Source organism: Lynx canadensis, chromosome B2, assembly GCF_007474595.2.
Source record: "Lynx canadensis isolate LIC74 chromosome B2, mLynCan4.pri.v2, whole genome shotgun sequence".
Lineage (NCBI taxonomy): Eukaryota > Metazoa > Chordata > Mammalia > Carnivora > Felidae > Lynx > Lynx canadensis.
In genome coordinates this window covers 129,307,016-129,451,194 of record NC_044307.1, presented here as the reverse complement: position 1 = coordinate 129,451,194, position 144,179 = coordinate 129,307,016, and the positions used below count along the sequence as shown (strand labels likewise).

At 39.1% G+C, this 144,179-nt stretch overlaps 1 protein-coding gene across 1 annotated transcript; it reads left to right on the top strand.

Annotated features, from left to right (window-relative positions):
- The first annotated feature begins 27,180 nt into the window (after positions 1 to 27,180).
- On the top strand, positions 27,181 to 119,306 carry HIVEP2 (HIVEP zinc finger 2). The gene is made up of 9 exons (XM_030316477.1): positions 27,181 to 27,324; positions 86,304 to 86,398; positions 94,153 to 94,197; positions 94,968 to 100,522; positions 101,513 to 101,667; positions 105,466 to 105,641; positions 109,633 to 109,734; positions 110,520 to 111,415; positions 116,818 to 119,306. Exons 4-9 carry the CDS (start codon positions 95,351 to 95,353, stop codon positions 117,640 to 117,642), a joined length of 7,326 nt encoding a protein of 2,441 aa, XP_030172337.1. The 5' UTR covers positions 27,181 to 27,324; positions 86,304 to 86,398; positions 94,153 to 94,197; positions 94,968 to 95,350; the 3' UTR covers positions 117,643 to 119,306.
- The last annotated feature ends 24,873 nt before the right edge of the window (positions 119,307 to 144,179 follow it).

Below are 144,179 nucleotides of genomic sequence, written 5' to 3'. Positions count from 1 at the left end.
CCTTCTGGTTCAAATCTGTCTTGCAGAAGCCGTCTGTCTCTGTCATCGTCCTGGGTTGTGCTTCATTTCGTTTGGTGTGCCCCTTTTCAATGTACTGGGCTGTTACTCCTGTTTATAAATCTTTTAAGTGTGCGCATTAAAGAAGTAATTATATTGTCATCATAATTTATAGTATGCCTGAAGTCAGTCACCTAATTAAACTACAAAAGGAGAGAGGTGATAGGTTCCTGTGCATTTATTAAGTATTACTGTCTGCATTATGCAAGGATTTTGAACCCAGTGACAGAGAAAACTAAAGGGTAACACTAGTCTTTAAAAGTTTTCCCATTTCTGCTCTTCTCAGTTGAGTAAGTTGAGACCCTCACTAGTTAGTAGCATAACCCCAATATCTTTTTAGTTAATTATTAATGAAATTATGATTTTTGTGTCTTTCATTCAGCATTTTCTTATAATGTTCGTGACAGCATTAATGCACGCCACCCCACATCCCAACTGAATAAACAGTTAGAAGTATAGCAGAAAAAAAAAATTTGAATTCATGGGTATAGCAGTCCAAACTCTATCTTGCGTTACAAGAATGGCCGTGTGTTAGACACCCAGTGTCGTTCAGAGGAGATTTGGTTTCCCCAGAGCAATAGTGACTGGCAATATACTTATTTTCTTATTAGAGAATAAAAAACTACAACAATGAAAACAAAAACCAAATAGACTGTAATAAAACTCTTGCTAGAGGAAACGACTTTTGAAGAGTGTATTTTTTAATTTTAAGCTCCAGCACATGTATATATATTGATTTATTGTAAGAGGTGAGAATCGATCACTTAACGTAGATATTTCAGCCTCTTGGAAGGTAATTGCAGTTTGTAACGGAATGGGCTGAATTTGTTCTTTTGAGGTTTGGGCCTCTGAGGGAAGGAGAATACTGAGGGCCATAATCAAAGTATCATCCAGGCAAGTGACAGTGAATTTTCCCCTCCTTGGGAAGGGGAGGGGGGATTGAACTAAAATTCCAAAGAAGGCAATCTTTTTTTTTTTTTTTTTAAATAAACTACAATAGAGAGCGGAATAAAAGCATTTAACTGAGATATGCACTAGAAATGTGTATACCTAGAAGTTACCGGGTGCTCAAAAAATTATTGAATGAACAGGTGTCACTCACGTGTAAGATTCCAGTTTCTTTATTCTTCTATGTGCATATAGGATACCCACAACTTATAAACAGTTTTATTGGATAAGATTTATTTTTCTGTGCTAAGTCACAAAAACTGAGTTGACCTGTAAAGCGCTTGCAGTATTAGTAATAGGTAAGGAGTTATATACCTGGGTGTGTTTCTCTGGAAAAATGCGTTCTGAGTGACCAGCTGTGATATTGGAGAACATGACTCTTTCTGCTATTGTGGAGCAGTGTCTCTCCCACTCCTGATTGTTTTGGCTACTCCTAGAGTTCTTGGTTGAAGGGATCTGGGGAGGCTCCTGCTGACATTCCTGTAGGCTGGAGAGTCGGGGAGAGAGCCAGTGAAGATGGTTCTAATTCAAGGCTACAGAACAAGGGGGGAGAGGCCGGCAAAAGAGTGAAATCCTCAACATAGGTAGCAGAGAGAAAAGAAAAGGATCCCCCTACAATCCTCTTTCTGTTTTGACTGCTTACTGGGTGGTCTTTCCAATAGAAGAGGCAAAGGTAAATCACACATGTTTAATCTGAAAACTGCTAACACATATATATCCTTTTAATATAATCTTTGTTTATAGCAGTATAAACATTGTTCCATCCTGGAACAAAAGCTACAGAAAATAATAAGGATGAGATTTAAATAAAGGTTTGGCTCATAAATGTGTTTTAGGGACATGTGGACTATAAATATTCCTTGAATCAGTTCTCAGTGGAATGTGAGCTTTTCCATAGAAGGAAATACATCTTATTTCTTATAAGATCCTAGCACCTGCCCCCAAGTTGCAAAGAGTAGACCCTGAAAATGTGTACTAGGTAAAAAGCATGGTTAGAAGAAGGTAGATGTGAAGTATTGTGAAAATCTTGATTTGATACTTTTGATTTACTTTAAATCTGGCATGACATTTACCACTGAATTTGACCCCTTGGGGGAAGGACTTTCCAAATTTATTTATTTTTTCCTGAAAACTCCATTAAATCTGTACAAAGAGTCATAACTTGATATTTGCCATGCACTGTCTTTAAAAATATTTTGTCATATTATATCTGGTATGCTTTTTAATTCTTCAGAAAGCAGTATTTTAGAAATAATTTTATGCAAAGTAACTATTAATAGCCATTGCTTCTTTAGAAGTTAATTCGTAATTTCCAAAAAGATTTGAGGTTTGAAAACAAAAACAGTGTGTATGTTAATGTCAGGAACATTGACAAAGCTGAGAAAAGTTTTGGCTTGTGTTTAGGATTTATATTAAACTCCAAACTACTATAATTAGGAGTTCCTTTATGCATATAGTTTTGATATTTGAGGTTTCAAATTAAATTTTGTGGTGTATTATGTTTGGAGCTGTGGGCAGAGCATTTATAAGAAATATATAACCAAACCTGTTTTTTTCCATTTTTATACATTTCATTTGCTACAACAGCAAACCCATTACACAATATATATGTATTTTAACTGTTGAAAGTAGTGAAATTGTTTCAGGAAGAACTGACACTCGTCTTTCACATCTGGAACCTAGTACAATAAATTTGTTTCATTCTTCCTTGTAATTATATTAGCTAAACCCATGTTTCATTTATGAGTGTTTCTTGTCTGCTATGGAGATTTATATAGTGGGGAAAGAGAATTAGGGCAGAGAAAAGATTCATATATAAAATATTGATAACAGAATCTTAGAGATGGCCAAGCTGATGTGCCCCCTTAACTTTATAAACCTATAATTTCCTGAAAAAGTTTTTTCAAGTAACGTAATAAAAATCTAAATGCTGTTTTATTGTTGTCGGTTGTGGTTTTAATCATTACAGAAATCAATAGCTCTCAAGCTCTTTTCCCCATCTTCCTGCAGCTGCCCCGAGTCCCCATCTGCTACTACAGGTGGACCAAATTCTAAATTCTAGTAAGACTGTCACACTGTCTATTTACTTACTTACCACATCTTTCTTAGGAGTCCACTTGGAAATGGAATCCTTTTCTTTTCTTTTTTTTTTTTTTAATTTTTTTTGAATGTTTATTTTTGAGGGAGAGAGACAGAGCATGAGCAGGGGAGGAGCAGAGAGAGAGGGAGACACAGAATCTGAAGCAGACTCCAGGCTCTGAGCTGTCAGCACAGAGCCCAATGTGGGGCTTGAACTCATGAACTGTGAGGTCATGACCTGAGCTGAAGTTGGACACTTAACTGACTGAGCCACCCAGGCGCCCCAGAATCCTTTTCTGAAAAGAAGTTCCATACACTGAATTTTGTCTATTTATAATTTGAAAGTATGGAGCTGGCGACTTAGAACTTAAGACAACATTAACATTGTTCAGAGGGAGAGAGATAATTTCAAGGGCGTTTATTAATGACTTGGAAAGAAAGCCAAAAGAGATCTATGTGGCAGAATGTTATTTTCCTGCATCAACCTGATTGCAAATGTATATGTCTCTTATAAATTTGTGTTATTTGTATGACACCATTCTGTCTTATCCAAGGACACCTATAAGAAACAGAATTATTTTGTTTGGCATGTGATGTTGCTCGTAGTTCATCAAATGTTATTGCATTAGATCTTTGATTTACGGACACATGGCATTTAATTATTTTCATATATAGAAACTGTGGTTTCTTCGTCTCAAGCCTATCATACATGTATATGCTTGAGCTCATCATTATTAGTACATTGCTTTTTATAGATCAATCGTGTTGAGTATTAATATTGGGGAAGGCCATTGTAATTGATCTGTCCATGAGTAGGGAAAGACTTTGCTCCCTAGTAACAAAATATATGACAATGATTATGTTTATTTCCAAACATACAGAAGCAAAGAGGCTTTGTTTTTCTGATCAACATTTTCCTATGTGAATGCACTTAAGCATTTGAATATGCTGTTTTATTGCCTTCATGTGTCACTGTTGTTATGTGGCTGGCTGTGTTTTACAGTCATCTGATGTGTGCATGTACTAAGTAGATTTTTAATTTCCTTGAAAATTGATCCAAGTCTTCTGTGAAATGGTGGTTGACTTAACTTCTGTTTCTCTTTTATTTTTTTCACAGTTAAATGAAGCACATAGGAATCAAAGAGGATTTACCTTATCTTAAAAAGTTTGTTTATTACTTAGCCAAGTTGCAAAATTTGTTGGGAATAAGGCCTACTCCCAAGGCTAGTAGTATACTAATGGATACCTTGTGGAACTTTATAATATAAGGGTGCATATAAGTAATTTTTAAAAATCTTGAAACAGATGATAAGTACTATACATTTATTTCTGCTCATTTAAGTTCTTATCTTCTTGGTTCTTCTTAACATCGTAGGAATCACGTAAAGTCAGTGCATGTACATTTAAGTATAATTGTGGCTTAGCATTTTTCTTACCCCTTTTATAGTTCAGGAAAAATTTAGAAGGTCTGAAGTGATAGAGGAAATGAATTTCTGCCTTTCTTTTATAAGGAGAATTTATGTGAGGAAAAATATTTGCATTTTCCCTACTGTGAAGTTTAACCAAAGTGAAGATTTGACTTTGGTTAGAATCCTTCCCTGTCAGTGACTTTCAAAGGATATTACCTCAACTTCTTGCCTAGCAGGATAGCCATAAACATTTTGTTTTCAACTTCCTTTAAATTTTTTTTTCCCTCTGGTCCTTGTTTTGACAAGTTTATGTGGCTCAATTCTTATTGCCTTGCCTTTGAGCTGATGCTGTTGGCTGAGGAAATACCTCAGACTTTTCTAGTAGTGACCAAAAGTGAGAGTGTAGGTAAAAGAAAAAATTAGAGACAGAAATCTGTGTTTTACTCCTTTTTATATTTCTACAATGTCTACACGGACCCTAGCCCCAAACTAGGCAATCACAGGTAATTCGTTTAACAATACTCAGTGGATGTTTATTGAGCACCTGTTATGTGCTGGGTCCTGAGCAGTGAGCAGAGTCCAGTTTCCATCTCCAGGAGCTCTGGGTTTCTAAGAAAGTCGGAAGCAAGCAAACTATTGTACAGTAGGTGAGGGTTTCCACAGAACTGGGTGCAGGTGGGTAGGAGGTGAGCTAAAGGTGGTCATGAATTAACAGTGTGTGGGGGGTGGCATTCATTCTGAGCAAATATTAATAAGTCACCTGCTATTTTCCAGGCACTATTTAAGGTGTCAGCGATAAGGGGGTAAACAAAACAGTATTTCCTCTCCTAAGAAGCTTCTGTCCCAGTATGGGGAACAGATATATATGCCCATCTTCCTAGGACGTATGCTCTATGTGTATGTGACTAATTAGGCGGGGAGAGAGTTTGGGAGAAGGTGACATTGGAGCAGGGACTTTATGGGGTCAGGCAGAAGGAACTGCCGCCCTTGTAATAATGTGCACTGCCTACACGGGCCTAGATCTCTCCTGGAAAGAAAGGAATTAATGTCTCAAAGCGAGGAAGAGGAATATCTTGGAGTAATTGAGATATGTCAAGCAGGGCACTTGATGCTGTGTGCCATATTAAGGCCACCACACTCCAGCCAAACTCAGCCAACCTGAAGGTGCCATTGTCCTGCTGCCATTTCTGGCCCCGGCCATAGAGTGGCAGGGTGTTCCCCAAGCCTGGGCTGAGATCCCCTTTCCAGGGAGGGGCTCCCTTCCTCCCAAAGCCCCCGACCTAGTACCCCCAGCTCTCTCTCCCACCCACACCTTGGCACAGGGCAGGTGTTGGCTTGGAAAGGATAAATCTGACCTAAAATTAAACCCTGAGTTATAAAAAAAAAAAAAATGCCCATGATTAGGTGTTTACAGCACCAAATCTTCAACAATTAAAGAGAAAAGGTGTGGGTGGGGTAAAAAAAATAGCAATACCCACACTCTGAAGTTTTTGAGAAAAACAGGAAACTAGTCTTTTTTAACCAGTGATGCCCAGAACTGGTTATTGCAAAGAGGGTTGTTTTTCTAATGCATTGTGGTCAGCGCAGCTGTGCCAGAAGTAGATTTCTGCTCATTATGACAGCCGTCTGTGGATTTCTTTAGCTGACAAACCTATAGACAGGCAAGCGTAATTATCAGCAGTAACCTGGTCATTATGGCCGGATGGTGCTTGGAAAACAATTTGCACAAGTCCTGAAAGCCCGTGAGAACACACAGAATAAGAGCATTTGGCGAACACGCAGCTATTTCCGGGAGTTGTGAATGACCCAGACGTATGAACCATACAATAGCTTATTGTAGAAGGACTGTTTCAAACCTCTCTTTATTTGGATTTTTATTTTAAGTTGACAGATAACACTTGAGCAAGTGACATAATATTTTTTTCTAATTTGCTCATTTACTCAAGCTCTACTTTCTAACAGTGTTTTAGACCTCTTTATTTTTTGCTTATATTTGCTGGTTGGTGGCAATGAAGTGCCAATTTTGAAAAGTAAATGTGAGATCCCAGAGATGTTGTCTGTCATTCTCAGGATCTCAGAAATGCACCATCCGCACTGCATTTGTGGACAGCATAGGAGAAATGATCACGGAAAGGATCGTTTGGGCAATTGTGGATTAGCTTTGGCGTTCTTCTGAATAATGTGAAATGCTTCAGAGCCAAGTTGAGACACAGTAGTTCCCTTTATCTGCCCTGCATTCATGCACGGAAGACTAGGTTAGTACAGACTAGTCACAGAGGTTTCCCTTCAACTTCCTGTGTGGGTTCAGGGTAACTGGGGAGCCCCTCTAAACCAGAGTTCTCCCTTGCAGGCCATTTCTTTGTGCATGTGGAGATGTCATCTTTTGAAGGATAAAAGGGGGCATTAGACTTTTGGAAGTTGAGTAATACAACCTAGATATCATTGCTTATTGCATTTTATGGTCGCCCAGCCAAGCATTTGGTCTGTGCGTTGAAGGATTTACGCTTGTCTGTTTGTATCAGACTTTACAGTTATCTCTTTAATAAGGTAATTACTCACGCTTCTCTATGGTGAAGCTTGTTTGCAGTGCTTGATCCAGGCAGCGTGCCTGGGCTTAGCAGTGCCCCCTGTCCAGCTGACTGCCCAGGCTGCTCCAAAAAAGGCAATCATCACAGCTATCGATTTTTGTAGCACATTGGTCACGTTAGCGTTCTCTGCCGTGAGAGGGAACTCAGCTCTTGGCATCTGTCTGCCTGTTCATTTTACCAGAAAAGTACTGCACATAGAGTCTTCGGTCTTTCAATGGCAGTAACAGGAGTTGAGAGCGTTCTTTTCCCTCCTTTATCTTAGGGTGGCCTGGGGAGAATCCTAGGTATAGCTAAGGGGGGAGCAGTAGGTGAGAGAGGGGAACAGGTGAGAAGGGCTCCTATTTTTAATCCCTTGCTGTCTATTTCTCAGTGAAATAGGGTGAGAGTACCTGCCATTTCCCCCTTCAACAGCTTGGGGCAAAAAGTAGTGAGACGGTGGTTGTCAAGAACTCTCAAGTGCAGATGGCAGGTGTTCTAAACAGTACTGGCTCTTACTGAAACAAAATAAGACCAAACAGAACACAAACCCAGAAAGCAAACATGCTTTATCACAAGGCCTCATGTTCCAAACACATATTAAAATGCTGGTGTTTCTGCTGGAAAAACATAGCCCTGGGAAGCTGTGATAAGGTCGAAATGGCAGAAAAATAGATTTTTTTTTTTTAGTTCTACTTCTCCTTACATAGGCCCCCACAGTGGCATATTTTTAATGCATTTTCATATTCAGATTTTTAAAATCTTGAGGACAAGAAATATCATCTTGTACTTTTCACACTTGGTAGGGCCTGAGTATGTCTTTGACACTGTTACTTTTAAATAGCCACACTAAGCATGTGAACAGAAGCATGGCATAGAAATCTCAGGGGGTGGAGCGAGGAGGATACTCACGAAAACAGTGTCCGTTCTTAGTGAATGAAAACTGTCTCAGTAGACCATTCAGTCCTGCAGAGCAGCTCCCTAGAACTAGAATTAATTTGGGTCTCTACCCATTGGTTCTAAATACGTAAAGTATTTGTCCCTTACATGTAAGGCTCCTCAAATTGGTGTTGTTGCTGCCTTCCCATTTTGCTGTTGTCTGCGATTTTTATTACAAAGACACAGTTAAAAACACACTGTACTCATGCTCTGTCCTTCCTAATGAGAAGACGGTGCTCGGGAGGTGATGGCTGTCTGTGCAGGAGGTCGTGGCTGACGAGGCCAGTGTGTAATGATTAGTCCTTTCCCTGCTGCGCACGCATGGAGATTGTTCCTTGATTTCTTGCAGTCATCACTTCTGATACAGCCTGGAGCCAAACGGAAACTTGCTCTATCAGGCTTGGGACCATTTTTCGCTTTTGTTCAAAAAGGCTTCTCTTGTGGGACCGCTCACTGCCTGGGTCTGCTGTGTTCACAGACACCCCACGGTGGGAGCCCTCACTGTAGAGGGCTTCACAAGGTAACTCTTTCGCCAACTTTCTTTGGAGCAGCCCCCTTCTCGTTACCATCTAGGAAGAAAACGATCATGGCAGTGGGGATCGAAAGGGAGGCTGGAGATGACTAAGTCAAACTCTTTCTCTGTTCAGTTGAAGAAAGAGAGGACCAGAGAGAGGTTATGTCCCTTGTGCTGGTCATGGAACTACTTGTGCCCTGTTTAGTGACCCTGCTTTCGCTCTTTGTCACACACCCAGCCCAGTAAAGGCTTTCCTGGGGGAGGTGATTGCTTTAACACTGGTGTGTGTCATAGGCATCTCTGGAGCTAGCCCACACTCCTGGGTTGTGACTGGATGCTCAGTGAGGAATCCAGCGGCTGTTTCTGGAAATGCTTAAGAAGCAGGATGTGGCATCAATGGCAGGGTTTACATTCAGTAGGAGCCTGGACAGCACCCTGTTCTAGAAAGCTGCAGTTCGGTCCCGGTGATACCAAGTTTATGCCATACATACCCTTACTGCAAGGCTCTCCACGTGTGGCTCTCTTGATTTCATTTTTTCAGTTAAAAATCAAATGTCATCCTCTGTTAATTCTGAAGAACGATGTTGATCGTTTATAGAATTTCTTGTAGGTGACCCTGATTTGCACAATGGAGTTTGAGTGATAGAGTGATCTGCGGGATTTGGGGGCTATAATCATGTGCTTAGACACATCATGAGCACAAAAACAAATAAAAAAGTTTACTGTAGCACAGTTATAGACTTAGAGGGTTTCTCAACTTGGTCTATTGAGATTTAGGGGTGGTTGATTCTTTGTTGTGGGGGGCTGCCTTGTGCATCGTAGGATATTAACCAGCATCAGGTGGTCTCTACCCACCAGGTGATCATAGCATCCCTCCCCGGATTTGATAACCAGAAATAGCCGCAGGCATTGGCCAGTGTCTCTTGGGGGACAGAATCACCCTGGTTGAGAACCTCTGTAGACCAGCAGTAAATCTGAGGAGCATTGCACATAAGCTGGCCTGAAGCAGATTCTCATCTACAACATAAAGCTTGACTTTTAGAAGCCAGAGAAGGAAAGTAAGGATTGGGAGGGCTAAATCACCAAATGACGAATTTTCCTAATCCTAAATCACCAAATGACGAATTTTGATAGAGTGAAAAACAGCCCAGACCAGGGGATTTCCCCTGCTGGCTTGTGGCAGGAATTCCCTTTCTCTTCCTCTTGCCCTCAGCTTTAGGACACTTCCTTTTCACCACACAGCCTGTGTCTGACTCACCTATTCTCAGGGCCATCTCTTATCTTCCGCTCTTCTCTCACCTCAGTTGCTACCAGTAACTGGACCACCATTGCTGCCTTTGCAAAAGCCGACTGCCACTGAGATTCTCCCTGCTGATGCCCCTGACCCATCACTGTGCCCCTGAAGAATGTGTCTTGCTGTTCTTATATTATTATTTACATCTCAGGGTTTTACCTAGACTTTTATGGCCCATGTAGGAAAAAGTGAGGAGTAGTTTCATATCTTATTGATTCAAGTCCTCAGTGTGACTGTTTTTTTCTAATAAAAGCCATGATATATAAGGCGATACAGGTTCTGTAGTACTCTTATTACATCCCAGCCTTAGGCTAGCCTGGGATGCCAGTTGCTATCTGTGACACTGGTTCTAGAGGGCTGCATTCCAAATTTCAAGCAGTAAGCATAAAAGTGAACTTTCGGAACGTGACTTAAGAAGGAGCCATTTTGGCCGGCTGGAAGATGAAGTTTAATTGTCCAGCTTGTGCCTATTCCAAGTGAGTTCTTCACCAAAGTCACAAGGAGACTCTCAAGGAGGCAGCTTAGACTCCCCCTTCCACTGGGACTTCCCACCCTAAGTCCCAGACTTGTAGGGCATACAAGCTGGGCAGACAAGGTTTGCTTCTCTGATGTGGGAAAAATAGACATCTGGCAGTCTACTGGGATTCCATTTGGACATGCTGTTGTATATAATCTTTGCCAAATGGACTTAGTCTGCCAGAGTCTGCCAAAAGAGGAAAAGACAAACACCTTAATCTATGAACTAAGACACTAACTGAAGGAAATCGTAACAAAACAACTGGAATCTTAGCAGGTTCTAGAAAGAGTAAAAAAAAAAAAAAAAAAGATACATGTTGTACAAGTATGCAATTAAACTAAGGGGAGTTTAGATTAATTAAAAGACAAGAAGAAATACCTTGCTTTTTATTTCTACATCAAATAACAAATTTTTACCTCAAGGTTGTCAAAGATTGAGATGTTTATCACTTTAGACTAGAAAGGTCCAATGGAAAAGGCTGCTACTCCAAGACTTGAAAGAGTCTTCTAATTCTGACAAATCCTATCTAGTTCCCCACCCCCCCTTCTCTCTACACTTGTCAAATCGCACAGATTGGTATGTTAGACTCAGCGATAAATCTGTGTAAGCTAGAATAAGAGAATGGTGGCCAGCGACTTCTTTTGGGAAGTTTCTAGATCACCTGTACTGATAATTTCCAAATTGGATTCTGGATGCTTTGGGACATTTACCAGTTTTGAGAGAAAGTATAGTTAGTGGTGGATTTAACATGTGTCTGTTTTAACCACCTGTATATTTGAGGCTTGAGATCATGACAGGAGGGATGCTTACCTTCCGTATTTGAAATTGTGTACGCTTAGAAGAGAGTTGCCTTTCTCAAATACGATTCCATGGATGCCGTGATTACATGGCTTGTCTTTTGTTACAGGATCTACACAGTAGCAGTCTGTTTTCAATGTCTGTCCTTCCCTAGCCCCTAAGTTCTATGACGACAAGAACCACAGCTTTGGGAGTACCCAATTATTGTTTGTTGAATGAATAATTGAATACATGATGGGAAGAAAAAGAGTTCATCGTGAACATTTTATAAGAAAAGCGTATTTTTTAATAGAAAAATTAAATAAAGACATTTCCCAATAACGAAGTGAAAACACAACTTAAAAGAATATCATGTAGTGAAGTTTTGTTTCTTTTTTGGAAATTTGCGGCTTTTGTTTAAGAACAAAGAAATGCATTTTCTGGAGAAGAAGAACATGGCATGCCCTCCAAAATTAATCTAGTGGAACATAGGCATATAAAGTCCTCCGAACCCATAAATTTTGGCCTTACTTTATAGTAATAAACACTTTTCAGTGCCAAAGTAAATTAGGACAACGATCTGGGTAAAAGAATACTCTTTGAGTTGTAGAAGAAAGGTTTTTATTTTGTTGCCCAATTTAGAGCCGCGACCTTCATTCTAAGTGTGAAAGTGCTCTATCACTGCTGTAGACAGACCTGTTTGGCTCAGCTGAAACTATTCCATGTGGCTCAGTCATACCAGTATAGATAGTGAGTAATAGGACTTGTTCAATATATTACACTTCCTTTGGATTGGCATTGGTAGTTCATTTGCCAGGTTGAAATCATGAGTGGAGCTGAAAATTGAGGGCAAATAATTGCTGGGTAGCTTGGATTTCTTCAAAGCAAGCATCTTTTTATATTGCTACTATGTATATGTTTTCAAAAGCATTGGTGTTGAGTCAGACTCACTGGATTGAAAAAAAGCATTTTCAGTCCTTGGTGTGAGGTAATGGATAAGTTCCTTAAACTTGAGGCCTTAAGTCCTCTGTAAGGGAGGTAATGTTAGTGCCTGCCTCATAAAGGATTTAATGAGAAGATACACATAAATCACGGAGCACTTTGCCAGAACACAAGGATTCAGTAAATGTTGATTATTTTTATCATTCTGTGTGATGATTGTTTCAGACTCCATTACTATTTCTAGGTCGTTCATTTTCTTCGTGTTTTCAGTAGTAAGCTCAAACTTTTAAGCTTCCTTTTTATGGAAATCAGAGCAGTCTAAACAGAGTCTAGGCTGCCAGCTCTCTGCTACATCCATAAAGAAATGAGATAATGCTTGGTGTAGATGTGTGTGTCTAAATATGAGAGCCACAATCCTAAGTCTTGCCAGACTGAGGGCAGGTGGACCCGCTCTTGGCCGGGAGTCAGATCCTATTACCAGACCTTACTTATTTCAGGCCTGATAAAGATACTTCCTCTGGGTGATTTTTTCCCCCCTTACTTAAAACATAAAGACAAAGGGAGCTGGAAAACTTAAAAAAGAGTATGAAAGAACCTCTCATTTTTATATTCTCCAGAAACCAATTTGATCAATCTTTTTTTTTTAAGTTCTAAAGCAGCACTTTTCCTTCAATTTTTCACCACAAAAATAAAACTGGGTTTTCAGTTATAACCCTACAACACAAACCATTACACTGTAAAACTCCATTTTTTTACTCGGTATAATTTCTTGTTTACTCTTTTCAATACAGGTATTTCCTTATTAGGAGACAAAGGGTGAAAGCCACTGTGGCACGTGATATCAGCCTGAGCAGAAGGGGTTATTTACTAGGTGCTAAGTGTGTGAGAGGTCAGTGGAATCTTTAGGGTACCTCTTCAGGAATTTTCTTGGTACACTCACCAATAACTTGTAATTACCAGGCTTAGGAATTGCCTCCTATCAAGATGGCTGAATCAAACGTTTAAAAGTTTCTGAAACAGGCTAGTTTGTTTCTCTTCTTTGTGTTGAGCAATTTCTTTAATCTTGCAGAATTTAAATTCGGTTTTGATATTTGCCACTGGAAGTTCTTATTATGGCATTGCTTTAAAATTTGCTTTCAAATAAGAGATTGAAATGGATGATCTATACAATTTTGTTCAGCTGGCAAATTCTACGATCAAAATCTACCTTTGCCTTGTAGAAGTTTTAGGATTTCTCCAGTGTTGTATGGTTTTACTGGTTGTTCTTTGTCTCCCCAAATCAATAAAGCAGCATCAGTAGTTAGTTAATTGTTGAGAATCTGAAATTTTCCTTTTTTAAAAAAATTGTTAATGTTTATTTATTTTTGAGAGAGACAGAGCATGAGCGGGAGAGGGGCAGAGAGAGAGGGAGACCGCAGAATCCAAAGCAGGTTCCAGGCTCTGAGCTGTCAGCACAGAGCCCCATGCGGGGCTTGAATTCACGACCTTAAGATCATGACCTGAGCTGAAGTCGGACACTTAACCAACTGAGCCAGCCACGCGCCCTGAAATTTTACTTTAACTCAGTGAAGTCTTAATTATGTCTCTCCACTGTGGCCAACATTTAATCCAGTCAAATATTGTTAGGATGGATACCCTTTTCCCCCCAGGGCCATAGCTATTAAAGGTCTCTCAACTTGGAAAATTAAACATGCTCACATATTTTACATTTTTATAGTAAACAAACTAGAACCAATAATCCTAATGGCTTTCTAGCTTCTACATTGCCTATCTCAAGTGCATCACAGTTTTGGCCACCTGCTTAAGAAAGGAATATCAGTGACCTCTTAATTCTGAAATTCAGTGAAACCTTTAGTCTTATTGGATCTACTGTTGATTTGTACTTGACTATGTTTATCATTTAATTTTTTCTCTGCTTGGCCTTGTGACACTGTGACCTGTTACCCTACCCTGTTACCCTGTTCCCAGCCCCTTCTCACATTCCCTGTCTTTGTGGCTTTTCCCAAAGTGCAGCCATGGGCCTCTTCTCTCGGCAGCTTCCCAAACCGTGTACCCAGGCCTGTTGTTTTAAGTATCACTCTAAATGCTGATACTTCTAATGGCCTTCCAGACTGGGTTTTCAGCCCAGGTATCCTGTGGCTTCTATATCTATGTGTCTGCTTGGACAATTTCTACTTAAATGTTTCTAAGGGCATCTCAAATCTAGTTTGTTCTAAAACTGAATATGCTCTGTTTCCTCTCAAACTTGTTTTTCTCCTCGTCTAGGTTGGCAAGCTTCTGCTGATTACTCCAGATCCATTTCAAGTATATATCCACCCTCAGCCCTTTCTTGACACTCACCCCTTGCTGGGGCCCTATTGTAATTTAAGCTACAGCACTTTTCATCCTGTGTGTAAATCAGGTATTCACTGAGGTCAGAAAACACATATGTGTACCTTCTGATAGTAAATGATTGTTGAGGGGCATCTGGCTGACCCAGTAGGTAGAGCATGCGACTCTTGATCTCGGCATTGTAAGTTCAAGCCCCACGTTGGGGGGTAGAGATCACTTAAAGATAAAAATCTTTTTTTCAAAAAAGATTGTTGAAGATGTCAACAGATGGCAGAAATAGTAAATTATAGATAACTGAGAAACGAAGCAAAATCTTTATTTCACCAGGCAGAAAAGTTTGTAAGTGGTTAGATATTAAGAAGATATTTTTAATAGTTTTATAAAAAGTGAAACCATCAGCTGTGTTGATTAGGTGTAGGCCCGGGGACTTGAGAGGGTAAAAGTAGCTTCTATTTCCTTCCTAGACTCATGGTTCACTTGGTTCTTGGACTTTGTTTGAATGGAGACTCATTCATGGAATTGCGACAGCAAGTGGTTTTTCCAGTGACTTTCCCAGCTATTTCAAAAAGCATCTAAATGCACAGAGCAGAACTCAGCTATCTGCTTGGGAGAATATTTAGGTGCAATTATGTCCTATATACCATTCCTCCCAGGTATTCTACATTCCCAAATGGGGCTATGTGGGTCAAGATAAGGGAATGATGTGGCTTCTGTTTACTTAAGTAGGAAGTAGTGAAAAATCATGACTTCATTTATAGAGATAACCCCTGCTCCACCTTTCTCTCCCTCCCCGCTACACACAGATAAGATTGTATATCTGGGTGTGCCAGTCATACCCATTTACGATGATCTCTAAGCCATTAATATTAAGTTCATTCTTTGGTAATGGTACTGGTAACTTCATCCCATTGCACAGAAGGAACATTAGAAAAAATTAAACAAAACTTTTTTTTGACATTTATTTATTACTGAGAGACAGAGAGACACAGAGCATGAGCAGGGGAGGGGCCAAGAGATGGAGAGACACAGAATCCGAGGCAGGCTCCTGGCTCTGAGCTGTCAGCACAGATCCTGATGCGGCGCCCGAACTCACAGACCGCGAGATCATGACCTGAGCTGAAATCGGGACGCTTAACTGACTGAGCCACCCAGGCGCCCCAACATTAGAAAAGTTTTATTATTGGAATCCTTATTTTGTTGGGAAGTAGCTTCTAACTAAATGGAGCAGGCATCCAAATACTATGTATAAATCCATGTTAACTTTAAAAATAAGTCTTAGCAGTGAAGACTGATCTATGACTGTCTTACATTTAAGGTTAAGTTCCCTGCACTAGGATGCTGGAGCATTTCAGAATTATGTAACCGTTTCCCTTTTGGCATTCATAAAAACAAGAAGCATGTTTCCAGAGGTCATCCCACATTGAGCAAAAATTTTAAATACATGAATAAAAATTCCATGTGGCTTTTTTAACACTAGAAACTTCACATAGATTTGTAATTTTGATGTATTTTGTAGTCTTATACTGGTTTGGTAGTCTTTTATCAGGAACAACAAACAAAACATCCTGTTTTTATAATATCCAGCATAAATCCCAGTGGAGTTATTACAGAAATAGCTAAGGTTCTTCCTATATCAGTTAGCAGCTTTTTTATTTCCATTATTTAATGTTTCTCTTCTCTTAGAAGTGTGACTAAAACAAAATCGATTTGTGTCTTCAGGCACTGAAGTCCTGCTAAGTGTTAATTGTCCAGGGTTTTTATAAAGGGCTTGAAGATAACACAAGAAAATGTAGGGCCTGACCCACGCACTAGGGCAAAGGTGACCATTTTAAATTGCAAATTTTTGTAAAACTCTTCTTTTCTTCCTTGTCATGGTTTCCTCTTTTTGAAACTTACCAGGATTACTTCGAGTGTTTGCTTATGTGAAAATATGTGAAAATTGAATAGAAAAGATATTTTCAAAGGGTTGTGATATGGTTTAAGGATGGTGAAACAGCCAGAATGATGATTCAGAAGCTGAAATTAGCTCTACATTTTGTGCAATCAAGTAAAACTCTGTACCTTGGCCTTCCCCACACTGGATTAGCAAGGAGCTGGAAGCTGTTCCACCCCCAGCATGCCACTGTGGATGACACGTGGGGCCATGACAAACTGCTGCCTAATCGGGGCATGTGCTGCTGACAGGATAACCCTGAGGTACAGGGTGGATTAGAGTTGAGTGATCTCAACTCATATTCATTTCCTCTGAAAGGAAAACTCACAAGGTCCTCTCTGTTCTAATGAGCATTTATGCAGTGAGGATTCTCATGATGGTGCCTGTCACTCCAGTGGCCATGTTTGCCTTTGATGCTTGCTTCCCTGATGGGGCTCCAGGACATTGATAGCATTTATCCTGGGCTTTAGGAATCTCATTTTAAGACCATGGAAGGGAGAATGATTGGTTGCTTTTTTTTTACTCTCTCACAGATTTTTTTTTTCCTAAGTTGGTTTCCTGTAGGTTTTGGTGCAGAAAGCTCTACCACAAAGTGAGGATAGAAGATGATCCTTGAATTCACTCCGTTTCTGTTGAACAAGTGGTAAACTTTTCCAGGTACAGCCTTTCAGGTCCAAGAGCTGAGTCATCTTTGTGACTGGGAGTTTGATGCTTCTCACCTTCAGTTCTTGTTGCCCAAAATGAGGCGATAATGCTTTGTCCTGTCAAATAAACAAAACTGTCAGGTTATCATTAACATGGGTCGCCACTCTAATTAAACAGAACTGATGGGAACTATCTGGGAGGATCTTAGCAATGGAGCAGTGATGTTTGCATTTAAATGATCTTAATTACCCCTTAGACTTCATGCCCTAATAAGATGAACGGGAGAATGTCACATCTCACTTAGCTGTATTGTTTTAGACAGTGGCTGCAGGCTGAAAAGGACCAGAGTGCATTAACTTGCACTGTGGTGTCTGCTTTTGGAGACAGAAGGTTTGGGAATGTATCTTCTTTCTCTTTCTTTCTTTCTTTCTTTCTTTCTTTCTTTCTTTCTTTCTTTTTCTTTCCTTCTTTCTTTCAAGGAAATTAAATCACAGCCCTGACAGGAGAGGGTGAAATCTCTGAGCAGACCTCCCCAGTGCTTGGAATTTACAGACTTCTACCACGTCCCAGTTTGCTATTGTCCTAAGGCAACACACTCCCCTGCTGCTCTTTGCGTCTTTGGCTGCTGGCCAGCCTCCCAGGGCCTCCAGCTTTGATGTGAGGAGCAGACTGTCCTCAGGCCAGGCTGTTGTTGCCCTGGCCTGGGCTTTACTCACCCAGAATGCCAGGAGGGATGTCCTGTCTCACAGTATACACTTCAACAGCTCTCGTCATCGTCACCGTCACAGTCACCGTCACTCCCAGGGCAGAGGGAGCCTGCCTTTGTGTCATCCACAAGTGGCTGCCTCCAGCTGCTCAGCTTTGCTTTGCTGGCTTTGGTGCTCCTGGTTGGTGGTGGGGGTGGAGGACTCTCGGCCTGGGGAAGACACCGGCTCTGCCAGGTCGGCTGTCAGACTGCAGGGCCTCCTTGGCAGGGCTCAGGGGAACCGACCAGGCAAGTTGAACAGCTTCCTCTGGGGACATTGCATTGACCTTCATTTGATCTAGGCCTGGCAGCCTGGTTAGTGAGGACGTAAATTCTGGCTGAGGAAGTCTTTCTTAACTGAACCTGTTTCCCACCATGGTTCCAGGCTTGCAGTTAGAGGTCTGTGCTGTTGTAAAATTAACTCCTGTGACTTCTGGTAGTATCTGTTGCTAATTCTAAAAGCAGGTGTACACATAAACACAGAAGGCTATAATGATACATACCAAAGAAGTAAAAATGGCAGTATTCCTTAAAACTAATGAAAAGGCTAGATCCAGGTGGGAGAGAAAGAAAGAGAGAGAGAGAGAGAGAGAGAAGGAATTTATCATTGATGAACTGTCTTCTGAAGGGCCAATTCAATTCAAATAGAAACTGCCTCAGAAAACTGAAAGCAGACCATATCTTGTTCTAGTTTAGGTGCACTGTATCTTTATAGGGTTAGTAACAGCATTTCCCACAGAAGGGGTTTCTTGCTTCTATTCTAATAAAACCCATTCCCCAAATATGTCTCTTTCCCAACCGTTATTTTTTTTTCTTTATATGAAGTTTTACAAAGTCGCAAGGTTGGTTGGTTTGTTGTTTTCCCTAATGAGAACACATTACATTTTTGGCAGTCAAGTATGAAAACGATTATTAGCTCTTTTTTGCAGGAGTTGGGGAATGCAGCCTGCATGATGCCATGACCTAGTTAGGGGAGGACACCTGAAAACGTTCAGAGTAGAAAGAGGAAGACATTTGTAGAAGACAAACTTCACGGTCTTTTTAGGGCATGAGTGTTGGCATTCTGTTTAGTGTTTTGCAAGGCATTCATGAATAATGACTTAGTGTGCTCGTAGTAATATCTTTTTCTGGTTGGTAAAGAGTGCTTGTATGTGTGTGTGTGTTAGAGTGGGCATATAGGTAAGTCCATTGGTTCATCCTGATACTAGAGCCTTATTTAGCACAGCTATAGTGATGCATTTAACATCACTTTAACATTCAAGTCTAGATACTTTGAAATTGCAGACTTTTGCCATAATCCATTCTTAAATTACATCTTCCAGCAAACACAGGGAGGTTTTGGAGGCAGGAACCGGTAAGGGAGAGGGGTGCTGGTAACCAGAGTTATGGCATTTCACATCAATAGGAAATGCAATATTTGCCAGTATTCCATATGTCATTTCTCACTGCTTACAATAAAGTGACGTTGGTAGTTCCAAAGATGGAACTGGAGGTCAGCAAGATTGTTGACCTGTCCTGGGAATGCTAGAATGTACCGTTTCTCCTTCAAACACTTCCCTTCCCTCCTGCAGGTTATAGGTACCACCTCTCCCTATAATTTCTTTTTCAGTAAATAAAGTTTAGAGATTGAGTTTTCAAGTTTATAGTGACCTTTGCAATCTTCTGGTTTCTTTCTTTCTTTCTTTCTTTCTTTCTTTCTTTCTTTCTTTCTTTCTTTCTTTCTTTCTTTCTTTCCTGTTAAATCCACTGGACAATATATCGAACATATTGTAGGTTGACAGGAAAAACACTTTCTAAGGAGATTTAAAAACCAACTAAGGTATAATTCATTAATAATTTCATTCTGTTTCTGGATGTGTTTTCTTTCCCATTGTCAGCCAGTGTGGGAGGAAAGGGAAGAATAATGCCGGAGCTGAGGGTGTGTGTGGGTATGTGCCATCTAAAAGTATTTTATAGAAAAAAAAGTGTTAATTTTTATAATAAAAGTAAAATTCAGTGCTCCAAATCACAGAAGTCTCTTAATTCTATTGTAGTGAAAAGTTATATTCCAGTGCTTTTAAAATTGTTAATCATTAGAGACATATGTTAATCAAAAGATACATATGCATACATATGCATAAATATATATATATATATATATATATATATATATATATATATAAATGGTAATTTTGTGCTACCAGGCTTAAGCCTAAAATGTCATTAATAATACTGTTGCTGTTGCCAGTGGAGAAAATTTGCATAAGATTAAGGCACATGTACCCATTTCTTTATTCCCTGGAATAGCATTATAATTCCCAAACTTACCAAAAAAAAATTTTTTTTTTGAGAGAGAGAGAGAGAGAGAGAGAGAGAGAGACAGTGCGAGTGGGGGAGGGGGCAGAGGGAGAGAAAGAGAGACAGAATCTTGAGCAGGCTTCACACTCAGCATGGAGCCAGGTGCAAGGCTCGATCCCATAACCCTGATGCAATGACCTGAGCCGAAATTAAAGGTTGGACACTCAACCCACTGAGCCACCCAGGCGCCCCAAACTTACAAATTTTAAACAAAGTCAGAAGTTCCCTTCACCTAGTAGAAGTGAATTCAGGTTAAAATTTCAAATGATAATATCTGCATCTACAAAGCAGGTGCACTACAAAGCAGTTTTCTCTTTTTGGAACTCTCAGTGTCCCTTCCAACATTGCCTCTTCTGGTCCCCTGCTCCCTCCCTGTCACCACCACCCTGAACCTGGGGCTTGATCAAGTCCAGCCTGATCTGGGAAGCCATTTGCCACTCTTCTAACCCCTACAGAACTCTTCCTGTTCTCAACTTCTGTTATACTTGGAATCATTACCACACATTTTAACATTCAGCACTTAATTTTTTAAAATAATTTTTAATTGTTGACTCAGGGCTTTGTTATTGTGTACTTTGTTATTTCTTAAACAGCTAGAACAATGGTAGATACCTTGCAAATATGCTTTTATTTTTTTTAAGTAGTAATTTTTTTTAAGTTTATTTATTTATTTTGAGAGAGAGAGAGAAAGAGAGAGAGCATGCAAGCAAGCATGGGAGAGGGGCAGAGAGAGAGGGGGAGAGAGAATCTCAGGTAGGCTCTATGCTATCAGTGTGGAGCCTGATGTTGGGCTCGATCCCACGAACCCTAAGATCATGACCTGAGCTGAAACCAGGAGTTGGTGTCTTTACCGACTGAGCCACCCAGGCACCCCACCTTGTAAATGTTCTTAATTGATTGTTATTTCTTTTGTGTGGCTGTTGGTAAACGGTTATTACAGACTAGAACTGCTCTTCTGAAAATGTGGACCTCAGACCAGCACATGAGCGTCACCAGAGAACTCCCAAAAGTTGGACCCCATCCAGACCAATAGAATCAGAATTCACATTTTAACAAACTTCTCTGGTGACTCATAAGCATGTTAAAATTTTAAAAGCATTGTTGAGGGGCGCCTGGGTGGCTGAGTCGGTTAAGCATCTGACTTTGGCTCAGGTCATGATCTCAGGGTTTGTGGGTTCGAGCCCCACATCAGCTGTGTGTTGACAGCTTAGAGGCCTGAAGCCTGCTTTGGATTCTGTGTCTCTCTCTCTCTCTGCCCCTCCCCCGCTTTCATTCTCTCTCTCTCTCCCTCTCTCTCTCTCTCTTTCAAAAATAAATAATAAAACATTAAAAAAAAAAAAAGCATTGCAGAGGAAGGTTTCTCTTCCTGGGAGGGGTAGAGACCCCAGGAACCTTCAACTCTCCCTTTTGTCAGTGTTGTATTGTGGTCATTTAGTATCTGGCTGTATTAGGGTGAAACTGTCTGTTCTTACAATAACAATGAGGATGGAAATTTATTCTTTACATAGAAACTGCAACCTTTAAAAGTGACCAGAGTATTAAGACTGTATTTATATTCTGATTCAAGGCAACTTTAGATCCAAATCATTAAAATCCCTTTACCTGGCTTCTTTCAAAATTCTCCTACTGAAGAGCAAAAAGTATATGATTTCCTTTTCCTTAGTTACCTTTTTTTTTTTTTTTCTTTTTACACTTGAAGTGCTTACACCCACTCAGCTTGCTATTTTGAACTCTGGGAAAGAAAATTTGTGGGCATCTTGCAGTCTTTCAGGAAACAAGGCTTAGATTAAATATTTGCCACATTTTCTATGTGTTTCTTTCTTCAGGAAATTGGAGGAGCACATCACTCATGCTTTCAGTCAACCTGACACATAGTATGACGTTCACAGTGCGGATGGAAAATAGCTTCTGTCCTTATTTGCCTACCTTCGCACAGATATTCCTGGTGTTTCCCCTCCCATTCTTCTATTTGTCTTTCCTTCCTTTTCACTATGGTGTCTAGAATTCTTCAGGTACTCATACATTTTATAAAATACAAGATTCCTTGAGAGTCCCCAGGTTTGGTATATCAAGGAAGGTGAATAACACTTGGACATCATTAAATGTTCAACAATATGTAGAGTATTCTTAGTCAAATTTGAGTTTAAAAGATTAATATAATTTAAGTTAGGTGCAGTTCATTGTTGGTTTTGCTTTACCTTTGAACCTAGTTCACAGCAGAAATGAGAGACATTGGGATAGGAGACAGAGGAACATACTAGGTATCTCAGCCCTTCAGCTATGTTTTAAATGAATTCAGGGCTGCGTCTTGTGGATATACCAAGAAAATAATATGATTGGAATATGATTGGGGTGGTTGTGTCGTTTATACACAGCGTAATCTCATCTTTGTCGAGGCAATTAAGATGTTTTATTTAAGCTAGAACTTACAACACTTTGCTGTTTAATCAGCGTTTGCCTACTTGTAAAGAATATTATTCAGAGGATCTGGTGACACAATTCAGTTGCTGGACTTGAGGAATTCAGTGTTTCCAAGCAAGTGAAATGGAAATGAGGAAAGACACAGAACCAAGAGTCTTTTAGAATGCAAATGATTATTGAATGTGAAAAATGTAATAAACATAGAAATGCACCATAATGCACTGTTTTTGACATGGCAGAACAAAATATTGAAAGGATGCCTATATATATGATTCAACACAATTCTATTCAAACTTTTAATGGGATTTTTTTGGGTATGGCTGAATGTGGAGGGCAAATATTACACTTAATCAAATAATATAATCAGGGAAAAAAGGGTAAGAGTTTTGCAGGTATATGTGTGCACTTAAGGAAATATCAAGGAGCATTTGAAAAAAAGAGAGCAAAAATAGAAATCTTGCCCTACTGTAGATTCAAATAGACTGTAAAACAACAACAGTAATTAAAACCGCCCAACACATTAACAGCAAGTTCATAAGGTAATGTCACTCACATTATATGTACTCAGTCTGAACAAAGGTTCCAATTTAAATATGTAGATCAGTGTAACAAAATGGGAAGCCCATCATGGATCCATTGTGAGACAATACAGAGCTAAAATATAACATAGCAAGCTTAGTAAATAGTACTATGGATAACTTGGAGTTTGTCAAAAATATTTGAGTATGTACTTCCTGCTGTGGATCCAAATACATGCCAGATATATTAAATGGTTAAAGATCTAAAAATAAATAAACTTACAGAACAGTTTGTAGAAAAGTTAATATATGCATCATATTAAAGGGTCATTTAAATTCACAGGAAAAAATAGGACCAAAAAGTAGTCAAATTATATGAATAGAGATAATTTTTACATTAAAAATGAGAGACAATGAAATTATTTTTAAATGAGAGAATGATTACAGTCACCATTAACATAAAAAGGCAACCCGAAAGTGCCATTTTACATTAAATAAACCACCAAAAAATTTAGTCATATAAAAACATGAGGTTTGGTGGAAATGCAATGTTCAGATATCGTTGGTAGTTTTGTAGGTGATTTCAGTCTCTTGGAATCAACATGGCTATAAATGTGAAGTCCATAAAAATACTCATACTCTTTGATTTAATAATATTATTTCTGTTACTATTTTAAGGATGAGTAGTATCTCTAGTGTTAAAAATAAACAAGAACATCTTTAATGTTCCTGCATATAGGAATGGTTAAGGAAATGACTAAGTGTGCTGACTATGAAATATTATGTGGCTACTAAAAATGAAAACTATATGAATTACATGAAAATGTAGAACATGTGTATCAAATAATAAATGAAAAAAAGTTAGAATGCATTGTTGTTATATGTGTGTTAGGAGAACATCTGTGTGAAAATATGCTTATAGGGACAAGTACTAGATTAAAATTTTAAAAAATGAAAATAATTATGTTTGGGTGATGGGATTAAGAGGGTTGTTGGGGTTTTTTTTTTGTTTTTTTTTTTTTGGTTATAAATGTCTTCAATGTCATTATGTATTTCTAAAGAAAAACAATATAAATGACTAAGTAGGGCAGCTGTACTAACTCTGGCTGTTGGGGCACTGCTTCCCAAATGTTATTTTGGAACTCTGCCAAAATATGCCAAGAGGTTTTGGGTCTCTAACAGTTCAGTTATTCTGTTTCTTTATTCTCCGTGGCCAGGTTTTTACTAGATTTACAAAGAAGCACGTTACTTCTAACTGTGATGCAGAGGGTGGTGTGGAGCCTGTGGTATTTGCTGACGTGTTCCCACTCACTTTGCACTCGTGGCCTTCTGCATTTCCTTCTCATCCTAAACTGGGAAGCATCTTTAGTATCATTGGTGCTCAGAGAAGCTCAATGATGTAAAGGGAAAATAGTGGAATAGTAGTCAGGAAATCTGCCTTCTAGTTGCATGACCTTGGGCAAATGACTGTGACCTTCTGAGTCTCAGTCTCATCATCAATAGAAGGAGGGTGTTTGATGACCTCCTCTGGACCTGGATTAAGGATATGTCCAGAGGTATAAAGACATCAAAGTTCCCAACCTTATTCCAGGGTGCCAAGTGCTACTAAAACGACACGTTTACTATGTCCATTGTTGCAGCAGCATGGATGGTGAAAGCACTCTCGGAGTGGTCTGGTCAACTCAGAGAGCATGATTCCTCTATACTACATGGGATAAATCATTAAGCTAGAGAAAGTCACTTAGGTTCAGCATTGTGGCTACATCTGATTTATTATATATAAATATAGACCAATCGGTAACAAGCATGATCAACTATTAGCTAATGACAAATTACTCAATTGTTTAGACTACATAACTGACTGTACTACACAGTTTCAGATGCATTTAGATTTTCTGATGAAGCCAAAATACCACAGACTGAGGTGTTTTGTTTTGTTTTTTCCTTTTTCCTCATGTGTTGAGGCAGGCAATAAAAACAAATTGAAGGTAAGAAGGTTTAGATTCAACTGCTTTCATCAGATTATAAAATTATTTTAGGCTCTGCACTACTGTGTGGTATAGAAATTGTAGGGAACTTATTGTGGTATCTTAGGTGTCATTGCTCATTTCTAAGGAAATCAACATTTCTAAAGAATGTTGTATTGTGGTTTGTACACATGAGGCTCACCTGTTATGCAGGCAACAGATCTGTATCTTCTGTGCTAATTAGGAACAGTCATTCATCTGAATCATCCATACAGATGACTAATATATTTTGTACTTAACTGCTTGTGAGGTTTGATATGAGGTACCATACATTAGTAATATCAACACTGAAATATTACTAAGTAATTTGAAATCACAGACCACTCCAATAAGCATAGTTAGATTAAAACGACAACATACTTGCTGTACTATAGATGTAAGACCTTTTGAGATACTGGCTTAATGACTGGCCACGCTCAAGTCATTTAAGTCCCTTTATGGGGCAAGAACTACATGTTAAGAAAACAGTACGCTAAGAAATAAACAAGCACGGAAAGGTGATGGTAGATCTAAACTTTGGTACAGGTCAATTTCACTCATGTTGACAAATCAGCGAGAAAAGGATTCCTAAGAATCTTCAAGTCATTTTGCATCGTGAGGGGAAGCGCCCTTACGCTTTCTTGGAAAATGACTAACATAAGGCTATAAGTTGCTAAGCAGTGTACTAGCCCAAAGCCATCATGGCAAGAATTCAGAGGTGACACTATAAAGCCATCTTCTGAACATTATTTGAAACAGCCTTTGCAACTTCCATAAAGGCCTAGAAAAGTACAAAAATATTTTCACAGCTCTAGATATTCAAGTGTGAGAAATGTGTGTGTTGTACCATTTGCAGCTCCTTTAGGTGCTTATATTTGTTGACCCAGGATAATTTAAAATAACCAAACCGTTTGACTTTTATCTTGTCATATTTATGGCAAGAATCCTAGCATAATAATCAAGACTGTTTGTCTCTGTGAATGAAGAAGTCTTTTGAGATCATATCCATCTCAATTTTCTAGATAATTATTTCTTGAACAGCAGTAAGTCTAGAATCTAGACATTGGATTGTCTTGGAAGTGAAAATGTATTTCCAGTGATTGCTGTGGATTTCTACTTAGTATGTATAATTATTGCTGTTTGTCTTCACTGTTAGGAATGTTTTTGGTTTGTTCTGGGTTAGGTTTATTTTTGAACATCTACCTTCTAATAGTGGATAGCAAATCTGTATCAACCTTTATTAAATACTGAGATGAGCTAAATTAATTTCACTAATAGGTGCGGTGGGATTAGTGGAGTGGCAATATGTAGCTAATTCCACATTGCATAATAAAAAATCATGTGCTTATGGCTTTGGAATAGGCTTTTGAATTTTCACGTGGATATGGTTGGATTTGATGTTCTGGGACTTTAAAACATACTAAATCTATCTTGGGGAGACTTGATTCGGGAGTAGCTGAACGCTGTCCAATTTTGTAATCTCACTCTTCTGCTCAGCCTTCCAGCATCCCATTTATTTTAGGCTCTCATCAGTTGAGATATAGCTTGCTTTCTCTCAAACTTACTCTTGGAACTGAAATAGTAGTTTAATATTCGGGCTTCAGAAAAGGTGTGCCTACCGGTAAAGAAAATGGAATTAAATGATATTATTTATAAACCATAAGCTGTTTATGGGTCTTTAGGAGAATAAACACTCTCTGTGGGAGACGAGGTATAACCTTCGAAGAATGATTTGGAAATTCATGCATGCCAGTGCATTCTCTCCAAATGATCTATCTAGGTATTAGTTTATATTCCTCAATAGAGATTATGGGTAACTGGAGTTTAACTGTTTTAAGGAATAGCAGTCTACGCATTTTAATTGCATCAGTAAATTAATAAGAATCAATGAGCCAAATCCCAAAGCAATCGGTTGCCATCTAATTTTACATATCCTAACTTGCATTATATAGTCATTGTTTCTGTGTGTCAATCAGCACTGACAATAAAGTCTCTGCTCTCACATTTATTGTGTTATTTTATTGTTTTCTCTATGCTTGAATATTCATTTTATCCCAAACTGGTACATTTCAGTTGGCAGATGCTTTGTTGTTTTATACTTTTAAGCAGTACAGTAACTTGGGAGAGGATTTAACAATAATCTTGATCTGATTTCTGTGTTCTTAATGTATTGATCCTATGCTACTCTGGCTTAAACATTATTTGTTTTTCTTTTTGTTTTCCTTTCCTCGTTAGGTGGAGTCTTTGAATTTTTAAAAAGACAATGGTAATCAGATTGACTTGAAAAATTAAGTGAATTGACTTGGTTGGAACACTCTTTTACCGATTCAGTAACATTCAGCTGCTGGGTAAGTGGAGTCAAGTTCTTTTTATATGGTTTGATTTCAGAATTTTTGAAAAGATCTTTCAAGCAAAATATTAAGCTTTATGTGAAACTTAGGCAGTAATGATTTGAGGCCCTTACTACCCGTGAAAGATGTCTGGGATGCTATCTAAATGAACATGTTTGCAAGTTTTTACAATATTTCTGGAAATATCCTAGTTAGAAAGATGAGAAGATTAGAAAATGTGGTCATTTATAGCTTGGAACCATATCCTTTTATTTACTATTTTTTTTCTTATTTTTGTTTTGTTTTTAAAGTTTGCTTATTTATTTTGAGAGAGAGAGAGAAGGGGAGGGCAGTGAGAGAGAGGGAGAGAGGGAATCCCAGGCGGGCTCTGTGCTGACACAGAGCCCAATCTCATGAACTGTGAGATCATGACCTCACAGAGTCGGACACTGAGCCACCCGAGCACCCCATTTACTCTTTTAATAATTATTTGCTTATTAAGAATCTTGAGGTCATATAAGAATATCGGATTTTACCGTTAGTGAGGTATTTATGTATAATTTTATTATATTGCCTCAGATTCCAATCTAAAGCCTGCTGAACATTTTGAGTAAATTAGCATCTCTCCTTATGTTAAGCCGTTCTCATTTTACAGAAAGTTTGATTTCTGTGATAAGAATAGAAACCTTAAAGTCTTACTCAAATCAACGTCCTCGTCGCACTGTGAATCTGTGGAAAACTCTTGAGGTGGAGAAGTCCTCACCAAGAGGAGTTTAGGCTCTTAGCAAATTACTGGTGTTGCCAAGACAGAATTTAGTGGGAACAGGACTTTGGCTACTGCTAAAATGTCAGCATAGTAAAACCTGCTCTGTCAAACAGATTTTTGGCATCAGAAGTCTAAATGATACTGATTTTAAGGTTCGGCTATTTTATTTTATTTTATTTTTTTAATCCAGGCAAACTCATGTTTTAATTAACCCTTTGCACAGTAACAGAACATTTGGAAAAATATTTGTATTTCTAGTCCAGGTCACGAGATTTGAGGTTCTGATATTTTAAATTTTATGCTAAATTGTGTGGCTTGTTGTTTAATTTTCCTCTGAATAAATGGAGGCTATGTAAAAACCTGAGGGATGATAATGAATAAGAGAGAAGAGCATCTAGCCATTTGGGGAGCAGTCTTTAAAACCAAACTAACAGTGTCTGCTTCACCTATGGGCATTTTAAGACATGCTGAGGTCACGTGGTTTTTCAGGGATACTGTTGCATAATTTATATGATGCCAACAACTGCTTTAGGGTTGTCTAAAATAATCTCCCTTGAGACAACTGCCCTGGAGCTTGATTTGTTCAGTGTGGCTTTTGCGTGTTCAACGAGTATGGAAATACCAAGCGCAGAAACCTTGGGACATCTTTTAATTTTGCCTGTAAGGCTCATGACCCAAGATTCATTTGCGACCAATAATTTCCATCGTTATGGGCACGTGAGATGCTATTCAGAAAAAGTATTTTGGATAATTAAAGGGATATAAGGCAGTTAGATGAAAAACTCATTAGGAAGAGAAGTGTTAGAAAAATTTCAAAAGCCAAACCTTAATTCTTCAACAGCTGTGATAGATGTTAGAAAATGAAAGCTAATATTGTGCACCACTAACCTAAATGTTTTTGTCTGCCACATTTAATTTTCTATGTACTCACAAGGTTGGCCTTTACAGTTATTCCCAAAGTACCCCATGGCGTTACAGTTAAATTTCAGTTGGTGGGACCTAACCTAAGGGAGACTGTACCGATTATGTTCCGTAAGTGCTACCTGAGAATGGACGTGGTGTGGACATTGAATATAGTTGGCCTTCTCCTTATTTATTACACTGTGAGTTCTGGGAGCCTTTGCTTAAAAGTCAGCTCATTGGAATCACTGAGTTTTAAAATAATTTTTTTTTTTTAGTTAAGTAAATTTATAAGATTATGTGAGGATTAAAGTCCTGGCAGGTGGTAGGGGCTCAATAACTAGTAGTGAGTATGATGATGATTAGTAGTGGTAATGGTAGTTATAATTATTATTTAAACATAACAATACGTAACGTCTTATTAACCATGTGACTGATTCTTTAGGCTGTCATTGAGGACAAAACGCATAGAAATAAGTACATTTTCTCAAACCAAATACTTCCTTTGGTAAGGAAACACTTCATATGAAATTGGTGTGGTTCTTTTAAGATGTCCGTGTTGTATATAATCAGCAATCTGTCCATGACTTTATCTGTGAACCTGGCCTTGTCCATTAGCCCAAGTGAGGATATGTTTTATAAATGATACATCTAAAAAATTTGCTACCCCAAATTGGTCGTAGATAGAAAACCGTTACTAAGACAAGAAAGGGAAACCCTCACCATTAGAGTGACCATTCTTTTATGACACTTTTTGTAAAATATAGTAAAAATAGATGGTTTTGTCTTTTAATCAATAATACTGCTCTTCATTCATTGCCAGTTTCTTTTGCGAAGCCAGTTCTTTTGACTGGTCTTGAAATTATTCATTTTAAATTTTTTTTTTTTAACGTTTATTTATTTTTGAGACAGAGAGAGACAGAGCATGAACGGGGGGAGGGCAGAGAGAGAGGGAGACACAGAATCAGAAACAGGCTCCAGGCTCTGAGCCATCAGCCCAGAGCCTGACGCGGGGCTCGAACTCACGGACCGCGAGATCGTGACCTGGCTGAAGTTGGACGCTTAACCAACTGCGCCACCCAGGCGCCCCGAAATTATTCATTTTAAAGGTAATATTAGCTGACCTATGGTCCTTTAACAATATGCTCAGATTGATATTTTTTCATTGCATTAGATATAATTATTGAAGAACTATGTAAGTGACATGTCTTCTTTAAGCTGAGGAAAGGTAAGAAGGAAGGTGAAAATTATTAATATGTTCCATGAGTTGGGCTCTGTGCTATAGGTGCTTAATCTTTTTAAAGTGAAAATTAAGAATACCATAATCACTTGAGGAAATTGCGTTTCAGAGCAGTAATTACTTAGCTGAGAGTTACATAGTTATTATAGTTAGTAATTTTGGGAGTCGGAAGTTATTGAAATCCAAATTTAATTTACAAATAATAAAATAAATAAGTCAGTCAGAGAAGGACGGATATCGTGTTTTCACTCATATGTGGATCTTGAGAAACTAAACAGAAGACCATGGGGGATGGGGGGGCGGATATAGATAGAAACAGAGAGGGAGGGAGGCAAACCACAAGAGATTCTTAAATACAGAGAACAAACTGAAGGGGGGTGGGGGAAAGGGAAAATGGGTGATGGGCATTGAGGAAGGCGCTTGTTGGGATGAGCGCTGGGTGTTGTATGTAAGCCAATTTGACAATAAATGATATTAAAAAAATAAAAATAAAAATAAATAAATTAAAAAAATATAGATGTCATTACTTACACAAATATGGAAAATAAAAGTGAGGAAAACTTTTAATCCATTCTCTCTGGACTCATTTTAGCAGATTTTATAAAGATCTGATGAAGTTGCACATTAGATCTACTCTGTGCTCTCTATGGGTTTGGTATAATTTTTCCTGCTGTCACGTAGAATTCAGAGTGGACCCTTGAGCTTCAGTGTGTTGTGGCCTTCAAAATGTTTCCTTTTAGGTAGGGTCATTTTTATAGCTTTTCGGATGCATACAACTCTTCTGTTTGGGTCCTTTATGTTTTAAGGTAACTGAAGAAGGTATCAGTACTTATGAATGAGTATTACCAAAATGATATGAAGCCTAGACTCAGTCCCTGCTCACCATGACTGCTGTTTCTTTTGCTGTTATAGCCTGTGTGAATGGAGTCCGTTACTGTTAGCTTCTTGGACTACATGGTTTTTCATTTTTCCAAAATTATTTTCTTCCACTGTTTACACAGCCTGATGCTGTCTGCTTTGTTTTTTTTTTTTTTTTTTTAAGTCTATTTATTTATTTTGAGAAGGAGAGAGACAGTGCACACGGGGGAGGAGCAGAGAGAGAGGGAGACAGAGAATCCTAAGGTGACTCTGCACAGTCAGCACTGAGCCCGAAGCGGGGCTTGAACTCACAAACCCAGAGATCATGACCTGATCCGAACCAAGAGTCTGACGATTAACCGACTGAGCTACCCAGGTGCCCCTTTCCTGCCTTGTTTTTCAGGCATCTCACTTGGCTTTACCTTCACTCATTCCCACATTCAGTACCTTACCCCTTCATTTATTCGTCGTTCAGTCAACAAGCATTAATTAAGTCAGTAGTATGAACAAAGCACATTTTTTTCCGCATGAACATTTTTTAAGCATCCAAAAACTGAGGGTTGCTTCTATATCATTTCATGGTATTCCCTCCTGCCTATCCGTCTTCTTGTCTCCTTACTTTAGATCACAGTGAAGGATGTTTATGGGTGGTAAATCTCTCATCTTTTACTCTCCACACAAAAACCTACACAATAGGATTTAGTAATTAATTAGTTTCCTTGTTTCTCTCATGACGTGAATTACCATTTGTGTAATACTGTACAGTTTACAAATGGCTTCCATGGTACATTATCTCGCTTTAGACAATAACTGTTATGTAGCTATTACTCACATTTTATTCTGTGTCTGAGGAAACGGAGGCTCAGGGGGTTACAACTAAGTGATTTGCTCAAAGTCACAGCACTAGTGAGCCATACGACCAGACTTTAACCCTAGGTCCTGCAACTCTAGATAGCATGTCACTTGCTGCCTGGTCACCAGTTTACTTGACTACCAGTGTTCAAATATTGGAGCTTTGCTGATACAGTCACTGTGTTCTGTTCAGAATGAATCAAATACAGAAATAGAAGCTACGTTGAAGTTTTAGCGAAGAATCAGGTCTTGTAGAAAATCTTGGAGGCAGTGTACCTTTCCTTTCTTTGATCATACTAACTGTTAAATTCACCCAGTGACTCCCCTGCCCTAAGAATCTCACAAACTCCAAGCAACATCCTTAGACCTCAAGAATGGCCCTTGGAATTCTGATTCTCTTGGATAGTTTACATAAAAATTTACTAATTGGATATTGAACAAAACCACTCACTGAGAGATCTTTAGTTTTGAACCTGATATCACATTGACTTCTCATCCATGAGTTGTCCAAAGACAAATTGACTTTGTGTTTTCTGCCTCATCTCTTACTTGCATTATTGGTTATTGGTTAATTACGCTTTACCGATATCAGAATCTGGCCAATTCTTTTATTTTAGTCTTATTTATTTAGTATATGAGCATTATTCATCTTCATGTTTTACTTCATTTCCCTCTCAATCCCCTTAATATTTTATACTTCTCTCATGTCACTTTTTTTATGTATTTTTGTGCTTTACATTAAAGTGATTTCTATGAAGTTTTTTTCTCTCACACACCGTACTATCAGCTGCTTGAAGGCAAAGGCTGTGTCTTTATTTTGTTGGTTTCCTGTTCAGCCTTGAAAATGGTGATTGAAAAAAACAGTAGATATTCAATAAATATCTGTTTAATTTAATAAAAATATTCGGCTGTGGGTTTTCTTTTCAAATTCCTTTTGGGGACTGCAAATTTATAACTGGCTTTAGTCATATCAGTGAGATGAATCAGCAAGTCTGATACTTATTAACTATCCAGAGCAGAGCCATAAGAATAAATTTATGTGTATTTTAGTGATCTTTCTGAATACAAAAAAAAAAAAAAAAAACTTCTCTATGTTAATGGCAACACTCTCTCCCACAAATAAAATAAAACAAAAACCCCTTTATTCCCCTGACAATGATATTTTATTGTATTTGTCTTGACCATGGGAATAAAAACAACTGACCTCTGAAAAAATCTAATGAGATAACATAAAACATGGCTTCTAAACTAGAGGCTTCCTGGGAGATACAGGTGTAAACATAGTGTGAATGTGGGGCACCATTGCTGTGGTGATGGGAAGGCCCTGAACAGGTTTGAGTGGAAGAGAGACACAATCAGAGTTGTTGCACATGAGGAAGATGAATCCAGCTAGCTTGTGCTGGATGGTGTGGTGGGTAGAGATGGGGGGTGGGGTGCATAGCAGTAAGAGTCTCTGAAAGCATTGAAGCCACTTAGGAGGTACTTACATTAATTCGTACAAGAGCTATCACCTCATGTTGTGCCCTTTATGTCTCCTCCCTCATACCACAGATGAAAGTACTTTGAGAAAACTTTAGTGAACACTTGAGCCTAGGTTCAGGGGGTTCTTTCTGACTTCTCCAATCTCTTCCTTGGTTTCTGACTTCTCAGGTATGATTATGGTGCCCTTGTGCCTACTTGCAGCTTAAATTGTTTTTCTTAAGACCCTCCTCACTTCCACAGGTCACGGCCTCTGGTAATTATCCCTGGATTACATACCGGAGGACACCATGCCTAGACCTGTCCTTTGGAAATTTGCCAGTTGGACCCAGAGTACCTTCTGATCAGATCTTTTGCATTGGGATTTCAGGCAGGTGCGCACGGTCTGCCCTGGAGTGGTAGCAATAAGGATTGACAGAACACAGATAATATAAGCCAGAGTATGCAGGAAGCCAACGTAGGACTGCCTGCCTGATTGGGTATACCAGGCGTGTGTGTGTATGTGTGTGTGCGCGTGTGTGTGCGTGCACTACTCCCCTACTACTCTGGGAGTAGGGGAACAGGAGGAAGTTGTCAATGATGGCACTAGGCTTTGAGCCTGGGAGTTCAAATATTACTCTTAATAGGAAAAGAGAAGTAAAGAGAAACTGGTTTCCGTAACAGGGTGATGAACTTGAATGTATACTAGTTGGGTTTGAGATAAATGTAGGTAAAAAGCATATGTTTCTTACTACTTGACTTTTCTTTTTTCCATGAGGGTTGAGAGTTGGAAACAGGAATTCATTGGAGGACTTGAGACTTCTTCCTCTTTCTGCTGTCCTTCTGGCTCCTTAATATTTTCCAAGAGGTTAGGATGGTTTTAGGTTTCTCCACCTTACCCCTGCCACAGTTTGCCCCAAATTCTCCTCCTCAGGAACATGTCTACTCGTCAGAGTACTCACAGCAGCCAGAAGTGTGCCTTTCGGTCTCCAAAAATAAAAACAGGGGGAAATAGCTATCTTTTCCTTTTGAGGAGCATAATCATTGTCATCTCACGACTTGCTGAAATAGCACAGCAAAGGAACATTTTTTGGCAGGCTGGGAAATCTAGGGAATACACAAACACATTCACTTCTGTTTTGCTATGATGTATTCATTTGAAGCAGTCTACTTCAGGGAAGCAGGGGGATTTTTCCTTGAGCATTAAAATAAAAAATGTATTAGCTATTTGAACCTAAAGTTGTTCTCCCAATTGGTGGTATTACTAACAACAGAATCTGTAGGTGCTTAAATTTGATGGTGGCAGTGAGTTGGGTAGTTCCAGGGTAATCCACCCCCATTCCCATACACTGAGGAGTTTTTTGAATTTCAGAAGAGATACTCTTGATTAAATCAGTTTAAGAGCATAGAATGATCCTGTAATTATCATTTGTCATTACCTTGTGTACTAATGATTAAAGCAAACATTTAATAACTATAGGGCAGTAAATATATTTTAGATCTTGAGCCATAAAAAGATTTCCATTAACAGAATGTTTTGTGCACAAATAAATTATTCATTGACTGTAGCAGAGCTTAATTCTGTCATCAGCCTTAAGTGGAAATTTTGAGAACACCAGTCATCACAGATGCCAGCGCTAAGTTGGCTTGAGCCCCCATCCTTCTTATATGGAACCTGAGCTTTTCTGGCTATTTGTAAAAGCTTCAGTTAGGTTAAATTCAATGAATATTTATGACATTTCTGCCATATGCAATTTAGTGTTCTGGTGGTTGGAAGAATAAAATGATGAGGAAGTCTGTATTTTAGCCTTTAAGTTGCTCATAAACCTAAGAGAGAGGTAAGACTACTACTTACCTGACTGGGATAGAAGAAAGCTTAAGTAGCATCCTCAGAGATGTATAAGTAAAATGTATTGCAAATTCAGAGGAAGAAATCATATTTACTTTCTTGTGGGTATGTGAGGGGGAAGGGGTTAGGGATCAGGAAGTGTTTCCTGAGGAAGGCTTTAAAGATGGGCAACGTTTTGACAGGTGGGGAGAATTATATCCACATAGGCAAAGAAAGGGGTGGATGGCGTGGGTGTCCTCATGGAATGAAAAGTATCATGGTATGTCTGCTAATTAAAAAGGAGACATGGAAGAAAAGGAAAGAATGGTATTGGAGACCTAGAGAGTGCAGAGGGCCTTGAATGTGTAATTAGCACATCAGTATGGTAGACATTAGAGAACCTTTACCCATTTTTGAGCCAAGGAGTAACGTGATTCGATTACATTTTTGAAATCTACCTCACCTCGCTTTATAGGTAAGAGGTAGGAAACATGGAGGGAGACAAGTTAGAAGCTATTGGGGTAGTCTCTATGAAAGGCTAGTAGGTTCTAAACTGGGTGGGTTGTAATAGAAATACACAGGAGGGGACGAATGAAATTAAATCGTTTTCAGGTTCAGCGTGTGATTGGCATTGGAGGGGTGGGAAAAAGGAAGGAGTTAAAGATTCCATTCAGTTCAACAACTTAGCTGAAAATAGGTGTGGTTATAAAATATGTCCTCTGTTGACTAAAATCCAAAGCAGATCATGATCAGTGTGATAGCAGGAATAGAGCAAAGGGTTATGAGAACACAAAGGAGAGAGCTATTAATTTTGACCCTGGAAAAGTGAGGAAGTGTATGGGGTAGAAGAGTTTCATCTGAAGATCAAATAGAGGATTGATTCCAAGGTATTGTAGCCCTCAAAAATGTAACTGGAGACCAAGAGAGGCAAGTATCAAAGAAGCTAAGAGGGGAGGAACTTTACAGAAAGAAGAGCTTTTACTTATTATCTATTGTGTGTCTGATTTTGAGATGGGAACTTAATATTTAAGGAAGGTGTTTCTAACAGGGTCAAGTGCTACAAAGGAGTCACTAATGCTATGATCTAGGAAAGGGCTACTGTCTTCTGGAGTTTAAGGATCACGGCTGGCTTTTGAAGACATTTCAGTAGGGTAGGGGTGGAGACATTCTAAAGGTTATTACTTATCTCGAAGATGTAATGAAACTACATCAGTGAGAAAAAAAGCTGAACTTTGTTCAATGATTCCCCCTTAATGGGTCAAATTTATATATACCTTGGTAGATCTTAGTGCTCTGGCTGGTCTTAGAGGTATCACAACTGAGAAGATGTTAGTTTTGAGAAGTCTTTGCATAATGCTTAAAATATTGCAAAAATGTTATATTCTTAGATCGTTGTCTCACAAATAAAATATTTCAACATTTATTACCAGCTTCCCCCTTCCTTCTTCCCACTCCTACCCTTTAAGCGCCCAGCTGGTTATGGTGAGCACATTTGCCACACCCTTGGCTCAGGGTCAGGGAAGTCCTCGGGCTCTCCTTGGCTCTTTTCCCATGTGGGAGATTTCCATGGAGAACAATCCAGGGAAATGCGTCCCTGCGCGTGCATGCGTGTGTGTGTGTGTGTGTGTGTGTGTGTGTGTGCGCGCGCGCGCCCCCACCCCTGTCCTCAAGGATATTCATGTGCCAATTAACAGACAAAATATACAGTCATATACAGGTATATTGTTTTGTATTCACCCTGTGGAATCATAGGGAAGGGATGGAGGGAGGAGGGATACTATTGACAATTAACATTTAGGAATAATAATAGGACTTAAAGAAAAGTTTAAAATTGCTTTGCTAAGATGAATAGCATCTTACCATGGAATGCAAAGGGGAAAAAAAAGGTGAAATTTATATCATAGTTACATTTGGCTGAGTTTTGTTGTGTGTTTTAAATCAAGTATTATAGCAAACTGGGCACAATAAAAGAACTTTCACAGAGGTGTCCATATTATTACAAAAGAGAATTTTAAATTATATCAGAATACCTTGCAATTTAAAAGGGATAGAAGGAGAGAAATTAAGAGGAGTAGTAGAATAGGAGAAGCAATTGCTTCTTAACCCCACAAATGCATAATAGTACTTGTTAAGCGTGATAAGTGTGAGTGCATTTATAATCATTCATTCATTCATTCATTCATTCATCCAATCATTCCCTTGATTACTCAAGCAATAAACATTTACTGAGTTCCTGTTGTATCCCTGGCTGGAGGCTGGGAAATAGAGCTGAGTAGAGAAGAGAATAGTAACATTTTAAATAAAATACATCCTTCTTATGTGTTCATTCTGCTAGAATAAGGTAATCTAGTTACTAGAGTAATGGTAGTGAGACTCCTCAGAGCTTCTGAAATTGCAATGTGTTCTTGTCAGATGTTACCCATTACAGCATTGGGATTTTTCCTTAAGAGTTGAATTGACAAGATATTTTATCAGGCTCCTTCTACCCCTGTCTTATCATAAGCCTTGGAATAGGTAGGCTCTGTATGTTTATTTGTGTATATGTGTAAATATCCTGAATATCCTTAGGGAGTTCTCCGAATGTAGGGACATATTCTCCTTTGGAAAGCACTGTCAAGATTTTTTCAACCAGCAATCAGACTCACATTTGGGACGGAATAGTAAGACACACTGACTAAGGCTAGTCTCGTGGGACACTGTAAATCTGAGAATATAGGGATATGTCCCTCGCCAACTCATACTTTCTCACTTTACTCTGTTTTATTTATTATGTCTCCTTGCCTAATTTTTATGGTTTTCTACTTCTTTTTTCCACCTGGTAATGTGGCTCATAGGTTGCAAGATTTCTTTTATTTTAATTTCAGCTTGGTGATAGTGTATGAGAGGACAAGGCCTTCCATTTTTACCTCTGTTTGCTTTGCAACACACATTCATGAATATTTGGGTCAGGTGTAACTTGTCACCATGTTTACCTTGATTTTAAATAGTTAAAAATTCAAGTTGAACTAAGAAACCTATGGAGTCTCTGTAACAGAACTCTTAATCTTGAGTTCTTTTATTTCCAAGGCAGCCAAAAATAATATGTGCAACATATATGCATAAATGGCAATAATTTTCATTATGTCAAAATATAAATTTTGAGTTTTTGGAATTGATGAACATATTAAGATATATTTTGTAGACTTTCTAAAACATTTTAATTAAATTATGTTAATATGGAAATGTATTATGTATATTTTAAGAATTCTGTAACCCAACTTTGGAAGTATTTATTTGACAAAAATAAAATGTTTATGTGGACTTTAAAAAAAATTTTTTTTAATGTTTATTTAGTTTTTGAGAGAGAGAGACAGAGTGTGAGCAGGGGAGGGGCAGAGAGAGAGAGGGAGACACAGAATCCGAAGCAGGTTCCAGGCTCTGAGCTGTCAGCACAGAGCCCGATGCAGGGCTCAAATTTATAAGCTGTGAGAGCCGAATTTATAAGCTGCCTGAGCCGAAGTCAGATGCTTAACCGACTGAGCCACCCAGGCCCCACTGGACTTTTTTTTTTTTTTTTAATGTTTATTTATTTTTGAAAGAGAGAGAAAGAGAGGAGAAAACATGAGCAGGGGGAGGACAGAGAGAGAGAGGGGGACAGAGGAAGTGGGCTCTTCGCTGACAGCAGAGAGCCTGATGTGGGGCTCAGACTTATTAAACGAGAGATAATGACCTTAGCCGAAGTCAGATGCTTAACTGACTGAGCCACCCAGGTGCCCCAGGACTTTTTTAATTCTAGAGAGAAAAAAATGAATTTCACTTTGGTATTATTTTTAAATGGTATGAATTTGTGCCTGTATTATTTTGTAAACCGTATATATTTGCATACACCTTGTATCTGTGACCATGGAGAAGACAAGAACTAGTCTGATGTGTATGTGTATAGATCATTTATTCATTTACTGATTCATTCATTCATTAATCCAGGATAGGAATGGAAGGAAGTTGATCAATGACTGTATTTTTGATTCTGAGAAATACAAGATAAACGAATTATTTTTTACTGGAAATATAGTACTAATGGGGGGGTCTAAACAACATGGAAATGTAAGTTTATTGTACATGGATGGAAAATTGCTATGTGATCAGGAAATATACAACAGCTTCATCTTGAGAAATAATTATAACATTCCTTTTGATTATTCATAAGTCAAAGAGATACAGTCTTTTCAAAATATCTAGAACTATATGTGTGCTTTTTAATTTCATGTGAAATTAAACATGTTTAATTTCATGTGAACCTGTGCCAGCTGACAGAACAAGTCTTGAAATACTTTGGTTAGTAACCTACAACTTTTCTACTAGTTACAGTAAAAGTAGAGCTATTCAGATTCCTCATATAAGCTTTTATTTTTAAGCTGTTTAAACATATACCTAATGGAAATTTCTCATAAGGTAAGGATTTTATAATAAGAGACATTTTATTTCAAAGAGTTAGTTTCAGATATTGAAAAGCAGTTTTTACGTCAGATATTTTTTATTTGTTTTTTGGAAGCATCATGATTGGCCTGTACAGCATGTGGGATATAATATCAGTCCACTTAGGATTTTTCTTAAAATATAGAAGTGAGCCAGTGAATGAAGATAATGCCATCATTTATTTGAAGATACTTATTACTTTATTTTAAATATTGCTAGATTTATAGTCCTTTATTATTTTCAATGTACCCTATTTTACATGTACATGTTCAATGCATTTTGGAAATCTGATAAAAACTTAAATTAAAATAAATTCCATTTTAACATTGGCACTGTGAATTATTCTTTGGAACAGATGCAATTAGTTAACATTTTCTGAAGAACACATTTGTAAATCTTTTTACTCATAATAACATTATCACTCAAACCCTCTTTTCGATATCTTAGAGAATTAAGTTTGGCAATGTTCTGTGTAATTTCTGTATTGTCTATTATAATTAGACCTTACATTTATACATTTAATAATAATATGTAGAATAATTTATAAGATTGACAACTCTTGATAACTCAATGATTTCTCAGTTTTACTTTCTAACATTATCAGAACCTTAATAAGTGATTTCTGAAGTGAATAATACCAATATTACATGGCCACATATAAGCACAGTAATTAACTGTGGGGGTAGGAAGGATGATTAACTGGAAAGGTCATTGATTGAAATGTCAGGAAATCATCTAGTTTCTCGCCCTGGATCTCATAGGATAGCTTATAGACCTTGGGCAAGTAACTCAGTCCTCCCCGATCCCATATACACAATATGCATTCTGTGTGTGTGTGTGTGTGTGTGTGTGTGTGTGTGTGTGTGTGTATATATATACACGTATATTTTAAATACATATATATGTACTTATAATATATATAATACGTACATATATGTATATATATATGTACGTGTATATATATACGTATATATTTTAAATACATATATATACGTATATATATATGTGTATATATACACGTATGTGTGTATATATATATATATACACGTATATATATATATATACGTATATATATATATATACACGTATATATATATATATATACACGTATATATATATATATATATAAAGTGAGATTTCTCTATGCATTTGCAAAACCTGTAAAATTCTTTCTCTGTTTAAAACATGAAAATCAAGACTTCATACAGATCTTTAAATAAAAGTTGATATGGATTATTTTAGAAGTCAGTCCCTTAATGTAGATGTCTAGGAAATATCCTTCCTCTGAACTTCCAAGTACAAAGGGACAACTGTATTCAGAACATTCATTGTGCTCATGTCAATTGTTGAAAAAACACTTGCTGCAAGATTTGTTCTCTTAAGTTTCAGAACTGGGTAATGAGCAAAAATGTGAAAGGCCTGTTTCATACACTTTGGCCTTCACTGCCATTCTTCCTCCTACTGGACCTAAATTTTAGTCGTCTGGTAGGGAAATGCACAGGGGGTGTGGAGATGGTGGAGCACATGTCAGCCAAGAGCCTCGGAGGCAGGGAGAAGACCAAGGAAAGAAGATACACCAAGTAAATGGTTTTGTCTATAAATGCATGGAATTTATCAGACTCAGACTGCAGAATCCTCTCCTCTCTCACTTCTAGTACTTGTTATTGCTCCATGATATTTAACTCCGTGGTTTTATATCTGGCTGAGATGGGGCAGAAGATATCTGACATGGGCAGTGAAGGGCGATAACTATTACCTCCTTAGCTCCTTGGACTGGATCTTAGCCATCAGGTTATATGGTGACAAGGTAGGCACAGGAATCTTTGTGGGATTCTAAAGAAGAGTGGAGCCAAAAACTTGATGGAATTGCTTTTGTGACGGTTTTGAGGGAGAATTGGTTAGAAGCCAAGCTTGGTTTGGACCTTAAGAACACACAACTCGGGATTTGGCGATGGCCGCCAATATTTGTGGGGCCTTGAGGGCAACAGTTCAGCTGGAGGCCCACAGACATTCTTCTTAACTTGATCAGTGATGAAATCTTTATAAAGAATATGAAGTTGCAGGGATTTCATCTGACCTGCTCAAGTTGTGGATTTGATGAGAATAATTTTCTGGCTCATTTTTGTTGTTTTGAACAGTAATTAAATGGTCATTAAATAAAGAATTTGTCATGTCCTGTTAGGGAATTTTATGTGGGTCATGCTTGATAAAAGTCTGCTTACTTTCATTGTTTCTAGCTTAAAAAATTTAAGCAGAATGACTGTTTTTAGATTTCCTATTGCTTTTTTCCTTGAATTGTACTCATTCTCAGTGACTTAAAGGATTGAAATATAAAATGTTAATCATATTCAAAGTATACAAACTATCAATATATTTTCATTCGCAATGTAAATTAGAGTAAGTACAGATTCACAAGCTAAATATTTTCAAAAAGCTATTTTTTGTTAAATACCCAAAATAATTTTAAAATAAAAAAGGTAAATCCATATTATCGTGAATGTATAAAACATTTTAAATCCAAAATTATTTAAATAAAGCTGAAATTTTTAACATATTGTTTGGAAATGTTATTGTCTTCTTTAACTCTTTGAATGGAAGTAGTCTATACACAGGTTTAGTGTCCAATGTTCATTTAGTTGCTAATGTAAAGAATTAATACCATGTTTCATGAGCTTTACATCATCGCAAACTTAAGAATAAGAATTGTTTACTTGTAAACTGTTCTTTGGGCACCACGTGTAGTTTTTCCAAATACTGCACTAATGCACTGATAATTCCAGAACTACTGATCAGAGCACTAAGAGAAGCAAGAAAAGGCATGCTTCGCAGTACTTTGTTATACAAGAGTCTGTTGCCTTCATGCCATTTACGAGCCATGACTATATACTCTGTTTTTCTTTTACTTAAGCGTGAATGTTGCTCACCTTTTCCCCCCTGCTTTTGAAATGGTGTCGAACTCCACACTGCAATGTCACAACCCACAAACCTTTAGGGCATTCAAACTCAGTCACTTTTTTTTTTTTTTTTTCCAACATTTATTTATTTTTTTGGGACAGAGAGAGACAGAGCATGAACGGGGGAGGGGCAGAGAGAGAGGGAGACACAGAATCGGAAACAGGCTCCAGGCTCTGAGCCATCAGCCCAGAGCCCGACGCGGGGCTCGAACTCACGGACCGCGAGATCGTGACCTGGCTGAAGTCGGACGCTTAACCGACTGCGCCACCCAGGCGCCCCAAACTCAGTCACTTTTTGACTGGGGCAAAGAGTTTGCTCACAAGATGTGGAAAAACATTTCCCTGGAGCCTAAAGAGCTATAGTCGGGAGCTGGGTCTTTCAGGGCTGGAGGACATTTGGATGCCCGCGACAGAGGTGCACATGTATTTTTCAATGCATTTCTTTAGTGTGTGTTTGTGGTGTGTGGGCTTTTCTAAAGTGTGGGACCCAAGGCAGGAGCTCCTCAGGCCTGGCTGTGGGAATGTGTGGGCATTAGCATTCTCATGAGGGGCACCATGGGCGGAGGGTCTGAGGGGTTCCATGCTGAGGACACTAGGGGGAGCTGGTGCAGGAAGGAAGAAATGGCAAATGGTGTTGTGACTGACTGGCTGTCAGACTGCCTGTGGGTTCCTGTTAGTCTCCCCTGCTGCCATTCCAGAAATACTTGGTTGGGACTTTTCAAGAGGCCTGAAGGTCCTGTGTGAGCAGGTGGGGCTGGAATAGGATCTGTGGTTAATTGGTATTGATGCCACTTCATCCGTGCCCCCCCATAGGGTGAGAGGGCCTGGAAATGTTTCTACGTCCCTCTTAGATAGGGTTGGGGACAGATCCTTCTATCCTATAAATCTGTTTCTCTCCACATATTTGGAAAGGATAAAATAGTTCTTTGTGAATATTCTCTGTGGAGGGAGCTAGGGACACAATTCAATCATTGATCCTAGACATTAAAATCGTAAATGGATCTATTATTTACCCACATTGGGGATCTTAGCTACAAATAGAATTCAGAGGATCTGAGAATTTGATTTAGAAAAAAATTATAATTTTATTTTCACTAACCTCTAGCTCAAGTTCATTCAGCACTCCCTCCATTCTTAATGTAGGCAACAGACAAAACAGTAGTTTTAGTAGTATCTGTGCCTTTGTGTCCAGTAGAAATAACAGGTATTTTCACATCACATTACTGTTGTGGCTAATATCTCAAAGTATCTTTATGATTATGACTGCTCAACATGAGAGTGGATATTATCTTGCCCTGTATGCTGTTCCTAATTTTTAATAAAGAATCACATATATTACTGGCAACAAATTTATTTAACTTTTTTGTTAATTGCATGTCAGTATACTTAGTTTCCTTTATAATCCTGTCTATTTAATTTTATGTAGTTCAAACGTTAGGCTAGGCAGGGATCCACAGGCTTCATTAGAATGCCACAGGGGCTCGTGGCAGCAAGAAGGTTGAGAAGTTTCAATGTACATGAGAACCCATGTTTCTCTATCGAAGGTCAAGACTTGGAGAGTATAGTGAGTTACTTAAGGTCACACAGCACAACAGGAATTAAAAGAGGTATCCTTCCTGCGCCATGTGGCCTCCTGGCACCTCAATCCTGATCTCGGTGCCAGGGAATTAGCTCCTTTGTTTTATTCAGCAAACCCTTTGATTTTTGTGATGAAGGCCAAGTCAGTGTCCTTTGTTTGCACTTCCCGAGCCTGTGGTGGCCTTCCTCCCACCTCTCCTTTCCAGGCCTGCTGCTGGTGATGAGAGGTAGTTATCCCCAGCAGTGCTTGCCCCTAGGTCCCAGAACATCCCAAAGCATGTTGCCCTAAGATACCTGAGGGGCTCAACAGAAAGAATAGAAAATTTAACCCTAGTTGCTTGGCCCAGGTTTAATGGTGGTACTTTAGGCAGTATCGGTAGCCCCATACTAGCAGGGGAAATTTACTAGCCAACCCAATAGACTGTCTTGAATTAGTTTAGGAAATCTTGTCAGATTGTTTCCTCTTTATTTTCGACTAACACACGCCTGAAATATCAGCAGAAAATACTAGAATTAGTAACTAATATTTAGATTTTCCTTGTTAGTGCCATTTCTAAGCACTGCATGATTCTCTTACCAATTCTAATGCTATTATTACCCGCATATTACAGATGGGAAGACTAAGGCACAGAAGGGTTATGTAACTTGCCAGAAGTTATTTCTATGTCTACTAAGTGCTGGAAGTGGGATTTGAAAGAGGTATTCTGGTTCCAGAGTCCATGATCTGGGCTCCTATGCTACATGCTCAGCAGTTACATCAGTTACTATTGTCCAATCTCTGTTTTCCTTTGTTTGGGGTTAGAATCTACATACCTGGGGTGAAGGCGGCCTTTGGATTATTTTGCTGCAGTCCTAGGAGGAACTCTTTGCAGTCTCTTGGAGCTGGCTCTGAAAGGTACTGTGTCATTTGGTTCAAAGTCTGTTCAGCTTTAATCCCTTGCGTGTATGTATCCAGGCAATATGGAGAAGGAAAAACGTGTTCGTACGCAAAAAGTTTGGTAGTGCTGCAGAACGCTAGATCTGGGTTGACTTTGTCTCCACGTGAAGGATAATGACATTGCTCTGATCGTTGCTTTGGAAGCCTTCTTGTCAGCAACATTGACAAATACACCTTTGAGAATCTATATCTGAATTCTTGTGTTTTGAAAAATAAAGTTTGTTAGTGTTTCTTTTCTTGAACGCTAGTTGATGTTTTGCCAACTAGTTAAAGGTCTGCAAATCTGAGTGCTGGCTGAGAAGTGAAGCTTGCTGAAACCAGTTATCCCCAGATGGCCAGATTCCATTGGTACCACTATTATAGATGCTCACTGGTTGCATACTTGGGGTTATGAGGTGAACTGTTCCGCTTGTTTCTGCCAGCCATGCACACTACATTATTTGATAGGGTGAGACAGATGGTATAGCTCAAACTAAAATGATGAGGGAGAAAGAAAGTGGAAAAAAAAAATAGAAAAGGGGCACTTTATTTTCTAATTCACATTTCGGAAGTGAATTTTAGCTTCTATGATTGACTAATAAATGCAGTGTTGCTATAGACTTGAATTCATTAGCGTCTGTTTAAACAGATATAACTGAGTAATCAGCAGGAAGCAATCTCTTCCTTCATGGATGCTGTCCCAAACTTCACGGGGTTTACTCCAGATTTGAAAATGTTGGGCCTTTGGAAGTGGTCAAAAATAGACCTGGGTTTTTCAGAATAAGATATACCACCGCCAATACCAATCAAAACAGAAAAATCCCAAATTTTATTTTTAAACTGGAAAAAAAAAATATATATATATATATAGCCTGGTGAAGTAGCGGTGATAAGCGCAATTAATCAGTTTTCGTGCAGCTGCTTCCTGACATTTCTGCAAATTGTTGTGGAAAAATTAATGAAGGTTAGATCAGTAATGGTTTCAAGCTTGGCCAGTGGAAAGTATGACAGTGTTTCCATCAGCAATTAAGCTGGCTGCTTTCTTTTTTCTATAGGGGAAGTGGTATGATGTGTGTTCTCCACAGGAAATGGAAAACGACAGCTGAACTGTGAGCACAGTTATGGAGGAGCACTGCGGGAGTGCTCCAGCAGGCTCGCCTGGATTTGTGCTACAGATTTGCATTTTCAGCAGGAAGGAGTTTGCTATACAGCGCTGAGAAATCATTCCTTAAAAAGAGTGAGAATTTTGGGATTTTATTGAGCTGCCAAATTCAGAAACATAGAGATGCTATGAATCTAAACTTTGGGAACCAGAAAGTGGAACTTATGACAAACAGAAAGTGAAACTCACCTATCTAATTTTATTTTTCGAGCCAAAGGTAGTTCAGTATGGGCGCAGTTCACATCCTGTGTAACCCTATGGGATTTTCCCCAGTATTAGTTAAAAATTTTCCCATAGGGTCACACAGGATGTGAATTAAAGTAAACACTTAACAAGCATGATGAAAAGGAAATTAGCCTTCTAAATGACCCTTTCACTGTTAACATCCTGAGTAGTTATTAGAACATGGGAAAGGGTCCCTTCAATGTTTCATTATCAAGTGGCTACATTATTAATGGAATATATTACTATTCTTCCCTATTACACATAAAATGTATTTCTTTATATGTGAAACTAAATTGTACATATGTATTTCCCTTTTTGGAAACCATTAAAAAGCCTAGCAAAACTCTCTGTAGCTCAGTGGTTCTTAGTGTTTTGGAAGGAGGTGTTCATAGATCTCTTTTGGACTCTGATGAAAGTTCCTGACTCTTTCCCCCAGAAAAACGTATATATACCCAGCATTTTGCATCTGATTTTTAAAGTTTCACAAATCCCTTAAGTGACCTTGAGCCCCAGGCATTTTTGTCAAAGGACTGGGTTTTTAAAGCTCTATTTTATAGACAGAAAAGAGCTACAGCCATAACATGTTAATTCTTTATGAGTAAAGCATTACAAGAGGCACTTCTTAAGCAATTTTAACTGTAGCAGTAATAATTCTTTCCTTTTTCCACGTGAAAATCCTTTCTTGTCCTTGGAAGGGAGCTTGTACATCAGACAGAACATAGAAAGCTGGATCTGAAGCTGGCTGTGTGGCATTTTAGCACGTGGCTTCAGCCGTCCAGCCTCAGTTTCAGCTTCTCTAAAATGATGGCAACAAGGTGATCGTAAGTCACTTGTGTCTGGCAGAGAGAGAGTCCACGCTCCCTTCTCTTCTTTCCTTCCTATTTTGAGATCTAGTTTGTTTGTTTTCATTTTTTTTAAGTTTTTAAATTTATTTTCAGAGAGACAGAGAGAGTGTAAGCAGTGGTGGGGCAGAGAGAGAGGGAGAGAGAGAATCCCAAGCAGGTTCCTCTTGCGGTCAGCGTGCAGAGCCCAGTGCAAGGCTTGAACTCACAAAACTGTGAGATCATGACCAGAGCTGAAATCAAGAGCGGTCACTTAGCCTACTGAGCCACCCAGGTGCCCCTATTTATTTTAAATGCAATTTTTTAAAAAAGCTCTACACCCAAGGTGGAACCTGAACTCACGACCCTGAGATCAAGAGTCCCAAGCTGTACTGACTGAGTCAGCCAGGCACTCCTGATCTAGTTTAAATGTCACTGTCTTGCACATCTTTTTGCTACTCCTCAAGACACATTCCCCGCCCACTCCCCTCCTGCCCTCCCAGTTTCCCCTCAGTGATCCTCTCTTATTTGTAAATTTCTGTACTTTTAAGATTGTGTTGCCCTTCCCTGGTTACATCTCCAGGTGTGAGTTTTGATGATCTTGTATCTTATTAGTAATGTCCTCTTCATTTCTGTGCATGTTGTATCCAGCATAGTGATTCAGACACACAGGTACTTCGTATTCATTACATTAGTAGTAATAATCTAATGATTACTAGAAATGAAATAATTTGGATATGGGCTTGTGATTATTACTAGATTGTGTTGATAGGACTACCAGTCATCTCAGAAGAGAGGCGAAACGATCAGTGTACATCTAAAGTGAAATTTAGTGGGAGAACAGAGTCTGGAATTGAAAGTATGTTTTTTCTAAGCCTTGACTACAAACAGAATGTATTCTAAACCAAATCCACAGTACTTCGGCTAGAGTTTCAGTCAGGTTGATCATCAAGTGGTTGGGGGTAAAAAGGTGCTATTATATTTCTGTAATATATAGGCCTATACATTACGTGAATCTCAGAAGAAAATTTGGTCCCCCAAAACCTTAGTTTATACTTTATTTTTTTAGAATCTGGGGTCTAACGATAGCTTGAAGGACATACCCATTTGCCTTTCTTTGGATTAAGTCCTCATACGCCCTTGCTGATGCTTTTCAACTCCAGGTAGACAAAATATGTAACCTATCATTAAAGAACTATCATTTTTCGACTCCCCTTTATCCCTCCTCCCCGGGATGAGGTGTTTTGCAAACCAGATCGATGAAAGGGACTTCAGAAGTAGCACTGAGGATCCATCGAGGTGCTAATGGTGCGGAGTTGAGTGATGATGGGATTGTCCTAGTTGAAACAAGATGAACAGAGGCTTGTGCCTGTGAGATACAGATAAAGAGAAGAATGTAGGGTATCTATAGAAGGGGGAAACATACATATTGGAAATGGGCTGAACTCAGGGCAAAGAGCAGTACTGTTGAAGATTTTGCTCAATAAATCATTGGCTGTGAATTCTTGGCTCTCATGAGATGCACAACTGTTCCTTTACCCAGGCATTTCCACCTCCTGGAAAGCCTTGTCTCTTCCTGTCAGAATTTTCAAGCCCTTATTTAACTTCTACCAGCTGCATAAATATTTCTTTCACAACACTAGCTCATAGCAATCTCTCCTTTACTGAGCTCATATCGTGCTATTATAAATCTAGTGGCACTTAATTGATGTTTAAAGCTGTAATTCAAATTTTCACTTGCATGTCTTGTCTTTTCAATGAGCCTCCACACTTGTGTAGAATTGGATAGTGTAATAAAAATATTCTCTAATGCCTAATATGAAGTCATGCATAATGACAAGCACTCAATATATTTTTTGAGCTTTAAAGGATGTTAAGTTTTTACTATATCCTATAAGCTTTATTGGATGGGACCAAAAAAGAGGGTAAGACACAGTCCTTATTCTTTTTTTTTTCAATGTTTTTATTTATTTTTGAGAGAGACAGAGCATGAGCAGGAAAAGGGCAGAGGGAGAAAGAGACACAGAATCCGAAGCAGTCTCCAGGATCTAAGCTGTCAGCACAGAGCCTGACGTGGGGCTCGAACTCGTGAACCACAAGATCGTGACCTGGGCCGAAGTTGGACGCTCAACCAACTGAGCCATTCAGGCACCCCTTCACACAGTCCTTATTCTTAAAGTACAGATAACAAAGCTGGATATTTTACTTTGAAGATTTTTTTTAATGTTTATTTATTTTGAGGGAGAGAAAAACAGACAGACAGACAGACAGACAGACAGACAGAAAGCAGGAGAAGGGCAGAGAGAGAGAGGGAGAGAGAGAATCCCAAGCAGGCTCCATGCTGTCAGTGCAGAGCCCAACATGGGGCTTGATCCTGCCAACCCCATGAGATCATGACCTGAGCCCAAATCAAGATTTGGATGCTCAACTGACTGAGCCAACCGGTGCCCAATTTACAAGATCAGCAATTTGATGGGAATTTGGCACCAGAAAAAGAATGTTTTAGAAACATCTACGTATTCTAGAATGAAAATTTATACATGTAAAATTCTTAGTATACTGCCTGACAGATAGTAGGTACTCTGTAATTACTTTTTATTTATTTTATTTTATTTTATTATTATTTTTTTAATATATGAAATTTATTGTCAAATTGGTTTCCATACAACACCCAGTGCTCATCCCAACAGGTGCCCTCCTCAATACCCATCACCCCCCCTCCCCTCCCTCCCACCCCCCATCAGCCCTCAGTTTGTTCTCAGTTTGTAATTACTTTTTAAAATCATTATCATTAATATTCTTGTAAGCCATTGACTAGGCCTTCCATCACCGAAATTCTTAAAGATTAATCTATATTAGTGATGTCAGGTGCTTTACCTTGTATCTTCATGGGACTCTGGCTTCAACACCTCTACTCCATTTTAAGTATCCACGTTAAAGTCACCAGTGATCTTTTCTTTGGGCAGCTCTAGTGGACATTTTTCATTTCTTGCTTAATATGACTTCTCTGTCACATTTGAACTCTCTCCTCCTTGAAATATTCTCCTTCATTGGTGTTCACACCTCTCTCACATTGCCTCTCCGATTACTCCTCTAGATCTCTGTCATTGGTTCCTCCCTCTGTCAGCTCAGTAGGCATTGAAGGACAGTGTTCTGTCGTAGGGCCTTTTCACTGTACATGTTTACAAGGACTGAGTGCTCTCTTTCATTTCTTTGACTACTATTCTGTAGCGAAAGCTGTGGTTTCTTACTTCCACACTTTCAACTATATACTAGATGTCTGTGCTTAAGTAGCCCAAAGAAGTTTCCACACATCCAGAACTGTATTTTCCCTGTAAGGCTTGTTCCCTCCTCCCATTTCCCATTCAAAGCCCCACCATCCCTGCAAGTTATTCAAGCTAGAACCCTCCTTCTTACCTTCATGTCACACAGACACACAAACACTTCTCAAATTCCATTGGTTCTTCTTCCTACACACTCCTTTAATCAGTGGCCCCGCCCTCTTCCCCATTCAGGTCTTCATCATATGTCTTTGAACTATTACAGGAGGCTCTTGACTGGTGTTTTTGCCTTAAAGCTCAACCACCTCCAGTATGTTCTCCACACTGCTTCCTAAGCTATTATATTCCTCAGAAAGAAAGCTTTCTCTGCTTTAGGATAAAATTCAAAATTCTTACCATAACATAAAAGGTGCTTTATATCTTGACCCATTTTTTTAGTTCCTACATCATTTCTCTCATCTCACTATTATGCCACAGATAACTTATACTTCAATAATACACAAGTTTACTTATTCCTAAACTGTATCTCTTTTCCTTAAACTTCTGTGCATTTACAGCTGCTAGTTCCTCTGCCTTGAATGTTGTTTCCAATTTCTCCATTAGGAGAACTTCCTCAGAAAACTCGAGGCATCTCAATTGTGGAGTTTTTCTTCCTTCTCCTTTCCCTCATCCTTCACCCCAGCACATAGTCACCTTCTCACTTCTGCTCCCATAGCACTTTGTCCATACTTGACCACACATATGATGTACATTTATTCCCCCCACCCCCATCTGACCCGAGAGCATAAACACTTTAAGGATTGTGTCTTATTCATCATTCTATTTCCAGTGACCAGCATGGGCCTGCTAGGTGTTCAATGAAGTAATAAAGGAAAGATTGTGAAGAGATGCTGAATTTATGTTCTGTTATAAAATATCTGAATTGATGAGGAGGCATCCAGATTTAAATGTCTTCTTTTTTAAGGTTTTTTTTTTTAATTTTTAAATATTTATTTATTTTTGAGAGTGAGAATGAGAGACAGCACAAGTGGGGAAGGGGCAGAGAGAGAGGGAGACAGGATCTGGAGCAGACGCCAGGCTCCGAGCTGTCAGCTCAGAGCTTGACGTGGCGTTCGAACCCACGGACTACGGGATCGTGACCTGAGCCGAAGTCGGACGCTTAACCAACTGAGCCACGCAGGCACCCCTAAAGTTTATTTTTGAGAGAGAGAGACAGACAGAAAGAGAGGATGAGCAGGGAAGTGGCAAAAAGAGAGGAGAGCGAGAATCCCAAGCAGGCCCCACACAGTCAGTGTGGACCCTGACATGGGCTCAAACTCATGAGCCATGAGATCGTGACCTGAGCCAAAACCAAGAGTTGGGCACTTAACAGACTAAGCAACCCAGGCATCCCCAGATTTAAATAGTTTGTAGGTTTGTAGTCTGTAAATTATTGAATTTAAATGATTTGACAATATACTATTTCTTACTATGCTAAAGGGGCAAATTTAAGGAGAATTAATTAAATATGTGTGTCATCCATGTATATAGAGTAATAAAATCTTGAGTGTGAATAATATTTTCAGAATCCAGAAAATTCAGTAACACAAACTGGGAGGTGTAGATAAACCAAATGATGGTTCAGTTAGAAACTGGATAAAAGTAGACAAAGAACATTAATCGTTCAAGTGAAATAAATCCTCCTAACAATTTTGATTGCATTAATATAAATGTCTACTATTGAAAAATAATAGGCTGCCCATGGGTTTTATTATTGCAATATATATATACAATATATGCATATCTATCTATCTGGTAAAGTCTAACTAGTCATTTAAAACTGTAAAGTTATTTATAAGTTTTGTTAGTTCTCATTTAGGATTCTGTAGCAGTGACAGGTCTTATAAACTGTGTATAATCTTCAATAGAAAGGTTATAAAGTGAGGCCAGTCTATAAAGGCATATACTTTTCTTATATAGTGTTTCTTTTCATAGTATTAAATGGGTCTTCAACTATATATGAATTTTATCTCAGCCTTCAGGCAATTGGCCTCATTTAACTTTTAAACACAGGTTTGGAGCTGTGGACTTTGAGTAGGACCAAGTATTTTGACTCTCTGCTTCATTTTAGATAATGTCTATGGCTGTGTCTTCGAGTTTGGTGGTCTTCTCCAGTAATGCCATCTTCTGCCAAAATCTGCCAAAATAATGCCCAAATCTGCCATCCCGTGTATTCTGCCTCTCAGTTTTTGAGGTTGCCCTCTGTAGAAGTTCACGGTGGGCCTTTCTTATGTCTTCTGTGTTGCTACTACTTAACATATTTATTCTTAACTCTGGTTTCTTGAGTATATGCAATATAGTTAAAATGACTTTTGATGGCTTTTTCTACTAATTCTGTCATCAGTGTCATTTCTGGGTCAGTGTTGGTCCATTAATTTTTCTCTTTATGGGTCAGATTTTTCGCTTTTTTTGCATACTTGTAATTTTTTATTGGATGCTGGAATTTAACCTTGTTGGGTACTAGAGATTTTGGAATTTCTAAAAAATATTCTTGAGCTTGGGCAAATAATTTGATCTTTTCAGATCTTGCTTTTAAAGCTTTGTTAGGTAGGACTAGGGCAACATTTAGTCTAGGGTAAATTCCTACCCTCAACCCCCTACCCAAACCAAGACCCTTCTCGATACTCTAACTGATGCTTCATAAATAATGAGGCTGTCCACTCTGGCTCTTGGGAACAGGCACTTTTCTTGGCCCTTTGTGAACACTGTGCACTGTTCCCTCTCATACTTTTAGTGGTGTTTCTCCTGACTATGGGTGATTTCTTCATATACATATGCTGGATTAAGCTGCATCCTTGATCTCTGGAGTTCTCTCTGTGCAGTCCTGTCCTTGCTGAGCCCTGTTATCTCCAAACACTTCAGGTTTCCAACACTCCCGTGTCCTTTACCTTAACTCAAGGAGATTACTGGTTTCTTCTTAAGTTTCCCCCTTCCTGACCATATTGAAAACTTTCTCCAGAATCTGGGGTAATTTAGGGCTCACCTCACTGGTTTCCCTTCTCTTGGGAATCACTGTCATTTGCTGTTGGGGGTGCAGTATGTTGAGAGCTGTTGTTTCATACTTGTTTACCTTTATAGTGCTTTGCAGGCAGGAGAATAAGTCTGGTGCCTGCTACTCCATGTTGGTCCTGAGGCTGAGTCAAGGCCTATTTTAGTATTTATTTACTCATTTATGTAATATTCACTAGCCTCAAGAATTTAAGGCATTATTAGATAATTGCTAAATAAAGGATTTAACCTAATGTACATACCTGACATAGGGAGCTAGGTTTGTGAAATCTTTGTTGAGAGAATGTGTTAGGAAGTGTTTTCATAGCATGATGCAAAGTATTGCTGGCTCTTCCTTTTTTGAAAACTTTCATCCATTTTTAAATACTTAAACTAAAAGTTGTGTGATTTAAATTCAGTTGTGAATTTGTGAGATTTCAAAATAATGACTCTTGATTCTCTTACTCCCAATCTGACCATGTTTAAAAGCAGCCACATTGTGTGGTGGGGGAAGAGGGGAAAGACTTGTGACACGCATGAAATTTTAGCCATTGCACAAAATGATAGGGTTTAGAAGATGTAAATAGCGTGGTTTGGACAAATCCACCTACTTACTCCTATTTGTAAGAAGCCAGGTTTCTTAAATTGATCTTAAGTGATCATTTTGCTTTCACTAACCTCTCTGCATCTACAATGAAAGAGAGTTTGCTCGTGTTGCATTTTTAATGATTTGTCTTATAGTGCTTCTGAGGTCATTCTGTGGTGGAATGCTATCAGATCTCTCTCTCTCTCTCTCTCTCTCTCTCTCTCTCTCTCTCTCTCTCTCACACACACACACACACACACACACACACACACACACCTCATGAAAACACAGACTCTTCCAGAGAATTTCCTGATGTACTGTTCTTTGAATGTGATGACATTTGTTTACACAGGAAGCTAGACACTAGATTCTTTTCTTTGGAAATTGTGTCAGATACACATTTTCCACATTGGTTTTTCTCAATATGGCATACATATGTACCACTTACATATTTAATGTTTGGAAGTCATGGGGACTGATGAAGAATTCTTGATATGAAGTGCTCTTATCGATCCACTTTAAATATTTAATGTTGAGAAAACATCTTCTTTCCTCCCCACTGATTTTTTTAAAAATTCTCCTTGGCAAACCATGGAACAAAAGTCAGATTGAAGACAGACCTTAAACCTTACCTCTCGGGCCATGTTTTGCATGTTTTTTCCATCAGCTCAATACAGCACCTATAATTCCATTATATTTTCTTTACCAGTTGGATTGAGATTCTTACTGGGACCATGGTAAATAATTTATAGCCCCAAAGATGTAGGCTATGAGTTTCTAAATCAAATTTTTATGTTTGATTTTTTTTTTTAAATCCAAATTTAAAAATATTATATTTATTGAAAAAATTATATATCACTATTTACTTTTACCTGTCCTCTTAATGTAATGCTTGCAATTGCTGTCATTAAGAAACACTAATCAATTTCTAGAAACTGTGTTAGGTGCCTTATTTACATAACTTCTTGCTCTCACCAGGCCTGCATGGCGGATACTGTTATCTTCATAGGAGACATTAGGAAATGAGCCCAGAGATATGGGTGATTTGTTCAAGATGCCACCTCTAGTAAGAAGCAGAGATGATGTCAGACTAAATTCTACTACCCTTAGAGATTTAGCAACATATCCTAGGTTTGTTAAAAGTGATGAATGTACGTCGTAGATAAAAAACCAGAGTGTTAACTAAATACGTCTAAAGTACTTACTAAGAAACTTTAGAGAGCCAAGGGGAGCAACAGGTAGTTGGTAGTGTGCCAGCCTTGCTTTTGAAGGGTGCATGCACATAGTGCCTAGGGAGCATGGAGAGGGGTACCTGGAATCTTTGGGGGAGTGTGATGGGGAGAATGTTCTCAGAAGATGTCAAGGTGGAGATGGAGTCTTGAAGGAGAAGTAGAAGGTGATGACCTTGACTATATCTGGCCAAAGTTAACTTCAGACTAGAGACCTAACCTTTGTCTGCTGTAGTTAAGGCTAACCCAGTCCCATTTACTGACTGAAGTACCCCTTTGTAGTTAGTATCTACCCTTCACGTGGATTAAGCTTGCCATTGTCAAATTTGCCACCTACTGCTCAGTAAGCCATATTGCTTTGTTTCTTATTTCTTGAAACATGTATTTTATAAAAGACCTTGTACTGAGAGTTATGTGGGATACAAAGATGAATATAGTTCAAACTTCAAAGGCCTTCCATTTAATAAGGAAGACAAAAGCTGTATCCAGATGTTTATGAAAGAAGAAGCACACAGAGAACTTCATAAAAGGAATAGAAGTGTACTATGACACACTGACAAGCTAAAAGATTTATCCATCCATCCATCCATCCAACCATTCACCCATCCATCCAACAGATATATATATATATATATATATATATATATATATATATATATATACAGAGCATTTATTACATATCAGATTTTATGGAAGAGCAGGCACATGAGTTGTATCTTACGTGTAGGTAAGTTGAAAGATCTTGATGGAAATAATAAGGAAAGCTTGCCAAGCAGAACTCATGGCTTGAACAGAGGCATAAAGATGGGAAATGGTCATGCTCAGGAATAATGATTAAGCCATCTTTTCTCCAGCCTAGATTATTTGGGGTAGATGTAGTAGATTAGGTTGGATAGACATGTAAGAACAAGATTCTGGAGGGTCATAAATGACAGTCCTGAATATTGGAACTTGGTAGGAAATGGGGAGTTACTGAAAGATTTTGAGCAAGAGAATAAGATTAGAGATATTGCTTTAGGAAGCTTCATGTGGCAGCCATGGTGTGTGGGTTAAGTTGGTGGAGGAAGGGCCTGAAAATAGCGAGATCCTCCTGTAGCTCCATTACCTTCCATTACCCCAGGCAGTTTGCCCAAGATGACTCCACAGGTTTGGGGCCACTGGTCACTCCTGTCCATGGCTGTTTTCCTCCAACTGGTGGGCTTTGTGGACTTGTGCATAGCTTTCTTCCTGGGAATTATTTCGGCTTCTAGTCCCACAGTCCCTCCCAGTCCTGCAGAGGCTTTGTCTTTAGGGATGGTTTAAGTTCATTAAGATTATGACTGTGACACTCTCTAATTATATGTACACACTGAAAGTATTATTCTTTAGTAAATGCAAGTTATGAGACTATTGTTATGGTATCTGCGGTGCTTCTTATTAGAACACTGATAAGAAATGCTACCCTCATTATAACGTTTCTCTGGAAAAGTAAAGTTTGATTCCCGTCATTTTAACTTATAGGGATTTCCCAGGACTGCATACAGCACTAGGTTGGCACCTTTGCCTGTCTTTGGATGATACACATGTCTGCTGGTCTTCCTCCTAGCTGCCCCCTTCAGCCCAGTCTTAGGAGGCACTCTGCTTCCAAGATATCTTGATCTGGATGCACTGGTCATCTTCAATGCAAATTAAATACAGAATGTACCTAGGGCATGCAAACTGAGTTTCATATTTGCTTAAATTAAACGTGAAGGCAACGTGGCCTCAGCTGACCTTCCTAGCCTCCAGTTCTCAATTCCTCTATGCAAAAGTGCAAAATACTAGCCAAGTTGACTCCTTCTTGCTCACCCACTCTTTCCTATCTCTAGGCTATTGGCTCATTGTTCCATTTCCCTGGGTTGTTTTCCCCTCTAATAACTGTTTCTAAAAGCCTTCTAACTCTTCACATTCCGTGTCTAATATCACCGTCTTTCATTCAGCCACCCATCAACACTCCAACCACAAATATAATTTTTCCGCCTTTGGATCATTCTTACAGTACTTGTCGTAGACTAAGAGTTAAGACATTGCAGTGGGACATACCTGGTTACAATGCCAGCTCCCTACAATCTGCAGAGCCCTAGACAAGTTATGTAACCACTATAAACCCCATCTGTAAAATGGAAGCCGTACCACTTACCTCCTAGGATTATTTTGATGATTTAATGAGATAACGTATACAAAAAACTTAGCAAATTCAGTTATCTGTCACATAATATGTATTCAGAACACGTGAGAAATTTTTATGTCTTCTCTAGGAATAAGTTCTGAGGTCAAGCATTGCGTTTTATTCATCTTTGTGAGCTTCTCCCCAAAGCCTACCTCTAAAAGAGCCTATCATAGTGTTTCAAATATAGTAAATATTCCATTAATATTTCTTTGAATAAGGAACTACATTTTATTTTTAAGTTTCAGAATTCATCTCCCATAAGAGGATTTATTTAAAAACTGACCGGAAGCTCTGGTTTGCTAGGAGACATCCCAGTATTTTTTTTTTAAATTTTTTTTTTTCAACGTTTTTATTTATTTTTGGGACAGAGAGAGACAGAGCATGAACGGGGGAGGGGCAGAGAGAGAGGGAGACACAGAATCGGAAACAGGCTCCAGGCTCCGAGCCATCAGCCCAGAGCCTGATGCGGGGCTCGAACTCACGGACCGCGAGATCGTGACCTGGCTGAAGTCGGACGCTTAACCGACTGCGCCACCCAGGCGCCCCATACATCCCAGTATTAAATAGCGCCCCCACCCCCGCCTTTTGCTCTGAAAAGTGCAATGGTTTGGATAATAAATTTTACGGGCACCCTATTCATGAAATATTTGCAGTTTTTTGTTGTTCATGGTACTTTTTAATTATATTGTTAAGGTCCTACAGGTATTGGCCATGATTTAAAAGCTGCCTTTTTAATGAAAGCATTAGTTAATGTGTAGATATATTAAGTGATATGCAAGTAGAGAATAGTAATTTTAACCTATGATAGGAGGTCTGTCCACCAGACAAAATTTCTCTAAGGCAGAGCTCATGTCTATTTGTTTCTCCAGAGTAGATCAGCACCAAGCACAGCACCTGAAATATGATGTGTGCTTAATAACGTACTTGTTGAAAAAATGAGTGAATAGTAAGGATCTTGGCATCCCACATAAGCTGTGTTTCATGAATCTCTCCCAGATTCTTCTTGGATCCTTTGTGGATGGCATATTAAAATATACTGAGAGTCTGAAGAGCTCTAGTGTGCCTGTAAATGAGCTCAAAAAGTTTATGAAAGAATAGAGCTAGGTCAGGGGACACCTAGCCTTCTCAGACCTCTGGAAACTGTTCCCGTGTAGTCTTTGTACTGAATGAGCTCCTCTTGAAGGAAAGTGGAAGATTTCTTTGCATAAAAACTTTGCCCTACTTGATCAGAGAGCACGTGAAGAGCGAATGAAGGCAGAATGCCTGCCTTTGCCTCTCTGTTCCTCCCTTCCAACTAAGGGAAGAGCAAGTTCTGTGCGAAGCGTTCCTGTTTTAGGTAGAGGGGTATCTGGCTTCTTAACCATTATATTCTCTGAGGCCTCTTGAAATCTCTGAGGATGGAGGGGAGTTGGAGGGCTCCTTGAAAAGGAATGTTAGCATTACTTGCTTCTCTTTCCCTGCATGAGGAGTACAGGCTATCCCCTCAATGCTGGGGCTGGCTAGAAGTGGCACAAGGTCGTGAGCCGTGCTTATCTTGTTTCTCTGGCTCCTTATTTCCCTAAGGATGCCTGCTGGCCCTTGCCAACCCACGTAATTGCTCTTCTGTTTACAGCACATCTTCCTATTCAGTTACCTGGTATACATTTTGCATACAGTTCATCTTGAAGGATAGATACCTGAGAATCTAGCATCATACAGAGTGACATTGTATTAGTGTGATGCTAAGGGATTTTGCTGAGAATGTGTTTCTGGTTTTTGTTCTTTGTTTATTTTTTGGACAAGGACTGACATTTTGTAGTCAGATTTAAAGGATTGCGGGGCGCCTGGGTGGCTCACTTGGTCGAGCGTCCGACTTTGGCTCAGGTCATGATCTCACAGTTTGTGGGTTTGAACCCCACGTCAGGCTCTGTGCTGACCGCTTGCTCAGAGCCTAGAGCCTGCTTCAGATTCTGTGTCTCCTTCCCTCTCTGCCCCTCCCCTGCTCACGCTTTGTCTCACTCCGTTTCTCAAAAATAAATAAATGTAAAAAAAATTTTTTTAAGGATTGCTATTCCCCATTCATCTTTCTCAAGTCTACTCAAAATAATTTTCTAGCACTTTTCCTGTGGTGATTCCTTCAGCCTTTCTCCATGCTGAGGTGACATGGCCTTATATTCAAGCAAATGTTCTTATTAAGTTGCCCTACTTTCTTCAAAGAATGTCAGCTGTGCCCTTATCCCATTAACCATCTATCTTAATCAGCTTGGGCTGTTATAACAGAAGTATCATAATTTGGTATAGACAACAAAACTTTACTTCTCGCAGTTCTGGAGTCTAGAAGTCCCAGATCAGAGTGCCATGCTGGCATGGCTGAGTTCTTGGTGAAGGCCTTCTTCCTGGCTTATAGATGGCCAGCTTCTCATTGTAGCCTCCAATGGCAGAATGAGAGGGAGGATGCAAGCTTTCTTGTGTCTTACAAGGCATTGATCCTGGCACAAGGGCTCCATCCTTATAACCTAATTACCTCCCAAAGACTTGACCTCCTAATACTATCCCACTGGGGCTTAGATTTCAACTTGTGAATTTTGGGGGTAGGGAGGTCACAGATAGCCCATCACATTAAAATCACATGAAAGCTAGATGTTCATTCTTCAGTTGGTTCTTGGATACTACTCTCGTTCACGTCTTCACCATGCCACTCCACACATTTTGATTATCTGCCCGGCCCCAGAGGGACTAGAATTGTGTACCTTGATCTTCTAAAATTTCTTCTGGGATCAAGCTAAATCAGGAGAGTGTGAACCTATTGTTGTACCTACCTTCCCAAGCTCAGCCTTTGTGGGGCAGTTAATCTGGTTCAGTACTCACACAATTTTTAAGTGAGTTGCCAGGTCACCACCATCTGTAGTGTTCATTTATAATTATTTTCAAGTCCTTGGACTTGTCTTCAGCCACTAAGACGTAGTCGTTGAAGCTGTGAACAAATCTTGCCATTGGAATTTATACACGTTGGATAAAAATAAACTGGTATCGTGCTTCCGTGAGCAATTAAAGTTTGAACTGGAGGTCGCTGCATTCACTGTAAGCTTGCTCACAGACTTCATGAAATAATCAATGGAGATTGTAAAAACAGATAAAACAATAACTTTTGGTATTCAGACTGAAGAACTCTTTCAGCCTTAGGAGTTCAACAAAGGCTGACAGGAAAATGAGAGACTTTGGTTCCTTTTCCAATACTTCCAGGCTCCCATCCCTGAGGACTTGGGTGCATAAAGGTGCACCATTTTCACACACTGGGTGCCGAAGAAGGAGAGGTTCCTTCTCTATGACTTGGGCAGCCCCTTGCTTGGAGGGGAAGAATCCTTTCATTGTTCTCTCCCCTGTGTTTGCTCCCCCGATAATTGGCCGCCTAAGGGGTGAAGGTAACTACTGAGTTTCTTTTTAGCGTAGGCATCTGCACTCTCTTGAGTTTAGGAAGGATTTTTTCTCTTTGTGCTCCAAACTACATGTGTGCTTGTGTGTGCACGTGTGGAGCTGGTGCTTTTGCCTCGGCGTTGGTCACAGCTGTGCAAGATACAGACAGCAGATGCTTCACACTCCATCCTCAGTCTCTGTGCCCATGTAGTGTAGGTGAAGTCTTTTTTTACCCTCTTCTTCAACTAATTATACGCCCGGACTGTGCAACTGCTATTTTTTCACCAATATCTGTGAAACCTATGTCATTTGTCTTTTAAAATATAGTCAGAAAAAGAGCAGAAATAAGCCTATTTTGAGAGCTTGTGTGGTGAAGCAGATTTCACTAAAGGAAAGAGATTCTGTGGAGTGGAGTATGAACCATAGCATTTCATCACCAGAAATTTCCAGGTGATGAGGAAATGCTGGCATACGGGCTTAGTTTCCTATTGGAGCTTAAGATTATACTTGATAGATTTCTTTTGGTAAGAATTAAATACTAGCCATCTTGAGTTGGTCAAATGCGGACTTTTTAAAAGTATTTTACATACTTTTACACACGTTTCATACGGTGGCTTTAAAAGACCATGCATTTGTTCTTGGTGTACTTAGTGACTTGACTTAAAACAAAAATTTTAGGTGTATTTTTTATCCATACATTTAATCAGCTTTTAGACTTAACTGATATGAAAACTACTTAGATATAAAAGCATCAACATCAGAGTTTGAATGACGTAGAGTCTAGCTTAGCTACAGAGCATGACAGGACTTTACCTCTTAATATTATACAAATGTAAAACTCTCTAATAAGCTGCACAGCAAGTAGACTCTGTCATGCTTTATCTTTTCCTTATGTGTTGCTCGTGCCTTTTGTCTCTGTTCATGACTCTCCTTTCTCTGTGATATTCCTGTATTATGGGGTGATTCTTTTTTTTTTGAAAACTTAGGGTTTTGTTTTTGATGCTTTTCTTTCTTCTCTTGATAATGTAGTTTTTCATCCTTAATAATGGGTTTGGATGTATTAGGAAGTGGAAGGAAAGCAGTGAATTAGTGAATTTCAAGTGAGTTAGATCTAAATACTTTACGCTTTACATATAGTACTTTTTTCCCCCTTCTTATCTATGTTGCCAAAACTTGGGTGTACCTGTGGTTCCTTCATACCTCAGGAAGTATCTCTGAAGTTTCTAGTATAAGTGTGGCAGAGAATGTCTGGCTGTTCACCGGACTTGTGTCCTGTTCTTCTGGGGCTCATAGTTATATTGCATTTCCCAGTCTCTCCTGCAGTCAGGTGAGCCATGTGGCTGAGTTTTAGTGAATGGAATGTGGGTAGAAGTGCTGTGTGCCACATTAATGGCTGACTCCAAAAACTCTCCCATGGATGAGCCTCCATGTTTTTCTCTGTTTGCCAGCTTGAGACAGGATAATCATGGTGGCCTTGGAAACTTTGTTGCAGATGGTGGGTCATGGGTGAAAGGGGCTTGGGTTCTTGGTTTGAGGGGAACCATCCATCCATCAGAATACTCCTTTTAGGCTGCTATTGTGAATGAGCAGAATGCATTTTGATTTTGTTTGTTACAGAAGTTATTAATACATTAACAAATACAGATAGAATTCCTACCTCCAAGAGCCTCCCATTCTAGTCTGAGAGATAAGTACATCAAAACTATGGTACATTGTGATGAATCATTAATCGCTGTCTGTCCTAAGACATCACAGAAGATGTCAGATACCTCAGGGAAGAGGGATATACCTAGACTTACAGATGAATAACAATAAACCAGATATATCCCTAGATCCGTGAAAGACCCAAATCCCAAGGTAGAGCTTAAGTCATGACATGGAAGGCCTGTGGCAAAGACATCTAGAAAAGAGTGACTGAAAAAGGCCATGAATATAACATTCAGATCTTCCCATGACCTACTGATTTTCATTTTAATATTATTTTCATATTTATAGTTTCATTTAATTTGTAAAATAACTAAGGAAGGTAGCAGAGCAGGAATTATGATGCCCATTTTATAGATGCGGAAACCAAGGCCAATCAGTTTTAAGTGTTTTGTCCAGGGATACATAAACAGGAGAGCTGAATTAGTGTGCCGAACGAGAGGTGCCGTGGATCAGTGGAAATACTGGGATTCCAGGGTGAAAGAGAATTGGCTTAGAATCCTATTCCTGACACTTACTATCTGTCTGTCCTTTGGCCTTGTCTAACATTCTCAACTAAAGCAGTTATGTTTCAGTGTTATCATGAGAATTTTATGAAGTAAAGTATTTTAAAGTGTACTGGCACTTGCTGTTATCTAGTGTCCTTGTCTCTCGTCATATTACCTCTTACCTATAGCTGTGCCTCTCTGCCCCCCTTGCTCCCACTTTTTTTGATACTGACCACTGCTTTATCAGTTGAGGAGGCCTCAGGAAAGAACCTCTCCCTTCTGATCTGCAAACGACATCAGAACAGGGTGGAGGGGTGGGCTGGCCGCTGTTTGAGCCATCTGGCCGGCACCTCTGTGCCATGGTGTTCTCCACACCGTGCAGTGAGGATGCTCCAGCCGGCCTCGGTCTGTTCCAAATGTGAAGGCTTCCACATAATGATCGCTACGGAACCAGTCTCTGTCAAACAACGCTATTATTTTACTCATTAACATGAAGCAGCAAAAGATAAAATTATGATGCCTCTGAAGCTATTGTTTGGTATAGATGACAAATTCTCTGCCATTTGGATTGCCTGTAGTTAGTTCAGGGAGAGGTACTCAATATTAAAACAGAAGGACATTTCCAGTTGGGAAAAGAGAACCAGTTCTTCACATTTTTGTTTTTAGTGTTTTGTTTATTTTTGAGAGAGAGAGAGCAAGGGAGGGGCAGAGAGAGAGGGAGACAGAGGATGCACTGATAGCACAGAGCCTGATGTGGAACTCAAACTCAGGAGCCCCGAGATCATGACCTGAGCCGAAGTTGGATGCTTAACCAACCGAGTCACCGGGCACCCTGAGAACCAGTTCTTTAATTTATTTCCATGGACATTATTAATACCTTCCATGTGTTTTTAGGGATTTTTCCTCCTAAATCTCTTCAATTCTCCCTTTTCTTCTGCTTATCATCTTTCAGGACATTAAAAGGAAGCCACTTCTAAGATTTCATCTTATGGTTTTAAATTTAATTGAAATTGGAAAAATGAACAATTCAAAATTGAGAAACAAATTGAAATCTTTCTCATCAAATAGATACTCTAAGTAGTAAGAAAATGTGTTGTTCTATAAGTTTTCATATATAAATATGCTCATTATGATCGGTCATGCATTTCTTGTCTCGGCATATTGGGTATATATATAAAAATGAAGGCCAAATACTTAGAGACTTGAGGTGAGTCTTTTGGAAAGGAATCAAATGTTTCATAGAGAAGCGCAAATCATGTGAAGCTGCCACCTGGCAGTTTGAGTACCTCATTGAACTTGAATTCTGCACTTTGCCTAGTAGAGGTAGAGGTGCTAGTTAATAAGTGCTTATAATGACTGGTATATCATGGATGTTCATTGAAGGTTGTTAAGTATCTAAAAGTTGTAGTAATGGGGACACGCTTCAGCAGGTGAATGTGGTGACACTCTCTCCTAGATTCCGTGCCTCAGTTATTTGTGAGGAAATAACTGCTTCAGACTTTTTTTTTTTTTTTTTTGCACCAGTCAATGCAGACATTTTCAGTTTTTTTGCTGCCATCCAGTTGTGTTGCAACTCAGGCACTAACTCTGAAGAAAAGGGAAAATATTTGCTGCTTAATCAGATTTCTGGGAAAGTTCTTGGGCAATAAGATTTTTAACATACTGGGGGGCGGGGTTGGAAATTGACTTTAGCTCTTTGACCTGCATTTGAAGAGAAGCCATTATTCATTGGCATTAAGTGGCTGGTGGGTTTTCATGTACAAATGTGGCTACTAAGGTAAATTCCAGACTAATCCGTGGCGCTGGGCAAGGGGCTGAGTGCCAGGCTTGGCCTTGATGTATCATTCCTTGCTAGCCTGCAAGGGGACTGTTGTCCCCCATGAATCTGATCTTTGCCCAGAGGTTTCCCCACTTAGAGATGTCACCAGTTGGCTCCTCTAACCACAGTTTCAGGTTGCATGATAGAAGTTAGCTGATAGAGCTCTGAGGTTTGGCACTTTAGCAATTTATTTGGTGGGGGAGGGGTGGAGGGGTGGGGGAAGGGAGGGGATTGCTTTTAGCAAGTGTGAATTTTCCAACTAATTCATTCATTTGGAAACCAACTACTAGTGACCAGAAGTTCACTAATTTTTATTTGCTATTCTATAGGATGAGAGGACACAATGAATAGCAGTCCGAGTATCTAGTGTTTCCAAAAAAAAATAATGCATGATGCCTTCTCTCCCCTTTTCTCAGTGTTTTAGTCCATCACGGAAGATTGCCTGTGTCTGAAGTTGACAAGATTCACATTCCCATGTGCTTTTACAGATACTTAGGTGTTTTCTTGTGGGCTTCACTGGGGGCTGAATGGCTTTCTGGCTGACAAGCCAAGAAATGAGCTATATTTTATAGCTAATCCTTCAGTAATTATTCATATATATACACAGAAATTCCTACAACATTGATATTCCAGTTAATAATTCTTACTCTCTAAAATACAATAAAAACAGTTTGCCGTTAGTATTTTCATTCTTTAAGTTATGCCTGGGGACAAAATCTACAGACACATATACACACATTTACATATGCTTGCATACCTGCAAAATCAAATAACCACTTTAAACTAATTTGATACGCTTGTTATTAGGATAGCTCAAATAATAAAAGTCAAATACCTACTTCTGTAAATAATAATATTTGCCCATATTTACAGCTGCTGCAAATTTAACCGCTAATATATAAATAAGAATGCCAATACTTTACGAGCATTTATTTATTATTTTTAAAATATTTTAACTTTATTTATTTATTTTGAGAGAGAGAACATGAGTGGGGTAGGGGCAGAGAGAGAGGAAGAGAGAATTCCAAGCAGGCTCCATGCTGACACAGTGCAGAGTCAGCATGGGGCTCGAACTCATGAACTATGAGATCATGATCCGAACTGAAATCAAGAGTCAGATGCTTAACCAACTGAGCTACCCAGGCACCCCTTTATGAGCATTTATAAGTGCCATGTATTGTCCTGAATGATTTATATGTGGTATCTCATTTAATGCTCACAGCAACCCTCTGGCATAAGAGCCATTATTATCCCCATTTTATAGTGAGAAAACAGATGTTAGGAGCATTGTAATTTAACCAAGCTTCATTGCTGGTGAATGGGGTGTTAGAATTGAGACCCAGTTCTATCTTAATTCCAGAGTTCATGGACTTCATCATCCTGACATTCTCTTTGTGGGGTCACTCTTGATCACTTAAGCAGTCAGGAGCAGAATTACTTCTCATTTTAAGAGAATAAGGTAGGCAGAAAATTGCAACCCAGGTGAAAAACTGTACAAACTTCCTGTCTCTCAGTGTCATATCTTCTTCATGGGCGTGCAGGTAGATTTAGGAAGTGAGAAACACCGGGGTGCCTGGATGTCATTTGGTTTAGTGTCCGACTTTGGCTTAGGTCATGATCTCACAGTTTGTGAGTTCGAGCTCCATGTCAGGCTCTGTGCTGATGGCTCAGCGCCTGGAGACTACTTCAGATTCTGTGTCTCCCTCTGTCTCTGCTCTTCCCCTGCTTGTACTCTCTCTCTCTCTCTCTCTCTCTCTCTCTGTCTCTCTCTCTCTGTCTCTTAAAAATAAATAAAAATTAAAAAAAAAAAAAGAAATGGGAAACACCAACCAAGATGTTTTAATCATAGCATTTGTATGATGCCTTTTATAGCAAAGAACAGAGAACCTGACCCAAACTGTCTACAGCAAAAATGTTGACATTGTTGACTCATGATCTTGAATCATCCAGGGAAAGTGTGCTTTCAGGCTAGGTTTGATCCAGACACTTGTGAAGCCTTCAGGATTTGGTTTCTTTTGTTGAGATTCTTTTGACTCTGTACACTCTGTGTGTCAGATTTGTCATTAGGTTGGCCTCTCTCCTGACAATAGCAATGACAAAAGAGATTCCTGACTTCCTCTCTTCACCACCAAATCAATGGAAGAGAAAACTTCTCATGGCTTCTCAGGTTGAAAATCTTCTCTCATGTTTCACAGGCACTGCCTCCTGTTACTGAGAAGCCCAGTTCAGATACTTTATTGCCATAAAATCACTACATTAGAAATAAAGGGAAGGATTTTCCAGGCATGTGTGTACATACTATTTGGGCACACCAAGCACATATGTACACAACATGAGAACTGTTATTCCACAACAGCCCTTTGTTTACAATGTTGAGTGACATCATCTTCACTTACTGTCTAATGATTTGTGTCCACTTTAACTTAAAGTCCTAATTACTGTCTTTTTGAAGAAAGCATTTCAAATGCATTACTTTTGATGAGTTAACAGCTCTTTCCTTTGTTCCAGGTAAAGTTGTGAAACAATTGAGAGCTAAGTATTTTAATTCAATTTGGATTCATTTGTGTAGATCAAGTTCAGCTCACGCCTAAAAATATAAAAAATAAAAATTCCCTCTCCAGAACTTTCAAATGTAACTATTTCATACTCCATTTTGTGTTCCATAGAAATTAAACCAAATAACAATATAGTCATTTGAAATTTTCTCTGGGATGTTTTTGTCAGAGGAAATAAGCTGACAAGAATATGAACACCCTCCACTTATAGTAAACCGTTGGTGACAAGGTACTATTTATAAATGTTTTCCATATGATGTGCTTATATTTTTTGGTTCTGAGTACTATCTCTGTGTTGTTTTTTTTCTCTTGCTTTTTTTCTCATAAGTAAGGAGTTTCACCTTCTGTCCCCTTTTCTTTATGAGAAAAAAAGAAAGGAAGATCAATTGTATGAAACAAGTCACAGTAGCAGGTAACGAAGTAAGGTTTCCCACAAGCTTGTTTATGGCACTGCCCTACTGTTCACTTCTCTTCAGTTTCTGAAAAAAAAATGCTTTTACTGTTAACACCTTTGAAGAGAAAAGATCATAATAGTCAAAAGGACCATGGTCAAAATACTAAAAAATCTTAGAGTGAATGTGCCATGTGTGTTCAAGGGCAGAGCCTTGTCATTTCTATGGACTAGGTACCACTAAGCAAATATGAATATTTATGGGTTTTTAACGGTGTCAGTGGCTCCCTACAATGAAGAAAAGTAGTTATGGGCAGGTGTCTGCTGTGTGTGTGTGTGTGTGTGTGTGTGTGTGCGTGCACACACATGTGTGTTTCATGTGGCTTCCCATTTTCTAAAGTAAAGATTGATGTCTAATGTAGAATACACCAGGCACAGCTGAAATAAGAATTTCTGGGTTGAAGATGATGCAATGCGTGCACCAGATGAATAGTAAATCCCCCCAGCACTGCTGTATCTTCCCGCTGTGCCTCTGCGGGGTTTTCATGTCTAGAGCCTGCCCCAGCTTTTATGGGTCCTCATCCATGGAAACTCATGGTTAAGTGGATGCTAATGTGATTTCCTTCTTTTTTTTTAATTTTTTTTAATGTTTATTAACTTTTGAGAGAGAGAGAGAGAGAGAGAGAGGCATGAGCAGGGAAGGGGCAGAGAGAGGAGACACAGAATACGAAGTATGCTCCAGGCTCTGAGCTGTGAGCATAGAGCTCGATGTGGGGCTTGAACTCACAACTGTGAGATCATGACCTGAGCTGAAGTCAGACGCTTAACTGACTGAGCCACCTAGGTGCCCTGGTTTCTAATTAATGAATAAAATGGTATAAGTTTGCTGCTGATAGGTATTTATGGAAGAAGGTTTTGGCTGACATTGATGAACCACTGAGCACTCACATTAGTCTGTTGTATAAAGAGCTTTCAGATTGGTTACTATGTTGGTAGAACTTACCCAGGGCACTCAGGGAGGTAGAAAGTATTAGGGCTCGGGCCTTTTGATCCCTTTTGTTTTGGCTTCTTCAGCTAAAAGCTGTTTTGTTTGTTAGTATCAACAACAATATCTACTATTTGCTTACTTAAAGTTGACAGCCGACTTTCCTATGTCATCTCAATTGTCGTCTTACCAATAGCACTATATAAAACTGGGGCAAGCATCTTTATTCCCATTTTACATATGAGGAAATTCATGTTCAGAGAAAGTAAGGGAAACCACTCAAGGGCAGTCCATAGCAGAGGAGATCTTAATCCTATGTCTTCTGCCTGAAAATCCCACATATGCTCTCTTGAAACTGGCTAATGGGATCTATTTGGTCCACAAAAGGAGCCTTATGTTGGAGGACAGGAGGCCAGGGAACTACCTGCTGACTGTGCGATCTTATAAGATACTGTTATGAGAGTTGCTTAGCCTCTGAGCCTCAATTTCCTCATGCTCTTCTACATTAGGAGTATTTTATTGTTTTTAATCATTAAAAAAATTTTTTTTAGTTTATTTATTTATTTTGAGAGAGAGAGAGCACAATCAGGGGAGGGGCAGAGAAAAGAAGATACAGAATCTCAAGCAGGATCTACACTGTCAGCACAGAGACTGATGCGGGGCTCAAACTCATGAACCACAAGATCATGACCTGAGCTGAGATCAAGAGTTGGATACTTAACTGACTGAGCTACCCAGGCACCCCAGGAGCATTTTACGAGAATGAAATGATAAGCTTTGACATGTAACATAATGCACATATGCAAGGTATTATTAAAACATTTTCTTTTCTATATTGTATTGGTGTGTATCAATTCAAAGAAATATTATAATCCATCTATTCAAATAATTTACACCCATGTTAAAACCAGAGAGCAGATGCTGCAATAAAATTAGTTCTGGCTCCTTGTCTAAAGCCCTTAATGAAATCAGAGCAAGCCTGATAAATTAAACAAGATGATAAAATGCTTAATTCTGCAGTCTTCTCTGTGTTTTTATTTGCTTAATTGTTTTTGCTTGTTTTTCTCTACTTTTGCTTATTTGGTGAGAATTTGTGCTAAGGAAGAATTCTTAATGAGATTTTTAAAGCAATTTTTTTTACTTTTCAGTGATGTATCCGAGACCATGAAAGTGAGATTCCAAACATTAATAAAAGGGAGTCAGTGACTTAAGACTGCAGATTTTGGCAACCAGCTCTTAAAGCTGAAACAAAAGCTTATATGTTTTTGATTTCTTATAATTTTTTTCAAGGTGAATTATTTTTGGCTGCATTGTTTAAATTGTGTTCTTTAAATTTTTTTTATCTTTATTTATTTTTGAGAGAGAGACAGAGTGCGAGCGGGGGAGGAACAGAGAGAGAGGGAGACACAGAATCTGAAGCAAGCTCCAGGCTCTGAGCTGTCAGTACAGAGCCCGACGTGGAACTCAAACTCATGAACCACAAGATCATGACCTGAGACAAAGTCAGATGCTTAACCACCTCCCAGGCACCCCTAAATTGTGTTCTTTAAATTATTTACGTGGTGTGAAGAATATAGAAAGTAGGTCAATATGTGCATATTGGATATTGGTCAGTGTTGACTCAAACCCAGAATTGTGGATCCCACACATTTTCTAGCATTTGGATCTATTTGAAAACAAAGATCAGGCTAAAATCATATGTAATTGGTTAATCAAAATGGCATTGAAAATGGTTTTTAGAGTCCTATTCATTGTTTAAAGTTTTTGTAACGTTTAGGATAGTTAATGCTTACAAGTAAAGATTGATTTGAGACTTGAAATGCTTTCTGATCAAATGGATTCTAAACTTGTTCAAGTACACGTGTCCAAATCTGATTTTATACCCCATGGATGTTCAACAAATAGAAAATATCCATCCAATCCCTTCAATGTGCCACACAGGATCCGTGTGTAAGACCTGCCAGTGTCAGTCATCTGTGTCCAAGAATATGTCAGATGCAGTTACCATGTTCGCTGCTGAGCCTTGACAGTAGCTGGAAATTTGACCATGTCTCAAAGATAATATAATTTGAGCATATTATTACCATATTATTCATATGCAATTCCTTAGAGAAGGAAAAATAATTAATGCTTCTCTTGAGTTGTGTTACATGTACCTTTGCTGGTGTATTTATGAAATCCTTTCTTTTCTTGGAATCCATACAGGTGAAAGCTGAAGGAAAAGACAAATATTTGGGGAGTTTCCACATTACTTTTTATGTTCCTGGAACCAATTAGTTTTCACAGTTGTGCTGCCCAAACACTATTGAAATATACAAATAGATTTAATTTTGGAAATGGTTCCCGGCTACATTTATTATGTCTTTTGTAATCATTCCCATTACTGAGGTGTGCATATGTGTGTGTGTTTACATATTAGTAACTGTGAGTACAAGACAATAGGAAAGAAAGGTAGGAATAATACTTGAAGCTAGAAATGATGTTATTGTCAAAATATGCGCCAGGAAATATGTTCTTTCTAGAGGAAGGCCCCAAATTTATTCTTAGCTTTCTAGCAGCTATTCTAAAAAAGAACACTAAATAGGCTTAAAATGTAGTGTCTATAAAGTCAATTTTCAATAAAAATAAAATTCTTCTTGATACTGACAACAGATAAAATTCTCCCATATGTCTTCACTTTAAGTAGACAATTAAAGATTACAAATCACACTTATGTTTAATTGCTAAATAAGCTAGAAAAGACACTTTGCTTTGTCCACAGTGACAAGAGGTGCTTATTTGAGTAACCACTGAATTGGGGAAAAAATGTGGCATAGAATTATCATCAATTTTCTTTGATAAGTTATTGATTAAAACATTGAAAAATCACCTCAATCACTAATGATACCACAAAAACTGAATATTTAGGCCACTAATAATATTTTCTAAATGTTGATAAAATGAAACATAGCATGACTATTAGACTATTATGCTTTAGGTAGTAATATAGAATTATGAGATATAGTATCTTTAACTATTATGTTCTCTTCCTCATAGAATTCCCCCTTGATCGCATTACCTTTTAATAATCAATTTATTGAGTACCTACTATGACAGACATCCTGGTTACAACAACCATGATTGGGAAGAAGTTTTGTTTTGGTTTCTGAGTGAAGAAAGAAGAATCAAAAAGGCTAAATAAATTGTCCAAGATTTCACAGCTACCAAGTATTAGAAATGGCACAGGAGTATGATTTCCTGACTCAAAATCCAGTATTCTTTTCATTGCATCTTTTCTCCCTCATCTCAAAAACTTCGTGTATTTTTGTAAAACTGTGTTAAATTATTGCACTCATCTGCTCAGGTTCCCATAACAAAATACCTTAGACTGAGTGGCTTACACAACAGAAATTTAATTCTCACTCTTCCAGAGGCTAGACGTCCAAGATCAAGGTGCTGGCAGAGTTGGTCATATTCTGAGGCCTATTCTCTCGTCTTATAGTTGGCCATCGTCTCACTGTATTCACAGGACCCTTTTCTGGTGTGCATGCAGAGAAAGTGAGAGAATGGTCTCTGATATCTCTTCTTATGAAGACACGAATCCTATGGAATCGGGGCCCCACCCTTACACTCTTAATTACTTCCTTAGAACCCTATCTCTAAATATAGCCCAATGGTGGGCTAGTGCATCAGCATATGAAGCTGGGGGAGATAAAATCCTCACTCCTATGCCTGAGGCCTGCATGATGGTCTCAGTCTAGGCTCAAGGGCTTAGGTTACTACCAGAGCAGGCTTCAGTGAGCCAGTGTCATCCAGTGCAGTCACTTGGCATTCTAGGTTGGCTCTGCACCCTGGTTGCATTTGGAATTGGAATGACCAAGGCCCAGGCTAAGTCTCTGAGAACAATTGTAACCCATAAAAATAACAACAGGGGCGCTGCACACAGCAGCGTGTCTGACTTCTCTCTCTCTCTCTGCTCCTCCCCCACTTGTGCTCTGTCTCTCTCTCTCTCTCAAAAATAAATAAATGTTAAAAAAATATATAAAGTTTGTAAAAATAACAATAATAATACTTGAACAGTGCCATGTGTCAGTCTACTAAGTGCTTTGGGTTCATTGAATTCATTATGTTTCATTGAATTCTCACAATTGAATGAGGTTCGTAGGTGACATTTAATATTATTACTTACGTTTATACTAAGATTTTTGTGGTCACAGAGCTAGTAAATGCTTGGTTCAAGATTTATTTGAATCCCTTGTAGTTAGCACTTAGATCAGCTTCTTCAAGACTTAGGAATATTCATGAACAACCCCAGGGGTGACTTTTTATAGCTTGAGGACCATTGATGTCATTATTGCCTTCTTTGTCTTGACCATCACTCAGGGCAAAAAAGGTAGAAGTTTGTTGCTAATGTGTTGCCTCAGGGCTTCAAGTTCTAACCCAGGAGCTATCTTTCCTTTCCCTGTGATTTTCACATTTACATATTTGGCATATGTATACATAGAATCAGCATCAAATCTCCCAGGTTTTGGTGATTAAAATGACCACTCCATTCAATAAGGAGGTAGGAAAATGAGACTGAAAAAACTAGAGAGAGGTAAAGACATTTAAGCCTACCTCTTTTTTTTTTTTTTTAAATTTTTTTTTTTTCAACGTTTATTTATTTTTGGGACAGAGAGAGACAGAGCATGAATGGGGGAGGGGCAGAGAGAGAGGGAGACACAGAATCGGAAACAGGCTCCAGGCTCTGAGCCATCAGCCCAGAGCCTGACGCGGGGCTCGAACTCACGGACCGCGAGATCGTGACCTGGCTGAAGTCGGACGCTTAACCGACTGCGCCACCCAGGCGCCCCTAAGCCTACCTCTTAATCACTTAATTTAATTACTATATTGAGAAGAGATCCTTAAGAAAAGGTAAAGCAGTGAGATGTTTATACTTCCTGTTTGGTAAAAAACACACATTTCTGTTAACTTTTTTTCTACCTAAATTTCTAACATAACATCATACTTGCACAGCATTTTTTTTTTTCCTTTGTGTTTGGTAACTGAAAAAGAGCCAGAAATTATAAAACTAATCCTTTTTGAGGTTTTGGGATGCTCAATTTTCTTGAAATCCGCTCAGGTCAGTCTGTCAGTTTTGATGGGTTTCTGTGTCCTCCATTGTTGGATATGGTGGTGGACCTGCCAAGATCCCTTCCATGCTCTTTATCTGAGAGTTTATGATGCTCTTTTTCAGTCATGAAGCAAACCTTGTGCTGGACACACACACACACACACACACACACACGATATGCTCACATTCAATTATTAGTTCATGCATTCATTTGTTTGTATTTATTCACATAATCCTTTTCATCCATTCACACAACTGACAAGTATCTAATGACTTCCTACTCTGTCATCCACATCATCCACTGTCCAATGCCCCATGGGACAAATGGCTGTTAAACTTTCAATATATTTCCAGTGTAGTTGAATATATGTATATTATTTCAATAAAATAAGGAATTCATATTCCAAATATTAACTGATAATTTGACCTTCTAAAACTCAATGAGAGTCCTAAAATCAATATAGGTCAGTTTTCATGTTTACTATATAAAAGGGATCTGCAGCTGTGCTTTCAAAGAAACAATAAAAAGAAAACAGTATATAAATTTTTTAAAAATTGTCTTAAATCTACTGTTCATAAAGAGTGGCTTATAGTTTATCATCCTCAGAGTTTTATTGAATAATAAACAATAAATGTAACATTTTGTTGTACTTTTTGGTATACTATAATAATATATTATTTGGATATATTATCAACTTAGATAAATTTTGCATGTATTCTGTTGCAAAATACTCTTTTTGAACAGCCTAATAAGAAATAGCGTTCTTCCTAAGACTGTTAAATGCCTTAAAAACTCAAGACAAATGGATGTTTAAACTCATCAAGCCCTTACCAACTCTGGCTCCCTCTCCTAACCCTCATCAGATGACCAGTCTTCTGCTTTTTTGAGCAGGTTAAAAACATCTTAAGGGAATTTCTCCATTTCTTTTCTCTCAATATAAAAAGTTATCTTCTTCATTATTTCTTCCTTCCTTCCTTCCTTCCAGTCTAAAACAGAAAAGTTTCCTTTCGTTCTTCTGAAACTGATCCCTTAATCTGTGCTTTTGAGTTTCCTTTTCTTTTCCACTTTTCCAAGAGTTTATTCCACTAATTATTACCTGTATTTTACCCCCTTAGTTTCTCGTCTCCCTTGTCTTAAAACAAACTTCTTCTCAATCTTGATTCTTTTCAGGCTACACATTTGCAGAAGTTTGCTTAAAAAGAGATGGAAAAAGATGAGCTTACAGTGTGAACTTTCTAAAGTGTCTCTGTGATTGTGGCAATCTGCTCACAACCTCTGTTGGCTCTCATTATCTACCAAATAAAGTTCTTTTATCATCTGCTACCACCTTTTCTTCTCAGCCCTAACTCCCATTGCCTCCATACGGTGAATATTCCAGTCACTGTTTCTTCAACATCCCTTGCTTTTCTCTCTTGCATAGTATGTTCACATTAAATGCCTTTTCTCTTAATCTCTACTTGCCAAATCCTAGCGTTTCAGGGCCTAAGATCATGTTTCTGAAATGCAGCTTTCCCAAGCAATCTTTTTTTTTCTGTGCTCCCATAATATCGTTTTATGCCTCTGTTGTTTTTATAGCTTGTTTATATGGTTTTCTCACCTACTTGACAGTAAGCTCTTTGAAGGCAGGAGTCTTGTCTTACTTATCTTTGAATTCCACACTTGGACATTATTCTTAATTCAATTTTTTTTGGTAAATTTCATTCAAATGGATTTAAATTTCATATATTATAAAATACATATTTTATATAATAATACATGTGTGTTGTAAATAAAACAGTAATGTCTGGATTCAAATTCAAATAAATATGAAATTTACATTCTAAAGAGACTGTATTTCATTTCATTAATATATAAAAGCTTTCAAAAACATGTCATTTGACTGAGTGAAAGGGCCTGTAGATGGAATTCTGGAATTGTCTGACACAATTTGCCCAGTAGGATATTAGAAACACCTGCTTGAAACTTGAGTATTTTTATAACCTTAAACTTCGTGGGCAATGATATATTCCAAGATGAGGCTGAAAATATGAATGCCATTCAGAGTTTATCAAAGTGCTAGGGGAGTGCCTGAATAACTACATAACATAGGTCATTTTAAAGGTTTTCTGGTTACTTCCTTTGGGTAAAACATGGCTTCTATTTGAACTACTTACCTCTGTCGAGTCTTACTTGGTTGTTCAAGTCCTTTTTGATCAGATGTTTTCTTAAACTCTGGCAATAACTGAGATACAGGATATTTACTGTGTGCTAACATTATGTTCACTTCCGAAGTCTATGTGCCTCACTGATCCAGGGACAGTACTAAGTCAAGATGTGCTCTGGATTTACCGAGGTTGTACACCTCTACATTGACACATGGATCGGTTTCCTCACTCTGTAAAAATTTTCTAGAGAGGAGATAGAATTGATTATTTCAGCTGCTCAGTTACTAGAGGCAGATAGCTCCCATCTATTTAGGTTATACGCTATGTACTAGGCCTTGCCTGAATTTCTTTTTCAGGGAGGTCTATTGTATGCAGACCGCATGTAGGGAGACTGAGGACGTTTTTTCTCCACACACCTGAGAATCAGTCGTAGCATGAGATATGGAATGCAATTCAAGCTTTTAGTTGTGCATTCGTTACTTTTGGTATTATCTCCATTGACATGGGGTAGGGGGTTCTACTGTGAGAGATGGATTTTCCTCCAGGGAAGGTTAGCCTGTTTTATGCATGCTTATGAAAGAAGTATTTTATGATTTATTTTCTCCATTCTTTTTATTTACATAATCCAAAATTAACGTTGGCCTTTATGCTAATTTTGGCACATCCTGAGTAAAAGGAAAATTTGAGAAGGAATCATTACCTTATCTATGTACACCTGTAGCAACCAAAGAATAAACATAAGCACTGTAAAAGATAAAACTTCAGGAAACAGTACATTGGAATTTTGACTTCGTTGTTATATTTCTTATTAGAGTAAAGTAGCCAAATAGTCCTCCTTTGGTTTAATTCTCCAAATATTTAGTTAGAGTAAATATTTAAAATAGCTTGGCAAGAACCTACCATAATAACATTGAGGAATAGAATAGAGGGAACTGAAAGGAAGGGGAAGAAACATAAGAATTGGAATATAAAAATAAAAATTTATCACAACTGAGAAAATAAAAAAATTTCTTTGAATTCAATTATAATTAACATAAAAATTATATTAGTTTCATGCATACAATATAATAACTCAATAGTTCTATACATTACTCCGTACTCATTGTGATAAGTGTATTCTTAATTGCCTTCATGTATTTCACCCATCCCCCCACCCACCACCCCTCTGGTAACCATCAGTTTGTTCTCTATAGTTAAGAGTCTATTTTTTGGTTTGTCTCTTTTTTTCTTTGTTTATTTGTTTGGTTTCTTAGATTCCACATATGAATGAAATTATATGGTCTATGTCCTTTTCAGACTTATTTAATGTAGCATTATACCTTCTAGATCCATTCATGTGGTTGCAAAGGGAAAGGTTTCATTCTTTTTTTATGGCTGAGTAGTAGTCCATTTTGTATATATATCACATCTTCTTTTTTTTAAAGAATTTTTTTTTCAACGTTTATTTATTTTTGGGACAGAGAGAGACAGAGCATGAACGGGGGAGGGGCAGAGAGAGAGGGAGACACAGAACAGGAAGCAGGCTCCAGGCTCTGAGCCATCAGCCCAGAGCCTGACGCGGGGCTCGAACTCACGGACCGCGAGATCGTGACCTGGCTGAAGTCGGACGCTTAACCGACTGCGCCACCCAGGCGTCCCAACATCTTCTTTATCTGTTCATCTATTGATGGACATGTGGGTTGCTTCCATATCATGGCTATTGTAAATAATGCTGTTCTAAACATAGGGGTGCATATATCTTTTTGAATTAGTGTTTTCATATTCTTTAGGTAAATACCTAGTTGTGGAGTCACTGGATCATATGGTAGTTCTATTTTTAATTTTTTGACAGACTTCCATACTGTTTTCCACAGAGGCTGCACCAGTTTGCATTTTCACCAGCGATGCATGGAGGTTCCTTTTCCCCCACATCTTCATCAACACTTGTTGTTTCCTGTGGTTTTGATTTTAGCCATTTTGACAGATGTGAGGTGATGTCTCATTGTGGTTTTGATTTGTATTTCTCTGATGATTAGTGATGTTGAGCATCTTTCCTGGTGTCTGTTGGCCATCTGGATGTCTTCCTTGGAGAAATATCTATTCATGTCTTCTGCCTATTATTTAATTAGATTATTTGTGGTTTTTGTTTTGTTTTGTTTTGAGTTGTATTAGTTCTTTGTATATTTTGGATACTAACTTTTTATCGGGTATATCATTTGCAAATACCTTTTCCCATTCCATAGGTTGTCTTTTAGTTTATTCATAGTTTCCTTTGCTATACAGATGCTTTTTATTTTGATGTAGTCCCGATAGTTTATTTTTGCTTTTGTTTCCCTTGCCTTGGGAGACATTTCTAGGAAAATGTTGCTATGGCTGATGTCAGAGAATTACTGCCTGTGCTCTCTTCTAGGATTTTTACAGTTTCACGTCTTGCATTTAGGTCTTTAATCCATTTTGAGTTTATTTTTGTGTGTGGTGTGAGAATGTGGTCCACTTTCTTTTGCATGTAGCTGTTCCACTTTCCCAACACCATTTGTTGAAGAAACTGTCTTTTGCTCATTGCATATTCTTGCCTCCTTTGTTGAAGATTAATTGACCATATAATCATGGGTTTATTTCTGAGCTCTTTGTTCTGTTCCTTTGATCTATGTGTTATTTTTGTGTCAGTACCATACTGTTTTGATTACTACAATTTTGTAATATATCTTGAAATGTGGTATTGTGATAGCTCCAGTTTTGTTCTTCTTTTTTAAGATTGCCTTGGGTATTTGGGGACTTTTGGGGTACTATACAAATTTTAGGATTGTTTATTCTTGTTCTGTGAAAAATGCTGTTGGTATTTAGATAAGTATTGCATCAAATCTGTAATTGACTTGGGTAGTATGGATGTTTTAACAATATTTGTTCTTCCTGTTCATAGCATGGAATATCGTTCCATTTGTTGTATTGTCTTCAATTTCTTTCATCCGTATTTTGTAGTTTTCAGAGTACAGGTCTTTCACCTCTTTGGTTAAATTTATTCCTAAGATTTTTTTTTTTTTTTTTTTTTTTTTGTGCAAGAAACCAGGTAAGAAATAAAAGGTATCCAAATTGGAAAGAAAGAAGTAAAATTCACAATTTTCAGATGACATGATACTGCATATAGAAAACCCTAAAGACTCTACCAAGAAACTATGAGGACTGATAAATGAATTCAGTAAGGTCACAGGATACAAAATCAATATAGAGAAATTCATTGCATTTCTAAAAAGAAAAGAAATTCATTGCATTTCTATACACTAATAATGAAGAGGCAGAAAGAGAAATTAAGAAAGGAGTCCCATTTGGGGCGCCTGGGTGGCTCAGTCGGTTAAGCGTCTGACATCGGCTCAGGTCATGATCTCCTGGTCTGTGAGTTCGAGCCCTGCATCAGGCTCTGTGCTGACAGCTCAGAACCTGGAGCCTGCTTCAGATTCTGTGTCTCCCTCTCTCTCTGACCCTCCCCTGTTCATGCTCTGTCTCTCTCTGTCTCAAAAATAAATAAACATTAAAAAAAATTTAAAAAAAAATTTTTTTAAAAGAAAGGAGTCCCATTTAAAGTTGCACCAAAAAGAATGTTTTTAATTAAACAAAACATCTAATTGGCCCTTCCCTTTTTTAAAAACAAGACAGCATACACCATTCTGTCAGAGAAGTAATAATTGTGCGCATAGGGTTGTCATGTCACCATGGACCTCCTTGGTGAAGTTTTGGTATGATGAACCAAAGGACTTACCTCCATTGGCTGTCAGTGAGAGAGCTAACCTTGCTTGAGAGAAGATGATTTCATAATTTGACTTAAAATATTTACTTTAAAAAGTTTTTTTATTATAAGAGCATAAGAAGCTTGATAATGGAAAACAGCTTATGCTGGAAAATAGTTGAGACTTCAAAATATATATTTTTTTAAATACTAAATGATGGACTACTTGTAGAAATTGATTCTTTTGACAACTAATTTGCCAACCATTTACTCATTTTGGAAAAGTTAAATTTTTTCATTGAATTTATTTTCTGTAAAAATTAATAATTCAATGGGAACATTGGTTTTTAGCTACTGTTATTTATGTTTCCTTGGCTGATTAGTTTGAAATTAGGGATGATAAATGTCTTCACTCATTCTAAGTTCAATATTGTTTATTCTTCCATTTTCATTCCTTTCAATCAGTTTCTGCACTAAGGCAAGATTAGTAAACATTCAATAAGAGGAAGTGGTGTGGAGAGTGGGAAATAATTGACTTGAAAGTTTGAAGACTTAAACAATAGCCCAAAGCCATCATAATGACCTGTAAGCCCTTAAGCAGGTCTTTTGAGTTCTCTAGTTTTCACCTCTTTCTTCTGTTAGTTGGCTGATGGACTAGATGATTTCTAAAACGTTTCACAGTACTTAACACTCCCTGTATGATTTAGAATGGACTCAAAACTTAATGGTCATAGAAGTGGAGAGTTATAGATTTGCTCCTAAAACAAGTTAGTTAGATATGTCTTATTTGATGTCAAATATGTCGTCAAGAAAACAAATCTCTGTTGCAACTGTGTTCTTGGAAAATGTGACATGTCCTTAGGAACACATGTGGGGAGAATTTTGCATGGCCAATACCAGATGATCACAGCCCAGATGCAGAGTACGGACTAGAGAAGCACTATTCAATACTGAATCATCAAAGAAAGATTAAATTATGTTCAGGAGACTGTAATTAACTCATGGAGAAGGCTAATGTACTTTGGAAAATAATCACTAGCAGATGTTAAAACAAAAATTATTTTCTCTGTGGTTTTTACCTAACCATAAGGTTGTATTAACTAGGACGCCTTACTCCCTAAGCAACCCCATGAGCTAACATTTCACCACACTACAAGTATTGCAACCAGAGAGAAACTGAAACGCTAGAGGCTTATATTTATATCTCTTCAGACAAGTGTTTTTATCTCCCAACCTAACATCGAGAACTGTGTGCTTTTGTATATTATCATGCATAGTTTTTTTTAAAGATTTACTCAGTGTCATATCCTCTCTAAACCTTTCCTAATTCTCTTGATAGGATTGACAATCCCCTCTTCTACGGTCTCACTATACTGTGTTTATATTTATGTCAAAGCACCCAAACATTTTGTTGAACTTATTTGTTCACAAATGTCTTCCTGCTAGGCTCTGAAGTCTTAAATAGAGAGCTTCCATTTTTCTTTTTGTCTTCTGTAAACTTACCCCATTTTCTGGCACATAGTAAGCATCAATAAATGCCCCAAAGTGTCAGGAAATGGTCAAAACACCTAGTTTAGAAGACTTAAGTTACAATCACTTATTCACGTGTACCTATTTTTTTGGTTGTTTTTAGTCCTTTTAATTTGCACAATGTTTTATCTTGTATCTTGTCGCTGCTCCAGCGCCAACTACCTGCTGAGAAACAGCAATAGACCACAGGTAGCTCTGGGTTCATTTTTACAAGCATTTTCTAGAACCGGAACCCTAAATGAAAGGACAAAATCGGCGAATTTGACTCAGTTTGCCCTAACTTCCTCTTGTGGAAACTCTCCTTTCCCACACACACCTTTTTGACTTCTCAGAGCCTCTGCCTCGCCCCAGTAATGAATTGCCCCATGTTCCAAACAGGACTAACTTTTCCCGTTCCTATTTGAATCTCTTTAAACCCTTTTTCTTCCTGTTTACATTCCAAACCTAGCTCTAAGCATCACCTTCATTTCCAGACTCTTTCCAAAGACCTAAGCTTATAGTCATCATACCGATCAAAGTGTGTGTGTGTGTGTGTGTGTGTGTGTGTGTGTGTTTGTGGTATCATCACACATACACATCTGTGTCTGCCTTCCCTTCCACCTTCCAGACACACCTCTTACCTTGCCACTCCAGGCACTCCAAAGTGGAACCAGGCGTCCATTCAGAGACTTATTTTTTTGTAGTGGGGAAAAGATGCCCCTCTTCAAAAACCTGGGGAGGAATTAAAGTGTTATCTTGAACATGCGTTTCTCTTTAAGTACCCTTCTCCCATCTTTACCCACCACTTTGGAATTTCCTCTACTACTATTAAATATGAGTATCTGTTCTCTAGTGTGTGAAGAGCAGTGTTCATTCTTTTACACATGTCATATTTAAACACTACTTTTAAATGAGAAATAATACAAGGATCATATCTTGTTTCCAGTCCTATTTGCCATTTTTTCATAGAGTTGATGTGAATAATAATCATTTTTAATTGTGACAACTCTCACCGAAAGTGAAACTGGTTTCTTTCATCAGCTCTTCTACTAAAATTATGATCTCCTGTGCATTTGTTTAACCTCAGGGAAAAAAAATCAAGAATGATGGAAGGTACTTACGTTTGCACAAGAAGTTTGCCAATGAAACCTTTTGCAAGATTCATCTACAAGTCATATTAAACCTTCAAGTCATAAATTGTCTTAGAATAATTTGGAAGAATAGAAAATTGAAATAATAAAGAATCTAACAATGGACATTTTAAAACATTATCTATTAGTCATCTATCTATCATCTTTCTGTCTATCGTCCATTATCATAGCTCAATGTATTCCTTGCTTAGCTTAGTGACAATAGCTTGTAGGGATCTAAGAATAAATATCTAATGCTAAGGTGTTTTTTTAAGAGTAGAAAGGTTGAGAAACCACTGGGATAGAAACGATAATGTTCACATTTTCCAAGTGTCTGTTACAAATTAGAGATAGGGGAATTGGAAAATATTTTTAAGGAACTCTCCTATAAGCCAGCAGGTGTCAGAAAAATCAGTCTGTACTTTGTTAGTAAAGTGAAAGATAATTTTCACCCCATATTTAGGAATATATTTTAAACGACTTGAGGAAATTTAACAAGATCTGTTAACACTATTTCCTGAAATAAAATTGTTAACTTTATTAAATATTAAGGTTTCACTGCTTGATGATTTCTGGTGAGTCAAATAACCTAAAAGTAAAGTTAAAGAAATGAAAATCTCTCTTCATTTATTCCATTGTTTAAGAGTATACTGTGTGAACTCTTGATTTCTCAGGAACAGAAACATAAGGTGTCATACCACATTCTCAAGAGCTATTTGAGGAAAGATTTTTCTTATATTTTGATAAGTACACTGAGGCACAAAAACTCACTGAAAATTAATGGAAAAATAATTTCCTGAGATGGTTATCTTCATGTCTTTATTTTAATAGTAGTAACTGCCTCCCTTGTGGAGGCCATCACTGCATCTAAATTTTATTTTATTTTATTTTTTACATTTTTAAAAATTTATTTTTGATAGAGAGAGACAGAGCACAAGTGGGGGAGGGGCAGAGAGAGAGAAATACACAGAATCTGAGAAGGCTCCCGGCTCCGAGCTGTCAGCACAGAGCCTGACACGGGGCTCAAAGTCACAAACCACAAGATCATGACCTGAGCCAAAGTTGGACACTTAACCTTCTGAGCCACCCAGGCGCCCCCATTACTGCGTCTAATTTGCAACAACATCATTTGTGTAAAATCATCGAAGTTAGTTTCGTATCTTTCACATTAATATCATCCAGCTCTTTGCTTTAGAATCACACTAATTAACTGGAAGTTTCTGTAAGGTAAAATATAAACGCAATATCATTGCCATTGATTTTTGGTTCTCCCAGGGAAAACCAAACATTTAAGGGGTCATGGATTTTAAGTCATGAGACAAAGAGAAATTTTGAATCTTCTTATTGAATGAAAAGAGGGATCTTCGGTAATCTAAAATTCCAGATGTATGCACATGGCATGAGATAAGTGTTTCCTATTTCCAGTAGCCATAGTTCTGGAAGGTAACACTGGAAGAGCAGAGTCATTGCCCTATCACAGCTTGTCTGAGAGATATGCTTGTGCTCCATTTTGCCTGTGAAAGCTGTTGGCAAGAACGATGATTTCTGGGATTGGGAACGGGTGGATGCCTGTCTATAGTTGAAACTCCGTTGGAAGGGCTGGGTGTCAGTGCTGGCCTTCTGAGGGTTACTTTCTCCTTCTCCCTTATTACCTCTTAGTTCGGTGACTCAGATTGCCAATCATAGGTAGTCACCAAATGCTGCAAGTTATTGTTCCCTACAAATAGCTATATCTGTAGACTCTTGGCCCATTTATGTCGTGGGTGAATTTTGCTCAGGGTACAAAATACTTCAGTGATTTATTAATTTTTTTCCCTGAGGGATGCCATGCTTTTCTTTACATTAGGTCATAATGCCAAAGTATAGTGTTACTTTTTTTCCCCCAGAGGTGCTATTTGATTTAACTTTTTTTGATTTGTTTAACTATTGTTTAATAACTATTAGCTATTTGATTTGTTTAACTTTTTCCCCCCAGAGGTGCTATTTGATTTGTTAAAAATATATAGAATTTACATGTCTTATAGATTATGTCTTTTGTTGTATGTCTTATAGAATATATATGTCTTTTTTTTTTTTTTTCAGTGCTTAATCAATCATGCTCTTTGGCTTTGATGAAGCTTTCAATTTTGAGAGTAGTAGAGCTTGTCAGGTATCATTTTAAGTTACCAGCAAATGGTTGATTTGAGACAAGAAGAACATGGTTTAAAAATGAAAATAAATCTAGCATGTGCTTAATAATTTGTCCTTTGCAGTAACAGAATCTTATCTGACCACCCACATTCATCTGGCTGCTGACGACGTCCTTGCTTCAATTGCAGAAGCTATTTTTGTACCTTTTGTGTCTTTTGAGGAACCAAGTGGGCCTGCTTGCTTATAATGATTCATGTCTCAAAGTGCGCAGGGTGTCCTAAAGTGCTACAGCAGTGATGTGGAAAGGGGGACAGGGAAGTTAAAGCAAACTACTTCCTTTAAGCACTTTGAATGCTCCCATGAAGTGGGACTGGGTTTAGGCACATTTTGCCGTGTCTTGAATCTGCAGTCCTTCCTATGAGACAATAACTTGTCTGGAAGAAAAAGCAATATTTTTAAAAATGAACAAATATACAATAACCATCTAAGGATAGTGTCACAATATTTTTATGTGGGCCTTGTGTACTGGGAGATAAACCCTCTTAAGATAGTTCATTGATTACTCTATTTGGAGCAAGTAGTTTGACTGACTTTCCATGCATTTCTTTGGATCAGAGCTGGGTAAATATTAATTCTAAGTATGAGAAAGTCCCTTTCTTTATTTCTTGTTAAGTCTCAGGATTTTACTTTGGTTGGTTTTGGCTTCCTATTTCAGAAATTAATTTTAGCACAGAACATAACATTGCTGAAATAAACTATAGAGAAGAATTCGCTATGAGGTTATCTGAGACTTCATCCTGTGGAGTTTAGCAGCTGATGCACCAAAAGAAGTTTCCTGAGAATCTCAGCTTTAAGGCAGAACTGTGTCAGGCACTGTCATGGCATAATTTCTAGTTCCAATATGTTAAGTTATAACTCTACCATTATTTTCCTGATTGCCTCTACTTTTGTTGGTATAGACAATTTTTTTTTTTAAATTTTGTTCAATGTTTATTCATTTTTGAGAGAGAGAGACAGACAGCACAAGTGGGGTAGGGGGAGAGAGAGAGAGAGAGAGAGAGAGAGAGAGAGAGAGAGAGAGAGATGCAGAAACCGAAGCAGGTTCCAGGCTGTGAGCTGTCAGCACAGAGCCTGATGTAGGGCTTGAACTCAGGAGCCATGAGATCATTACCTGAGCCAAAGTCGGATGCTTAACCAACGGAGCCACCCAGGTGCCTCTTTAAATTTTTTTTAAATGTTATTTTGAGAGACAGAGCATGAGCAGGGGAGGAGCAGAGAGAAGGAGACACAGAATCCAAAGCAGCCTCCAGGCTCAGTCCACACAGAGTCCGACGCAGGGCTTGAACTCACGAACCGCGAGATCATGACCTGAGTCGAAGTCACGCGCTCAACTGACTGAGCCACCAGGCACCCCAGCAATTCTCTTTTAATACAAGTACTTGTTCAAAAGAGTTAAACTATGTTAAAAGAAAGGAAATTGTTTTCTTCAGAGAAAAAAAATGTCTTCTTGAGAGATCCACTTCCAAATTTTCTTTCCTCAAGGAAAGCAGTTTCTGTGAATGAAGAATAAGCATGCTTATTAAGCTGACTACAAGTGTTATCATTTAAAAATTCTTCTTGTTCATCTTTTAGGTTTCCAGAAGTTATGCATGAGATCCTGTGAGGAGAGTCGGCACCGTGGAAGACATAGATGGTTGTGATACAGTTTTTTGATATGTGGATAACAGGTTAATAACTAAAACTTTTTATTTTATTCCATTGTTTTTGCATTGAACTTGAAAGGCAATTTTGGCCTACTTTGTACCCATATGTAAGCCAACTTTGTCATTAAATCTGGGAGGAAACAGTGTATACATGCCATTTAGAGAGAAAAGTGTTGTGAAGGTTTTGTCTTGTTTTCCAAACCAGTTTTAATTACAATTCTCTTAATTGAGATAGCTGCATTTAAGAGCATTTCTTTCTTGCAAAGTTTATTTTCATATTAAATTCTACTTAGTGAACCCTAATTACTTTGGCTGTGTAATGGGGAAAACAAAATCACGACTGTGAAAAAAAATTGCAAAAAAACTTTAGAACAAAATATTGAAAGTAGTGGGCTACAGTCAAAATAAGTTATAAATACCTTGACTAAATATGCAAACTATGCAAATATCTGCAGTCATGCCCACAGTGTAGCCAGTGTGGAAAAAATCTAGTTCAGTTTTCCATTTGGCTTTAAATATCAAATTGGATTTTAATGTATGTCAAGTTAGAGGGTGATCATCAAAATATTTTTACTTTTCTCCAAAAGTTCTCTGGATTGCTTGGCAGGGTTTTATATAATATACAGTACCCTGCTCATATTGACAACTTGCTTATTTTAGGGAGAACTAAGGTTGTGATGGGGATTTTTACTAATAAAAGAAGCATTTATAATGAATTTGGCTCTCAGGATGGTGCCTTTTTTTAATCATCCTGTGGAAATAAGTCTGTATTCAGCTGGACTCTGGCAATGGCCATGGCTTTTTTGTAGATCCTTCTTTCCCTTATCCAGTCCTATGTGGTAGCGATTTGTGGGACCATCACTGTGCTCTGAGACACTTGTGTATTTCTTAAAATATTTGGTAATTGATCTCTGTCATTTTAAAAGCAAATAGATGGAAATGGTCTCTAAAATGTAATTCAGTAATCACTATTTGAAGATGTATATGTTTGTTTATAAGCATAATACCCCCCAATTCTCAAAAAAAGGCCAAATAACCATTTTAATTTTTCTAAATGTTTTACTATTAAAATTTTAGAAGTAGAGAGGCCGCGTTTGTTACCAGTCGTGTTATACCGTTATTATTTAGGATGTTATTATTTAATGCTCTCTTGACTTTTGCCACCACTCAAGTAATGATTAATTTCCTGAGGTAAAGCTTTTTTGTAAGATAGTGTTTTCCTAAGCAAAAGATCCCAGATTGACAACCGTGGATACTGTAAGCCTTTATTCATCCACAGAGCAAGCTTGCCTTCCTGCCAATCCCACCCAGCTGTTATCCTGAAGAGACCTCTGTTGAGGTCTATACGGGAGGCTGTTGCTGTGCCTTTGCTTTCAAGGCCTGTCTGAGGAAATTATTTAACTGGGTGCCAAATTTATTTGAGTGGGACTGTGAAGAGTAGCCAAAGGAGAGGGCACACTTTTAGAGAAATGGCAGCTTTGCCATGGAATAGCCATGCGGAGGATAATATCTTTTTCAACACTGTCCCCCTCTGAAAAATGTGCTTAAGCTGCCAGACAATGCCTGTCTTGACTGCCTCAAAGACTCCTACGGGCTGGGGCACTATCCACAGGAAACCCCAGAGTCATATCCTCCAACAAAATAGCTCACTCCTTTCGCAGCACTCAAAGACATTGGGAAAATTTTAAATGTGAACGTGAAATTGCGTTTGGAATATCTCTCCTTTGTTGGCAATGGGTGCCAAAAATGACTCTGCGTGGGTTTGGTTACCATAAAAAGAAATCTCACAGAATGAAATAACCGACTGGGTTTGTTTTTTTTGTTTTTTTTGTTTTTTGTTTTCCATAGGAGGATTGCTCTAATGTTACATTTTGAAACATATCAATCGATTGGGAAAACTGGAAATTTGTACTTTTAACATATAGTTAGGGAATATGAAAAATGAAATGTATCTCTGCGGTGATAAAGAAGTAATGTAGTATAATCAACCACGTTACTGTGGATTTTATAGCACCAAGTAGATCTATATTGGGAAAATGCAACTAAAGCTGCTGATTTTTGTATGAGGGTGCATTTGATGGGTTGTAATAAAATTACGAAACTAAAATAGCCCAAAGAAACTATTTCCCTATTACTTAGCATTTAAACAATAAAATGCAAGCTTAGGCATTTGCCGTCGATTGCTCCGTAAAAGGATCACCCAACAAAAAAAGACGAATGTCTTTGTCACATCTTGGATTCAATTTTGAAAGCCTTAAGATTTTAAAAGTGAATTTCTTCTCCCTGATTGTAAGCTGAGGAAAGCAGTAAAGAGACTTTTGAACACCCCCCAAGCCTGTTTGGTTTTAAAGAGACAAACATGCTACGCCCAGTAAAAGATCTAGGGTGAACCCAATTTACACTGCGGATTTTTTTCCATTTCCAAGATAAAGCAGGTGTGGACAAGAGATTAACGGGAAATGTCCACATTTTTTTTTAATGGTTAAAGAATACGATCAGTATATTCCTCAAAAGACCCAGCACTCATGTTTTCTCTCTTCTGTTTTTCTCCATATGCCTCAGAAATTGCAAAAGGAAAGTGATTTTATGGATAGCAGTTAGTTGAAGCCTTTCCAAGGCTGGTGTTGAAGAGGAATACTATATTCTCAAACATGTTTAAAATCTGATGTAAAAGTTTCACGTGAAGTAGGAATAATTTCCAATTCCCTCGTGATATTCTTAAGCTTTTCACTGAAGCAAAAAGTTCAGAGGTCCAGCCCAGAGACCAGAGGGAGACCAGAGGGAGACCAGAGGGATCGATCCACAGTACTGGGATCCTGGGACCTCTAGCTCAGACACAGACAGAGGAGCTTTTCCTGTATATGACCTGGAGGAGAAAGCGTGGCTCAAGCGATCATCCAGTTTCATGATAAAATGGTAGGACAGCTTAGGTAGGCTTGTCTTAGAAGTTTGAAAAGAAGTTTTCCTGACAGAAACTATTTGCATAATTGAGTCAATGTATTTTTTTACTGGGATCAAAGTTTTGAATTTAAAAAATTTTCCAGATAATAAATGCTATTAGAATATAAGATGATCCTATGTGAATATCAGCAAAATTGAGTTTTTAAATAAAACAGTAGATTTGCCTTTTTCTGATTAGGCTCTTTTTCTGAAATTTATTTTATTTTTTTTATTTTATTTTTTTTTATATTTTAATTTTTTTTTAACGTTTATTTATTTTTGAGACAGAGAGAGACAGAGCATGAATGGGGGAGGGTCAGAAAGAGAGGGAGACACAGAATCTGAAACAGGCTCCAGGCTCTGAGCAGTCAGCACAGAGCCCGACGCGGGGCTCAAACTCACATACCGCGAGATCGTGACCTGAGCCGAAGTCGGGCACTTAACCGACTGAGCCACCCAGGCGCCCCATCTTTTTCTGAAATTTAAATCCCACAGTTAACTAAATGTCCTAGATGATTTTTGTTCTGGCCATTAAATATCAGCTTTTAAATCTTACGTATGTAACTTTTCTTCATCTTTTGGTCCATTCTTTTTAAAAACAATTTTTTTTAACGTTTATTCATTTTTGAGGGAGAGAGAGAGAGAGACAGAGCGTGAGTGGGGAGGGGCAGAGAGAGAGGGAGACACAGAATCTGAATCAGGCTCCAGGCTCTGAACTGTCAGCACAGAGACTGGCGCGGGGCTTGAACCCATGAACCACGAGATCATGACCTGAGCTGGAGTCGGACGCTTAACCGACTGAGCCATCCAGGCACCTCTCTTCTGGTCCATTCTTTAACAGCAAAATGTTATTGCCTTTGTAAGAATCTAGTTTGGCGCATCTCTTTTTTTAAGGATATGTTCTTAGTGAATAAGAATTGTACATATGTTGTTTAGGGTGTAATGGTTATAATTTATTATTATAAACCGCAGAAATTAAATCTGCTTGATTTACAAAGATATTACCTCATTGCTAAATGAAAACATTATAATCTATTTAATTACTAAATATATTATTCCAGTCTTGTTTTTCACAAAATTTTATGTAATTATTTAACTTAAAGTTAGTGGTTTAAGCAAAATTATATATTCTGTGTAAACCAATGAATGGGAAGTGAACATAGGCCTCATTTTCACTTGTCAGGTTCTTACTTTCTTAAAATGTAATGCTTTCTAAGGAACAAAATAAAACAATTGTTTGTCATGATAGTTTATCATGTTCTAACAAGGAGTTGTCCTTACAATACTGTTCTTAATACTTTAATATAAGTACTTATGTTAATACTTTAATATAAGATTGTGTACCTTATTTAAATTATGGATTTGTGTGATTTCTAGGAAGTGGCATTTAAAAAGAATTTTAAAAAAAAGTTTTTTTTTTTCAACGTTTATTTATTTTTGGGACAGAGAGAGACAGAGCATGAACGGGGGAGGGGCACAGAGAGAGGGAGACACAGAATTGGAAATAGGCTCCAGGCTCCGAGCCATCAGCCCAGAGCCTGACGCGGGGCTCGAACTCACGGACCGCGAGATCGTGACCTGGCTGAAGTCGGACGCTTAACCGACTGCGCCACCCAGGCGCCCCTAAAAAGAATTTTTTTTAATGTTTATTTATTTCTGAGACAGAGAGACAGAGCATGAGTGGGGGATGGGCAGAGAGAGAGGGACACAGAATCCGAAGCAGGCTCCAGGCTCTGAGCTGTCAGCACAGAGCCTGACGCGGGGTTTGAACTCACAGACCACAAGATCATGACCTGAGCCGAAGTCGGAAGCTCAACCGACTGAGCCACCCAGGCGCCCCAAGGAAGTGACATTTTTGAGGCCACTTTCTATACTCCAGCCATGCAGAACTCATATATTCTCCCAGGACCATGAAAAATTTAAGCATGGGAAATATTGAAGTCAAGTGACAATATTTAGGAGAAAGTATTGTTGAAGATGCAGTATTTTAAGTTATGATAAACTGACTGACAGAAGTGGATGGGAGAAGTGAGACCTTATAGGCTTGGGGGTGAGCCACAGCTGGGTTTCATTCTGGTTCTGAACCATCAACCTCCCTTAGGATCATACTCTACTGTAAAACAGGTATAATACATACTGCATAGGGTAGTCATGAAGATCAAATTAGTTAACATATATGAAGCTATGTACCAGGCACAATATAGTAAGTACACAATAAACAACAAGCATTATCATTGTTATTCCTAACAATGGATCTGCAATCACAGGTCAACACCGTGGCAAAATATGAAAAACAACTTAGAAATTATTCAGTTCAGGGACTCCTGGGGGGGCTCAGTCGGTTAAGCGTCCACTTTGGCTCAGGTCATGATCTCATGGTTTGTGGGTTCGAGCCCCGCATCAGGCTCTGTGCTGACAGCTTGGACCCTGGTTCCTGCTTCAGATTCTGTCTCCCTGTCTCTCTGCCCCTCCCCCACTTGTGTGCACACTCTCTCTCTCTCTCTCTTTTAAAAAAATATTTAAAAAAAAGAAAAAGAAATATTCAGTTCAAGCTCTGACTCCTAGTTAAGGAAAGATGCAAAATATTCCTGTCTTGAATTGAAAATATACTTTACTCCCATTTTAGAGGGTGCTGTTCACCTTTACAAGTCTGACAGCAGTTGTGTCTACATGAACCTTAAATATTTAGTTAGTTAAACAAAAATTCAGTCAATTTGGGTTTGACACTGCACATTCTTCTTGTTAGCATGCTTGCTGTAACTGACCAAAGTTAATTTGCATTACACTATTATAAGGGCCTCACTTCTCATTCAGCTTTTGTCTTTTTTTTTTAAGTTTATTTATGTATTTTGAGACAGTGAGCACGTGCCTGAGTGGGGGAGGGGCAGGGAGAGAGGGAGAGAGATAGAATCTCAAACAGGCTCAGGGGACAGCAGGAAGTCCTACATGGCAGTTTCATCTCACAAACCATGAAATCATGACCTGAGCCGAAATTAAGAGTCAGACCCTTAACTGAGCCACCCAGGCGCCCCTCAGTTTTTTTCTGTTCTTTTTTTTTTTTTTAATTTTTTTCATAATGTTTATTATCTTTCTTTGAGAGAGAGAAAGAGAGTGCGAGCAGGGCAGGGGCAGACAGAGAGGGAGACACAGAATCTGAAGCGGGTTCCAGGCTCTCAGCTGTCAGCACCAAGCTCTAACTCACGAACCTGGAGATCATGACCAGAGTCGAAGTTGGACGCTTAACCGACTGAGCCACTCAGGCGCCCCTCGGTTTTTTTCTTATTACCTATAAAGGGATGCATAGGAAGATCACTGTGCAGGGAAAATCCAATCCAATAGTAAAATTTGCCAGCAAACCGAAGTTAATGCTTGTTTAGTTTTTCAGCTATTGCATTATAAATTTGTGGCTCTTAGCAGAAGGAACTTTTGATGTCTTGCTACAAATATATGGGGGCTGCTGATTTCTCACCCAAAAGTCTTTTCATTCCCGTGGGAATTGCCATGTTCTTTCCCTTTCCTAAGTGCACCTGCCATCACCACCATCACAGCAGCAGTCTGTCTTAGGGGGCAAATTGGACATAGAAGTTAGACTGGTGCAGAAAGAAAAATCACCAAAAGTCATATGGTGAAAAGTAGAAATTTCTTTCCTGCCCCTTCTTTTGACTCCCTGATTCTACTTCTGCAATTTAATTTAACTGGAGTTAAAAGCTGTTCGGCATCCCTGCAGAAATGCTCTGTTTATCACCTGTTTCTCTTTTACACACATGGGATTATTAAATGCAATGAGTTTTTTTTTTTTTTTGTTTTTTGGCGGGGGGTGGTGGGGTTTTGTTTTTTGTTTTTTGCTTTTCTTTTTTTTTTTTTTTTAAATTTTTTTTTCAACGTTTTTATTTATTTTTGGGACAGAGAGAGACAGAGCATGAACGGGGGAGGGGCAGAGAGAGAGGGAGACACAGAATCGGAAACAGGCTCCAGGCTCCGAGCCATCAGCCCAGAGCCCGACGCGGGGCTTGAACTCACAGACCGCGAGATCGTGACCTGGCTGAAGTTGGACGCTTAACTGACTGCGCCACCCAGGCGCCCCTGTTTTTTGCTTTTCAACATCCAATATTACTATCTTCTGGATGAGTTCCTATATCAGCACGTACTGCTGTGCTTTATCTTTTTAAATGGCTGAGTTTTATGATGGAGTCATAACTTACTTAAGCAGTCCTTGTACACATATCTTTGTGCACTTGTGCAGGTACATCCGTAACGATAAATTTGCAGCAATGGAATTTCCGGGCCAAAGGGTATGTGCTTTCTTACTTTGATAAGCACCTTCATGTTGCCTCTCAAGGAAACATCTCAACTTTCATCATAGGTGACACAGTTGAGCACTGAAGTACTCAGAATCCTCTGGCCATTTGCTTATGGAAGATGAGTATTCAGTTAAGATCTAATTGTTTCCAAGTTGTCAAGTTTCCCTGCGCTATTCACAGCCATCCGGAGGACTCCTTTATTTGTTGTGATGTAAATTTAAATGTGCAAACCTATAGGTTCAATAAAAAACCCTACTATTCTCAACTTTTTAATATCTAAGGGATCAGAACCAGGCTAATTGTGTCAAAAAAATGATGTTTTGATATAATAATCTTATATATTAGAAAATATTACTCTAAAGCTTTTATAATTTTTTCTGTTTTTGGACACATTACAAAGCAGTCACTTATTAGTCTTCTCTTAAGGTACATAGCATTGTGAGCTCTATATATATGAACTTTAATTTGACATCTATGTACAGCTGTGTTGTGGTTTAATGAAACAGTTTTTCCTAACTGCCTTTATTTTCTACCCAGGAAGCATCAAGACAATCATGTCCATGAGAATGCTAAACCATTCAGGTAGTCATTACATTTTTAAACTGTCCAAAAATATGTTTTGTTTTTTATATTATGAAGGCTTTATAATAGTTTACTTGGATTCACTTTACCACCTTTGCCAAAGTTCTGGGACAATCTTTGATTCTTATGGCTTTAGCCTAGCTCTCCTAATCACTGCTTTAAAATATATCTGTATTGTATGTTAATATAAATATGGATGTATGTAAAATATATTCTATATTTAAATATTAAATATATATGTAATATATTTAATATAATATTTAAAATATATTTAATATTTACATATGTTTTATATGTATGTTTTATTTTGCATATAAAATATATTTATACCTATATATATGTATATATATATTTGTCTATAAAATATGTCCATATAGAGAAATCTATAGTACACTTAAGCAGGCACGTCATACAACTTGGTTGGAAATAGCTCTAAATTTATTTTAATGAAGGCTTTTAAAAATTTTATGATTTTATAAATAATATCTATCAAAAGCTTTCTTTTAAATACTTTTCTAACCAAAATTAAGGAGTATTTAAAAGGAGGACCAAAATTAGAGCACTGAAGAAATCTAGCTTATGACTTAATGCCATGTTTGACATTAATATCCTTTAATTGTGGAACTAAGGTAACAGCTATAAAAAGTATCCTTGGAGCATAAAAAAATCATTTTCAATTTATCCAGGGTCAGGCTGGCTATTTAGGATTGGTTTTGGTTTCTAACTTGATAACTGTTATGACAATCTCTTTGTGTTTCTTTTTCTTTCAGATCGTTTTATCTTAGTGAAACTGGCAATTGAACTTTGCTCTAGTTGATGGGCAAAACTGCTCCCAGACTATTCATCCCAATTTCATGCTAGTTGAAAATCTTCAAATGCCATAAGAAATCTTCACAGATTTGCACTTAGCTTTTGGATGGACATTTCTACAATGGAGAGAACTGTGTTATAGCCCTGGTCCAAGGCCGTTACCATCTCATGCTCATAAGACTACGGGGTGGGTGTGGCAGGTTCCAAAGAGAAGGAGCACTCGGCCAGTTTGCAGACACCCTGGACCATGGAAGCTAACAAGCTTTGAAAAGCACAGCTTTGAAGACACTCCATGAGTCTGCATGGCTTTCAAGTGAACTAGCACTTAAGACCTTGTAACAAAATGGACACTGGGGACACAGCTCTAGGACAAAAAGCTACCTCAAGGTCTGGAGAAACTGATACAGCATCAGGTAGATGGAGACAGGAACAATCAGCTGTTATTAAGATGAGCACTTTTGGCAGTCAAGAAGGACAGCGGCAACCACAAATAGATCCTGAGCAAATCGGAGACACAGCGTCCGCACAACTCTTTGGTTCTGGGAAACTGGCCTCACCTAGCGACGTGGCACAGCATGTCACAGAGAAGCAATACCCACCGCCTCGTCCGAGCCCTTACTCATGCCAACATTCACTCTCTTTCCCTCAGCACTCATTGCCACAGGGGGTCATGCACAGCAGCAAGCCACATCAGAGCCTCGAAGGCCCTCCGTGGCTTTTCCCTGGCCCTTTGCCATCCGTTGCCTCCGAGGACTTATTTTCTTTTCCTATACATGGCCACAGTGGTGGTTACCCCAGAAAAAAGATTTCAAGCCTGAACCCTGCTTATAGCCAATACTCTCAGAAAAGTATCGAACAGTCCGAAGATGCTCACAAGAAAGAGCACAAACCCAAAAAGCCCGGCAAATACATTTGCCCCTACTGCAGCAGGGCGTGTGCCAAACCAAGCGTACTGAAAAAACACATCAGGTCCCATACTGGGGAGCGGCCATATCCATGTATACCTTGTGGTTTCTCTTTCAAGACAAAGAGCAATTTGTATAAGCACAGGAAGTCACATGCCCATGCAATTAAGGCAGGATTAGTCCCTTTCACAGAGTCAGCTGTATCTAAATTGGACCTAGAGGCTGGTTTTATTGACGTAGAAGCAGAAATACATTCAGACGGTGAGCAGAGTACAGACACGGACGAGGAGAGCTCTTTATTTGTTGAGGCTTCTGAGAAAATGAGTCCCGGCCCGCCGATCCCGTTGGATATTGCCAGCCGAGGTGGCTATCATGGGTCACTGGAAGAATCACTGGGAGGTCCGATGAAAGTGCCGATTTTGATTATCCCCAAAAGTGGGATCCCTTTACCTAACGAAAGCTCTCAGTACATAGGCTCTGATATGCTACCGAATCCGTCACTAAATACTAAGCCTGAGGATTCTCACACAGTTAAACAGAAACTTGCACTAAGACTGTCAGAGAAAAAAGGACAAGATTCTGAGCCATCTCTCAACCTTCTGAGCCCGCACAGTAAAGGAAGCACTGACTCCGGTTACTTCTCTCGCTCAGAAAGTGCGGAGCAGCAAATAAGCCCTCCAAACACAAATGCAAAGTCTTATGAAGAAATCATCTTTGGAAAATACTGTCGGCTTAGTCCCAGAAATACACTCAGTGTTACGACCGCAAGTCAGGAGCGTGCCACAATGGGTAGGAAGGGCATGATGGAATCATTACCTCACGTGAACACCAGGTTAGATGTCAAGATGTTTGAAGATCCTGCATCACAGCTGATCCCAAGCAAGGGAGAGATCGACCCCAGTCAAGCAAGCATGCTGAAATCCACGAAATTCAACAGTGAATCCAGACAATCCCAGACTATTCCGTCATCCGTCAGGAACGAAGGAAAGCTTTTTCCTGCAAATTTCCAAGGCAGCAGCCCAATTCTCTTAGAAGCTCCTGTGGACTCTTCACCCCTTATTAGAAGCAACTCGATGCCAACTTCTTCAGCAACTAATCTTAGCATTCCTCCTTCTTTGAGAGGAAGTCACTCATTTGATGAAAGGATGAGCGGCTCCGATGATGTGTTCTATCCGGGGACGGTGGGGATACCCCCTCAGCGCATGTTAAGGAGACAGGCTGCATTTGAGCTGCCCTCAGTACAGGAGGGGCACATGGAGGCAGAACACCATGGCAGGATGTCCAAGAGTGTCACAGGCTTATCCTTGAAGGAAAAGAAATTGATTTCTGGGGACCGCATGGGGTATGACTATGATGTCTGCCGGAAACCCTACAAGAAGTGGGAAGACTCTGAAACACCAAAGCCAAGCTACAGGGACATTTCCTGCTTAAGCTCTTTAAAACACGGGGGTGAGTATTTCATGGATCCCTCGGTGCCATTGCAGGGAGTGCCAACCATGTTTGGAACTACTTGTGAAAATAGAAAACGCCGGAAAGAGAAGAGCGTGGGAGATGAGGAGGACACCCCCATGATCTGCAGCAGCATCATGAGCACTCCCATGGGCATGATGACTTCGGATTACGACCCCAAACTGCCGATGCAGGAAGGCGTAAGAGGTGGATTTGTCATGGCGGGACATGAGAACCCTTCCCATGGTCACTCGGAGCGCTTTGACCCGTGTCGACCCCAACTCCAATCTGGAAGTCCGTCTCTTGGGTCCGAGGAGACGCCCTCAGCCACCGATGCAGATAAGATTTCAGACCTGGCGGGCAGGAAACCTCCTGGAAATGTGATTTCTGTTATTCAGCACACAAACTCGCTGAGCCGCCCCAATTCATTTGAACGGTCTGAGTCAGCTGAACTGATGGCTAGCGCACAGGACAAGGCCTCTTCACCTTCTGAGACCTGTGACAGCGAGGTTTCAGAAGCCCCGGTGAGTCCAGAGTGGGCTCCACCTGCCGACGGTGCTGACAGCGGGGGGAAGCCGTCCCCTTCCCAGCAGGCCCAGCAGCAGCAGCCCTACCACGCGCAGCCCAGGCTGGTTCGCCAGCACAACATTCAGGTTCCTGAGATTCGAGTGACGGAGGAGCCTGATAAACCAGAGAAGGAGAAAGACGCCCAGAGTAAAGAGCCGGAAAAGCCCGTGGAGGAATTTCAGTGGCCCCAGAGAAGCGAGACCCTTTCCCAGCTCCCAGCTGAGAAGTTGCCACCCAAAAAGAAGCGTTTGCGACTTGCAGACATGGAGCACTCTTCAGGGGAATCCAGCTTTGAATCCACAGGCACGGGCCTCTCCCGCAGCCCCAGTCAGGAAAGCAACTTGTCCCACAGCTCCAGTTTTTCAATGTCTTTCGAAAGAGAGGATGCCATTAAGCTCCCCGCACCTCCTAAGCCAGATGAGTTTGGGAAGCATTCAGAGTTTCTGACCGTCCCTGCTGGGTCGTACTCCTTGTCCGTCCCGGGCCACCACCACCAAAAAGAGATGCGGCGCTGCTCGTCCGAGCAGATGCCTTGCCCTCACCCAACGGAAGTTCCGGAAATCCGGAGCAAATCATTTGATTACGGGAATCTGTCCCACGCTCCGGCGGCAGGGGCATCGGCCGCCACGTTATCCCCATCGCGGGAGAGGAAGAAATGCTTTCTGGTGCGGCAGGCTTCCTTCAGTGGCTCTCCGGAGATCGCCCAGGGGGAGGCTGGTGCAGATCTGGGTGTAAAGCAGGAGCACATGGAGCACCTGCACGCGGGCCTGAGGGCCGCGTGGCACCCTGCCCCCACTTCCGTGCTGCCTCCCCTCCAGGCAGAGGACCCTGGGAAGCAGATTGTGGGTCCTTGTGCCCAGCTGAGCTCGGGTCCGCTCCACCTGGCCCAGCAACAGATCATGCACATGGACAGTCAGGAATCCCTGAGAAATCCCCTGATACAACCGACATCCTATATTGCAAGCAAGCACTTGTCTGAACAGCCACATTTATTTCCACATCAAGAGACTATTCCGTTTTCTCCAATCCAGAATGCCTTGTTTCAGTTTCAGTATCCTACCGTCTGTATGGTTCATTTACCAGCTCAGCAGCCTCCCTGGTGGCAGGCACATTTCCCACATCCCCTTGTGCAACACCCTCAGAAGAGCTACGGCAAGCCTTCTTTCCAGGCAGAAATCCATCCTAGCTGTCCCTTAGAGCATGTTGCAGAGCACATTGGAAAGAAATCTGCTGAGCACGCACACCCGAAAGAGCAAACCTACCCGTGTTATTCAGGAACATCAGGGCTACACTCGAAGAACATTCTTCCGAAGTTCCCGTCAGACCAGAGCACCAAGTCACCCGATACTCCCTCTGAACAGGTTCTTCAAGAAGATTTTGCCTCTGCAAACGCTGGGCCTTTACAGTCCTTACCGGGAACAGTGGTTCCTGTCAGGATCCAGACCCATGTCCCGTCCTACGGGAGTGTCATGTACACGAGCATTTCTCAGATACTTGGGCAGAACAGTCCTGCAATTGTCATATGCAAAGTGGACGAGAATACTACCCAAAGAACACTGGTGACCAACGCGGCCATGCAAGGGATCGGATTCAACATTGCCCAGGTGTTGGGGCAGCACGCAGGCTTAGAAAAATACCCCATTTGGAAAGTACCTCAGACCTTACCCCTTGGCTTAGAATCCTCAATCCCCTTATGTTTACCTTCCACCTCGGACAGCGTGGCCACCCTGGGGGGTAGCAAGCGGATGCTTTCTCCAGCCAGCAGCTTGGAGCTCTTCATGGAAACGAAGCAGCAGAAAAGGGTCAAGGAAGAAAAGATGTATGGACAGATTGTTGAGGAGCTCAGTGCTGTGGAGCTAACCAGCTCAGACATCAAGAAGGATCTGTCCCGCCCACAGAAACCCCAGCTGGTTCGACAAGGTTGTGCTTCTGAGCCAAAGGATGGCTTGCAGTCGGGGTCATCTTCCTTCTCTTCACTGCCCCCTTCCTCATCTCAAGACCATCCGTCTGCCAGCCTGTCCATGAGGGAGCCGTTCCCGCCCAACTCCAGGGCACCTCCTCTAGGCCAGAAGTCCAGCGGGCCTTCTGAAAGCAGAGAGTCCTCAGATGAATTAGATATTGATGAGACGGCATCTGATATGAGCATGAGCCCTCAGAGTTCCTCATTGCCCCCCGGAGACGGTCAGCTTGAAGAGCACGGAAGGGGCCAGAAGCTGCCCGTCGGCATGCTGGTGCACATGGCCTCTGGCCCAAGCAGGAAGATGGCAAACTCAACTCTTCTTTTCACGGACGTGGCAGATTTCCAGCAGATTCTTCAGTTCCCCAGTCTGCGGACAACAACTACTGTGAGTTGGTGCTTCTTGAATTATACAAAACCCAATTACGTACAACAGGCCACCTTCAAATCCTCAGTTTATGCTTCATGGTGCATTAGTTCCTGTAACCCAAACCCATCAGGATTGAACACCAAGACCACTCTGGCTCTTCTGAGGTCCAAGCAAAAAATCACTGCAGAAATTTATACTCTGGCTGCTATGCACAGACCTGGAACTGGCAAGCTTACATCATCAAGTGCATGGAAGCAGTTTGCTCAGGTAATGAATACCATTTCCAAAAGCACCGTAGCGTGGATTTGATTGTTGAGCAGAATACATAGTGAAGGACAGAAGGTCTAAAACATACAAGGGAAATGAAGGTCAGAGCTGAGGGAACCCTCTGTGACACTGATCTCCCTTTCTCAGTAAGAGAAAAAGCCGGTGGCCAGGCGTGCACTATGTTTTGGGGGAGTCCCCCTTTCGGCCAGCTGCCATGGAATTCTACCACTGGAATTGATTCCTTTGGGTTCTTCTCTCTTCTGGCCTGTGTTAGTGACCTAGCCAGTCATATTCTCTTTTGATATGAAGGATTCATGGGATTGTGACATGTGGACATAGGACATAGAACATTGTGAATGTAGGAATGGACACTGAGTGGAAAGATCAGGAAGGAGGCGGATGGGTGTCAGAACTGAGCTTTGCAAACTTCAGAGGGCTTATTTCCAGTGACAGTACTTTTTACTAAAATTTATTGTCTCTATTTTTCCCTCAAAACTCATTTTTTCCAAGTGATTATCTGGTTTGTTCCTACATGAACAATTAATACCTTACATGTCAAATTGCAAAAATACTAATAGGGGCACTTTGGAATTTTTCCTAAATTATTAACGAAGCAAATAGAGGATTTAAAAATAGTTTTTACTTAATTCAGTTACCATTTCCCTTCAGTTTTTGAAAATATTTCCTTAATTGATAATGTTTTGTTACTTCAGAATATAGAATATGTTTTCTGTTTTTATTAGCGTTGCATAGATTAAGTGCCAACAGAGGAATATTCTTTTTTTTTTTTTTTAATAAAATGTTGAATAATTCTGTAGAAACTGTATTTCTCTGATTTTATCCTTAGTGTCCCTTGTTTTATGTAGCCAGGCCATGGCGTTTTAACATGGAACTTAGGCTAATTTTCAGAGGTCAGAGGAGAGTGGGTATGTGGGCTGCTCCTGTGTCTTAGAGAAAGCGTATGAAATGATTCTCTCTTTTTTCCTACAGATGAAACCTGATGCATCCTTTTTATTTGGCAGCAAACTAGAAAGGAAACTAGTTGGAAATATCTTAAAGGAAAGAGGGAAGGGAGATATTCATGGAGATAAAGATATTGGATCCAAACAAACGGAGCCAATCCGAATTAAAATCTTTGAAGGAGGGTAAGGAAATATGTGCATGTGTAAAATATTCAGTTATAAGTCAGAGCAAATGGTCACGAATGTATGCACGGGAAAAAATAGTACCTACTCTGGTTGGGTATAAGGCGGATTCCTTGTCTATTCACATTTCTGAAGTCTGGCTGGCAACAGATAATGAGTTCATGCGCTTGCTTTCAACGCTTACTTTCAATGAAAATGTCCCCGTTATATATGGTTTGAACTTCTGCTTCAAATTTCCACGCCTCTCATGCAGTATGAAATTGACTATATTTGTGGCCTCATGATGTCGTCAAGTTTGTTCATGCTTTAATATTATTCTCGTGGGCATTTTGGTATTATTAATGGATATTTTTATTCTGTGCTAACACAAATGCAATCTTGCACACTCATGTATAATCCTAGGAACTAGTTAATTTGATTGTTCATTTAATTGCTTTTACCAGATATTATTGGGATTTCATCATTTCCATTAGTGTCCTGTTTCTGTTCCAGGATCCAAGCCAGGGTACCACATTGCATTGAGTTGTCATGTTTTCTCTGTCTCTTCTGATTTCTGGCAGTTTCTTTTTCTTTGGGAATTTCCTTTTCTTTTCATTTTATTTTAGAGAGAGAGTGTGTGTGTGTGAGAGAACAGGGGAAAAGGGCAGAAGGAGATGAAGAGAGAATATTAAGCAGCCTCCACACTCAGCACGGGGAGCAATGCGGGGCTTGATCCCACGATAGCAGGATCATGACCTTAGCCGAAATCAAGAGTGGGATGCTCAACCAACTGAGCCACTCAGGTGCCCCTGGGAGTTTCTTTTAAGTGTTGAATCCTGAGTTGTAGAAATACAAGTAATAAGGCTCAATGACTTTGATATCTGTACAGTAAAGAAAAATTACTCATATGTGTAATGTCTAGTTTTAGATTTCATTAGAATTGTATTGTATCAGGCTCCTCGGTCACATGGGAGAAAAATCTCAGACTTATGCTATTAAAATTTAAAAACTTTAAAGCATACTAATCACATTAGGGTGATTATGTTGTAACTAGCCTTATCTCTGCAATAGATCTGTAATTTACATGTTTCCATGAGCACAAATTTGTTCCAGTTATAGTTGGAAGACCGAATAATGTTATCTATTTAATTATAAAATGTTGACTGTTTAGTGATATGAAATATCTATTTCCCACATAGATTTACCAGTTTGGAGATGAATTATTAAAATTGTTTTCCTCTTGGTTTCGGCCCCTTTGGATGTCAAGTATTTTCACCACTAAATCCACAATTGTATGGAGTCTTAAAGTTGGTCTTGATATTTTTTTGACATCCCTCATCTTTTAACACAAATGAAAACAAAACAGATGTTATCTTTCCTCAGAAACTGAGATGTCCTTGTGAATGAATCCACACCCTCATACTCAGTAGTCTTCCTAGTAGTGCACTTGTACTAGATGAGCGATACTTTATACTTTATACTTTGCTTTGGGGAAGTCATCTCTACTAATGAAGGACACAAGTGAAAGACCGTATATGAACATATTATTGCTGTGGTTTGATGATCCACAAGGACGGTGCACATATATCATTTCTTCCCCCTTTCATTTCCCTGTGGTATGGGCTACATCCCAGTCATTTCTTAATCTGTGACCCGACTTCTGCCTGGTGGTGACCAGGTGTTCATTCCAAGCAGTGTGTTACTGCCTCTTAGTTTGGTGATTGCAAAGTGATGACTTGAAAAAAGAAGTATAACTGACCACATTTTTAAGTGTATATGTTCTTTATATTACCCAATTCCTAGGTTTAAACATACCTTTTGGTTTTTTTTCAAAATACGTTAATTCTTGTATTAAGTAGAATCTAAGGTCTGTAGACCTGTTGCATGGTAGATATTTTATTTTTACAGATTTTTCAAATATATAGTTTCATTTTGTACTGAATTTGACTGTTTACAGGTTTGGTCAGCTAAGACATTAAAAATAAAATGATAAAGGCCCCTGGGTGGCTCAGCCAGTTAAGCGTCCGACTCTTGATCTCAGCTCAGGTCTTGATCTCAGGGTGGTGAGTTCAGGCCCTCATGTTGGCCTCTGCACTGGATGTGAAGCTTATTTAAAAAAAATAAAATAACATTATATTACTTGAAGATAAAATGCATTTCCCATCAACCATGATGATGGGCTACACTAAGCTTAAGGTATCCTTCTGTGAAGAAAACTAGCTTTCTATAAAATTTATTTGTTTTATTCTGTATTTCTTTGGTAATTTTATCTATTTAGGGACAGAGAATAGTGAAATTAAACGGTGAAAGATCTTTTGCATCTTTTCTACTTTGTAACAGAAGACAATGTAAAATGAAACTTAAAGTTCAAGAAAGTTTTGAAGAACAAGTTGAGGTGGGAAGTTCCTTGTGACAGGGGAAAGATTTAATGAAAAAACATACAGAATTGACTATTCGTATTTTTGATACTACTTAATTCCCACCTGGATTAGTAGTGACCAAAAAGTAAATAATGTTAACACTGAATAGCATCCATAAAAGAGTTAGTATTTAAATATGTGGGTGGATCTTCTCTCTTAAAAATCCTTCACTGGATTGGATGAATGAAGTTGAATTTTCATTTCTGAAAATACAGAAGTGTGCAATACTCCTAGAATGTAAAAACAAACAAACAGACAAACAAACAAACAAACAAGAAACCCTATAAATCTAGTGCCTTTAAGTAAATCCACAGTGAATTAGGGCATTTTATATGTCAGTTTACATTTTGGAATTATAAAATGAGCCCCTTGAAAAGAATATCTTTCCAAGAATGACATTAGACCCATAATTCTAGCCTCGCTTTGATTTAAAAGATAATGATATTCACTGAATTATTCAGTAGAATGTTACTGTACTCTATGATTGATCCTGTTTCATTGTAGTCTGAACAAAATATGATAGTTGAGCCCTGGGTAGGTTTCTTCCATGGATTATCACAGTGAATACCTAAGATTTTGTTCATCTAATTGATTTGACTAAACTAGCTGACCTCAGACATCCTTTCAAACCTCTCTATTAAATTCTTCTGCAAACAAATGCAAATTTGGTTGAAAAATAGAATCTCTAGTTTTTATTATGTAACATAACAGTACCTACCAGAAGCTACTTGAAATTTGGACTCCACTTTAGTGCAAATTCATGGTCCTTGGGAAAGAGCGGATCAAATCTGTAGACAACAGTTGGTGAGCTCAGCTCAGCCCGTGTAAGCTAGAAATTTGGGAGGCACTCTCATGCCAGGATTGTAAAAATAGAGCAAAAACTTGCAATGAAGAATTCTATTATCGGTTTTACTTATTTTAGCATATTTACAGGCATGTGTGTGTGTGTGTCTGTTCTGCTTGCACGTCTTAGACGATGTAATGTTAACGGCTGATATATGATGATTTGAATATGTTGGTATAACTTTTTGGATATTTCTTGTGTGGAGGCTGTACTAGAATCCAAAAGTAGTAAGGCACAACTCTGAAACTCTCTGAGGCTTATGGAAGTCCATTGGAATTGAACATCTATATCCCAAGTCCACATATCTTAATAGGGGGACCCATTCCATTTTGAACACCGTGTAGAAAATTACATTTTGCTTACAGTGCCAAATGTGTCATCTGGTTCTTTCAGGAATTTACTGCGTAAACTTCTCAGGTTTCATAGAAGTAGGGTTGAATAATTGTTTGTAAAAGACCCTCATAATAATTTGCCTCTCAAAAGGTTTGCTTCTGGTTTGATACATAAACTACTAAAGTATTTGAAAACACACTGCATTCCCTTTTTTCTAAACAGGTATAAGTCAAATGAAGATTATGTATATGTCAGAGGACGTGGACGTGGAAAGTACATTTGTGAAGAATGTGGGATTCGCTGTAAGAAGCCAAGCATGCTCAAAAAGCATATACGCACTCACACTGATGTCCGGCCATATGTATGCAAGTTATGTAACTTTGCTTTCAAAACGAAAGGTACAATTATCATCTTTTTAGACGAGGACATACTTTTCTTATGGTTTCTTTGGATTCTAAATACCATTTTATAACTGTTATTGACAGTAAGATGGTTTTGTGAGTGAAATGTATTTTCTCCCTTATGTAAGTAATCAAAGGATACACATGAAACAGCAAGGCTTCTTTTATGACTTGAGTAAGAGCTGTAGACTTAGTGCCAGGCAAGTTGTTTCCGAAGGAAGTGGCTAAGAATTGCCCGGATTGCTATTGCTATTACTTCATGTTAGAAATGTTGTGCGGTCTAGATAATCTTTGCACCAGTATTGAAATACCACAGGGAGACAATCCATGCAGTGGCATTAGAAAAGCAAGGCAGCAGCTGGGAAGAAAACATGTGCCCATGGTCACTTTCAAGATTATGAATAATGTAGAGACCCACAGACTCCCAGGTGGGCCCCTCCATCCACAGTTGCATTAATTATGCATAGAAATTTGATAGCTTGTGTTCCGTGTATTTATCAGCACAGAGACAATTTCTTACTCTCAGGCCACAACTGTGAATTTCATAATATCAGGACTTGCCCTTAAAATGATATTCTTTCTTTTAAAAGAAAAATCTGTTGTTTTTTTTTTTTTTACAGGTAGGTTTATATGAAAATATACAAGAAGGTTGTTTTGATTATAGTTTCTTCATTTTATAAAATCAAGGAAATGTTCTTGATCCCAGTGTTCTCAGATTACAGAAGTAGCGAATTAGAGGGGGTTTGACTTTCGGAGAAGTACGTTTTACTGCTTGCTGCAGAAGTACTTTAGCTATCATGGATTTTTACCCCCTCATTAAGCTCGTATGATTTCCTATGTTTTAACTTTAAATTTGCATACCAGTTACTCTGCTCCACTCCCCATTGAGAAAAATAATAATCAAATAAAATAATCTTTGGTAGGGAAATATGTACCAATTTTCTCCTATAGCCCAAATCCTAAATTGTCTCGTTGGTTTCTCAGAAGTATAAATGTGTAGACTCCCAACATACCTGTTTCTTCTTTACTAAAAAGGTATCTGTAATACAGGGATGCTTTCTTTGAAGGCAGATAAAGGAGGGGGGAGTGTTCATTTGCATTTCAAAAGAGATAAACTTAAGGTCCTTTAAATACCATCCTCCTTTGTACAATCTAGCCTTTTATTTAGAACTTCACTGAGAGACTCCCTAGGACAGAAGAAAATATAAACTTTGGTTCTATAACCTGCAAATCCTCCAGTCATTACAACTGCTTTATCTTCACGGGGTACAGGAGTTTGCTGTGTGAGACGCTGGGTGACGGGAATGGCTGTGTGAGACGCTGGGTGACGTAACACCACATTTCTAGGTTTTTAAAAATCAAATTAAATTTGGCTCTGCATCATTGCCATGGAGTTTTAGCAGGAAATCATTTATTCTTGGTCATTATTGGAGTTTCCTTGTCACCCTTCAAGAATGTGTAAATGTCTCAGAATCTTAAAATGAGCAAAATATCCTGGGGAACCCCTCGAATTTTCAGTTGAAGTAACTGTTGTTCCACCCCAAGCCCTGTGAACACAGACCCTCAGTGCTCTCAGAGGACCAGCACCTATGGAAGTCATGCCTGCCCACTCCTTCAAGGGCCCTGCCTAGCCAGTCCCTTCCCCCTCCTTGCTAGAATCCCTTCAGAAGCTCAAGACTTAGGTCAACCAAAGCCAGAGTGGAGTTGTTTCAGAGCCAGATTTCTAACCGTTGCAGGATGCTTTTTACCTCAATATCCAGGGTTCTTTGTCTCGCCTGTTTGAAGAGTGAAGAGGTAGACACAGAATAAAATGAGCAGCAGGCAAAAGTTTATATAGGTGATCAGAAAGTAATAGCATGAAAGCTCTCTTTGCAGAGAGGGGGCATTCAAAAGTGAATGCGCACGACAATAGGCAAGGGTCCTAGTTTAAAAGGTTCTGTTCAGGCCCTCCTTCCCTTCCCCCTTGTTCCTTCTCAGGTTTTACGGTAGTTGGGGTTGTTGGCTGGATAACTCTAGGTGCTGGGTTGTCCATTCCTGATTGGCTCCTTTCCATTGTATGAGGGGTGGTCTCTGGCCATACCATTCCTTGTGGGTCATCGTTTTATGGTCTACTTAAAACTTTCGTCAAATCCCTGAGGGCAACCTGAAGGAGAGTAGGTGGTGTCTGTTACATTCTTAAGAGGGACCTTACACCTGAGGGGCTTTGCTATGGTCAGACCCTCCCAACATTGTTCCAAAATATGTGTTTTTCCCCACCCTAGGACCTCAGGTCCTAATCTTTCCCTCTCTGCCTATTTTATCCTATCTTTTCCCATCATATAACTCCAAACCTACCCTGAAGATGAGAGCCCAAAGCCTGACTGCCTATTGAAGTGGAGAAAAGAGAGAAAAATAGAGGAGAAACACATATCAAGATCTAAATAAATGATCTTGACAGCCTAACACCCAGCCACATACACAGATTACATGTACCCTTGCAGAAACAGGTGATTTCCATTAATTTATATATTCATTATATATATAAATTATATATATTCAGATATATTCATTAATTTATAGATTTAGGAATTCTTGATGATCTGTCTATAAAAATGTTGGTGATCAGTGTGCCCGGGTGGCTCAGTCGGTTAAGCATCCGATTTTGGCTCAGGTCATGATCTCGCCATTCTTGGGTTTGAGCCCTGTGTTGGGCTCTGTGGTGACAGCTCGGAGCCTGGAGCCTGCTTCAGAATCTGTCTCCCTCTCTCTCTGCCCCTCCCCCATTCGCGCTCTGTCTCTGTCTCTCAAAAATAAATAAATAAATATATAAATATGTTTGAGATCTTTAAAATATTTTTAGACAATTAATAGCAGTAGGGGCCTGGAAATATTTTTATGTTTGGAGTTACCAAAATAGCATGTAAAATTCAGAGGTATATAAGCAATAAGTAAAATACTAAGTAAATAAAGTAATATAAGTAAAATAATGAACAACAGTGTCCTGGCTAGAATTGTGGCTCATATATCACATTACTGATAGGCTAAACAACTCTACAAGGGAACAAACTATTTTCGCAGGCTAAGAGTTTCCACTTAGATTCAGTAAGCCTATTCTTAAAAATAAAGCATTTACTGGTACATTGTTACAGCATCATGAAAGGGCACAGATAATAATATGGTGCTTACCATTGAACTGGTTCCTGCGTGTCTTTGGATAAGTTATATACGTGACATGGAATGAGATAGGTAGATAGATATAAAGATAAAGATAGAGATACACATATAATTTCATAGAACCTAGGTCAAAGGTTGACAGAAAACCTTTCTTTTTCCTTAAAACAATGGGAGTTTCAAGATAAATAGGGAATATTGTAGAACTTTAGAAACTGCTGTCGTGAAGTTTGCTAATGTATACCAGACAGATAGATGCTAAACACTGAGTATAATGTTCCCTATAAGTAGTTAGCTAAGTTATTTGTGTGGATCTTTGAATATGTCTACAAGGTTGGCTTTCAGATAAGGTTGCATAATTTTTTCTTCTGACCAGTGAGAAGCCTGGGAGGCTGATCCAAATCTGATCACTGCCAAAAGTCTGGGGTCCAGGATGTGTTGATAAGAATGTTTGATCTGAACTTTCTCTAAGATGTGTGACCCGGCTTATGTCACCGTGTTTGTATGGAAGCCTAGGAGGCTGGCCCATTTGAGCCTAAGATATTAGATCTCTTCTCAGTCAGGAAAGTCTGGGATTCCCAGTCTTGGCTGGGAGCCTACTCTTGAAAAGGTATGACCCTATGCTACAAGTCCTCTGGAATGAGGGAGACTTGAGATTAGGCCAAAGTTCTGAGTGGTTGATATGTTCAGGAACCAGATTGTTCCTCCTAAGTTCAGGACAAAGGGTGGTGGGTAGACACAACTCTATGCTATTTCAAATTAGTTCATTTCTAATTTGGGAACAATCATCACCTTCTTGTCATCAAGTAATTCCTCCTTTTTTGCCTGTGTTTTCTAGGAAACCTAACGAAGCATATGAAATCTAAAGCGCACATGAAGAAATGCTTGGAGTTGGGAGTTTCAATGACATCAGTGGATGATACAGAAACCGAAGAAGCAGGTACTTCAAAATTTAGTTGACTGACCTCTTCACTCTGCACACTGGAGCTTTGTGCCTGGGGTGGCAAAACAAGTTTTGATATTTAAGAAAAAATGATCCCATTGCATTTTATTAAATATGAAATAGAGAAAGGAATCTGACATGCTGAATTGCTTACAACATACCGAGAAGAAATAAATCCATTTCAGTTCTGACTGAAAGGGATAAAAAGGCCTCACTATAAAAACACTTCTATCTAGAACCGTAAAGCAAATCTAATTATACTTGCATTGTGACAGGGATTTAGATTTTATGAAACTTTGGGGAAACTTGAAAAGCAATTTAATGTATTATTATTCCTATCAAGAGGAAAAGAAATCCATCATTAATCTGAATAGAAAACCTGAGGTCAGTCAGGATTCCTGAGATATATCACTTTTATGTAAGTTTATATCCACAGAGACAGGTCTTCACTTTCTTTTTCTTCCAGCCTCATCAGTAGCAGCATTATCCATCCCCATTTGTTGAGGGTTTTCTATGGGCTGTGTGACATCTGAGATACAAGGTGTCACTCTAGAGTTCTTTTGTTGGGTGGGGATGAGTCGGATTAGTTATTAAAAGACAAGAACCCGTGTAAGGTCTCCCACCCAGATGAGTCCCCAGTGAGTATTAAAGGAGTTCAGAGATGGAACCGTCTCTTGGGGCTGCAGGGTTGGAGGAAAGCTTTTGGAAAGAGATGGGGTCCAAATTAACCCCTAATCTTGACATTTGAACCTTGATCTCCACTATCTGTTCAATGGTTTCAGAAACTATGGAAGATTTGCACAAAGCTGCTGAGAAGCATAGCATGTCCAGCATTTCAACTGATCATCAGTTCTCAGATGCTGAAGAATCGGATGGTGAGGATGGAGATGATAATGACGATGATGATGAAGATGATGATGACTTCGATGATCAGGGAGATTTGACACCAAAAACAAGATCAAGAAGCACCAGTCCTCAGCCTCCTAGATTCTCATCCTTGCCTGTGAATGTTGGCGCCGTGCCACATGGAGTTCCTTCAGAGAGTTCCCTGGGGCATTCTTCATTGATCAGCTATTTGGTCACTTTGCCAAGTATTCAGGTTACTCAGCTGATGACGCCAAGTGACTCATGTGAAGATACTCAGATGACAGAATACCAGAGGTTATTCCAGAGCAAAAGTACAGACTCAGAACCGGACAAAGACAGGTTAGACATACCTAGTTGTGTGGATGAAGAGTACATGTTGTCTTCGGAGCCCAGCTCCTCTCCGAGGGACTTCTCACCCTCAAGCCACCATTCCTCACCAGGATATGACTCTTCACCCCGTCGAGAGAATTCACCAAAGAGGTATCTGATACCCAAAGGAGATGTATCACCCAGAAGACATTTATCACCTAGGAGAGATCTGTCACCCATGAGACACCTTTCACCAAGAAAGGAAGCTGCGTTGAGAAGAGAGATGTCACAGAGAGATGTTTCACCAAGAAGACATCTGTCCCCAAGGAGGCCGGTGTCACCTGGGAAAGATATCACGGCAAGAAGAGACCTCTCTCCCAGAAGAGAACGAAGATACATGACCACCATAAGAGCGCCATCTCCCAGAAGGGCTTTATACCATAACCCACCATTGTCCATGGGGCAGTATTTGCAAGCAGAACCAATTGTATTGGGGCCTCCTGTAAGTATGATTAGCTTTCTCTTTCTCACGTCTAAAGCCAAAGCATATTGGAGCCTCTTGATAATACACTAGTGTGAAATTTGCTATAACATGGGTGTCTCTCATGGGGAGTGGTGAACTTGGTTACTGAAAACAACAGGAAGACATTTTCTCACATGCTGTTGTCGCTAACATGGCTGTGACATTACCCCAAGTGTAGTAATGCATCAGAGCAGTAGTGTGTTTCCAACCGGGAATAGGTGAGGCTTTTCTAAATGCTTTCTAAGCTTAACTGATTACGGGCATGAGTTGAAACCTCTACACGAGTAGGAAAGGTGAAGTCTTTGGAATGACATGGCTACATAGACACATACTCTCAGGGCCATTTGGGTGTCAGTTATAGAACTTTTCCGAGCAAGGGTCAGCCATTAGCGTTGGCTTTCGATACCTTTTTTTTTTTTTTTTTCTTAAATAAACTCATCACCTTGCCCACAGTGAGTGGACATGTGAAGCTGGTGAGTGACTGGGAGAGGAGAAAGTGACCTCCTTGGTGTATTGTAAGTCAAAGGCATGAACCTATCTGTTTTTCTTGCCATTACTACTACCTTCTGCTACCAAATGCACTTGCTCAGTGAGATGGTGAACCCAAAGTTAAGAGAGCCCAGGGAGAAAGTTTCAGAGAGTTCTATGGTATGCGCTCATTATAAGTTTAAATAACGATAGTAACAATCATGGGTTAAATTTAGGTAGTAGGTCTAATGCAAATCCATAAAAAAGCATCTGTCCTGCCCCATTCCGTGCCCTGGCAGACCTTGATGTTTCTCAGTTTGTATGGGATTTTTTTTTAATGAATGAAGCAGACACTCAGCATAGACAGATGAATGATACCTTTTGAATTTCTAAGCTTTATATGTATTTTTGTTTTCTGGTCTCTGCTTTTTGCTGTTCTCTCTTTGCTCAAGGGTTTCTATTGTGCGGCTCAGCACTGTCCTGCCAGCCAAAGGCACTATCCCCTTCCAGCTCTGTCTTCTCACTGCCCTGGCGGCCAGGTTCTTCCTCTCGTTGCCTTTTTGCCACCTTGAGTCATGAGCTTAGGTTATCATTTTTAAACTTCAGGAAAGGTCCCTGCTGCAATCCACTCCCCTTCCTCCAACACCCTCTTTTCACAACTGGATACCAACTTAATCTCTATGGTGCAAGTACTGCAGAAACACACATGCGATCAAGACGTAATTTATTTACCAAGATAATGAATTAGCAAGCTAAGAAAAAAAGGTGCATTTCCACAGGTTTTTGGGTCTTGGTGGGGTGTTAAGTAGAAAAGAAGGAGCTTCTGAAGTTAATGCCACTGTGGCATAAAGAGTCATAGATTCACAAATCTGACACATGCCAGGATATCACATGGGGTATAAAATGCTTTCTCTGGTATAGAGCAGCGATGTTGACAGAGCATGTACGATGAGACTCTCCTGTACTGGCCTTGGCCAGGTGGACTGAGACTAGGGTGTTTGTGAAAATTTGGGGCATGTTTAGTCAACTGTAGTGCCAAAAATATAAGCCTTTAGTGTCAACACACCATGGTTATTAAAAACTAATAGCAACTAACTCAGTCAACCCGGGCAAAGGAATTGAAGGGAGTGGACTAAGAAAGTTCATCTAAATTTTGGACGTATGACCAGAAAGTTAGGAGGAGATTGGTTTTATTAGTCATTGAGTTTGCAACCAATTGTTTTTTTATACTGATTCATCTGGATATTGAGTACAAATATTCAACTTTACCATTTATGAAGGCCTCTATTACTCAGCTCAATTATCTTTAGAGCATTTATGGCCTGCTGCTTTGTTCACGTGATATGAGGGACTAGATCAGGGAACGCTCTCTGAAGAAGGGGCAGTTGGTCCAAAGCACTTCCCATTTAATGTTTTATCACACCATTTTTGAAGGGCAGAGGAAGATGTTTATGTTTTAGTGCTGTGTGAACAAGATTTTTGTTGCCAGGGCAAAACAGAATTGATGATAGTATGAGAAGTAGCAATCTTCTGGTTGCTCCATTGAATGCGAGCTGCACCTTGTCTGAATAATGTTGAAAATACTAAATTCGAGTAGCCCTAAAAACAAACGGTTTTCATGGAAATTCTCTTAGAAATACCTTGTCTTGTTGCTTACCATTGGCCAAGAACTAATAGGTCAGTGACTGTGGCATGGAAGGATCTTCTAGTCCAGCACGGCACACTCATCCTGTGGTTCAGTTTGGAGTGGGAGTACCTAGCGAGCAGGTTTGTAGGCGATGAAACTCCCTCATTGGAATCCTACTTCCCTGCTGTTTCTGCCCTTATGCTCTCAGTTTAATTTTAATATAGATAGATGATAGATGATAGATAGATAGATAGATAGATAGATGATAGAAAAGGAAGAAATGGAGGAAGGAAAGGAGGAAGGAAGGGGAAAGGAAAAGAAACGAAACAAAAAGAAAAGAAGAAAGAAAAGAAAAGAAAAGGAAGGGAGAGAGGGAGGAAGGAAAGAAAAAAGAAAGAAGTGGGAAAGAAAGGGAGGAAGAAAAGAAAAGAGAAGAGAAGAGAAGAGAAGAGAAGAAAAAAGAAAAGAGAACAGAAAAGAAAAGAAAAGCAGTGAAAAGGGAGGGAAGGTAAGAGTCTTTCTCATCAGCAAATATTTTTGAAGGTCGAATACGTGTGGCTCAAGGATGGTGATGAAAAATTTTTATGGTTTCTGGCCTCATCTTTTTTAAACAAAAAATTTCCTATTCCATTTTTAAAGTTTAAGTAGATAAATTAGCAACGAAGAGAAAGGAAGATGTGTCCTAGTTTCCAGTATGTAGTATAGAAGAACACTGTGCCTGGTCACAGAGTCGACATTCAGTCCTGTCCCTTGCTATCTGCGTGATCTTGATCGAGTCACTTAACCTCTCGGCCACAGTTTCTGGATCTGCTTGTGACAGCAGGGAGGCGGGCCAAGCAGATTTCCGTCCTTGAAAGAATTTGCCATTCAGCTGTGCGGAATGCTGTGAACTGACAGCCTCCTGCTGTTCCTGCCATCAGGACAGGCCTCAGTTTTCAAACTGAGGCTATACTCTCCCCTGCAGCCCCCGGCCAGTGAGGAGCCTGGATCAGTCCCAGCTGAGCACCTGCTTCCTCTCCTCTCCACCTTCACACGTGCGTCAGCTCCCCTGCCTCCTCCTCCCCGCACTGAACTACTTGCCCTCCTACCTCCTTCTTTGCGTTTGCTTCCAGAGCACCTCCTGACACTCTTGAAAAGATGAGGGGTAACAGAGCTGGGACAGGGAATACATATACGTACGCATAATACAACCCACGCGGGTTCGTTATTCCCATTTCCAAATCAAGGTGTTTCTCACCAAGATTGAAGTAAGATGAGAGTTTGTTCACCATATCACGATGATAAGGTTCAGATTACAAAATAGGGCTGCAAATAAGGTAGAGAAGTCTTACTGAGAGCTTCTTTGGAGGGTGAAACAGGGGCGAATGCAGGGACAGAAGCTGTGTGGCGAGGCCCGGTAACGTTTAGAGCAGTGCAAGTAGTGACGTGGTAAAAATTCTACTTTCAGGCGGACTTCTGTGGTTGTAATCATTAATTGCTGGTCAGTAAAGATCTGAGTCTTTGGGGATTGAGGTTCATTTGATTATCTTCCAAGATTATTATTCTAAGTATCCCAGTTCTTCCACCGTAAGTGGTGTTTGTTGTAGGAAATATGCCATTTTCTAGATCAGAGCAAAGGTGAGAGGGATTTATTGTTGTTGTTGTTGCTGTTGTAGCAGCATTTAAATAAGTCTCATACTGTAAAATTCTCACCTTCTTTAACTTGTGGGGTTCTTGTGATTATAGGATTGATGATTTCATTTCTTCCTCTACACTTCCAGGACAATTCATTTGTTTCTAGCTTGAATAAGGCATAGCCCCAAACAGGGTAAGGGCCTAGCATGGCACAGAGTGACAGAGATAATGCATAATTGATAGTTCCCAGGCTGGTCTCACAGTCTAAATAGAACTGGATGAATCATTAATGGTATAGAGCATACCTTGAGCTTGAGAAACATCCTTGAAATGAATTAGAACTTTTTTTTCTCTCTCTCTCTCTGGATTTCTACCATGCTTGACAGGTTTATATTTATCTGATTTTAAGTTCCCCCCAAAATAAAATAAACTGAGTGCCTTTTAAAGATGCCAGTCCATTGAAAGGGTGAATCTCAGAAATTGAAACCTGATAAGCTCTTGCAAGCCTGATAATCTCGTAGTCAAACGGTGTTTCGCTACAGAAGCAATTACAGAAAATAAGTTCTCTTTCAGGACTGGGACCGTGAAATCTGGAATTCTGGCCCCCAGTTGTCAGTGTCCTAATTCATTAATTGCCAAGAAGATATTTAAAGGAAAATAATCACATAAAAAGAAGATATTAACGCCTAATAATCTTTGGTTCCCAACTGTGTAGTCGAATATGAGTTGTAAATGCTTGACACATTTAATATTAACTACTTTGATGGATAGTTACCTTACAGAAACTGGCCCTGATTTATCACTTGATAGAGGAGCTGGTCTTCCTTCCAGCTAGGGTGCCTCTTGAGAAGGAATTTATTCCTTTAAACCAATGTCTTGCACATTGTAGGAACCAGTTTGTCTATCACCACTATCTTATCATCTGCTCTGTGGAAATTTAAAAAAAAAAAAAAAAAAAAGGCAGTTTTCAGACTTGTCATTCCAGTTATACTCATCAACACTTAAAAAAATATTAAAAATCTTCCCAGTATATAAACAGATGGCAATCTTTTTACTTCCTTTTGAATTTAAAAACCTACTATTAGTGTTTTTTGCTCAGCAAACTTTTTCTGGTAATTATCCATTATTTTCTTTTTATAAAAAGCAAAACAAACAAACAAAAAAACCAGAACTGAAATGTGTCTCTGTACCTAGTGGAAAACACACTGCATGTTTTATCATATTTAGAATCAAAAGTAAATTGGGGTGCCTGGGTGGCTCAATTGGTGAAGCATCTCACTCTTGATTTCTGCTCAGGTCGTGTTCGAGTCCCGCATCAGGCTCTGCACGGACGGTGCGGAGCCTGCTTGGGATTCTCTCCCTCTGTCTCTGTTCCTTCCCTGCTTGTACACTCTCTCTCTCTCTCTCTCTCTCTCTCTAAGTACATAAATAAACTTAAAAAAAAAAAAAGTAACTTTTCACAAACCAACAGCTTCATTCCAGGATTCTAAAAGACAACTGAGTGGTCTCTTGTATCATAAAAAGTGAAAAATCAATAAAGGGATGAGGGAGTTTTAAAATGTTCTGAATGAGTGAGTGAGTGAGTGAGTGATAACTGTGTGAATGAGACAACTTGATGTAAGCATGAAGAGTATTGGGTCCTAAACGTCGTACTCTCTGCTTCCTCGCACAGAATTTAAGAAGAGGGTTACCTCAGGTTCCTTACTTCAGTCTCTATGGAGACCAAGAAGGTGCTTATGAACATCCAGGCTCCAGCCTTTTCCCTGAGGGTCCTAATGACTATGTCTTCAGTCATCTTCCGCTCCACTCTCAGCAACAAGTGAGAGCTCCTATCCCCATGGTGCCAGTTGGTGGGATCCAAATGGTTCACTCCATGCCGCCGGCCCTTTCCGGTTTACATCCTCCACCCACATTGCCTCTGCCAATGGAGGGCTCTGAGGAGAAGAAAGGAGCTTCCGGGGAATCCTTCCCTAAGGATCCCTATGTCCTTTGTAAGCAGTACGAGAAAAGATCTCCTCACGTTTTGCAGTCATCTGGTCCACCTAGCACACCCTCTTCTCCTCGGCTATTGATGAAACAGAGCACTTCGGAAGACAGCCTAAATGCAACAGAGAGGGAACAGGAGGAAAATATACAGACTTGTACAAAAGCCATTGCCTCTCTCCGGATTGCCACAGAAGAGGCCGCTCTGCTTGGGGCAGATCAGCCAGCACGGGTGCAGGAACCCCACCAGAAACCCTTGGAAAGTGCACATGTTAGCATTAGACACTTTAGTGGACCTGAGCCAGGTCAGCCCTGTACCTCAGCCACCCACCCTGACTTGCATGATGGTGAAAAGGACAATTTTGGTACATCACAGACTGCATTAGCTCACTCCACGTTTTACAGCAAGAGTCGTGTGGATGACAAACAGCCGGGCTTTCCCAGCAGCAAAGAGCTACCTTCAAGCACAGAGGGAGGCAATGAGCCTTCATCAGAGAAGAGTCAACTACATTGATCTAAGATGCATGGAGACTTTCATTTCCACATTTTCCCATTTTGTTTTTGGTTTCGTTTTTCTAGAAATAGAGGTAATCGAGTTTATAGCATGCCTGTCTTAAGTTACAGTAGTTTGCTATTATATATACTTTTGTTATATCAAAAGAATTAGGTAAATTAACAAGTCACCATGAGCCTGACCAAAACAAAATTTGAAATTAACCTATTGGGTCTGGTACTTTTAAAACTGTACAGATGTTTGTGCCTTTTCTTTACTTTGCTTATATTCTTATAAGCATTTTTTAGCAGTAATTTGTACATATTTTAGAATTTGTGTATCTGCTTTGTAATAAATGTAATTTCTTTCCTTTTTTGGACACTTGGATCTAAATGATGTAAAGCAAAACAGCATCAATATATATGTGAGGTTGCACTAAAACATATTTTTATATGATTAAAACTGAACAGCTTTTATGTACAGCTCTGATTCTGTAATACTAATATTTATTTACTTTGTTTCATAAATTGTACATTTTTTTCTTAATGTTGTGGATTGCTTTTCTATGTGAAGCATGGGATTTACTGTTGCGTAACTAGAACAAAAATGTATATTGTAAACAAGATATTTAAACTAGAGTATCTTATTCTGCACTTATGCATTAGTTAAAAAAAAGAAGATAAAGGATGTATCAGTCAGTTCTTAACTCTTGTACATTTTTTTTGTCTCTTGTTTGCCGGATTGACTATGACTTAAGCGCTGATTGTGATTTTAAACTTATAGTACCGTAAAGCATTAAAGTAAACAATGTGCTATTGTGAGTTTTTTCAAAGCTTTATAAATCAGTTATAAATAATATTAAAAGTATTTGGTCTTATGTGAACATGTTGATCTATATACTCATCTAAAAATATGGGAAAACATTCCGCCCCATGTAAATATGTACAAGTGCATCACTGGTACAATTTTATGTAACTCAGTTGGACACTAGGTTGCCACAGACCTATGCTAGAGTGTCTTTAAAAATTAAAGTGACAAAGCACATGGGACTGTGTAGAGCTTGGTTATCGGCCGGCCCGGTGGCTTGGCAGGCAGTGCTGTGCGCTGCCCGTGGAAAAGACCTGGGCTTACAGATCTCCTTGGTTCTTGCTGCACAAGATGGTGACCAGAACTAAGGCTGCTCTGGAGGGGATGTGTTTGGACTTGAGGGTTAGGAGTGGACCCGGGGAAGGGGCATGGAGACCTCTCGGCAGCCTTTCCTCTCAGCCGGTCCACATGGTAACAGGGTTGGCATCAGCTTTAGGGGAAGCCACTTCACCCTCTTGAAGAGGGGAAGAGGGTCAGGCTCCTGGCTATCTCAGGGGGAACGGGGACAAGAAGCTTTCCAGGGAAAAGAATTTGTGGGAGGATGATGTCTTTTGTACACAACATTCAGTATGGGCTTTGGTTAGCGTGGAGGTGGGCAGAGCCTTTGTTTGTAGGTCCGGAAGAATGGAAGAAAGGGAGGGGGTACAACAACACGTGTGCATACACGCACATGTGTGTGCATGCACACATACACACACACAATCTGGGTTATCTTTGTGCTATATAGTGGATTATAATTCTGTGAAACCAAGTTTGTATATTGAATTACATTAAGGAGTGTTCTTTAAAAAGAGAAATAAATATACAATTACATGCTTGAGGTGTCTAGTTTTTAATGTGTTGTTTTACATTTTAATTTCTCAATTTTGTTGCTAAAGAAATTTTGATGCCACCAACATACCATCTGTGCTTTTAATTGCTAGGCTTTGCCCATTCTGAGGTATGCTGAGCATGACTGCTTTTCACAAGTGAGAAGACAGTCATTGGCTTCCATATGTCATTCGATTAGGACAGATAGTGGTCACCACGGTGTGAGCTCTAGAAACGCAGTCACCGGATTCTAAGTGTGGGCATGGACAGAATACATTGCATCTGCAAATAGTCATGAATAAATCAGATGATAATTTCCTCTTCTGCCTCCCTCTCAGTATGCATACATATCTGAAATTCCACTGGGGAATTCTTATTTTTGCTGAGATGACTGAAGGCAAAAACCAACTGAAATAAATATACCATAAGATGTCCACAAATCACAGTTCTTTACTACAAAAGAATAGAACCTTTTAATAACGAAAGTGGAAGCTCATTAACGGTCAAAATCTATCAGTAGTTCCAGTATAAAAATCTCAAATTAGAGGATTTGCAATTTAACCTGTGTTGGTTTATGAGCCAGAGCGTCTTTTAAAATTACGTTTTATAAAAGTGAATTAAAGGTCAACACAAGCAGGCAGCCTAAAATCAGTCTCTCACTGAGGAAAAAAAACAAACAAACCTGAAATATTGAATTACGTAGGGTGATTTGTGTGCCTTACTGCTCACTGGGGCGTGTGTGTGTGTGTGTGTGCGTGTGTGTGTGTGTTTGTGTGAACCCAGGCCAAATGAAATCACTCTTTGTTTCCTCCTTTATCTAATTTATGTCTTGTATTCACTCATTCATAAAACGGTTTTTGAGTGCCTACTATGAACTGGCTACTATGATGGGCTCGGAGGAGGATGAAAGTATTCCTGCCATCAAGGAACTCCAGTAAAAGGCAGGACGTGCACATGAGTATGTGTAATATGGTGTTACAGCTAAAAAAAGATGGCATATTTGGTGTGCTTTGTTGTCACAAAGGGGAGAGCACCTACCCTGCCAATAATGGAAGGAAGGGCAGGACAGGCTTCATCACAGAGGTGGCCTTGGAACAGATCCTTGAAATAACAGATTGACTTATTCAACAGATAAATTCTCATCACCTACATTAAGACACTGTTCTCCGTGCAAGTTGTACAGTACTGCACAAAACAAATTAAGTTCTTGTCTTCATGGAGTTTATATTCTAGTAGAGGTGCATTTAAATAAAAGCTGGGGAGGGACATGTTAGATGATCAAGGATGTGTAACGCAGAGAGTAGGTAAAAAGCAAGATGGAGCTAGCTCCCTGAGTACGTGATCGGGTAGTATGTGCTTAAGCCAGAAAGACACATTGAGGTCCAATTTCTTAATCCAGCCTGAGGACATCAGATCTGGCTTTATAAGCTATGGGGAGCTGAGCCAAGGAAGGATTGAAGCAAGAAAGTGGCATTGCCATTGCTAGTGCTGTTCTTATTTAGAAAAAAAAAAAAAAATCACCGGGGAAGCCATGAAGATGGTGGATTTGAGGCAGGAAGAGTGGAGGCAGGGGACCAGTTAGGAGATTTATGAAGTTGTGCCATTTCCTTGGAAACAACGGCAGCAACGATCCAAGAAGACGATGGGGTCATGGAGAAAGAAGGGACAGTTTTGCTCAATGAATAACTGATGATAACTAGTGACTCATTTGGTGTCTGGGATGAGAGAGATGGAACAGGTGAAGACGACCAGAGTTCTTCATTGGGCGGTGGAAAGAGGGTGGTGTCCTTAGCCGCCAGAGAGGATTTGTACCCGACGCGGGTAATGAAATGAGCTCCCTAAGCAGTTTAGAATGAGTTCGGTCTCAAGAAAGACCTAAGCTGGAGACTAGTTTGTCACTTCTTGTCACTTATTCATAGCTGAGAGTGCCGAATCGAGGAAATCACCCGGGGCATACAGAGGGAATGAAGAGGGTGTCTGAGGACCTCCAAAGGGAGGACAGGCAACCCGGAGTGAACCACGAAGATGCATCTCAGATGGCAGCACATCTCAAGTGCTGAGCTCTACCTAAACCTGATTTTTGAAAATCGGATTTCCATAAATTCTCCAAGACAATCTCTAGAAAGCAAAACCTGAAGAGCGCCGCTTTTGAGGCCAACTCTAGTTGTGGCATTATAACGTGATGGTATTTCCTTAGCAGCATCATGGCAGCTTTATTATTAAATCATCAATTAGAGGTCATTAAACTAACCTGTCGTTTACAAATGCCTCTCCAAAGCCCGTGCTTAAAGAAGTGAGGTGAAGTTTCCAAGGAGAAATAGGTTGTTTGCTGAGGAACCAAGGCTAACACCAAGATCCTCCAGCAGCCTGTCCAGACTTCCTTAATGAAGTTTCTGATTACTTACGTTGCTCTCATTTAGATCAATATTACGATCACACCCGTTGACTGTGAAGATGCTATAGTTGGATGACCTCGGAGTAATATAAGCAGCACCAAATCCATTTCTGCCCTGGGTAACCAAGGTTATTATTAGTTTGGAATATGTTACTAAATATGGTTGTATCTACTTTGCCACAGTATAACTCCCCCCCCCCCCTGCCCAGGGACCATTGGTATCATTTAAAGCATGAAAATATTCCCATTGGTTCCTGAGTTTAGAGAAATCTATGCTCACCCCTACTCTATATTCATTAATAAACCTGGTTTGGCCATGTGACAGGGAAAATGACAGAAAAATTTTCATTTGGCATTAAAAAGTGCCAAGGATTAACAAGCAGAAGGTACAGCTCTCAATTTTCTAGAACTCTTTATGGATCATTTTATGAGTACATATCTATTGCTTAGCAGTAATTAGAACCACATTCAGAAATACATGCTGGTCATTAAGATGAATCAAACCATCAGATTCTCTCTTCATTCACCAAATACCTAAAATGTATTTCAAATTCAGGTATAAGTCCCTGGCATGTTTTATATTTCAAGTAGATTCCAAACTTTGTTATCTTGTTGAAATATAAGTTTCTGGTCTGATGCAAATAAAATTTCAGGAAAAAAAAAGTAGCATGATTAATGATACCTTTTATTAACTCTTCAAAAATTATGTTAATGGGGGTGTCTGGGTGGTTTGGTCGGTTAAGTGCCTGACTCTTGATTTCAACTCAGGTCATGATCTCATAGTTGTGGGACCAAAAGCCCCCCATTGGGCTCTGTGCTGGGCGTGGAGCCTGTTTGGGATTCTCATTCTCTCTCTCTCTCTCTCTCCCTCTGTTCCTCCCTTGCTCACTCTCTCAAAAAAATCAGGGAATGGGTAAAATATTCTAAAATAAAAACTTTTCTGTTAAGAAATGCTTAAGCAGTTATATAATAATATCAGTGATTGATTCATGTCTCCAAAGCACAATGAAAAGCTCAAAGTGTTTTGTGGGTAATTAAGAGAGGAAAAGTGAGAAATGTGCAACAGGGCTTCTCCAAAGGGGGCAAAACGTGGGATGACCCGAATAACTGGTGCTGCTTGCATATAGCACGGCAGCAGGAGCCTGGGGTACTTCACTCTGAGCACCTGATCTGCCGATGGAAATCTTCATCCACACAGGTATTGCCCATTTGCAGCCATATGCCCAGTGCTGGGAACAGCAAGGACCATGGAAATCATTTCATCTTGAGCACCATCAACCTTAAGGAGAATCTATCTCGAGTTCTATGTCTGATTACAAGACAGCAACCATCAATTCTGGTAATAACATTTGTCATGATTGAGGGTAGGTGATGACTTGAGACTCTGCAGACTCTAACTTGTTAGCCTTGAGTCAGTTCTTTTTGTACAATGTAGGAAAAACTGTACCCACAAACTGCTTGTGGTTTGGGGCCCCAGTCCCTGGGATTGGAACTGCATCCCTACACGAAAGTGTATGCTCGTAAGAAAGATGTGCTGGCCCTGTTTCAAGTGCTTTCATCTATTTCCTCATTTAAAAGTCCCCAAACTGAGAGAAATAATTTTCTTAAATTTACACAGCTACTAAGTGGTTGGGTTCTAGAGTAGCACTGTCCCATGGAACCTTCTGCAATGACAAAAATGTTCTATACCTGCGTTTTCTAATGCAATCATCTAGCTCCAGCTACCTGTGGCTATTGAGCGCTTGAAGTGTGGTGAGTGTAATTGAGAGACTGGATTTAAAATTTTACCTATTTATACTTATTTTAAACTTTAGTAGCCACGTGTGGCCAGTCGGTCCTAAATGGGACAGCCCCGCTTAAGAGACTGCCCACGTATCTTCAGCACAAGCTATACCCTGCACTTCTACCTGCATTCATTCATTTTATAAATATTGAGCTCCCATCATGTGCCAAGCTCTGTTCTTGGTATTGGATATGTATCAGCGAACAACAAAAACAAAACAAGACATCTGCCTTCACAGAACGGTGTTCAGTGCTTACTGTTAAATATCTAGCTAAGGAATTTGGTGATGCGGTCCTATCAATTCCTCCTCTTTCTATTGAGTTTTGGACCTTGGAACTCACCCAAGAGGTAACAGCCAAACCATAATTTTATGAAGGGGTAGACAGGCTCGCTATAGGTGAGTCCTCTCTTTCCTGCTGGAAATCACTGTCAAAAGCAAGGATACAGATACATCATATCCTCCAGACTGATGTGGAGCCTTCCACCTCCTGCCTTAGCCTAAAGGCCCACCCTTCAGTGGGTTCAAGAGAGATGTGTCCAGGCTCCAACAAGGGTCCTGGCTCAGCCACAGCTTCCACACAAGTAGTAGAGATCTAGGGGAAAGAGCTGTCCTCCTCTAGGCCCTGGAAATACCACTTTCCTTTCCTGCTTACTACATGTAAGCAAACAGGAGGGGGGCAGAAAAGAGTCAGCATAGGGGTTTTAGGACAGCTCTGCCGTTTTCACTCCCAAATGAAGGGAACAGAGGGAGGGAAGAAATGGAGGGTGTTCCTTTCTCTCCCTGAGATGCCACGCTGACTCCTAAGTGAGAAACCTAGGCTGGGGCGGGGCGGGGCGGGGTGGGGCGGGGGGGTGGGGGGAAGGCTTCCCTTTCCACTATTTCCCATTGTTCCAAGTAGCCAGATGTACAGACGACCACATTGTGAACTTTCCCCTCTTGGAGTAAACCCACCATCATCAAGGACCTCTCCCCCAAAACACATTCTATGATGTTATCTATCCTCTTGAAACCGGTGAGATTATAAATCGAGTGATATTCAACCAAAGCAAATACATTAAATAAAATAACTGCATCTTAGGTGAAAAAATTAGACCATGCAGCCTTTTCTGGAGAGAATTAAGCTCATCAGGAAATGATTTGAGCAACTATGTTCTCAAATCTCCCAAGTAGAGTACATAACTAGGACCATCCTGATGCATAGGATAGAAGTTAATTCTTTACACACAATGGGTGCCCTAGGGCATTACGCCTACTATTCTGACAGAACCCTGTTTGTAAAGAGGTGGATGGTAGAATGTTCCCCAACTCAGTGAAAGCCCCATCGCATTGTCAAATCTGGCTTACCAGAAGTTATGTATTGACTATCACAGGAAAGCATAAAATTATCTCAAACTGCACTTGAAATGTGGCTAGTTTGAATTGATATGTGCTATAAATGTAAATCGTATGCCAGATTTTGAAGACATAGCATAAGGAGGATGCCAAAATATCTCATCTATAATTTTTCATATTGATAATATGTTGAAATGATTCAATTTTGGATATAGTAGGTAAAATAAAATGTTATTACGATTGATTTCCCATGTTTCCCTTTCTAAGTATTGGTACAGAAAATTGAAAATTATATATGTGGCTCACATCCTACTTTTGCATGACGCTGAGGAGATAATAAATCTGGTGGGGTGGGGGGAGAGAGCTCAGCGAGGAAGTCATTTCCAGAATTAAGGCAGGAGATGATGATAGCCTTTTCTTTTGCCTTTTTTTTTTCTTTTTTGGAAAAAAAAATTGCTCTGTATCAGTGGTTCACAGCCCTGTCAACCCATGCCACCTTCCTTTCCTGATACATATTTTATAGGGCTTCTTCAAAATTTTCAATATAACATCCTAACTGTATACAAGGGAGAAAAGGCAGCAAAGTAATTTATAATAAAATCTTACTTATTTATTCAATAAATAGTCTTAAACTCTTACAATTCAAGATTATAATAGAAGATCTAATGAAGGAATTTGGCCAATTACAAATGGCATGGAGACTCACGCACCACAAGTGACATTGCCTCTAAGGCATGATTTTCCGAAATGGTCAACGAATCTTGCAAAGTTCCCAACAAAACAAAATACAATCTTTTCTTGATTTACACCGTCATTGCCCTTCTGGAAAGAAAAAAAAGAATGAGTCGATTGTTAGTTCTGCTGTAACACTTGTTTTAAAAATTGTTCCAGCGGAATTGATACGTCAGGGAGCAATTTGGACATAATGCATTTGCTTATGCATGACTTTTTTTGGTGAGAAACACTAGGTGAGCCCTGTGGGATTACACACGTGTACACATTAACACACTTCAAATACCCACCAGCCGTCTCATTTTATCGCCTGCATCCTGAGCCGCATGCGCACATAGCTGTTGCGGCTTACCGTCCGATTTCAGATACCCCTCCTCACAGCACTTCCCGATAACGCCAAGTGCAGTTCTTGTGTTGCTCACTTCCACTGGCAAACCTCAGGTCTTTTCCAAGTAAGGTACTGTATTCATTGTAGTACTTGTATATTTCTTAACCATTTAATGTGTGTAAAACTGTGCTACTATTTTTACTGGGGTCATAGCCTTTTCTTTGTGTGTCACTGGTGAGTACCGTGCCTAACCCCACTTTTCTCATACATCCTGTGGTTTTTACTGCACAGTTTTGCATAACACAATCCTTTTTAGGAGCACACATGTCTTCGTATGGCAGAAATGACTTCCTAAACATCTATTCCTTCCTCAAAAAAATTTGTCTTTATAATAAAACAGAGTTAGGTTTAATGTTCATATAAACCTAAATAGATGTTCCACTTTCACGAGTGTCTGGAGAGACGTTAGAAAGCTGTGAAAAACTGCCCTACACATTGCTGGGGCATCGGCATCCCGGAACCTGTCCACTAAATGCTAGTCATACACTGCAATGGCAGCACTGATCCAAAAGCCTCCATAAATTTCCAAATGCCCTGGAAGGGTGTGTGTTATACTGCCCCAGTTGAGAACCACTGGTCTGAAGGAAGGAAGGAAGGAAGGAAGGAAGGAAGGAAGGAAGCAGATAAAGAGGAATAGAAATCCATCAGACAGATATGTGTTTAGTTATCCTAAAAAGCTCACCCGCAATAACTCAGAATCAAACATTTTGGGTCTTACGTCTGAGAAAATATTTCAGAGCATTTGACAGTTTCTGTAAATCTATCCTGAATACAGTTGCTGACAAATAAATACACTGATAGTGTGTTAAGAAGACTCCCACTATTTCAATCAATTTAAAAATAATGATGGCAATAACTGCTTTTTACCTACCGTGTCTTGCTGCTATTATGAAGATGCTCGAGTTCAAATCCATCTAAGCCAGACACCAAGATCTCTCCTGTTTCTATTATACTCTTCTAGTCGGTGCAGTGGCCCTATTACCACCTTTATTTAGTAGTAACAAAGAGCATTTGGAAAACCTACAAACATGAAAACATCACTTTACACATTCAAAGATTTTCAAAGTGGACACTACCTGATGGACTCAGAAGGTTAACTATATTTCTTCATTCTCTCTGCAAACCAAGCTGAATGCTCAAAGCTGCTCTCTATACATCTGCACATTTTTGCTGTCACCAGTTGAATTATATGCAGTTGGACTGAATTCCAAACTGGTTTATGCAAGTTTTGTGGATTACCAAGGTTACATAATTTAAATCTATAATAAAGCTGTGAAGTATCAGTGCAAAAAGAGAGAGTGCTTACACTTATAACTACTAAGTTAAGTGCTTTCAAAGGACTTGATAAAGACGAGCCATGAAAAATTGTCATTGAATTACATGTGGGTGATACAATTATAAAACACTTAAAATAACAGAAAAAACAAATAATGATTTAACCTTCCGATTGGTTCTCGATTGTCTTTAAACTCCCACTCTTTTTTAAATAAAATGAAGTTGGAATTTAGGTAACACTTTATGATTGGGTTGTATTTGAGCTACCTGACCAGGTCTCCAAGCACAGACTTGTGCTCCAAGGCAAGGTAATGCATTACACTACACTAAAAAATGGTAAATATATAGACGTTTTAGACTTTTAAATTCAAAGAACATATTTAAAGATGTATGTATCAAGTTTTTATGATCCTTGACTTTTTAAAATGAACCAACCGACTACTAGTTCTGGTTACATTGTGTAAAACAACTTTTCCTGTGCCTTGTTGTATTCCTAGAATTTGGCATGAAAGAACCAAGCCACACCAGCCGATAATGGAGCATTCACAAATAGCATAAATTATTTGACATAGATCTTCATCTGTTTGTCTTCATAACATTAGGTACGGTGTAAATAAAAATAACCTCTCTACTTTCCTGAACCAGAACCCAAAACCAGAAAAAACAAAGCCTAAAGAAAATTCCAGAATGGATACTTACTGACTGTTTTCTTTCCTAACAACCTCTGTGTTCCTCTTAATCATCCTCATTTTCCTGAGATGGATAGGGAAGATTAATTAGCTGCACCCTTAATTAAAAAATGCAAACATCATCACAAAAAACTTCTTTTCACATTCTTTTTCCATGAGTGAGACCTCAGAATTAAAATAGCTATTTTGAGTCCAACCGGTAACTATCAACACCAATGTAAACAAATCCTGCATGGTGGGGAAAGATGGCAAGAAAGAGCAGGCGTGGTATTTAGAATGTCGATGTGTTTCCTTGTAAATTTACCCCAGGAAGACCTGCCTGTGTTTCAGCTCCTTCCAATATCTGGGACGTGCACATGTTCAGAGTAATCTATACCAGAACTCCCTCCTCTCATCTTTATTTTCTGGAAAGTTGCAGAAACAGATCCTTTGTCTGTTTTCTTAGTCATTTTAAATAAAGTGTCAAAAATCTCTAAGGGAGGTAGACCTTAGAAAGTACGGGATGATCTCAGAGCTGGGCCTACACATCTCTCCATTCTACCTCCTTCCAGCAGAAACACAGTATGCTTCCAGATTTGGGTAGCTTCTGGAACTGGGGACCCACCCGAGAAGGTGGTGGGGAGAGGTGGAAGAAATGGCACTTCAGGGTAGTTACAAAATGAAAAATACTAGTCCTCCTCCTTGAAGGAACAGTAACAGGCCTTCTCTCCTTGACACTATCGAATGAGATCTCTTTTTATTAAAATTGGTCCTCTGGTGGGCTTTCAAGGCACAATTATGCAAAAAAGAACTCTTACTGCTTGTCTCTGTGCATTTCCTTCTAACACAAGATTTAGAATGGGGGTAGCAATAGGAAGCACCTGAGCCTCCTCAGCCCCTTCCCACACTTCGGTGGATGTTAATAATCAAATTTACCCTCCTTCTCCAGAGACAGCTTCGTGCACTGTCAGCGAGCAGAGACTTGAAAACCAGGGTTCAGATCTGCACTTTGCTACTTTCTAGCTTTGTGGCCTGCGCTAAGTTACGGAAGGCCAACTCTGGATCAAATGGCCCCCCAAATCACAGTGGTTTGATAAATAAGTAGGGTGTATTAATCGCTCACGGAAAGTTTCCCAGTGCCTTTTCTTTACATGATGATATAGGTCAGGGCTGGGTAAACCATGAAATGCGGTTTGGATTTGGCCTGTGGCAAGTTTTTTGTATGACCAATGAGTTAAGAATGGTTCTACATTTTTATTTTATTTTGTTTAATGTTTATTTAGTTTTTGAGAGAGAGAGAGAGAGAGAGGGAGAGAGAAAGAGAGAGAGAGAGAGAGAAATAGAGAGGTGGGGAGGAGGGGCAGAGAGAGAGGGAGACACAGAATCTGAAGCAGGCTTCAGGCTCCGAGCTGTCAGCACAGAGCCCAACATGGGGCTTGAACTCACAAACCGCGAGATCATGACCTGAGCTGAATTCAGATGCTCACCTGCCTGAGCCACCCAGGCGCCCCTCGCTTTACATTTTTAAATGGCCACAGTTTAAATAGTTATAGAAGTATCTTCATAATATCTTTAACTCTGCTTCTTGGTCCTCAAAGACTGAAATATTTACTGTTTGGTATTTTACAGAAAATCTGCTGTTCCTTGATTTAGGGACCCCAGCTCCATCTACCTTAGGTCTCCACCATTGTCAACAGGAGGAGTCTAGGGCCAATTCAATAAACTAGAAGGGAGAAGAGTACATGGGATGGATGGTACATGAGAGGGTTTTATGAGTCAGGCTCAGAAGAGCCGCACATCAGTCCCCCAACCCTGCCATGTTCTAATAGCCAGAAACTGGTCACTTGGCCATATCTAGCTTCAAAGGAGGCTGGGAACTATAGCCCAGATGCTTTCCCAGGAAGCAAAAGAGGGGGGATGGAAGCTAGTCTCTGCCACAGCAGATTACTTACCTTCTCTGTGTCTCCATTTCAACCTGTGTGAAATGGGAATAATAAACAGGATTTTAGAGAACTGAATGTGTTAATATATATAAAATGCTTAGAACAGGGCCTGGAACATCGTAGGTGCTGTGTAAGTGTGTTTACTGTTATTTCTCTGTGCCTGCAGGTTAGAAATATGAGTATCCTTCTTGACATCTACCCATGGCCCCATATCCAATCTGTCGCCGTGTCCTATCGACCTCTAATATCGCTCAGATGTGACTTCTTTTCCAGTATGCCACTGTTTCAAAATATAGGTCTCACTGTTAGTCAGGTTTGGTGAGGCCAGCAGATCTGGAGATGACGGCCATTGAAGATAGTTTATTAAACTCACAGGTCCCAAGAAAGAGGGGACACAGCACTCCACAGAGGGCCACATGGGGAAGCACCCTGGTTGGTCAGGAGGCAAAGGGTGAGAGTAATGGGCCAGGCAGGGTAAGCAGGTTTAGGATTGGTTAGTTTGAATAATTTCAGTGAGCTCTAGGGCTCTCCCTAGTTGTCTGGTACCTACCCCTGGAGTGACTGAGGTTGGGGGAGAGTGGCCCAGCATATAAGAACTTGATAAAGGAGAGAGTTGGGAGCATGGGCTCTGAATTGTTTGGTTTGCCTATGAAGACGGGCTTGTGGGCCAGTCTTTCACAATCCCTAGGGGTTAGCTAACCCTGGGAAGGGCAGTCCCTCCAGGTCAGCCAAGGCCCAGATGCCAAGAATTAGAATATAGAAAGTAAAAAGGTTAACACAGCTACTGACCCTCAAATGCATTGCTTGCAATGTTCTTCTTCCTTACCCTTGTGAAAAAGGCTTCCTCCCTGCAGGCAGAGTGACCTTTCGAAAGCCTACATTGATTGTGTCACTAGCCAGTTGACAACTATGCAGGAGCTTCCTGATGCCCTTGGGAGAAAGATCAGAGTCATTCACATGGCTATAGTGCAAGCCCCCCTCTCCCACCCTCTTCCTGTGATGTTCTTCCCCTGGGCCTCTGTGCTTCAGGCAACCTGGCAGTCAGTTCCTCCAACATGCCTTGTTCCTCCACCTACTGGGCCTTTGCACCTGCTCTGCCTTCTGTCAGAAAAGTACTTCTTTGCTCTGCACCCTCTTCTCCTTCCCTGTTTAACACATGCTTCAGATTTCAGCCCAGATTCACTTCCTCAAAAAAATTTGCATTGCCCCCTTCCCCATACTGTGAAATTACTTGCTTGGGTACACAATGGTAAAGCTGTGACAGCCGGGTTGAGTGGGTTCAAATCGTAGCTTCGTGACTTCTACCCTGCTTGACCTTGAGTAAGTTATTCAGTCTGTCTTTCTTTCTTTCTTTCTTTCTTTCTTTCTTTCTTTCTTTCTTTCTTTCTTCATTTTATTTTTTTAAATTTACATCCAAATTAGTTAGTGTATAGTGCAACAATGATTTCAGGAGTAGATTCCTTGATGTCCGTTACCCATTGAGCCCATTCCCCCCTCCCACATCCCCTCCAGTAACCCTCTGTTTGTTCTCCATATTTATGAGTCTCTTATGTTTTGTCCCCCGCCCTATTTTTATATTATTTTTCTTTCCCTTCCCTTATGTTCATCTGTTTTGTCTCTTAAAGTCCTCACATCAAAATCCTCGAGGAGAAAGCAAGCAAAAACCTCTTTGATCTTGGCCACAGCAACTTATTCACTCTTTCTAAAGCTCAGTTTCTCCTCTCAGAGCATAGAGATAACAATAGGAACATTTGCTTGGGTTTCCTGTTAGGATTACATAAGATAACCCACACATAATGTTTAATAATTTCTAAACCTTAAATGTTTCATATTAATATTTCCTATTAAGCCTCAGAATTCTTTGCTACCCAGAACTCTTGGCAGCTATAAGCAATTAGTCACGATTCAAATTGAGACCATTTTTACATTCCTGATTAGGAGAATGCTTTGTTAATTATTATCAATCACTTCAGAAGGTTAATAGAAGCTAATTAATAATTTAGATACTGTTATGGAACTGACATTTGCTCACCATGGGCACCCTAATGATTTTTTTTGCGTATCTGCCATGACATACACTATCATCCTTTTTTGTTAACAGAGACTTCTATGTTTTGCTATCAGAATACAGAGAAAATAATTAAAAATACGCTATGATGAAAGCAAATGTAAGCGTATCATTAACTGGCTTTTTCTCACTTTCCGCAGATAAATTTTCACTTTGGTTTCTGAATTCCTTCCAATAAGGTCTTATTTTTATTAGGGTAAAAGAGTGAGCTATGATGAACGTGTTCATATACAAAGATTGGCTTGATCAATGTTTTCTGGGGTTGGGAATGGAGAGAAGAAATAACTACAAAGGGCCATCAGGGTATTTTGGCAGATGATGGAACTCTTCTGTATTTTGATGCGTTTGTCAGAACTAATGGAGTTGACATTTAAAAGGTGAATTTTACAAATCATATCTCAATTAAAAAAAAAACAGATTGAATTGATAATTTGGTTTTCTCCTAACCTTAGGAAATGTTAGTAGTGACACTGGCTTCCCATTACATATTGAAGAGGCCAAGAGGAATACATTTGTATATTCACAAGAATACAATCCAGTGATAACTTCCAGTTTTAAAACTAAGTACAAAATAGCATAGTTATACTTAAGTAAATGTTGTCCTTACAACGGAGCTACCTCCGTTGCTGCATGTGGGAAGTGGAAAACAGGGGACGTGAGCATCCAAAGAAGACTTCCAAGAGGGTGCAGTTTTACCTAAATATATGGAACTTGAAAAATTCTAGATGTTTTGTAAAAATGATGAGAGCACCTTTACATGGTATACCTATTGTGTGTAATGTTAAAATGAAGAATGAGAGTGCAAATTGAGCACTGTATGATTTCAATACCAAGATGACTTATGCCTGCTGATTAAAGCTTGTTGCAAATAGAATTGCATTCTTATTTTTGATGGGTGAAGAGAGATTTTATTATATTTGCTTGGCTCTTGTCCTTAGTTAATGCAGAGGGTGAATGTCTTACACAGAAACATATGGCTTCTTGGGAAGTATGAGTCGTCAATTGACCCAGAGGTGCCCAAAACAAACAAACAAACAAACAAACAAAACCCAAACCAATAACAACAAACCAAAAACCCAAATCAAACCAAACCAAAACAAAGTGTTGAGAAGGTGGCAATTATCCAGAAGGAAATGCTTTTATTGATATTTCTTGTTTTTTTTTTATTTTAACTCCAGTATAATTAGCATACAGTGTTATATTAGTTTCAGGTGTATAATATAGTGATACAATAGTTCCTTACATCACCTGCTGCTCATCATGACAGGTGTGCTCTTTAAACCCATCACCTATTTTATCCATCCACACCCCCGCCTCCTCTCTGGTAACCACCAGCTTGTTCTCTATGGTTAAAAGTCTGGTTTTTTGGTTTATTATCTTTTTTTCTTTGTTCATTTATTTTGTTTCTTAAATTCTGCATAGGAATGAAATCATATGGTATTTGTCTTTCTCTGATAAACTTATTTCACTTAGCATTACATTCTCTAGATCCACCCCTGTTGTTGCAAATGACAAGATTTCATTCTTTTTATGCCTGAGTAATATTCCATTGTATGTATATAGCACATCTTCTTTATCCATTCCTTTATCAACGGACACTGGGCTGCTTCCATAATTTGGCTATTGTAAATAATGCTGCTATAAACATAGGTGTGCAAATATCTTTTCAAATTAGTGTTTTCATATATTTTTTGGGTAAATTCCCAATAGTGGAATTACTGTACTTCTACTTTCAACTTTTTAAGGAACCTCCATACTGTTTTCCACAGTGGCTACACCAGTTTGCATTCCTACCAACAGTGCATGAGGGTTCCTTTTTCTCCATATGCTCGCCCACATTTGTTGTTTTCTTGTGTCTTTTTTTCTCTTTGTTTTTTATTTTTTGTTTGTTTGTTTTTAGCCATTCTGACCAGTATGAGGTGATATCTCATTGTGGTATTGATTTGCATTTCCCTGGTCATTAGTGATGTTGAGCAATTTTTCATGTATCTGTTGGGCATCTGTATATCTTCTTTGGAGAATTGTTCATGTCTTCTGTCCATTTTTAAATGCATTATTTGTGTTTTTTTGGTGTTGAGTTGTGTAAGTTCTTCTATATTTTAGATATTAACCCTTATCTTCTATGCCATTTGCAAATATCCTTTCCCATTCAGTAGACTATCTTTTAGTTTTGTTGATAGTTTCCTTTGCTGTGCAGATGCCTTTTACTTTGATGTAGTCCTAATAGTTTATTTTTGTTTTTGTTTCCGCCTGAGGAGACATATCTAGAAAAATGTTGCTATGGCTGATGTCTGAGAAATTGCTGCCTGAGCTGTCTTCTGGATTTTTATGGTTTCAGGTTTCAAATTTAGGCCTTGAGTGCATTTTGAGTTTATTTTTGTGCTTTAGGTGAGAAAGTGGTCCAGTTTCCCCAACACCACTTGTTGAAGAAAATGAGTTTTGTCCATTACATATTCTTGCCTCCTTTGTTGAAAATTAATTGACATATAATCCTGGGTTTATTTTTGGGCTCTCTATTCTCTTCCATTGATTTATGTGTCTAATTTTGTGCCAGTACCGTACTGCTTTGACTACTATAGATTTGCAGTATGTCTTGAAATCTGGGATTATGATGCCTCCATTTCTGTTCTTTTTTTTTCAAGATTGCTTTGGCTATTCAAGGTCTTTTGTGATTCCATACACATTTTAGGATTATCTGTTCTACCTCTTTGAAAAATGCTGTTGGTATTTTTGTAAGGATTGCATTTAATCTGTAGATTTCTTTGGGTAGTTACAATATTTGTTCTTCCAATCCATGAGCATAGAATATCTTTCCATTTGTTTGTGTCACTTCTTTCATCAATATTTTATAGTTTTCAGGGGATAGGTCTTTCATTTCCTTGGTTAAATTTATGTCAGCATTTTATTATTTTTGGTTGCAGTTGTAAATGGGATTGCTTTCTTAATTTCTCTTTCTTCTGTTTCATTAATAGTGTTTTGAAATGCAACAGATTTCTGTATATTGATTTTGTATCCTGTAACCTTACTAAATTCATTTATCAGTTCTAGTTTTTTCGTGCAGTCTTTGGGGTTTTCTATATGGAGTATCATGTCATCTGCAAATAGTGAAAATTTCTCTTTATCAATTTGGATGCCTTTTATTTCTTTTTCTTATCTGATTGCTGTGGCTAGGAGTTCTAGAACTATGTTGAATAAAAGTGGTGAGAGTAGACATTTTGTCTTGTTCCTGATTTTAGGGGAAAGCTCTCAGTTTTTCACCATTGACTATATGTTAGCTATGGGTTTTTCATATGTGGCCTTTGTATGTTGAGATATGTTTCCTCTAAAATTAGTTAGTTGAGGGTTTTTATCAGGAATGAATGTTGTACTCTGTCAAATGCTTTTCCTGCATCTACTGAAATAATCATGTTTTTTTCTTTCTCCTGTGGATATGATGTACCCCCATTAATTCATTTGCAAATATTGTACCACCTTGCATCCCAGGTATAAATCCCACTTGATCAAGGTGAATGATTTTCAATTTATGTGTGATTTCAACTTGCCAGTATTTTTTGAGGATGTTTTGTATCTATTTTCATCAAAGTTATTGGTCTGTAGTTCTCTCTCTCTCTCTCTCTCTCTCTCTCTCAGAGTCTTTATCTGGTTTTGGTATCAGGATAATGCTGGCCTCATAGAGTGACTAGAAGTTTTCTTCCTCTTCTATTTTTTTTGAATAGTTTGAGAAGAATAGGCATTAACTCTTCTTTAAATGTTTGGTAGAATTCACCTGTGAAGCCATCTGGTCCCAGAATTTTGTTTTATGGGAGTTTTTTGATTACTGATTCAATTTCATTGCTGGAAATCTGTTCAAATTTTCTATTTCTTCTTGATTCAGTTTTGGGAGGTTGTATGTTTCTAGAAATTTATCGCTTTCTTCTAGGTTGTCCAATTTTTGGCATATAATTTTTCATAATATTCTTTTATGATCCTTTGTATTTCTGTGGTGTTGGCTGTTATTTCTCCCTCTCATCTCTGATTTTGCTTGAGTTCTCTCTCTCTCTCTCTCTCTCCCCCCCCCCCCCCCGAATAAGTCTGCCTTGTTGACCTTTTCAAAGAACCAGTTCCTGGTTTCATTAATCTCTTTTATTGTTGTTATTGTTGTTTTAGTATGTATTTTATTTATCTCTGCCTTAATCTTTATTATTTCCTTCCTTTAACTGGTTTTGGGTTTATTTGTTCTTTTTATAGTTCCCTGAGGTATAAGTGACCATCAACTTAATATGGAGTACTGTATGCATAAGATGTTACATACAAACCAAATGGTAACCACAAATCAAAAATCAGTAATAGATATGTAAAAAATAAAGAGAAGGAATCCAAATATATCACTAAGTAAAGTTATCTGAGGTTGTTTATTTGAGATTTTTTTTTCTTGCTTCTTGAGATAGGTCTGTATTGCTATAAACTACCCTCTTAGAACAGCTTTTGCTGGGTCCCAAAGATTTTGGACCATTATGTTTTCTTTTCATTTGTCTCCATACATTTTTTAAATTTCCTCTTTGATTTTTTGGTTGACCCATTTATTGTTTAGTAGCATATTATTTAACTTCCAAGTATTTCTTTTTTTTTCTAGATTTTTTTTTCCTGATTGTTGATCTCTAGTTTCATAGTGTTTTGGTCAGAAAAGATGGATAGTATGACTTTAACATTTTTGAACTTTTAAAGACTTGTTTTGTGGCCTAATATGTGAGCTATTCTAGTGAATGTTCTATGTGTACTTGAGAAGAATGTGTATTCTGCTGTTTTAGGATGTATATCTTTTTAGATCCATCTTGTGCAATGTGTCATTGAAAGCCACTGTTTTTTTGTTGATTTTCTGTCTGGATGATGTATTCATTGATGTAAGTGTGGTGTTAAAGTCTCCTACTATTATTGTATTACTGTCAGTTACTTCCTTTATGTTTGTTATTACCTTCTTTATGTATTTGGGTGCTCTCATGTTAGATGTATACATATTTAAACTGCTATATCTTCTTGTGGGACTATTCCCTTCATGATTATTTAGTGTACTTTATCTCTTGTTACAGTTGTGGTTTTAAAGTCTATTTTGTCTGATATAAGTATGGCTACCTTGGCTTTCCTTTCACTTCCATTTACATGATAAATGCTTTACCATCCCTTCACTTTTAGTCTGCATGTAGGTCTGAAATGAGTCTCTCATAGACAGCATATAGATGGGTCTTGCTTTTTTATTCATTCTGTCACTCTATGTCTTTTGATTGAAGTGTTTAGTCCATTTATGTTCAGAGTAATTATTGATAGGTATGTACTTATTGCCATTTTGTTATTTGTTTTATGGTTTGCTCTTTTCTTTCACTGTTTGCTAACTTTACTTAGTGATATATTTGGATTCCTTCTCTTTATTTTTTCATATCTGTTACTGATTTTTGATTTGTAGTTACCATTTGGTTTGTATGTAACATCTTATGCATATAGCACTCCATATTAAGTTGATGGTCACTTCAGCTTGAACCCATTCTTTACACCTCCCCCCACTGCATTTCAGATATATGGTGTCGTATTTCACATCCTTTTATTTTGTGAATCCGTTGACTAACTTCTATAGATGTATTTATTTTTACTGCTTTTGTGTTTCCTACTTTCTACTCCTACTTAATGGTCTTTCCTTTCCACTCAGAGAGTCCCCTTTACCATTTTTTGTAGGACTGGTTCAGTGATAATGAACTCTTTTAGCTTTGTTTGTCTTAGAAACTCTTTATCTCTCTTTCTATTCCTAATGATAGCCTGGCTGGATAGTGTATTCTTGGCTACAGGTTTTTTTTTTTTTTCTTTCAGCACTTTCTTTTGTAATGTTTATTTACTTTTGAGAGAGAGAAGAGAGTGGGGGTGGGCAGAGGGAGAGGGGGACACAGAATCTGAAGCAGGCTCCAGACTCTGAGCTGTCAGCAGAGTCCAACGTGGGGCTCAAACCCACAAACCACAATATCATGACTTGAGCTGAAGTCGGATGCTTAACCAACTGAGCCACCCAGGTGCCCCTTTCAGCACTTTGAGTGTATCATGCCACTCCCTTCTGATCTGCAAAATTTCTGCTGAAAAAAACAACTGATAGCCTTATCAGGGGTTTCCTTTGTATGTAACTGTTTACTTTGGTCGTGCTCCTTTCAAAATTCTATCTTTATTACTACTTTTTGCCATTGTACTTAGTATGTGTCTTGGTGTGGACCTCCATGGGTTGATTTTGTTGGGAACTCTCTGTGTTATTGTTATTTCTAATGTTCCTATTCCACTGGGGAAACCTTACCTCTGGCTATCATGAGCTCCTTTTTTTAGTTAAAAAAAAAAAAAAAAAGAAATGAGTCTGTTGAATGTTTGAAGGTGTAAAATTAGTCATCTCTCTTCTTTTTATTTTCCCAGGAGTGACCCGCTTATGAACTATTGATAGGTTATTTCTTGCATTTATTGAGTACTTAGTGTGAATCCTTTACTGTTTTCTAGGCATTGTACTAGATATTTGGAATTCAAGCACCCATTACAGAGAGATTTTCTTATTACTGCTATGACTGTTGGATTTTTCACATTAACTAGGTCAGCTTACTTCCATTTTAAGATCATCAGAATCGTTTTTTTTAAGTTTCTCTTCAGCCACTAGTACTTCTCTTTAACTTCTCTATGATAACACTGTGTTTGATGTTCACCTGTATTAGCATAATATTTATTACTAAAATTCCTGTCACAAACTAGAAAAGCCTATATATGTGAATGAAGAACAAATAATAATAATAATATAAGTATTTTAATTTCAAAAGTTTGGACACTATAGGCAGTTAACCATGTATCTATTTATTAAAAAAGATTTCTTTAGGACTCACCATATCTCCTACAATGTTTTGGATATTGGAGATGTAGCAGTAAATAGGATGGATGAGCCAACTGCCCTTCTGAAGTTTATATCCCAGTGAGGTATAATAAACAAGTAAAAGAGTGAGTAAACATTGTGAGTTCAGAGAGTAAGGTGAAATAAGGCAACATGACAGTCAGAGGCACTCTCTGAGGAAATGACATATGACAAAACACCTGATCAATGAGAAAAAGTGGCTATTCAAAAACTGGAGAAGAACTTCCAGATAGAGAGCAAGCAGGTGTGAAAGTTATATGGAGAGAACGCTCTTATTCTAGGAGCAGAAAGCACACAGGGCAAGTGGGGGGTCTATGTGGGAGGTGAGTAGGATTAGCTGCATGAGGAGTCAGCAGAGACTGGGACTGTAGGACAAATGACAAAAGTTGTATTCAGCCATAGTGCATAGGAAACAGCTAGAGTATGTTTAGCAAGACATTGAAAAGCTTTTAAGAAAACTTTATTTGGAAATAATTTCAGAATTACAGAAAATGTAAACAGCACAAAGAATATCTACATTCTTTACTCAGATTTACTTATTGTTAGCATTTTGCCTGACCTTCTTCATTGTTTGCTATCTCTATCTTTCTCAAAACCTTTTTTTCTTTGAACCATGTGAGAATAAATTGCATACATTGTGGCTCTTAAACTCTAAATACTCCATTGTGTATTTCCCAAAGAAAGACTATTCCCTTATGTGAGAGTCAGTTTGATGTGTCAACTTGACTGGGTCATGGGGTGCCCAGATATTTGGTAAAAAACATTATTCTGGGTGTTTTCATGAGGGTGTTTTGGGATGAGATTAACATTTAAATCTGTAGATCTAATAAAGCAGATTGCCTTCCCTGATGTGGGTGGGCTCCATCCAATCAGTTGAAAACATGTGTAAAATAAAGACTGACATTTTCCAAGTAAGATAGCATTATTCTTGCCTGATAGTCTTTGAACTAGAATATCAGTGTTTTACCTGCTTTCAGATTCAAACTGGAACATTCATTCTTCCTGGATCTTCAGACTGCTGACCTTGGGACTGGAACTACACATTAGCTTTCTTGGGTCTCCAGCTCACTGACTCACCCTGCAGATCGTGGGACTTGCAGTCTCCATAATTATGTGAGCCAATTCCTTATTATCTATCTATCTATCTATCTCCTATTGATTCCATTGCTTTGGAGAACCCTGACTAATATGCCTGACATAGCAACAGAATAGTTATCAACTTAAGTAAAATTTAGTATTAATGTAGTACTTTTATCCAGAATACTATCTGTATTCCAATTATATCAATTGAGTCAATAGTGCCCTCATAGCATTTTCTTTTTCTCTTCCAGTACAGGTTCCAGCCTAGGATCACATATCGCATTTGGTTTTCATATCTTAGTTACTTTAATCTGGAACAATTTCCCAGCTTTTCTTTTTTTCTTTTATGATTATTGACAGTTCTGAAACATTCAGTCTCCCACCCCCATTTCCATTCCTGCTTTGACCACCCACCCCATTTTAATAGATCAATACCCATTTTGGATTTGTCTAACATTTTCTCATGTTTAGATTCAAGTTATGCATTCTTGGCAGAAATAACAGAATTGATGTTTGCCATTTTCAGGATATCCCATCTGGAGACATGTAATGTCCATCTGCCTGTCCTCTGTGATATTAATTTTAATCACTCAGTCATTGTGTTATCCAGTGTCCACTGTATAGCTATTATTTTCTCCTTGCTGCTAATAAGAAATTATGCAGATATCCTGGTCCTTACCAAAACTTCCTCCCTAGATTTAATATTTCTTGATGATCCTTGCCTGAATTCCTCCTTACTGTGATGTTTGCAAAATGAAGATTTTCCATGTTCGCTCTACATTTACAGTATGCTACTACAAGCAAGAGCCTTCCTTCCTTCACCCTTTATTTCATTATTTATTATCAGTGTGGACTTGTAGATTCCTATTTTTAATGGTTTATGATTATAATTATGTTATTTCTCAAATTGTCCCAGTGGGAGCTCCTTAAATATGTTCCCTGTGTCCTTGTGACAAATCCTTGTCATTTTGGGGGGTGGGGATTTCTTTAAGTTTTCAACATAAAGGTATAGGTTCACAACCTTCTCAGGAGCTTTCCTGATGTAATCTGAAATCAGCCACCATATGCAGAGGGCAGGTAGAGACCAAAGAAAGAGGCAGGCCACTCCATGCAATTTTAATAATAGCAAAAGGAACTTATATACGAGGCTAGTCTTGTGCAGCAGCAAGATGAATGTATCTCCATGCCTGCCTCCAAATCTTGAGAGAACCTAACTGGGCTCAATCACGTATACTGTGCAGGTGCTTTCAACATAACATCACCATTTGAAGGCTGTGTCCTTGGAGGAATCTCTGGAAGTGGAAAAGACAAGGTGAACTCACATTCCAAGGACGGAGGAGGGGATGAAGAGCCTTGGGGTGCTCAGGTCCAGCTCATGGGTCAGCTGGTGGTCATGTCTTTTTGACTATGTTCCTCAACAAAAGCAATTTTCCGGTATCTTATTGTACTAATCTCACCCAGCCTAAGAGACTGACATTTCTCTGAAAATCTCCGATGCCTTTTAGTGGAGATGGTGTCAAAAATCAGGATCTGGGGGCTGCAATGTTTTGTTACTGGGAGTGTCATTGCTCCAGGTTCTTTCAGCAAACAGAGCTAGGAAACGTGCGTGTGTGCATGTATGTATCTATGTTATATATGCGTGTGGATACATACATATGCTCAAATACTTAAACATTTTAGAAATCATAAATCTACATCAAGAACTCCAATTCCAACCCATCCTCTCAAGGTACTCTCTTTCTTCCACAATGTCATAATGGGATATTGAAAAAGCTTTTTGACTACTCTGTGGACAGTGTACTCTAGGGTGGGAAAATGTGGAAGCAGGGATGCCAATTGGGAGATATTGCAGCAGTTCAAAGAACTATTGATGGTGACTTGGACAAGAGTGACAGTGGTGGATGTCGTGAGGAATGGTCACACGTGTATTTTTAAGGTTTAGATAATACCGTTAAGGACAGTATGTGCTATGTGAGAAAAGAAAAGAAACCATACATTACTCCTGGAGATTTAATCTGATCACTGGGTCTGACTCAACTGGCAGAGTTTTCACTGGAATTGATTTGATACTTTTTCTTTTTTTAAAGCCCCTTTTTAGTAGGATCCATATAAATTATGGAAGTGAGCACATATTCACGATGACCAATGAAATCTCCATAAACCCAGATTCTTTCCTTAGGAAAATATTTTAAAAGTCAAACACTTACATACTTCCTTTCCCCACCTCAGGGAAGTGTTTGGGATACATAAATCCCAGAGGGGAGGCTGTGCAGCTGAGGGAAATATGTGGACATTCCTCATATGCACTTCTGAGAGCAAAGCAAGAAAACAAGCCCACTTTCTAAGCATTCTTTTTCTTTTCTTTTCTCTTCTTTTCCTTTCTTTTCTTCTCTTCTCTTTTCTTTTTTTTTCTATTTTCTTTTTTAAAACTTATTTTATTGCAGTAAGAACACTTAACATGAGATTTACTCTACCCTCTTAACGAATCTAAGTGTACAACGCAATGCCATTGTGTAGAGGTACAGTGTTGTGCAGTAAATCCCTGAATAATTTTTTAACATCAGAACACATTCAATGCATATTCCAAAGCAATTGCAAAGAAAGCAGGAATTGCATTGCCCACTTTTCTGATAGCTGGACACCATCTGTATGACAATCACAGGGGACCAAAAGACCCACTGCCCATCAGGAATATAACTACTTTCATTTCTTTAGGTTTCCCTCAGCCATGTTCATAGACACCCAATTTCTACACTGAAGCCATCAGTGCACATTTTATGATGTTTTTAACTTTATTTCCTGTCTTTATTCCTATTGAGCATTATAAGAGAAACATTTAAATGTTTCTGACTATTCCCCGTTTGAGATCACTCATGTCGTCTTTTCATAATATAGATATTTGCTTTTGCACCCCCACCGCCAGAACCCTCCAAACAAATAAAAGTTTCCAGGATGTAGACTTCACAACTCTCATTACCATGCTTTACCTTATCGCTTATATCCTACCTTGCTTCAGGATGAGAATGTGTTTCAAGTCACATAAAGAAAAATGATTCATAATTTATCTACTGATTCATTTGATTCTTTCACCAGACCCTGGGATGTCAAATCTAAGCCCGCTTTCCTATGCAGACCTACCAAACACATTTTGATCTGCTTTCTTCACTATGGACATTGCTCCCATGAATGAAATACCACAACAATGGCTGAATAGACACTTAGATTTAAATTTATCTAAACATACACACAGCAGCCTATCTCCAACCCAGAGAGGAATCCCAGCTATCCATGTTTCCCAGGCCCAGATAGACAGTTCCAGTGGGTGATGACACCTGAGAACAGCTTCCTATCTGTTCAGTCTAGGACTGCATACTCCATATCTCGTACAAAATTCCAAAGCTCTATCTAAAAACTCTGAACACTGTAGAGCTTTCCTTATCTCTGAGAGCTCACGGGACTGTGGGACCAGCACTTCCTGCATTACAGGAACAGGAAATAGCGAATATGATTTACTTAAGATGCTTCTTGCTATAGCCCGTGCATCGCCAAACCCCAGACTGTCTGCATGGATGTTGATTCCCTCTGCTTGTGGAAACATTAATGTCTATGATGTACTCACCCAGAAAATGTAAAGGAAGGTTCTTTAGGTGTGGAGTAGACGCTGATATGTTGACCTTCAATCACTTGAGAAACCTGATTGGGCTTTACTGATAGGAGAAGGAAGTTGAAGCAAAGGAAACAACACAGAACTTAAAGCCAATTGTTTTGAAACTGCAAAATCTGTGGGAATGTGGTTTCCTGCTCATTTTCCCACTATGGCTTGATTCGCTGCATACTCCCCTCGGCACCCCTCCCCAGGAGATGATATATTTAAAACTTCACGAGCCTAGAGATTTTAACATTTATTCTAAGAGAATGCTGTTAAACACATCAGAATGTGAACCTCTAAATTCAAAATATCACACGCATATGGGAACAAAAAAATAAAATTCTTATACTGGAGAAAGGGGCTGCATCTTGCACCTCATGGCCACTTTTTCTTGGCATTTTGTTAGCAATTTCCTGGTAGCAATTCTCAGTGAGGTGTTACCTGGAATTCTGCCAAATCAGTCTTATGCAATTTGTTACAATGACTGTAGGTCACAATCTTTAACTATTGGCAGGTGTTCTGGGCTTGCCCTCACTTGAGGAGCCCCAGTGAATCCGGTTTGGTACAACTCTTTTCTGTTTAGTTCTTGAAGATCCTTTTATATGCTCTATGAACCAAAAAAATTAGTTAGCATGAGCTCACACACTCAACTCTCCACACTGCTTAGAG

Coding starts and splice junctions, on each gene's coding strand:
- HIVEP2 (XM_030316477.1), top strand. CDS start 95,351: ATGGACACTGGGGACACAGCTCTAGGACAAAAAGCTACCTCAAGGTCT. Junction 100,523..101,512: donor CATGGAAGCAGTTTGCTCAG/GTAATGAATACC, acceptor TTTTTCCTACAG/ATGAAACCTGATGCATCCTT. Junction 111,416..116,817: donor CAATTGTATTGGGGCCTCCT/GTAAGTATGATT, acceptor TTCCTCGCACAG/AATTTAAGAAGAGGGTTACC.